Raw genomic sequence first — 144,179 nt, 5'->3', positions numbered from 1 at the left:
GATCACACCCTTTCCACCAGCTAAGGTGCATATCTTAAGATATGCTTGCTATCTTAACTTACAAAATTGCAACAATCCTATCAGGTAGGTAATTGAATTCTAATTGTAAAGATCAGAAAGTTTAAACTCATAAAGGTAAAGTCAGGTGCTCAAGGTTCTACAATTAGAACTAGTTATTAAGATCTCATAATAGTTACCCAGATATGGGATACTCCAAAGCCACATCTCATACAAATGAAAAAAGGCTGACAGATTGCCTGTACTGGATTTCAGAGAAGGAAGCGAAACTGTCTTGGTGCTCTTGAGGGTCTATCCATGGCCTACCCTGACCCCTGGGTACTTCTGTAATTTTACTTCCCAATTCTCACCTCACATTCACTCTGGTCAGACATAATGACTCCTAGGTGTGGATTGGAGGCAAAGACCATGTTTCTACCTCAGGCAATGACCCTCAGCATCCCTTCCAGAAATGCTCATTCCCAGAATATACACATGACTTACTTTCTCATTTTATTCAGGCTTCTGTTTAACTATCAGTTACCCCAGGAGACAGCCTAACTGCCCAATGTAAAATACTGATCCCTTCCATTCCCTGCCTCCTTCACTTGCTTTACTTTGTCTCCATAATATCTTCTTCTATCAGACAGTATGGAACAAAATTGCTTATGTTTTATTTTCTGACTCCCCAAATAAAATTAAACTCCATGAAGTCAAAAGTATTATCTGTTTTAAATATTGCTTACTCCCTAGAGCCTAGAACATGGCCTGGCAAATTGAATGTTTTTAATAAATGTAAATGAATAAATGAGTGAACCTAGTTTAGGTTAGAGAACTGAACTTTGAGAATTGATTAATTGTGTGGAAACCCCTAAATACACCCTTAAAAGCTTTAATAACTAATATATAAATCTATTTGATTTCCTTGGAGCTTGATGTAAAAACGAACTATGTAGAGAAGTAAAAAAGTAAGACTAGTCATTTCAAAAGGAAGGGTGGAGTGGAAGAGATCATTGAAAATAGAGAAATGGAGGAAAAATCAAGATGGCGGCATAGGGTAGACACCCGAATGCAGCCTACCACAACAACAACAACAAAAAACAATAACAACAACAACAAAAAAAAAGAACTGAAAAACAGGGGAGGCATTGCCCTGAAGCGCTGGACGGCTAGCTGAGAGGAGGCTCTGCCATCTGGGAAGGAGAGAGAAGGCACGATGAACCTCAGGAACTGTGAAGGTATGGAGAACTGTGTGCGCTAAAAGATGCTGGCTTAGTCCCGGCACAGGGAGAGGAAGGGCCGGACTGAGATTGCTGCTGGCATACTCCCTGCTTGCGGAGAGGGCAGACAGCTAACGCATGGCTGGCTTTCTTGTTCGAGAGGAAAACAGAATCAGCCTATTGCTCTGATAGATGGTCCCAGACAGGGAGAGGCCAGACTGTCAGGCAGTGGGCAGAGATCTCTCGGAGGTGTGTGAAGCCAGAGGCCATTACTGTGGAACTTGGGGAGGAGCGGAAGGGAAAACAAAGCTTATCTGCACCAACCCAAGACTCCACCCCATCTGTGGCTGAGCACAGAAGCTCTACCAGAGGCTAGCTTTCTCCAAGGAGGGACTGGCCAGAATCCAAAGCTTGTCTGCGCCTTTACCAAAGAGGTGCCTGAGACTGCAACCAATCTTCCGAAACTCTTCAATAACAGGACTTTTCTAAGGCAAGACTGACAGGGAACCAAAGATTATCTGCGCCACCCTGAGACCCCGCCCTATCCAACTGGAGTACAGAAGCCCTCCTAGCTGAGACACTGCTGATCCTCACAGCCAATTGGCTTGGAGATCCCAGTGATACCAACAATAAGCAAGGCTTAACAACAAGACTGAACACACAGCCCACAAAGGGCTACACCAAGACTGTCTACCTCAGGTAACTGGGAAGGCTGTGCTACTGGGCTCTACCAGAACACCTAGCACACGAAGCTATTCCATCAAATCAGGGAAACAACTAAAATGCAGACAAGAGGAAGGACACAAAGAAAGGAGATGGAGGAAAAGAAAAGATTGGACATTGAGTTCAAAACTACAGTTATAAGGTTCTTCAACAATATCCTAAAAAAAGGCCGATAAAATAAATGAGACCTATGAGGATATGAAAAGGGATCAACTAGAAATAATAAGGGATCAACTAGAAATGAAGAAAACATTGTCTGAAATAAAAAATATTATACAAAGTCCTAAAAACAGACTGGAAGATCGCAAGAATCAAGACAAAGATTTAGAACACAAAATGCCAGAGGACACTCCTCTGCAGAAGAGAGAAGATAAGAGAATCCAGTAAGTTGAAGATAGTGTAAAAAACCTCTGGGACAATTTCAAGCGAACCAACATCAGAATTATGGGGATTCCAGAAGAAGAGAGAGAGCAAGCTACCGAAAGAATACTGGAAGAAATAGTGACAGAAAACTTCCCCCACCTGGGGAAAGAAATAGACTTACAAATCCAGGAAGCTCGCAGAACCCCAAACAAAAGGAATCCAAGGAGGACCACACCAAGACATATCATAATTAAAATTCCAAGAGCAAAAGACAAAGGGAGAATATTAAAAGCAGCAAGAGAAAAGCAGGTAGTTACCTATAAAGGAGCACCCATACGATTGTCAGCTGATTTCTCAACAGAAACCATGCAGGCCAGATGGGAATGGCAAGAAATATTCAAGGTGATGAATAGCAAGAACCTACAGCCAAAAATAATCTACCCAGCAAAGCTATCACTCAGAATCAAAGGACAGATAAAGAGCTTCACAAATAAAAAAAAAGCTAAAAGATTTCATCACCACCAAACCAGAATTATATGAATTGCTGAAGGGGGTTATTTAGGAAGAGGAATAAGATAAAGATAAAAATTATGATCAACAAATAGGTAACTATCAACAAGTGAATCTAAAAACCAAGGGAATTAAAAAATCTGATGAACAATATTAACTGGTGAATATAATAGAATCAGAGGTATGGAAGGGGAGTGGACTGACGATTCTCAGGGAAAAGGGGAGTGGGGGTGCAGGAAGAGACTGAACAAAAACTGTGCACCTATGGATGAGGACAATGGGGAATGGGGAAAGGACAGAGGGTGGGGTGGGAACCTGGTGGAGGGGAGCAATTGAGGGGGGGAAGAGGATCACATTTGTAATGATCTGAACAATAAAGATTTATTTAAAAAAAAGAAAAGAAAAGAAAAGAGAAAAATGGCAAGCTGTGTCACATAAACCAGAGAGTATTCAGAATAAATGAGCTTGATATACTATTTGATTTGGCAAAGAAGACAATGATGACCTTTAAGAGTTCAGTTTCCACACAGAAGACAAATGCTGATTGACAAGGCATTAAAGTGTATATGGAAAGGGACTGGAGTCAGGTTAAAGATGATTAAGATCATGGTAAAGAGTAGCTAGCTATCCGGGCTCTTAAAGATAAAGAAAGGTGACTTGCCTTCTCATTGATGCAGAAGTTACTGGCAGAATTAAAATTAAATCCCCAGCTTTCTTGGCATCTGTTCTTGAGATAAAGTATAATGGTTCAGAGCACAGGCTGCAAAGAAAGAGGCAAGTCCTACCACTTACTGTGACTTAAAGCAACGATTTAAAATTTCTCCAGGTCCCCATTCCTTATCTCTAAACTTTGATCGGAAATAGGTCATGATGAGCTAATGTATGTTGAAAGATTAATGTGATAAATAGTACATAGAGAGCACTCAATACATTGTATCTATCAGTATTTTCCTTGTCCCATAAAGGTAGCCCTTTGTTTGTTATCTATGCATTATTATTTAATGCACTCCCAATCACATAGTATGTTTATATCATTATGTGAATATTGCATGATAAAGTGAATATTTAGTATAAAATATAATAATACTTAACAATAAGTGGAAGGGAATTATTACAGAAAGAGGTATAATGTTTATATGGTTAAGTAACGATTTATATTCTCTAACAAATTACCATAAAGTTGTCATTATTCTGTGGCTTCAGCCATATGGCACACACTGCATCATGTAGTGTTCTCTGGGTTCAATCATGATTTCGTGGTCACCTGCTGATTCTTGTGAGGTCTTACATGTGTAATGGTTGACTATGTGTCAACAGAACAAAGGAGATATCTGGGTCATGTGTCTTTCACCACCCACAAACTGTGACCACCCAAGAACAAGGCCAGTGATTGGGTTTATTCACACTGGACTTGTTCTTGGGTGGTAACATTTTTCTAAGAGGAGCAAGAGGGGGTGCAAACCCTAATATCAAAGCCCTTTTCAAGTCTCTGTTTGCATAGCATTTGATACTACCCCATTGAATAGACCAAGAACTATGGCCAGATTAGCAGTTATTGTGGGTAGAGACAGCCCAAATCTTGGATAACAAAGATGGTAATCATTGTGGCTAATAATGTACATATTAAAAATATGCATAAGGTAGATCTCATAATTGAGCATATTTAATGCAAAAGGCTAACTGATTATGAAAGCAAGACAAACTTCAGAAAGAAAAGAAGAATACATAGGACTAAGAATCCTCAGGAGTAAAAAAGGAATAAGTGTTACTCTAAAACTAAAAAGAAAGATGAAATCATGGGTACAAAGAGGAAATGTTACTGTAGAGAGAAATCAGGCAGTTCACAGCAGACCTGTCTTGTTTTAAGCTTTAGTCTGATGTCTTAGTCATCTTGCTCTTTCTCTTTCAGCTTTCTCTATTCTTATTGATGCTGTTTAAGACATTTATCGTAGACCCTATTCCAGCAGAGTGGCAAAATTCTCCTTCATGTTTGCATCATATTAAAAGACTCAGAACCTGGAATGCATTTTAAAATAGATTGAATTAACTTTGGGTAGTGAACACACAATACATTATACAGGTGATATATTATAGAACTAGAGGTCCGGTGCATGAAATTCATGCACTCGGGGGCAGGGTCTGTGGGGAGGGACTCAGCCCAACCTGTGCCCCCTCACAATCTGGAAGCCCCAAAATTGATTGCCCCAAAGAGGGAAGCCAAACCCACCTAGCCAGGGCTCCTTGGTGGATTGCCCCAAAGAAGTAGGCTCTGCCTGCCTGGTCAGGGCTCCACAATGGATCACCTCCACAGAGAAAGGCCCATGCTGCAGCATGGCTGGCCAGGTAGCCTGGGCCTCCCTCTTTGGGGTGATCATGGAGTCCCCCTGATTGATCAATCACCCCACCAGCCGGTGGCCTGGGTCTCCCTGGGCGATCATGGGGCAATGGCTGGGCCTCTGACCTATCACATCACACTCATCTTGGCTGGCCTGGTGCCAGTGGATGTCATAGCATGGTCGTCCAGAAGGTCATCTGGGCCAGTGGTCAGCAAACTGTGGCTTACGAGCCACCTGTGGCTCTTTGGTTCCTTGAGTGTAGCTCTTCCACAAAATACCACATGTGGGCAGGACGTACAATGTGATTGAAACTTCATGGCCCATGCACAGAAGTCAGTTTTTGGCTCTCAAAAGAAATTTCAGTCATTGTACTGTTGATATTTGGCTCTATTGACTAATGAGTTTGTCGACCACTGGTCTGGACAGTTATTCTGCTGTTTGGTCGTTCAGTCAATTTGCATATTATACTTTTATTATTATAGATTGTATACTGAAAACTATATAATTTTATTAACCAATGTCACTCCAATACATTCAATAAAAATATATCTATAAAGAGAAAATAGATTGACCATAACTGACACTGAAAGATATTTTGAGAAAGCTTTCTTGCTGATTTTTTACAAATTCCATATCATTTTAGATTAACTCTGTGGGCTACAGAACATGCTAAAAACTGAAATGTGTATATACATAATTACCTCTCAGATCATTGGGCTGAGACAACTTGGCAGAACCATTCCAATTTGACATCATGTGGAGATGGCCTTAGATCTAATCACTTTTTTCTTGGGATCCATGAAGGCTTCATTTTTTGAAGAATAGTTACTATAAATTTTTATCTTAAAATTATGTTTTAAAATTTTGTTGAATTTTTAAAGATAGTACTTGCAAATTAGGCTTAAAAGTTTGTTGAAAATTGATGTGTATTTTATAAAAATTCAAACAGTAAAATATTGTTTAAATAAAAAGAATGTCTTCTTCCCAAAAAGATAAATACTGTTTTTGATTTGAATACTGAATGAGTCTTTGATTATATAAACAAAATAGTTAATTTTATTTAGGTGTAATAAGTATACAATTGTTATTTTTAAGAGTAATTATTTTCTATAGATTATTAAATATTTATGGTCCACAAAAGAGTTTCTGGGTGTTACCTGGAGTTTAGTTTTTTATACACGAGCAGACACACACACACACACACACACATACACACACATATATATACTCATACACACACATGAATCTCTATATGCATTTTGAACACTGGCATTAACTTTGGGGTACCCTACATTCAGGGAGTATTTTTGTCTGAGGGCACTTATCAGGACCAAATCATATTTAATGGAAATCAGGTTGCTTCATTTTAATTCCGATTAGCAAATACCATTATCTAGGATTACATTCAAATAAGTCTTTTTTAGACACTCAGCTTAATCGGTGCTTCCCAATAATTTTATTTATTTTTAAATAATTGCAAAGCTATCTGAATATAGCTTACTGTGCAAATATGGCAACGAACTGAAGTTATTGAGCCAAGAATCATGTTTTCAACCACAAAAACATTTCATTTTATCAGACATTGAATTATGATCAAATAGCTAGGAAGTGTGGCATTCAACCATAATCAGTTCATTGACTGTTTTTTCTGGTTGTTTCATGTAGCTACAATTGTGAGACAAAATTCAGAGGCAAGGGTATTGGAAAGGTAATTAGTGAATTGATTTTGTGGTTGTCTTTAAGAAAAAGTAAATAGAAACTTGCAATAGGAAAGAAATTTAGGCAATTGCTTTATTCATGAGACAGGTGGAAGTCTTCATACTGTTTAAAAACAAAAGACACTGGTGATCTTTTAAAAAGAATGGCTACTTCCTGATTTAGGAAAATTCAGAACAGCAACATCTGTACTTAAAAACATTTTTTAAATAGGAAGTTGTTAGGAGAGTGATGTTAGAAGAATGGAGATGTGAGAGCACACCTTGTCCTCTACCCCTGAAATTTCAACGTTAACCAACTATAATTCAACAAAGAAATCCCTGCTCAATACAGATGCAGACTTGAGAGACCCTCACATTGAAACATCAAAAGAAGGGCAACCAGGAGTAAATGAGGACATGAGAAGGGGGGAGGGGAGAGTGCACTTCCTTTGGCCTGAAGGAACAAAGAGCTACAGAGCGAGGGGTGGGCAGAGGGTAGCCCAGCAGGTGAGACAGAGCAAACAGACCTGACAGAGAATGAGGTTGTGCCATGCATTACTCACTGATGAACATGGCAGTGGTGTTTCAGACAAAAAAAAAATAGAACCACACAGCACTGTTATCACTTGGAGTCCCAAAACTATTCCCCTACCCCCCGCCTCCATGCCCTTGGAGTCAGGTCCAGGAGCATATGATTTGTAAACCAAGAGCTGTTGAAGTAGAACCAGTTTCTCTCTGTGATTGACTCCCAGGAGGGGTGCTTGGAGTTGGACCCCACTTAGGTAAGAGCACTGAAATATTACATTACAGTGAGGACAAAACAAATCCCATCCCAAGGCAGCATGACTGCAGGGCTGTATGGTCTTACAGAAGTCACAAAGGTTCAAGACTGGGAGACCACAGAGGTAAAAAAAGAGAAAAAATCTTGCTATTCAATGCTATCTACTGGAAAATAGTAGACCTCTTCAGAGATAAATGTGTAAGCAAAGGAAGACAGCAAGTACCTTAAATAACCACAGTAACCAGGATGACCGGAGAGAAAATTAAAAAATCACACAAAAAAACAAGCTGAAACACATGGAAATATGTGGTCTAAATGAGAGAGACTTCAAGATTGCAGTTCTGAAAATACTCAATGAGATAATACTGACAGGCAATTCAGTACCCTTTGAAAACACAACAATGAACAAAACAAGTACTTTGCCAAAGAGACTGAAACTTTAAGAAAGGACCAATGATTATCATAATTGCTAACACAGTACTTATTATGTTCCAGGTACTGTGTAAGCACTTTATAGGGGATTAGATTGTCTAATCGTATTACAACCCTTCAGAGATGAAAATCAGGAGTCATAGACAGGCTAAGCGACTTTTTCAGGCCCACAGAGCTAACAAATGACAAAGTTAAGATTGGCATCCACGTATTTTTTGCCCCAGAGTCCATGCTTTAAATTACTCCACTGTAGCTACCTCAAATGCCAAAATGGTGCATAAATACATAAATGCACACATGTAGTTGTCATATTCCACAATTTCTCTGTTGTAAATCATGTTATATCTTGAGCTTAGGTCTGTTAGCTTTTCCATTCTAGAATGACATCAGGATATTCAGGGCCTAGGTCTTAGAGGGTCTGAGTTGCCTCATGGAAAACAGCAGATTCTAAGGAGAGAATTGGGAAAACCAGCTTGTTTTGCTATGGGTGTTTACACCATTAGAGAGGTGGTATTGGTTAGCACACAATGTCTATTGCTTCCTGTCAATGGACATCTGAATCCTAGCAGAGAGAGGCTTCCATTGATAAAATTTGAAGTAGCAATTTTGTCACGAAAATCTCAGACAGATATCAAGGAGCACAGGGAATACTACTTGGTGATAAAGCATAACACAAAGTTATAAGTTGGGAGGGATCCGGTGCAGCAGAGGAGTTACACCTCAATACTGCCTAGAATTCATAGTCACCAATGTTTCTCCAGGGCTAGGCTGGTCCACACAGAGCCAGGCAGCATAGAACATGGACAATAAGTCATGGCTGTAGGAGTTGGCAGCAGGAGGATAGTGGAGCCCATATAGCCAAGGGAGGGAAGGTCATTCTGGGAGGTCTCAGCAGCAGGCCTCACTGCAGCAAAAATATTCCTGTGATGCACTGGAGGAGGCTGCGATAATGTCTATGATTATCCCTGAGACACATTCAAGAAGGTCCCAAACAAATGAGTCAGGAGAAGAACTTTATAGAGAGACAAAGTTTAAGTGGTAATTTTTATAGTGTTGCAGAAGACCAAAGAAAAACCAAGTGATGCTTTTAAGGAAGAGGAGGGACACTGTTTAATATACTGGCGGACTCAGGGAATAGCTTTCCAAATCTGAGTGAAGAAACATGAATGGGGCTTTCCTTTATATCTCCCTGTGGTCTTTGTCCCGCAAATATAGATTATGCTTCTGGTTCTTTTTGGGGGGCCTTGCAAGAAGGCCCCCAGGTGTTGGGAGTCTCCAGGCTATATCTGATGGTCTGGCCTGGCGCCAGCATTAATAACTCACCTTCCGATGTTGTGCACTGTTCACAGTAACAGGTTCTGCAAGACCAGTATCTGGGAAGGAGGTAGTGACTTAATTATAGGTTATCAAGAATGTACACTGAGCTTGCTGGCATGGATTCAGATCACTAGCCCCAAATATTAGGGTTGCGTTGGAATTAGCCCTTTTTAGCCTTCTCAATAATAGTGAATTATAGTTACCCCATTTTCTCCTAATGACATTTTATCCTCAAAATATTGATTTACAACCATTATAGAGCTAAGGCCAATGCCATACCCAAAAGTAAATATATATGTGTGTGTGTGTGTGTGTGTGTGTGTGTGTGTGTGTGTGAGAGAGAGAGAGAGAGAGAAAGAGAGAGAGAGAGAGAGAGAGAGAGAGAGAGAGAGAGAGAGAGAGACAGAAACAGAGACAGAGAGACAGAGAGACAGAGAGAGACTGTATATCTGTATGTATGTAGGTCTAAACCATTTTGTTCTTACAAATTAACTAAATTAACAGTAATACGGTGGGTCCATAATAAAAAGCACAATGGTTCAAGCCATTCTCCAAATTATTAATGCCCCCAAACTGTCTGAAAGTCATTTTGATATGTTTGCTGATAATACTGTTGGTGAGAAATAAAATTTATTTTTTGCTTGAAAGCTAATTAATGTAATCTTTAAAATATATAAATCCCATGGTGAGCCCAAATAGTTATCATTGAAATTCGGATCTTGCCACAATGGAGAGGATTAAAATGCAAACAAAATCTGATAATATATCTAAATTTAAAAAACATAAACAAAAAGGAAAGAAAACCAATTAACTTCTGGAAACAGGTTTCGTATTTAGAATGGAGAGATTAAATTGTGCAGATATCAAATTAACATTTGGAATGAAGATGGTACTGCCTAGCTGCCATTCAAAGCTTTGCCTCTAGAAAGCAGCAAACTGAGCTGTTCAAAAGGCCACAGTTGTGTTCCCTAAATGGTCCACACAGGAATCATAAAACTCCCTGATGGAATCTTTAGCAGCTTGGAGGTAATTGGAAAGAAGGCATGGGACTAGTAATTAAATCACAGTTCTTTTCTAGGGATATATATATATATATGGAGTGGGGGGAGAAATAGACTAGATAAGATAGACAGTGAGATGGATAGGTATATCACACCTAGTTAGTCATTTTGGTAATTTCAGTAACTAGCTGTGGAACTCCATTTATAAAAACTGACATCAGAGGCATGGGGCTTAGAATACAATGGCAAACCTTTGAGAATATACATTTTCATATGACACCTGTGCATTCAAGCAAGCTACAAGTAAAAACAAAATGGCTAAATTCTCTCTTTCTTTCTTTCTTTCTTCCTTTCTTTCTTTCTTCCTTCCTTTCTTCCTTCCTTTCTTTCTTTCTTTCTTTCTTTCTTTCTTTCTTTCTTTCTTTCTTTCTTTCTTTCTTTCCTTCTTTCTTTCATGCCTGAACTGACCAACTCAATCCAGGTGCTAGAAATTCCACGTTACTAACATGTATTACAAGCCAGATAAATATCTTTGGTGCTTCAGGATATTGCTATGTGTTACACTTTTCAAATGGTTGTTTTAAGCATTATGCAAGTGTTGCCACAGCTCTTTCACTGCATTATTATAAGGAGTTCATTCTGGGTGTAATTTTGGTAGACACTCCATCATAAAGAGGTTATGGCATATCACTGTGGACGGATCTATTCTTACCTCATTAGCCAGATAGACAGGAGTGATTTTCAATATCAGATCTCGACCCTGGGGGAGCTCCTGTCATTTTTTAAGATAAGCTATAGAGTGTGTACCCTTCTGCACAACCTTAATACCAATGACCATATTAATAAGACATTTGAAAGAACAGTCAGAGATGAGACCATGTCCGTAGACATATAATTGGCATTGGTAGAGATGTAAAGCATTTATTTTATTCTAATTATTTGGGCTTCTTAGCCCAGAGGAAGAAGAACAAGTCAGAAAAACAAAAGGCTTGTGGGATAAGTTTGTATCATTACATCAGTTCCCCCAGAGAACAAAAGAACACAGATGGGAGAAAAAGTGGAGGTACAATAATTTCTTGCCAAGTACTATATTTGAAAAGAAAGCACTAGGATGGACATTAACAAATGCATGAACTCATTTAGCAAATATGAACTAAGTTAGATTTTGAGTACGAAGGTGAGCTAAATCAGACAAGATCACAGCCTAGTGTAGGGTGCAGACCTTCATTGAATAATTACTCTGATGTAAATAAGCATGTTCTATGGGTGTGTGTTATGAAGGAAATACACTTAGAATGGGCATCAGCAGTGTAATCTAGTGCTTGGAATATGGCTATACTAAACCCTCCTCCAAATTGGAATGAAGTTCTACCTAAATCATACTTTCAGTTACTCCTATATGCCAAAAACTTTTGTAATAACCCCATTCTCTGATATTGTGATTGCAAAATTCTTTTCACATTAACTACTGCAAAAATCTCATTCTTTGTTAAAAAAAAAAAAGTTGGATCTGTGACTAGGAAACAAAGCAGGTATAGTGCATTTATTTAAGATATACTACAACATAATTTTAGAGATGGGACTTTATAAATTAACTAGTAGCCCTGTGCACGAATCCATGCACCAGTAACTTGCCAGTAGCTCACTGCTGCCCTCCAGTAGCCCTCCACCCACTTCCCTCATTTCCCTGCCCTCCTGTAGCTCCCTCTGACACCCCGCCCCCCCCCCCCATAGTTAGCTGCCTCCTGCTGATCCATAATCCCGTCCTTACATGGTCAGTCATTATGTTTCATGGCTTAATGACCATTTGCATATTACATCTTTATTATATAGGATGATGTGTTCTTTAGCACTAGAATACACAAAAAATACCTAGAAAAAATCTTTCTTTTTAATAGGAGTAAACCAAATTTTAATACATTGCACAGCGATTTCACATAAGCATTAAAATTCCCTAGAGAGTTCTTAACTTTCAAAATTATTGTGAAAGACTTTTGCCTAAACTTTTTCTAATTTGCTGCTTTGAAGACCCTGCGGTTTTGTTGCTGTTGTTATTGTCTTTGGGGATTTTGTTGTTGTTGTTAATCCTCAAGCCCAGGATATTTTTCCATTGATTCTTAGAGTGGAAGGAGGGAGGAGGAGGGACACACAGAGAGAAATATCAATGTGAGAGAGGCACATCGATTGGTTGCCTCCCATAAGCAGGGATTGAACCTGCAACCAATGTACATGCCTTGGACTGGAATCTAACCCAAGACCTTTCAGTCCGCAGGCCAATGCTCTATCTACTGAGCCAAATCAGTTAGGATGGTCCTGTTTACTAGGTTAGAAATAAGGACTTGATTGTCTGTGCAGCTGATGATTATTTTGCAACTTTGTAGCCTGCTTGTACAAACTAATCTGTTTTGCAATGGAGCTAGTGTAGCAGGTAAAAATATGTGTCTCCATATTTAGGTGTGCTGAAAAGCATTTATTTTGTTTATTTCTACTGGGAGTAGAATTTATCTTTTTTTTATTAATTGGGTTTAGAGGGAGAGGAAAGGAGAGAAGCATAGATTTGGCTTCTTGTATGTGCTCTGACCAGGGATCAAACCCACGACCTTGGTGTATGGGGACAATACTCTAACCAACTGAGCTATCTGGTCAGGGCCTAGAAATGTATCTTTTTAAAGATAGATAAAATCAATATTTTATTGATTTTTTTACAGAGAGGAAGGGAGAGGGATAGAGAGCTAGAAACATCGATGAGAGAAACATGGATCAGCTGCCTCCTGCACACCCCCTACTGGGGATGTGCCCACAACCAATGTATGTGCCCTTGATCAGAATGGAATCCGGGACCCTTCAGGCCGCAGGCTGACGCTCTATCCACTGAGCCAAACCAGTTTCGGCTAGAAATTTATCTTAATCCATTCACTTTCTTTCCCCAATTTCTGCCTTTCTTTCATGGTTCAATCTAATAACAGGGAGATTATATGCTGCCAAAACACAGGAAAGGGACTCTGGCCTGAGTAATCTAAGCTTGGAATCTTCCAAGTTGTCCTTGTTCCCATCTGTTCATTGGTCCTTATGAGTCATAGCCAAATCCCACTCCCAACTACAAGCCACCTTTAGTTTGGCTCTTTCCATGTCACTTGTGAGTGCAAAGATTGTGTCTTCTTGATCTTTTCTACCCTCTGGCACAGTTCCTCTTCAGGGCTCTCTCAGTGCCATTTGCATAGACACCCAATACAGAGGTTTGCTGCCTCTCTTGACTATACTGGAAAAGAGAGCCCATGTTCCAGTGTTCTTGGATCTCTAATCTACAAGGATTTTCCTTTACTATCCCCCTTTACTATGAGGCTGAGCTTGATAGAAGTAATAAGGCTCAAGTCTAACCTTTCTGAGGGTTATACTGACTATTCAAGGCTCCCCATAGAGATTTCCTGCAATCCTATTAATCCGACGGTATCTAGTCTTGGAGTAGATAGCCTTGCTCTGAACCACTATGTAATATTTTGGCCGTGAATCCCCTTATCAGCGCCTGTTACAGCATCCAGATTTTGAGATACAGATGTTCCATATTCTAGCTTCATGAGTGGGGCAAGGATCACAGATAACTTACCATGACATTGAGTAAGAGCATAAAGCCTTATGTTAGCAAATTTAGTGCTTTTGAAGGTTATTAATGAGTGGATTCAAACCTCAAGCAAAGCAACAAACCAGGGTCTTGAAAAAAATCTCAGTGTTCTGGAAAGAAAGATCTCACTCAGATAACAAGTACTTTATATTTTCACAGAGGCCTGTAGAACTGTATGCTTACCCATGCCCACATTTCCTGTGGGTTTCATCTTCTTTTGATGGGGGTAGGCAGTATTATTGGTTAAAAGTTTACTGGAGTTGTTTAGGTTTTTAGAGTATTCCAAAAGTAAGCAGTAACAAGCTTGTTTAGCCATTGTTTTTATTCTTTTTTTTTTTCCAAAGTGAAATGTTCTCCTACTTTTTTCCTTTCTCAGACAGAATATAAAAATGATAACAGGCACGTGTGTGCGTGCATATGTGTGTGTGTGTGTGTGTGTGTGTGTGTGTGTGTGTAGCACTGATTCAATGATCACATTTCAGTGTTTGGAACTCTTAGGAATTAAGCTTACATGAATGGAATTATTTCTCGTCTAAGAAAGGCAGGGCAAATTGATGGTTCTTTCATAGATATTGTCTCTTAGAAACCCAACCAAGATATATGTTTTCTCTATTGTGGTGAGTGACTTGTATGAACACGTTGAAAGGTTATAAAATCTTTATTTACAATGGCACCATATTTCTTCATTAATTTTTATTGCTATGTGATATGTAGGAAATAGCTCTAGACTCAGTTTCAGAACTTCTTCATGTATGCCCCCAGTTCCATAACTAACCTACTAGCTCTGTGGTTATTCTTATATTTACAACATTCACAACTTCATTTTACTCATTCTTAAAATAGGAATAATAATATCTCTCACCCCATCTCACAAGGCTTCTGCACATTTGTAGTTACTGCTAAAACTGGACCTTAAATAATTCCTTAATTTTCCATTAGTAAAATAGAAATACTGTTCTCTCATTTATTCAGAAGTTTCCTTAGACTAGGATAATATAAAGTACAGCAAAGGCTCTCAAGTGCAATATAATCTCTCAAAAGCTCCTGTCAACCTAGACATTCACATATGAAAGGTTTTCTTCATTGAGAGTGGAAGCAAGTCAGCATTATGGCATTGAGGTTGCAGGACAGGGTCAGAGAAATGCCTGTGGCTGAATTCCTAGGCAGACAAAATTGCCAAATCCATGGAGTCCTTCTCTCATAGATTGACTTGAATGTAAAAGAGAGTTTTGTGGGGTTTTTTGTTTGTTTGTTTGTTTGTTTGTTTTGGGGTTTTTTTCTGATCAGTCTAATGGCATTCAACCTTATCTGCCAGTTTGGTGTACCAAATATCTAACAAAAATGTTCATTGCATAACAATGATCATCTCAGGGTTGAAGTGAGCAATGAGAGGGATTATATCCTCTAAGTAAAGTAGTCTGAACTCTTGGATTTGCTAGACTGTTTCATTTTTTATTTTCACTAGAGGCCAGTTGCATGAAGAGATCCGTGCAATAGGCCTTCCTTCCCTTGGCTTCCAGCACCAGTTTTCCTCTGGCACCTGGGATCCAGACCTTTGCTCTGGCCAGAGTCTGTCATCTTCAACTTCACTGCAGACTCCGGAGTCTGCAATCTTCATCTTTGCTGCAGCTGGAGTGCCACTCCTGTAGATCTCTTCACTCCCTGCCCTCCCTCTCATAGTAGGCATCCTGGCCCACCTGCAGCTGCACGGCTGCCATCTTTCTCCTTCTAATTTGCATATCCCCCCTTGATTGGCTGGTGGCATAGCAGAGTGATGGTCAATTTGCATGCTTCTCTTTTATTAGTATAGATGGTATTTACACATCTCAGAAAGATCTGTCTGAGAAATGAAGTATTAGAAAACAGATTTTATCCATTTAAGGACATTATACAAGGCCCTTGTGAAATTCGAAGACTGATGTTCATTCTATATGAATCACTGACAGTCTGTTTTGCTGTAGTGATACTATTACTTGTTGAGATAGCTGAACTGATAGGATTGGTTGGGTTTTCACATGTTTGCTTCCTCCAGAATAAGAGACTACCCTATGTATGAAGATTCATTTAGGAGTGTGCTGCAATCCATTTGCTAGGTTAATGATTGTTTTCCCTGTTAGTTTGTACTACATGATTTGTGTGATGAACTTGAAATTCATCATAAAATAACAAAATTTTGAAGGAGGGAAGGTAGAGCAAAAAGTTGAAACTTTTGCTGTTTTAGGAGCATACTGTTTCAAAATTAGGCATTTTGTTTTATTTGAATTCGTGTAAATTATGCTTCAGTGAGTCAAAGTGGAAATAGTTTATTGCTGAATTTGAAAAATAAAGGAATGTTTTGTTGATTAGATGTTTATCTGTCATGTAGTCTATTTTATTGATGCTCAATCTAATTACTCCTGGTGATGAAGGCACTATCTATTTTAAAAGAAAAATAAACATAATCATCAGCATATAGTGTGAACTCACTCTAAATTGCTACTCATAAGCAATTAAACATGGCTTCCTCTTGGATTCTTTTTTTTGCAGCAAATGCACTTAAAATAGTTTCTTTGGCACATCCTTCACAGTTTGATATCATTCAATCTTCTTACTAAGATGTTGAGAAGAATTCACACTACCTTGAAGGAAAAGCAAATGTAAGGCAGAAGGTTTGAAATACAAGATGATAGTAAAGAGGCCTTAAACTCTTCCCAACATCATATTTCTGTTTTTTCTAGGAGAGTGGTTCTCAACTGGTGACAATTTTGTCTCCCAGGGGACATTGGGCAATCTCTGGAGACTATTTTAATTGTGAGAATTTGGGGGGTGCTACTGCCATCTAGTGGGTAGAGGCCTGGATACTGCTATCCTACAATTCTTAGGATAGCTCCCACCCACTCTCCTCTTCATTGCCCAGTCACAAGAATTATCTGAGCATTGCTGTTTGCAAAACATCAGCTATTATGTATGTCAGATTGCATATTAAAGTTAAACCTTCACTAATAAATGTACTTATGCCAATCATGAACATTCTGTAAATACAGAAGTGGACATAAAATGGCCATGCCACAAAGACAAACATTTATGGCTAGTCTATATATAAAAGCTAAGTGACTTGAACGCCAAAACAATTGGAACGACTGGTTGCTTTGACACACACACCCCCCAACCCCGATCAGGGGTGAGGCCAGCAGCCAACCTCCCACAGCCCCTTCCCACAGCTGGTCCATCCCCAATTTGTGCATGAATTTGTGCACCAGGCCTCTAGTTATATATAAAATAAAATTCTCTTTGCAATAATAAAAAGAACTGCCTGAGCCAAAATGTCAAAGGTGTCAAGGTAGAGAAACCCTGACCTATGGCAATGACATTTCATGTAATCCTAGGATTTTTTAGGAATACCCTTTCTTTACATCATCAGTCCTTGAACCTTAATATATATTTCAAAAAGGAAATTAACTATGATTGAAAACACTGCTTCCCTGAGTTCAAATGCATAGACTCTACATTGAACTCAGGGAGTTATAACTTCATGCTTACTCTCAGCAAATAATATCTGTTTATACAATATAGGTCTGTGAAAGAAATCACCATTCCTAGATGGGGAAACATTGTATACTATCCAGTAAAAATCCATTAGAATTAAGAGATTATCATAGTATTAGTTTAAACAATGAGATATTGTTTCTGTAGGTCAAAATTGTCACATATCAGCAATATCATATGATTTAATGACTGTACTATGTCACCTTTTGTCAAATAATCATGATCTGAAATTCCCATTTGCGAGAGAGATGTAAGGATGCCTCTTCAATATGCCTCCCTTGATTTTCAACCTATTATAATAACTATGGATAGAATTGAATACATTTGGGTACCTTAATGACCAGTGACATGCTGTTGAAATGTATTTTTGCAAGAACTTTTACCAAAATCCTGTAGGCTAGCACACATTTTTTTTTTTGAAAACTATAGAGATAACAGAGTTGATGTTCAGAAATTTTGAGAATTCTCATTCTTATTTTGTAATAAAAGAAAGTCACTATAAGAATTAAGGAAATAGCCGAAACCGGTTTGGCTCAGTGGTAGAGCATCGGTCTGCGGACAGAAGGGTCCCAGGTTCATTTCCAATCAAGGGCATGTACATTGGTTGTGGGCATATCCCCGGTAGGGGGTGTACAATAGGCATCTGGTCGATGTTTCTCTCTCATCGACGTTTCTAGCTCTCTGTCTCTCTTCCTTCCTCTCTGTAAAAAATCAATAAAATATATATTTTTTTAAATTAAGGAAATAAGTCCTAGCCAGTTTCGTTCAGTGGATAGTGTTGGCCCAAAGACTGAAGGGTTCCATGTTCGATTCTGATGCCTGTCAAGGACACCTTGGTTGCAAGCTCGATCCCAGGCCTTGGTAGGGGTGCCTGCCAGAGCCAACCAATCGATATGTGTGTCTCTCTCTCCCTACCACCTTCTCTAAAAATCAGTAGACAGATATCCTCAGGTGAGGATTAACAACAACAAAAATAATTAAGGAAGTAAGAGATTAAATATACCAATTAGTGATTAATATAATTAGGGAAGTGCCAGTCTGGAAGGGTGCAGCTGAAGGATCAGAGACACAGCCACCTGAAACCTTGGAGTGGGTGAAGAAGATGCCAATTCTGGGGAAATTCAAGGAAGGTGTACTATCACAAAGTGACAGCTTTCAGAGTGGTCTGGACCCAGACACCTGCCTCTCTGATTGTCATGATGTATATAGCTTGTTTCATTTCTACCTTCCAACTTGCATAAGAGTTCCAGGTTAGAATTGAATAATGAAATGAACTCTTGTGCAAGTTGGAAGGTAGAAATGAAACAGAGGGAAGGGGGTATGAAGAAACAGAGTTCTCAGCTTTGGAGGGACTGAAAGTGGTGATGCCAAGTTGACCACCACCAATCCAGCACAATGAAAATATCTCCCTTGATGAATTGTTTGCATTCATCATTGAGGGTGGGTGAGGATTGGCAGTTAAAGTTTTATATGCTATCACAGTGTGATGACTCCATTTTCATAAGAACAAGTGTAGATGGGCTGCTAAAGCCTCGGTAGAATTCACGATATTAAAACTACCCGTTCATTTATTTTTGCCTTTACCTCCCTTGCCTGTGGGGCCAAATTCATAAAATGTTCACTACTACCCAGGTCCATAAGTTTGGTACCTATATTTTCTTCTATATAACTTATAGTTTTGGGTTTTATATTTAGGATTTTGGTCCATTTGGAGTTAATTTTTGTACATGGGGCAAACTGTAACACAGATTCATTTGCATGTGGCTTTCCAGTTTTCCCACACCAATAAAAAAGACATAAAATATAACTACCCTAACTTAAGGTGATGTGAGGATGCACAATTTAAAGTCTCATGAGTTTTTGGTGTTATAATTCCTTCTCATAAGAAGTCATCAACAATGAAAGTGAACAGGGGAAGATCATTTTCGTTCTTCTTGCTTCAAGTGATGAGAGGTGCCTTTTGGGAGAAGAAAGAGAAAGAAAAGATTGAATGATTTATTAATCAAGAAATACCCTCTTAGGAAACTCATCTCTGACTATCTTTGTCACTTTTACATTCTTAAAATAAAGTGGTGAGATTAGATGTGGATATTTTATTGGCTTTCTCTATCTATGACTGAACTTATTTTCTATCTTACAGTATTCTTTTGTTTTAAGGTAGAAAATATGATTTTAGAAATGGTAGATACAGATATGACTGGTGTTCTCAGTGGTTAGAGCACCAGTCCATGTACCAAAGGGTCTCATGAATATACCTGGGTTGCAGATTCAGTCCTGTGTGAGGGAGGCAACCAATCGATGTGTCTCTTTCACATCAATGTTTCTCTTTTTCTCTCCCTCCTTCTCTCCCTTCCACTCTTTCTAAAAATCAATGGAAAAATACCCTTGCATAAGGATTAATAAACAAAATAGTTAATTCATAGTTGCCACCTTCTCTCTCTCCACAGGAAACATCTTACTTGCAAGGGGCCCATGTGGTGTCATTCCGTATATTAGTCAGGATATATTTGGTATATTAGTCAGGATAGAATGGCCAATGTTTATTAAACTCTCAGTGGTTAAGAACTGTTGTTGTTTTTTTTATTGTTTTCAATCTGTCACAAACTAATACTCTTTTAAATACAGCAAAACTAAATTACCACAAGAGTGAAAAAAATGTTTAAAAGACAAGGACAACAAAATACAAACCTGGATTTCTTTTTTATTAAACAAAGGTCATTTTTTTTTTCAAATTTCCATTAAAGTTCCTTAAAAAAAACTTTGATTTTTATACTTAATTTCAATATAGATTGGTATCAATGGGTTGCAGACCGAAACTTATTAGTGTGGACCACATTTTTATTAACACTGGGTTAAGCTGTGCTTCATTAATAAATAAAGCTTGAAACATTTGTGCCTTACATGAATAAAAATTTGTATTTTTCTCATGTTAAGTCTAAGGTTATTATTCCTGGTCTGGACTCTCCTGTGCAGCTCTCTCTTAAATAGTGATAGAACAATCAATTTCTCTTTCTCCTTGTGTATTATGTAGTCTCCAATGTCTCACCAGAAGCAGATTGAAGGTAGGCACATCTAATATTTAGTCACTTGGTTCAGAGGTGATTTGCATCAGTTTGGTTCATAACATCTTGCCAGAAATAGTCACATGGCCAAACTAACTACAAGAATATCTGGGAAATGTAAAGGAGCTCATGAGTAATGGTGAACTCTAGTAGTCTCTTGTATACCTGACTTCATATCCTATATAATAAAAACCTAATATGCTAAGTGTCCGATTGCCCAGTGACTGGTAGACTGTTCAATTAATCAAAGTGTAATATGCTAATAATTTTTAAGGCCACTCAACCATTTGCTACGACATGCACTGACCACCAGGAGGCAGACACTCCAACCGGTAGGTTAGCTTTCCAGGGAGGTTGAACATCTTTTCATATATTTATTGGCTGTTCACATGTCTTCTTGGGAGAGGTGTATTTTCAGGTCCTCTGCCCACTTTTTGATTGATATGTGAAATGTACTTTTATATGGTCAGCAAAAAAGTTTCATTGTGAGCATTGTGTTGCCTAAAGAACCTATATTCAAGTTTACCAATTTCTTATTGTTCCAGCCACATCATGTTCCTGAATTGTTTTAATGATAAACTGAGCTCTTATGTGTTATTTTTCTATGCCATCAGATAATAAGGCACTTTACTGTATGCTCAAGCAGAGAATATTCCTTGCACTTTCAAATACAAAAAATAACTTACAAATGTATAATTTAATAAAAACAATAGCGAAATCTTTATATGTTTTTTGGAGAATGGTTGGAAGACAATTTGGAAGTAATTGGGTGCTCAGTGAGTATCATTCAATTGCCTTCTCTCCTTACATTATGGATACAGTTTTTTGTAAATTTTTTCACTTTATTTTAAAAAAATATTGAATTTTTTTTGGTGACATTGGTGAATAAAATTAAATAGGTTGCAGGAATACAGTTCTATAATCCATCATCTGTATATTGTATTATGTGTTCACCACTCCAAGTCAAGTTTCCTTCCAAAACCATTTATCCCCCTTTACCCTCTTCTACATCCTCCAATCCCTTCCCCTCAGCTAATCACCATACTGTTGCCTGTGTCTCTGAGTTTTATTTTCTTTATTTACTGGTAATCCCTTCACCTTTTTCACCCAGCCCCCAAAATCCCTCCCCTCTGATAGCTGTCAGTCTGTCCTCTGTATTTATGAGTTGTTGTTTTTTTCTATTTTGTTCATTAGTTTATTTTCTTCATTAGATTCCACATGTAAGTGCAATTATATGGTACATGTCTTTCTATGAGTGGCTTGTAGGTAACTGTCTTTCTCTTGTTACTTATTCTCTCTGTCTTTAACCTTTGCCATTTTAATTAAAGTGTGCCTTGGTGTGGGCCTCTTTGGGTTCATCTTGTTTGGGACTCTGCGTTTCCTGGAAGTCATTTTTTTCCCCCCTTCACCAGATTAGTAACATTTTCAGTCATTATTTCTTCAAATAGGTTCTTGAATTTTGCACTCTCTCTCCAATAGTACCCTTTTGTGTGTGTGTGTGTGTGTGTGTGTGTGTGTGTGTGTGTGTTTTAAGCTTCACATTGTCCCAAAGGTACCTTAAACTATCCTTATTTTTTAATTCCTTTTTTCCCCCCTTTTGGGTGTTTTCTGCTACCTTGTCTTCCAAATTTCTTACTTGATCCTCTGCTTCATCTAACCTACTTGTTTATTCCTTCTAGTGTAGATTTCATTTCAGATATTGTATTCTTCATTTCCCACTAGTTTTTTTTTTATGTTTTCTATGCCACTTTTTATGCTTGTTATCTCTATTAAAGTTTTGAGTTCCTTGAGCATTCTTATAACCATTTGTTTTGAGCTCTATATCTGGTATATTGCTTGCCTCCATTTCATTTAGCTCTTTTTCTCGAGATTTCTCTGGTTCTTTCATTTGGGGCATGTTTATTTGTGTATTAGATAGCTCTGTTATGACTTCCAGTCTTGGTAGAGTGGTCTTATGTAGTAGATGTCCTGAGGGACACAGTGGTAAAGCCTCCTTGATCACCTGAACCGAGTGCTCCAAGAATGTTCTTCATGTGAATTATATTGGCTCCTCTTGTTGTAAGTGAGCCTTGGTTTCTGTTGGCTTGTTCATGTGTGTGGTTGATTCCCGCACTGGCTGAATTTGAGGATTGATTTGTACTTCAATATATGAGCTGCTGTGTAAGTACTGACCACAGGAAGCAGAATTTGCCTCTGCAGGGTCTGGGGCCTGCTGAGATCTCTCTTTGGATATGCCACTTTTGAAGCTAATTGGATCATGCTCTAATGCTGTTCAAAGCTAGCCATTTACTATGTGTGTTGGTTCTGGGGACTTTGGGGAGGTACTCTGGTACAGACCAATGTCAGACACTGCCTGTGACTGGCCCTGAACAACCTGCTTAGAATTGCAATGTGGTCCAGTTTGTGGTTGCCTCTGCCGGATCTGGGTATGTGCAGGAAGGACCAAACTGTACATCAAGGCCAGGGTCTACCAGGTTCAACAAAATTCCCCAAATCCACCCCAAGATCCACCTCCACTTGCCTCCGTCTGTCAGCTGCTTATTAGGTTCAGTCACTGAAAGAGCCTTTGGCAGCACTTGAGTTGGAGTAGGTCAGTTCTTTGTGTCATCAGGTAGGGCGAGTGGTGTTCACCAGATTGATACAGGTTCAAATTCAGTGCCAGTGCTGAATCTGAGACCACTAAAAATGTTCCAGGGTATACCAACTCTAGCTACCACCTATTGGCTGCTCACACACTTTTGTGGTGGGGAAAGGTCTCAGAGAGTCCTCAGGGTGAGACTAGCAGAGTTTATGAAGCCCCAACAGACCATGATTTGGCCCTATGAAGGGAGAGCTCTGTGCAAGGGAGAAATGGACACTATCCTAGAGCCACACAATTCATTCTGTCCCAGATTCTTCCAAAAGCCTGATCTCAACAAGGTAGGGCTTCCTGGATTCATAAGGATGAGAGTATGGATCTCTCATGATGGGGAGATGTCAGTCAGGCTTATGGAGAAAATGAAGGAAGTGGCCCATAGCCCAGAGCCACACAACTCAGCCTCAGTCTCAGATTTTGCCCAGACCTAGGCAGGGTGGAGCCAACAAGAGTCAGGAGGGTGGGGCCACCAGGATCCAGAAGAGTGGGTGTTATCAGATCATCTGTGAAGGCCAGGTGCCATTCAGGTTTATGGAAAAGTGGGGGGAATGGCCCCCACCCCAAAGCTGTAGACCTTAGTCACTGACACCCCTTGAGTCTACCCACATCTCTATACCCTGTCTCTGGCAGCTGATTCCTCAGCAAGGGACATGCTCCACAAGGTGGGCATACAGGGAATCCAAGAGATGTAGCTATTCTTTCCCTCCTGGCTGATGTTGTAAGGAGGGGAGTGTCTACTCAAAAGACATGGTGTCTACAGTTGGGAGTGTAACTCAGCATAGGGATCCTGCTGGCTGTATCTTCTGCTGTCTCCCCAGATCCACAAACCACAACCTCTCCTCATGAGACTCTAGTCTGCTCTGCCCTCCCTCTGCCTGAGCCTAGGGTGATTGGTTATGAATGAGATTTTGCGTGTTGGTCCTTTAATAGGGCGCTGTGTCTCTAGCAGATTCATGTTTCTCCCTGGCAGATAGAATCTCCACTGGTTTTCACAACCAGATGTTATGTGAATGCCTCTTCCTGGCTCTGATGCTCTGTGCTGGAGACCATGCTTGGGGTTGAGAGCCCACACTTCTCAGGGGGAAACCCCTGCAACTTGAGATATTCCTCTAGAACCTCAGTCGCTGCCCATGGGAGCAAAGTCAGCCCTTTTCACATCCCCATCCCTCCTACAGTCTCACTGTGGCTTCCTATGTAAACCCTTCTCTATAAGACTTCTCTTCAGCTATTATTTAGTTTGTTATTTAGGTTTATTGTTCTATATTTTATTTGTAATTCCAGTTTGGTCCTGGGAGGAGGTGATTGTAACAGCTACCTACTCTGCCGCCATCTTGGATTACCTAATTTTGTTTTCAATTTAAAATTGAGCTCACTAATCTTATGTTTCCTGTGCTGCTTTGACTTTGTTAATAATTAAATTTCCCTTGCTTGGCATATCTTTAATTCACATCATAATATTCAAGAGCTTCCAATCTGTGGATCTGAGCAGATGCATTATTGAACATTCTTCCAACAATTCTCTTTTCAGTTTGCTCCGCTGGTGCTCTCATTGCTGTCTCCAAAAGATACCAAACTTGTTGCTTTTCTTAGAGAGTGCATTGCTTATTGCATATTCTTTTTGCAAATGCCACTCTTCTTTCCCTTTATAGGGGAATCTTAGGTTTTATTGATGACACTGTAAGCTAGGATAGGTAGATTTGTGTCTGGTGGAGAAGAATTAGCCTCTTTCTCTTAAGTTGCAGCATCTAGGGCTCCAAAAGTCATCTTTCTGAAGAAGGAGGAGAAGAAGAAGAAGAAGGAGAATCACCTAATTATAACACAGTGTGTGCACACACATGGGGTTTTGTGTGTATGTGTGTGGTGGAAGCTTTCACAAAGCTTTCACATATATGGTATGTGCTTCAAATATGCAGCAAACTCTCTGACAAGGACAATACATCCCAGGTGTAACTCCTAAGTGACTCTTGTAACCTCTCCCTTTGCTGGCCTTGGGCAGAGTAGAGAGAACTCAGGGTAGTCCCTGAGTCAGCTCTACCTGACCCCATAGAACATTCATTGATTAATAAGAAAGGGATAGTTAAATATAAGATGTGGAGGGATCTGAAGATTAGGTGATGCCTTCTACTCCTAGATGTTTAGACTTAATAGATGTGTGCTCCCACATCAATAATCCTCACTTTATGTTTCTTCAACATTCTATATCAACTAAATTATCATATTTCCTATGTAGTACAAGTCATTTTAGTAAAGATAACTTCTACCAGCCACTTCAACATTTATGGTGTGTTTAAAATAAATAAAAGATTCTTAAAATAAATAAAAGAGCCTGACCAGTGTTGCTCAGTGTTGAGCATCAACCTATGAATTACGAGGTCATGGTTCCATTCCCAATCAGGGCACATGCCTGGGTTATGGCCTTGATTCCCAGGAAAACATGTAGGAGGCAGCTGGTGTATTATTCTCTCTCATCATTGATGTTTCTATCTCTCTCTCCATTTACTTTCCTCTCTCTGAACTAAATAAAAATATATTATTTTTAAAAAGAAATGAAATAAACATCCTTTAAAAGACACTAATAACTACTCATGCAACTCAACATTTATTAAATCTCTACTCTGTGCCATGCCTTGTACTAAACATTAAGAATTTATTTTAAAAAATGGAATATAGTTTATGTTCCCAATATATCAACACATATTTATGTTACTTCATTATGTACTTCGGTTGCTGATTTTATTATTTTTGTAATGTGTTCAATCTGTTAATAACTGCACAACTTTTTTTTAAAAAATGATTAGGTGATGCGTTTTATTTATTTATTTTTTTAAATATATATTTTATTGATTTTGTACAGAGAGGAAGGAAGAGAGATAGAGAGTCAGAAACATCGATGAGAGAGAGTCATCGATCAGCTGCCTCCTGCACACCCGCCACTGGGGATATGCCCGCAACCAAGGTACATGCCCTTGACCGGAATCGAACCTGGGACCCTTCAGTCCGCAGGCCGACGCTCTATCCACTGAGCCAAACCGGCCCCGGCAATAACTGCACAACTTTTACACTGGTTATAACTTCTGTTTGGAAGTTCCTCTTCTCTCTTCTCCATCTGTGGGATCCTCTCATATTCAATCATTCTTCAATATCTAGCCCCAAATAACTCTTATGTCTCCATTGAAAACTCTATTTTCCCTTTTCTCAGCTCCACAAGCACCAACCATTTGTGTCTGTTTGTCTTCTTTTTCATTGTTCTCCTTGTTAGCAGTGTGACATTCATCTTGTTATCACTAATACCTTGTGCAGAGACTAGCATATATTACAGGTTCCATTAATATGATTCACCATTGACTTGGGTGAAACAGCACAAGGGCATCTTACCAGTCTGTGAAGAATGTTATTTTATAATAGAATGTTCAGAAAAGACTCCGCCCCCTCCCTCCTCAAGGACCCTGAAGGGCATGAGAAAACAAACCCTGTCCATATCAAAGGAGGTTACTCTTCAGTGACACATCCTTGAAAGTGGAATTGGGCCATTTTCTTTCTGCCATGGGCTGTTCCCTCTCACTGCTGAGAACCCCATTGTTGACACAATGTTTTCATCAATTCGAATGAAGAAGTTGTGTGACAGCAGAGCCTTGACTGACAATGGCATGCTAAACAGGTTGGCAGATTCTTCCCTTTTCTGATCACAGTAAAATGGTTATTAAGGAGGCTGCTGCCAGGGACTGAAGGAGAGCAAATCATGAAAGCCTCTTTGCAGTCAAAAGTGGTGATAAAAATACCAGATTATTGCTGGGTGTCATCAATTTTCCCAGCAATCCACAAGAGCTTACAGCTAATCTACTATTTAATTTTGTAAGCATGAGTTTATATAGAGGAAATATAGATGAAAACGGTGAACTGATGGACGTCAAAATTTTTACTTCCCAAGTAATGCAACTTTGACTTGGAATTCAATATTTAGTTTTGCCCCACTTTAAAAATAGGTGATGATCCAAAACTAATGTGAAAACCAACAACTGTGGACTCAACGAGGTCTTAACACACTCATCAGGAACTCATAGGTAATTAAGTAGCACCCAGGAACAAATGAGCACAGTTGAGAATTATCAAACACTAGAAAATTATGCCAGCTCACTGAGACAAGGTGTTGGTCAGGTGTTGAAAAAGATAGCATTTACTTACCCATCACTATACTGATATATCTATGCCATTGAGGCTTTGCCTATAAGGGAAGTTAAAAGGTCAGAGGGCTGTGGTGTTTACTCTACCATATAATGTAGGAATTATTTTGGTGATCTGCCATTTTTCCTCTCTAGGTATGCTCTCATCCCTTCCCTTTCTTGCTCCTTATAATAGTGCCTGTATAGACCACATCAGCGGAGCTTCTGTACATTTTGATTTCTGGTTGGGTTTAACCTATAAGGAATCCTACCGTGTTTCCCAAAAAATAAGACATCCTCCAAAAATAAGACCTACTTACAGGTTTCCTTCTGAGTGAAATATAAGGCATCCCCCCGAAAATAAGGCCCCCCTAGGCTAAACATGAGAGATTTGGTCCACTGATTCTGAAAGAAATGGAGTTACAAGAAATTCACCAGGAAATTCAGGAATTGGATTGTTATGATGATGTTCCAGAATATGATGACATGATTGTCATCGAATAAATGAGTAAATTCTTGATATTGTAGGATTCACAGTTTGTCTGGTTTGTGCTGACAACTACCGTACTACCGTACCGTATACAGGTAATACATTTCCTTTATTTTCATTTAACAATAAATGTGTACCATATTCTTCTTTATGGAAAAATAAGACATCCCCTGAAAATAAGACCTAGTGCATCTTTGGGAGCAAAAATTAATATAAGACCCTGTCTTATTTTCGGGGAAACAGGGTAGGAGACTGAAGGGAAAGAGGAGAGAAAGAACAGGATATTTTTTAGGTTTTACTGACTTCAGATAGAAAAGAAGAGAGTGAGGAAGATACAGAAAAAATCAATAATGAAAGAGAATCACTCCTTATTGTGATTGGCTGTCTCCTGCACCGCACCCCACTGTGGATTGAGCCTGCCACCCGATCATGACATTCTGGTTTATAGATTGGTGCTCCATCACTGAGCCATGCCAGCTGGGTAAGAACAAGGTATTTATTCTCCAAGATCCTCAACTTGCCTTAGGATGATCCTGTTCTTCAAACTTTCCTCTTGAGGTAGCCTACTCTACACAACTTTCTCATATTCTAAGTCCCAGCAACTTCTGCCTTGTTTCTTAGAATCTAGAGATGGCCACAACTCAATTGTTGCTAGCCTAATTTCTTGTCCTAACTCTGTTGTTCCTCCTACAATCAAACTAATCTTTTGTACTTAGTGTATATATCAAGCCCCTGAATTATTTTAATTTTAGTATGTCATATGTTTCCAAGACAAGGTAAAACTGAGAGCAGCAAAGCTTTGTTAAATAAAGTATCCTCAAAAGGGCAATAGAAGATAGAATATACAAATAGCATTATGTAATATTGGAAATGAACTTCCTTTAATGAAGATTAAAAGATGAAGCATAAAATATGGGCCAACCATAATAGAGAAAATTGATTCTTATTTAGAAGTTGAAAAAGGTGAGCAAAAGAACACGCAGGCAGCTTAAACCAATGTTATGTCACCAACTTGCAGGATATTAATTCTCAAAAAGAGAAGCTTCAGAATGGGAGAACAAACTTGCCAATGTTATCTCCGATAAGGGTTTAATCTCCAAAATTTACAAGGAACTCATACAACCTAACAAAAGGAAGATAAAGAATCCAATTAAAAAAATGGCCAAAGGACCTAAATAGACACTTTTCAAAAGTGAACATATAAAGGGCCAAGAGACATATGAAAACATGCTCAAAGTCACTAATCATCTGAGGGATGCAAATGAAAACAATGAGATACCATCTCACATCTATCAGAATGACTATCATTGACAAATCAACAAATGACAAGTGCTGGAGAGGATTCGGGGGGAAAAGGAACCCTATTGCACTGCTGGTGGGAATGCAGACTGGTGCAGACACTGTGGAAAACAGTATGGAGCTTCCTCAAAAAGTTAAAAATGGGACTCCTATTTGACTCAGTAAGCCCACTTCTCTGAATATATCCCAAGAAATCAGAAACACCAATCAGAAAGGATATATGCACCCCTATGTTCATAGCAGCACAATTTACAAATAGCTAAGATTTGGAAATAGCCTAAGTGCCCATCAGGAGATGAGTGGATTAGAAAATAGTGGTACATCTATACAATGGAATACTATGTTGCTATAAAAAAAATAAGGAACTGTTACCATTTGCAACAGCATGGATGGACCTGGAGAGCATTATGCTAAGTGAAATAAGCCAGTCAGAAAATGATAAATATCACATTATCTCACTCAGTTGTGGGATATATTAAACAACATAAACTGATAAACAAAAATAGATCCAGAGACAGAGAAACACTGAACAGACCATCAAACCTCAGAGGGAAGGCAAGGGAGGGAGGGTAAGAGATCAACCAAAGGACTTGTGTGCATGTATATTAACATAACCAATTGACATGGACAGTGGGGCAGTGGGAGCTTGTCCTGAGGTGGGGGAGTGGTAGGAGTGTCTGGGGAGGGGTTCATGGGGGAAAAAGGAGACATCTGTAAAATAAAAGCATTAGACCAGATATCCTTCTAGAGGACCTTTTGGACAAAGCTGGGGCTCTGATCAAGGCTTGGGTCCCGGATGCCTGCCAGCAGCCAGAGGGAAGACAGTGCCAGCAGCTGGAGGAAGGAAGGCCTACTCTTGCACGTATTTTGTGCTTCAGGCCTTTAGTGTGTAATACTTTAAAAAATAAAAATAAATAAGTGAATGAATGAATAAATAAGTAAATGAGAAGCTTCAAACATCACACATTCCTACATGCAACTGAAATTTTACAAAACACCCACTTAAATTAAATCATCTTAATCATTTTCAGGATAGATAGTTCTTGGTGGAAATAAGTACCCCAATATCTGAATAGAAAGGCCTGTGTACAAGTATTCATTATATTTTTTGACATTTTAAATTGACTTAGGGTTTTAAAAGTGGGTATAATTGTCCCCAATATCAGCAAATAATAAAACTGCAGGAGGATTTTACAAGCATAGTCTACCCTATGAACAGTTTTACAACACTGGTGAAACATATCTGTGTGAGAAGAGGATGCCAACCTTTACCCCGGCAGGCAGCAGTAAATCAGGTGCCTCGGGCTTTACGCAGAATAAAGAGTCTCCTTGCATTATATGTTGCTATATGTTTTAATAAAATAAAATCTTGGGAGATTAGCAGTCTTCATCTTCTTACAGTTTTTGAAAGTATAATTTTTATATTTTCCTGATGTCTTAATGACTACAAGTTTTTATAGATGAGAAAATAAAGTCCTTTGCTGCTTTAGTCTCCCATATTTTAATCTTAGATAATACATTTCTTTTTAACATTAAACATCAAAAATAGTTATAGCATATCAATGAACACTCTCAGTGATCTGGAAAAGTGTGCCTGCATATCTAAAGATTCTTATGATTAGGGTAATAGTATAGCTCTATAGTCAAAATTTTTAGATCCCTTCCTTCCTTCCTTGGAAAACTGAACCTATATTTATTAGCATATTAGAAGTTATAATTTATAAATTATTGAAGACACATCTTGTCACTAATTTGTAAAATTCAATACATATTTTTAGTAATGTTAGTAAATAAAATTATGATTTATATAATCCCCACTAAATGTCAGGTGTTGTTCAAGATAGAAAGAGACTTAAAACAGAATCCTTAACAGAAAAGTTGTATTCAAAAAAAAAGGGAAAAGCATAGATATGATTGAAGAAAATGTAAGTCAAAACATGATAGCCTTAGCTGGTTGGAATCAGTGGATAGAAGGGTCCTGGGTTCCATTCCAGTCAAGGGCACATGCCTGGGTTGTGGGCTCAATTCCCAGTAGGGGCCATACAGGAGACAGCTGATCAATGATTCTCTCTCATCATTGATGTTTCTATCTCTCTCTTCCTCTCTGAAATAAATAAATAAATATATATAACATGATAAAGGCCCTCAGAGAAATATAAGAATAGTGTTATGAGTGTTTATAGGAGAAGAATCAGTGAGAAGGTTTCAGAAGGAAATAGACCTTGAGTGATCAATAGGATTTCAAAGGAGGAAAAATGAGACCAAGGGTGAGAATTGAAGGGAAAGAGCATTATGAGAAGAAATAGTGTAACAAAGCTATGGCAATGACAAAACATAGGAAATATGTAAGGCATAGCCAAAAGTCCAAATTAACTAAACATAGGATAAGAGGATTATGTTCAGCACACAACAGATACGTGCTGTTTGTTTAGGATGAACAAAGAATTTTGCTAGTGTCTGTGATAAACGCACACAATAAGAATGACACAACTTTTTTTCTTCAAGAACCATGCATTCTTGATGGACAGGCCTGCCATGCCCCTGATGGGGTGGGGGTCCCCACTGGTGGGTGGGACTGGTCTGGGTGAGGGGCCGTGGGAAGTTTGCAGGCTGGCCATGCCCCCGGTTGGGATGAGAGAAAGTGCCAGCCTGGGTGAGGGGCCTGAGGTGATTTGCAGGCCTGCCACATCTCCAATGGGGTGAGGGGTACCCCACTGCAGGGTTGGGGGACCTGGGTGAGGGGCTGGGGGCCGGTTTGCAGGCCATCCAAGCTCCCTGGCTTTGCCAGGAAGGATGTCCAGAAGACATCTAGTCTAATTAACATATTACCCTTTTATTAGTATAGATGATGGTGAAGTTATTGTAATGTAGTGTAGAAATAAGTTGATCAATGTATTGGGGAGCATAACTTAGCATGAGAATGGTCATGGAAATGGAAAGATAATTATGGTAGTTTGGGGTATTTTAAGCACCATTGCTGTCTTTTGCAAGTGGTTGATCTCAACTTTGCCAGGGTTCAGGAGCTCAAAGATCAAACTTTCTGTTTTGTTTGGAGATTATGGCTATAACAGAACTGTTCCCTTTGTTGAGATATATATTGTACTGTTGAACTAAAAAGGCCTTACATCTATATGGGGTTACTCTCATTTCACTAAATTAATCTACAAAGACCCAAAAAGGCAGTATGGAAGGAAGCAATGTGATATATCAAGTAGGACCTAGATTAACCACTACTAAAGAGATACGGTTTTTAAGCTCTCTGAACCTGTTTATTCAAATCGTAATTGACAAATTTGCACCAAGTGATCTGCAAGGCTCCTTTCAATTTTCTTGTTCAGCTTGGTCTACAGCCTAGCTACTGAATTTGTGGCCCAAGGATTAGTGGCATTATCTGGGAGTTGTTACAAATGCAGACTCTCAGATCCACCCCAGCTCCTTTGAGTCAGAATCTGCATTTCAACTGGATCATCAGATGAATTTATGCACCTTAGAGTTTGAAAAGCACTGGTTTTCAGTGCTGGAAAAGAAAAAAAGAGTATAAAGGTGGTCCAAAATGCTGAAGAATTTCTGAATTATAAAGACAGAAGACAATGACTGATACAGGAATAAGAAGAATAAATTTTGATCCCTAAGAACTGAGGAGAGGGTTGCTTCAGAGTGAGTTGTAGCTGGTGAAAGAAGTAGAACAGAACCTGGAATACTTCTGGACCTCAAAAGCAGACAAGGAAAAATGTGAGGGAGAGAAAGAAAGAAAATGAAAGTAGGTCCCTTCAAGGAATAAAACACCCTAAATTTCTTCAGTCCCAGAAAAAAATAAAATAAAATAAAAAACAACTTCATGACATTGGGAATCATAAAGATCCTCAGCTAAGCTTCCTGCTCCTTTCAGGTAAAATGAATGATTTCTTAGAAGAATGTAAATTACCAAGACTGACTGAAGAAGACAAAGATAGACTGAATGAATAGATATATGTAAAATGTTAAGAATGTAATAAAAATACCCACCCTTCTGAAGGTAACAGGTCCAATTAGTTTCATGGATCAGTTCTACCAATCTTATCAAGAGCAGAAAACATCTTTTCCACTTAAAAATTTTAGAACATGATAAATAATGAGAACCTTGCCAATATATTCTACCAAGCTAGCATAATCCTGATATCCAAGTCTTATAAGATATTATAAGCCAATCTCACTTATTAGTAAAAACACTAGAGTGAAAGAATATTACATCTAAGGATTCATCGCGAGAATGCAAGTATAATTCACATTAAGAAATGTTGTATATTAATATAATTAATCATAGTACCAGAAGATCATATTAATTCTCAGATGCTAAATTATTTTGACAAAATTTTAAAAATTGCCTAATAAAAATGCAATTCTAGTAATGTAAATCTCATAACTTGAGAACAGGTATAGACCAGAAACCTATAGTAAACATAGTTAACAGGAAAACTTGAACAGTATTCTCATTATCCCTAAGAACAAGACAAGAATACTCATATCTCACCACGTCTTTTCAAAAGAGAAACAAAAAATGTAGCGAGGCAGTGAGGAAACACTAAAACTTAAAAAGAAATAGCTGGATAGATTCCTAGCATTCCCCTGTCAATTCCACCAATGTGATTACATTTGCTCTGAAATATTACCAGTTTTCTTACCCTTTCATTTTTTGGGGGGTGAGAAAGAAGACTTGATTCTCCTTACATATGGTATTATAACTGGAAAACTAAAGGGTCCAGGCTGCCTGACACTGCTTGAGCCAATCAGCAGAGACAGGGTTGAATCACATAGAAGTGTTTATTCCAATACTGCCGGCAGGATGAGAGAGCAATAGGTCATTCACAAAAAATCTGTTCTGTCCCTCCCTATAAGCCAGCTTCTTATATAGGGTAGAAGGACAAACATTACGTGGGGTAGTAGAAATTACACGCATGGGAAAGTAGGCAAAGAATAATCACTACAGGTTATAAGACATGGGGGGGGGGGGGTTGAGTGTCCCTGGGTGTCCTGGGACCAGATTATAGATATAGGGGCTGGGGTTGTAAAGAGCAGGACTAGATTGTTTCAGCCACGAGGGTATAAATCTTTTCATAATGATAGGCAGTTCTAGGAAAAGGAGGATGGACTGCATTCTGATGTTAGCTCCCCTGTCCCAGGGCCTACAACTCTCAGCCAAGTTAGAATGTGCTTTCTTTAATCAGAATAGAATCACCATGGTTAACAGAGAATGATTAACATTTCTTATTTTATTTCTTACTAGAGACCTGGTGCATGAATTCATGCATGTGCCAGGTCCCTTGGGTTGGCCTGCAGGGATCAGGCCGGGCATTTGATTGGGGCTGGTCCTTCCCTCCCCCCCTCCACTGCCCCAGCTCCCTCAGTGCCTGGGAGCCAGGCAGTGGCCCTGCCCTCTGCTGCCACCACTGTTCACTGTCTGCAGGGCATCAGGGCAATTGGTAGGGCGATCAGTCCCCCACTTATACCCATCTTGCCTGGGACTGCCTGCTTACCTGCTCCACCATCCCACTGCAGCCTCACTTTTGTTGGGGCCCATCAGGGCCAGTAGCACCTCCTCTGCTGCCTGCTCCCTGTGCTGTGTCACCAATGCCACCATATTTCAAGCTGCACCCTGGTGGTCAGCACATGTCATAGGGAGCAGACAAACTTCCAGCCTAACTCCTAGTCAAACAATTTGCATATTAGGCTTTTATTATATAAGATAACTAACTAGAGGCCCAGCACACAAAGCCCAGCTAGAACCATAACCAGCTCACCACAGGACCCAGCGTCCAGTCCTAACAGCACCACGGGACCCATCAATGTACCTCCTGGTGACCGGTCTTTGGTCATTACAGTGTTATGACTACTGGTATTTTATTATATAGACAGCTACCCCCCCCCCCGCCCCAATATTCTATTTCTGTCCCTAATAGTATAATAGTATCACTACAGAATGTCTTCCCTAGAGCTTTGCAGTATTGTTTGCAAATGGCAATGTTTTCATCTTAAATTCTAATCTCCTGCATTTTTCTATAAAATAATGTGTGTGTTTTCTTTTTCTTTTTTTTAGCATATTTTATTGATTTTTACAGACAGGAAGGGAGAGGGATAGAGAGCTAGAAACATCAATTAGAGTGAAATATCCATCAGCTGCCTCCTGCACACACCCCCACCGGGAATGTGCCCACAACCAAGGTGCATGCCCTTGACCGGAATCAAACCTGAGACCCTTCAGTCCACAGGCCAACGCTCTATCTACTGAGCCAAACCAGCCAGGGCTGTTTTGTGTTTTCTTGATAAGATCTCCTTAGAGACCTGATCTGGCTGCTACCTTTTATGGTTTTCTCATCTGCCTTTCATGTTTCTGTGTAGTGTTGAATTTGGTTACAACTCTGATATTTCCTGATTTTTCTATATTCTGGCAGAATCTTATTGGGGGGGGGGCGTTACTTTTGTTAATTAATGCTTTTCCCTGCTATTTCCCCTTTACTCAGTGAATCTCACCAGTAAACTCACTCTTTTCACACTCTTCTGTTTGCTTACATAGCAAACTGGATATTCTAAATATATGGAAACTATTCAGACCAATTTCTTTTTAAGCTTTTCTTCCAGCATGACTGGAATTTTCTGTCACAGATACTTTCTTTCCATATTAGCTTTCATTCCTGTTCTACTTTGGAGGATGCATCCTGCAAATGCCTCAAATCTGTAGTTGCTTCCTTGCTTGTTTTTCAGCAAAAGCTAATAGCGGCACTAAAGTGATGGAGTATTAATGTGAATGTATTTTAATTAAAACTTCATGTGTAAGCTGATAAAAATGCCTAATTTAGATTGGCTTCTAAAAACTTTTGTTTTCACTATGGACCTAGAGTGGCATGTTGTTTCAAGGTACTGCAGATGTACTCTTTGGAGGCAAATAATTGTTTTTAAACCAGAATAAATTATTTTAAAGCAGGGCTGGGCATTAGCACATTTTAACCCTTTCAAAACTATATTTTAGGCCCAGAGTTTTTTCTCATAAGTTTATACCCAACAGGAATGCAAACATGTATTTACACATAAGAAATGTACTAGAATATTCATATAGCAACATTTGTAATAATCTAAAGCTGGGACCTATCCAAGTACCCATCTATAGTAGAAAGGATAAAGGTAGTATTGTCATATAATGGGATATTACACAACAATTAAAATAAACACTGGAAAGGACATGCACTAGTATGGATAAATCTCACCACCATAATGCTGAGTAAAAAAAAAAAAAACAAATCACAAAGGAACCTGTCACATAAGAGTATGCATTTGATGGTACCATTGTTTGCAGCAGCATAGATGGAACTGGAGAGCATTATGTTAAGAGAAATAAGCCAGTCAGTGACAAATACCATATGATCTCACTCATTTGTGGATAACAAAGAACATTACAAACTGTTGCACAAAAATAGACAGAGGCTAAGAAGCATTGAACAGACTGTCAAACTACAGCGGGAAGGTAGGGAAGGTTGAGGGGGTAAGAGATCAATGGAAGGACTTATATGCGTACATATAAGCACAACCAATGGACACAAGACACTGGGGGTGGGGGGATGAGGGCAAGTGTTGGGGGGTAGGGGAGGCCGGGGGAAGGTCAGTGGCGGGGAAGTGATATGTACTACTATTTGTAATAGCTTAAACAATAAAATTTAAATAATAAATAAACAAACAAATAAATAAAGTTCTAGAATAGGCAAAATTGCCTAGTCGGCATGGCTCAATGGTTGAGCGTTAACCTATGAATTAGTAGGTCACAGTTCAATTCCCAGTCAAGGTACAGGTGAGGGCACGTATGCAGGTTGCATTGTGTGCTGAATCCCCAGTGTGGGGCATGCAGGAGACAGCCAACCTATGATTCTCTCTCATCATTGGTGTTTCTATCTTTCTCACCATTGATGTTTCTATCTCTCTCCTTGTCTCCCTTCTTCTCTTAAATCAATAAAAATATTTTTTAAATAAAATGGGCAAAACTAATCTATGGTTGGCGGTTACCCATCAGGAATGGTTCCCCTAGGAGAGTGATTAGTGACTGGAAGAGAGCACAAGGGAGACTTCTGGGAGCTGTTTGTTGATCTGGGTGCTAATTACATGGTTGTGCTCAGTCTTGAGAGTTGATCGCATAGTGTAATTATGATACCGGCATTTTACTGTGTTTCTATGGACATAAGTACAAAGAATATGGAAGAAAAAACATTCTACACTTTCTGTTGATCCTCTCCTTTCACCTATTTTCTCCCCAAATTCACTCTGTATTGTGAACAATTAATGTTTCTGTTATGTTTCTGTACATCTAAAAACAGCCATTGTCAGCTTCTGTTCTGGCCTTTTTCAGGATTGTGTATAGGCAGCAAGTTTGGACACTAGAGCTGGTATCTCCCTCTGGGAAAGAGGGAAGAGAAGTTTTCTGTTAAGAATAATAAAGATAACGAGTCCTCTGGGGCAAAAGTTGGGTTGGATTGCTAGCAACCTGCTTTAAGTTTGGCAGTTCTGAGCACAGTGTTCCTCCTGTGATGCAAACCCAGTTCAAGCATAGCATCCACCTGATGCTCCTCATTGCCCTCAGGAGAGTTGGGAGGAAGCAAGGGAACTGACATGAAAATGATGCTCACGCTGCCTACTGTGAGTAATAAAGTCCTTGCGTCTGATTTATGAGTCTTGTGTCTTCTGCCCACATCCAAGAAAATGTGGCAAGCTACCTTGTTAGTTTGCAAGTAGGGTAAAATCTCAGACCTTTTCTAGTATTTTACCCCCTTCTCATCCAGAAACTCACGTTGAATTAAGTTTGTGTCATTTTTTAATTTTACTTTTTTATTTTTTTAATATATTCTATTGATTTTTTACAGAGAGGAAGAGAGAAGGAGAATTAGAAACATCGATGAAAGAGAATCATTGATTAGCTGCCTCTTGCACACCTCCTTCTGGGGATGTGCCTGCAACCCAGGTACATGCCCTTGACCTGAATCAAACCTGGGACCTTTCAGTCCACAGGCTGACGTTCTATCCACTGAGCCAAACCGGTTTTGGCTGTGTCATTTTTTTAGCCTAACCATGTTATACAGGCTTAATTATCACATAAAAATCAATTTCTTATGATAATAACTGTACTTAGAAAAATTATGAGTTGATATTTATTGAGCATGGTATTTATTTTACCATGCTATGTCTGAGACACCATGATAAGAGATATACATATAAGCATTGGTATTTTAAATGCTCTCAATAGCACATAAACTGGGGTTTTCTCCCTTCAGTTTATAGGTGAGGAAACTTACTATCAGACAGTAAATTTATATTTTTATAGGATTGGGAACAAAAAAGAATATGTTAGTCAGTGATGGAGTTGGGATATAAACTCAGTTGCTCTCCCTTCAGAGTCCATAGTTTTAAGTCTGTAGTCTCATATATAGGCCCTAGTTCATATAACAATAGGAACAAGAACCATATCTTAATTACCTAGTGTGGTAGAACCAGATAAATCCTACAAACAGGCAAGTTCAAAAGAAGCTATTATTAAAGCCATCATCACAACTTCACTGTTAAAGAAACTACCACTCAAACTATGATAGTTGTTCATTACAGTTAGAAAAATATATGAGTTATAGATTTTTCATGCTGAAGATTCTGAGGTCATAATTCCTGGGATGAATTCAGGGCCCTGATTGAGGCCACTTTTAGAAAGGAAAAGAAGAAGCAACAAGAGAGATAATGACCTCCTAGATATTTATCAGAGATATTTCTAGTATGTACTAAAACAAACAAGAAAAAATTTTGCGCTCAGCTGGCTTGGCTCAGTGGTTGAGTGTCGGCCGATGAAGCAGGAGGTCAGGGCACATGCCTGGTTATAGGCTCGATCCTCAGTATGAGCGTGCAGAAGGCAACTGATCAATGATTCTCTCTCATCATTGATGTTTCTGTCCCTCTCTCCTCTCTTCCTCTCTGAAATCAATAAAAACATATTTTTTAAAAAACGTTTTGCTAGTTTTTATTTCCCTAATAAATTCTGAATTCCATGTGTATCCATTATCGACAATTAATAGTGAGACTACTCTCTGGCAATAAACTTTCTCTGCAAGTTATACAAGATTTATCAAGTCTACTTACAGAAATATATTAACTTAGTAAGAAGCATGAATTTGTGAAAGACCTTGAAATCATGGAAGAGATATTTCGGTGTAATTTTTGAAAGGAATTGAGAACTTCTAGTTTGTCAAATGAGTTATAAATGTAATCACTATGTACCTTTAGGGAAAGAAGGAAGGAACAAGAGACAGATGAGTATCTAGATTATATAACCGAATAGAAGGATGCATTGGTGAAGTTAGCACCAGAATAAGACCCAGCGCAGAGCTGCTGTTTCCTTGTTACCTCCCTTTCATTTCTCAGCCTTGAAAATTGCTTTTGAAGCCTAAGTCAAATGCGGTGGGGATTTAAAGGAAAGTATGTGAGAACTGCATGCCCCAACTCGAATAATTGCACACAAAAAAACTGTGGAGCACAACCCGGATGGTACATATTGACTTTTGTTGTCCATGTCTTGTATGATAGCTTATTTGATAATGCTGGCATTTTGAACTAGAGTAAATAAAAACGTTCTGAACCAAGAAGGTTATATTTTTATTCTTAGTGGTATATAACTTTAGGTAATGTTAGAGGAAAAGAGACATACTGAAGTTCAAAAATAAAATGTTTAATATAGCACTGAATGTGAAAATGCCTCAGCAGTAGTTTTTAAAAATGTATGATGAGAATACATGACCCTTCAATGCAGTGGCAATAAGATAGATAGATAGATAGATAGATAGATAGATAGATAGATAGATAGATAGATGATAGATAAAATGGAAAGTTAGTAAGACTCTAGTTCATGAATATATTTTTTCTCCTCTGAATTCTTCAATCTTTTCACTTAGCAAATTAGATACCTAAATACTAACATAGAAAAAATAAACATGTTTCATATTTCTTTGCTTTGTTAATTCTTTATTGTGATAAACACTGGATGTTGTGCATAAATGGTAGCTTTTGAGCTGAAAGTCTAGCTAATTTTTCACAATGGGGAATCTGGAGCTTTTGAAATCTGTTTACTATTTTTCTCTTAATGTGAAAGTATTAACATGCACCATATTTCTGATCTCAATATTAATGTGAGATAATGTATATAAAGTGTTTTTGAAAACTATAATTTATGACATTAGAATAGTAGTGTTGATGATGTGGTGGTAAAAGTATTAACAGGTCCATATACACTTGCAGGTTAAAAATCATATACCAATATTCCTAGATGTTAAGTAAGAAAAATGACTTTTTTTTTCTATTGAAAAAGGAAAACTGAGATTTTTCCCTGGCCATGGGTTTTTAACATAAGCTATTATCTTTGTAATAGTCTGTCAGTCCCTATTTATTGAGATCCACTGCATGTAGAATTCATTTCTTGCTGTTTTGGAGAATTGCAAATAAAGAAAATTTTAAAAAACTATAGTGAAGTCTCTGTAGAGGAGGAATTTATTTTCTAGTGGGAAAAAAACAATTGCATGTGCCTAACATGTATATAAAAGCATGTGTGTGCATATCTCATTGTAAATTTCTCACCCACACACCCACTTTTATAAGTATTAATAAGGTGATGGTAAACTATGGTTTGAGGGCCAAATTCAGTCACCAGCCTATTTTTGTATGGCCCTTGAGCTAAGAATGCTTTTTATATTTTTAAAGGATTGGGAACAAAAAAAGGCACAAAAAATAATATACAACGGACAGTATGTGTTCAACAAAGCTTAAAATATATACTATCTGGCCCTTTACAGAAAAAAAAGTTGATTTAGAGTAATCCTCACAAATACAAAGTATTGCTAAATTAGAGAAATCAAAATATTTCAGGTTTAGTATAAGAGCAAGTACAGAATGGTCTTTAAGCACACTGGACAAAGCTTGAATAAACACACCTTCCATTGTACTTCACTGGCCTTCCTTTATGAAAGAGAAAAAATATATACTGAAGTTATACTTATCACTAAAGTTTCATGTGTTGATTCCTCCACATATTAGTAGGTGTGCAAACATCTGTCATTACTGATAATACAGACTATTCGAGTGAGTAAACTAAGTCTCCGCTTTTGCTTCCCTATCACAGAATAAGTTTTCAATGTGTTTAGCTTTCTGTTTCTGAAATATGCCCATAAGGACCTTGGGGTTCTTACTCAGAGAAAACAACTGTCTACCCTTGTTTTCATGGCTAATTATGACATTACCACTGATTGAAGTTGCCATGGGATGTGGCAGAAAAGACCTGTTTTTCCCAACATTTCTTTCATTTGTGTACTAAAAAGCTGCCTTTTGAGTCAAAGCTGCAGCTGAAATTTGAAATGTGTGACTCGGATGTTTGGTTTATGTTCTTTGCAATGCCTTTGCCAGGAAGTGTCATTTCATTTTTGCTCCAAAAGCATTCTTCATGGGAGTTTCTACTGGCATTTTACATTTAAAATTTTTTTTTAAATATATTTTTATTGATTTCGGAGAGTAAGGGAGAGGGGGAGAGAGATAGAAACATCAATGATGAGAGAGAATCATTGGTTAGCTGCCTCCTGCACATCCCAAATTGAGGATCGAGCTCACAACCCAGGCATGTGCCCTTGAACAGAAGTGAACCTGGGAACCTTCAGCCCACAGGCCAACACTCTATCCACTGAGCCAAACCAGCTGGGGCTACTGGCCTTTTTTAAAAAAAAAAAATCCCTGTATTCACAAGTACTCCATCCTCCAGCAGCTCTCAGATCAGTATAAACTTGTCCTCTGGTTTAGTGTGTGTGTGTGTGTGCATGTGAGCATGTGTTTATGCATTCACATTAAGAATGTTATATCCCCCATCACTAAGCACACATTTAGAAGAAGCCAATCTTATCTGCTGGAATAGTTACCTGGAAAGTCCCATTTTGAGTGTGCACTCATGCATAACTCATGAAACATTAATTAGAATTAATGCTCTTTGATTTTTATTGTAGTCTAGTTGACCAAGAAATCAAATGCACACATAAGTTGCATGTTATACATTTCCATAAACTTTCTGTGCCTCACCTTCCTCATATGTTAAATGGTGACTAATAGAACCTAGCTCATAGTTGAGTTGGAAGAATTAAATGAAATAATTCATGTAAACATTTAGCGCCGTGCTTGGTACAGAGTAAGCACTTGGTAAATGTTAATAGCATTATTATCATCATTTCCCTTCACTCTGACAGAACATTCCTTAGAACATTTGTCAGTTACTGCTAAGATATTTGGTGCCTACCATTTCCCAGGTGCTATGGTAAACACTGGGTTAACAAAGACAGGCTTGGAATCTTCATTGACAGTGGAACAGGTTTGCACTGAGCACAGATCTGATCAGGTGTCTGATGGCAGCTTCAGTCACTGCTTCGGAGGGCATGCCCAGGTCAGTGAGCTGATTTACGTCTGAGTGGCTGCTCTTATCTCCAGGAGCAAACCCATGGGCTGGGGGCATTGGCTTTCAGTGACTTGTTGTAAACTCTGCCCATGCAGGCTGCTTATTCCATTGACCTATCTGCGCACCATCTTACTTCTATTTGTGCCTCTCTATATGGGCCATGCTCTATCCATGAACATAGGATCATCACACCAGCCTGCCACAGTTCTGGGGAGATAGGTAATCCAGACATGGGGGGTCAAGGTCACCTCACTCACTGACACCAAAAATGGCCTTAGAAGTCCCTCCATGTTCCAGAGAACCACTGCTTCTGACTTACGAGTTGGTAGGTTCTGGCTGAAAATCACGGGCTGGACAGTCACTGTGGATTTCCCTTGGCATAGATAGCCCCTTCCAGGGAACAGAACTGTGCGTGTGGCTGGTTGCTGCGGGATCCCGAGGTAAATCCTGTGGCTTCTTCTGATGGCTGTGGGCCTAGGAGTGCCTCAGCCTTTCAAACAAGCACAGGCCGGCATACAGAGGGCATTGAGAAGACACTAGACATCTGTCTTCCCACAGATGTGGTGACTCCTCAGGAGAACCTCCACAACTGCTTCCTATGACCTTCATCACAGCGGTAACAGCCAATTCAATCCCTGTCTAGTGGAGGTGCTGGCAGTCCTGCTCCTGCCACAGAGGGGAACCGGAGGAAGGGGGCAGAGACAGAGGGGCTCCAGGGAGGAGTGATCCCCTGATGCGACTCTAGGCTTTAGGGGCTGACCTGACTTGACTCCTGCAGTTGTCCCATTAAGAGGTGCCCCCATATTTGTACCCCGAATATTATTTTTACCTCACCTACTTCCACTTGTGTATCTGTGACTTGTCATTTAAAGAGTGCTGTCTAGCCCTGGCTGGTTTGGCTCAGTGGATAGAGCGTTGACCTGTGGAATGAAGGGCCCTGGGTTCGATTCTAGTGGGGACCACATGCTCTGGTTTTGAGCTTAACCCCCAGTGGGGGGTGTCCCGGAGGCACCCGGTCAATGATTCTCTCTCATCCTTGATATTTCTCTCTCTCTCTCTCTCTCTCTCTTTCTCTCTCTCTCTCTCTCTGAAAATTCCCACAATGACTGAATTCTTTATTTTACAAAACAGGTTATAAGCTGTAAATGACAATATTGACAATATTCTTTTTAAGTAAATAGAGAAAAGAAAAAAAAACCTATTCTTTCATTGGGCATTTGGCCACCTGCTCCCCTGAGCAGCGACTCTATTGTCCACAGCCATGGGGGACCTGCAGCCCAAACGCTGGCACCTCTAGACACCAGGTGGCATTTGGCTGACAAAGCTTTGTGCTTCCTTCTGGCCACAGTAATGGGAGGAGCTGCTCATGGGAGTCCTGAGCGCTGGCCAAAGAGGCTCTGAGCCTGAGTCTCCTAGGGAGCCACTAGGAGAGTGAGATGTAGTTTTAAGAAGCGAAAGGTGACAAATCCAGCAGCAGAGAGGACCAGCTCCCAGTGCAAAGATGACTGAGTGCATTGGAGACTGTCAGCCTTGGGAGGTACGGCTGGAGACAGCAGGGCCATGAGAGGGAAGGAGCCTGGTTCCCCGTGTCAGCACCAGGGGAGGCCCATCCCCCTCAGGAGCACTGGGGTGGGGCAGGGACAGAGGCTCCACAGAAAATCCCTGACATTTTGAGACATTGCCAGTTCCAACTGAACTCTCCTAAATTCATAGAAAACCAGGCCTCTTGATCACTGCCCTGGATGAGACGCCTCATTCCTGGGCTCTGCATGGACCACACATAAGGGGAAAGGGGAGAGGGGGATGACCCCTGTGGCTGGCTCAGCAGGACCAGGCTTCCCTGCTGCAAGAGGGAATTTAACTGGGAGAATGAGCCCTACCCAGGGATGGGGGCCCTAAGCCCTCTATTGCAGGTTCTCCCCATGATGCCCCGCATGCAGGTGAGCAAAGGTGTTTGGCCTGCGGCTGCTGGGACCCTAGGCTGTCTGAGGCCCATGGAGCCTAGTGAGCAGAGCTCCTTGCTGGCCTCCTCTGGCCGCACCAGCCCTTCCCAAGTGCTCTGTGCAGCTATAGCTTTCCTGTGTTTGTGGGGAACAAAGGAAAGGAGGCGCTCTGTGTCCCCGAACCCCTGCCCTCCCCCAGCCCACCAGCGCTCTGTCTTTTTTAAAATTTCTTTATTGATTACGGTGTTACATATGAGTCCTCATTCCTTCATTGTCCCCCCTGCCCCCCCACCCTATCCCAGCATTCTGTCTTGTTGCCAGGCAGCGGCTTGGGAACCACAACATTGCACAGGCGCCCTGCGGCCCACACTGGCGGTCAGAGCCCGAGCCTGCTGAGGTCCGGAGCCATGGAGGACCTGCTCAGGGGGGTCAAGGTGGCCCTGGAGGTGGTGGGGGGGCAGCTGTACCGCGCCGCGGTCCTGTTTGTGGAGCACTTGGCCGAGACCCCGCAGAGCTTGGCCCGGGACATCCCGCTGTGCGCCTTGGCCCTGGTTCTCCTGATCTGGAAGCGGTGCGTGCTGCAGAGGAAGCGGGAGGTGGCCAGGTGGTTCACCGCCCAGATGGAGGAGGACCGTGAGTCCTGGCAGAATCTCGAGCTGACCCAAGCCTGCGAATGGCCCGCAGAGGGAGCCCGTCCTCTGGGGCTGCAAACCCTGAGTCTGTGCTCAGCAGAGCCTCAAGAAGAGACGGCCTGTGGGCTGGACTCCCTGTCTGAGGACTCAGACAGCAAGGAAGAAACCAGCGAGCTCCTGGGACTTCCATTTCCCAGAGGGATGCCGGCCCGCCCTGATGTGCAGACGCGCTTACTCAAAGGATCATCAACCACCACACAAGGCCAAGTTCCTGAGACCAAGAACGCCTTCCAAGTATCTCAGCAGAATATAGCCCTGGTTGAGAAGGAGATGCTGGATCCTTTAGTCAAAATCACTATCCCTGGGGAAAACATGCAACTGTTTTCCCAAGAAGCTGCGAAATGCAGTGAAGGAGCCTGGGAAAAGAGAGAAGAGCAGCAAGCATGCGTGAAAATTCAAGTGAATGAATAAATTTGATATTGTCTTATTGAGAGAGCCAATAAAATGCTCTGCTAAGTACATCTGGTCTCATAGTCCTCATTGGACGACTTTCTCCCTTGAGTGTGGGGTGGGAGTGTCATGCTTTTCTATCTTCATGTCTAGTGTCCTGGGCATCCAATCTAATAAAAGAGTAATATGCAAATTGACCATCACTCCAACAAGCAAGATGGCTGCTCCCATGTGGTCAAAGATGGCCATCACAAGATGGCTGACAGGGGTGGGCAGTTGTGTGTGATCAGGCCAGCAAGGAATGGCAGTTAGGGGTGACCAGGCCTGCAGGGGAGAACAGTTGGGGGGGACCAGGCCTGGAGAGGAAAGCAGTTGAGAGGGGTCCAGGTCTGCAGGAAAGGACCATTGGGAGGGACCAGGCCAGCAGAGGAGGGCAGTTGGGAGGGACCAGGCCTGCAGGGGAGAGCAGTTGGGAGTGATTAAACTTGCGGGGGAGGGCAGTTGGAGCAACCAGGCTGGCAAGGGAGGGCAGTTACAGGTGACTGGACCAGCAAGGGAGGACAGTTAGGGGCATCCAGGCCAGCAAGGAAGGGCAGTTAGGAGTGACCAGGTTAGCAGGGGAGGACATTTAGGAGTGACTAGGCTGGCAAGGGAGGGCAGTTATGGGTGACTAGACTAGCAGGGGAGGGCAGTTGGGGACAACCAGGTCAGCAGAGATCATCAACCACCCCAGGGCAGTTAGGGGTGACTGGGCCAGCATGGGAGGGCAGTTGGGGTGACCAGGCTAGTAAGGGAGGGCAGGACTGCAGAGGAGGGCAGTTGGGGGCAATCATGCCTGCAGAGGATCAGTTAGGTGTTGATCAGGCTGGCAGGGGAGTGTTTAGGGGGTGATCAGGCTGGCAGGCAGGTGAGATGTTGGGAGGCAATAGTCCTGGATTGTGAAAGAGATGTCTAACTACCCATTTAGGCAGGAACCCAGTGGATGTCCTAAATGGGCAGTCAGACATCTCTCGAGGGGTCCCAGATTGGAGAGGGTGCAGGCTGGGCTGAGGGACACCCCACCACCACAGTGCACCAATTCTGTGCACCAGACCTCTAGTTATGAATAATAGCATACACATACAAGGATTCTGTTACGTCCCTTCAAATTTGTTATGTTCCTTTTATTTCAGTAGGGAGTTAACTTCATTTTATTACAAGTCCAAACTCTGTCTCCCCCATAGTGAGAGGTAGCTGAACTCTTTTTTCAGTCATTTTTCCCTTAGCTGGTTGCTTGGGCTTTGTCTTGCACATGCGTACTTTGAGGTTCAGACGAAGATTTGGGCAGAGTTTATATGCACAATTTGGAGTTCCCCTTATTGAATGTCTCCTGTTTTGGTATTTCTCCCCTACTTCCAGCTGCTGTGCTTCTTACCTCTGTTCTCTCTTCAAGCCAGTGCAATTCCGTGCTTCCATCCCAGGTTTAGCCACCTTCCCTGGGACTGGCTACAACCTGTCCAGAGCCAAAAGCCTTAAAAAGAGAAACCTCCCTCTTCCATTTTCTACTTTTGAGCTTAGACTCTCCTTTAATAATTGCATGATTTTAGCTACTCTCCACTGATTTCATGTAGTTTTTTATATTTTGTCTTGAGTCTCCAGTTGCTTTGTTTTTGTGGGAAGGTAGCTCTCATATGAGCTACTCTTCCATTACCAGAATGAGAACATCCCAGCACCCACAAGTATTTCCAATGCAGGGACAGTGGCCCATGATGTGTGAATGTATATAGTGGTCACGTGCTACAGAAACTTGTGAATTACACTCCCACCATACCACCAATAAAACATCTGTCTAAGTCCCAAAGTTGTAATAAAATCATTGGTGCTCTCCTTTATCTCCAAGTATAGCCATGTGGAGAATGAAGTGCAATTCAAAAAATAAAAAGGAGAAAGTCCTTTGAAATCACTATAGTACATTATTGTTTTAGAGATTATTGTTTTGACCTATCAACAGATGGTGATGGACAAAGAAATGCTTTTAAAAGTTCAAAGTTCATTTCCCCATAAACAGAAGACCACCAATGGAAAGTTTGCATAGGCTTTGTCTTCTTCCCACCTATAATTCTGCTCATTGTAACATGTTTGCCTCTTTAATACTTTCCCTTGAGTCCCTTGTAACTGTATGAGAACATTTTAGAAGAAAGAGAGAGGAGAAAGGGAGAGGAGAAAGGGAGAGGGAGAGGGAGAAGGAGAGGGAGAGCAAGAAAGAAAAGGAGGAGGAAGAGAAGAAGGAGGAGGAGGGGTGGTTATTGGCTGTGGTTGTATGTGTGTGTGTATGATGTTGGGAAAGAGATTAGAGACCTGGGAAAACCTTTGTTGGGTGAGTCAAGAGTTGGGGTAGAACCTGTGCATGCCTCTCTGGATGCTCACGCTGCCTGAATAATGGAACAGGATCAGATCGCACAGCTCTCTTTGTCTCCAAATCATGACTTATATGTCCCTAATTATGATAAGAGTTAAGCCAGTAATGTTTCCTCACAAACGCTATGGGAATGCAGATTTTCATTTGCTTTCTGTAATTTTGACTTCAGTATCTTCTCCCACATGATGATGTTCTGCACATGTAGCAGGAGGTAGTTCTTAATTATGGAGAAGCACTAACCACCTTCCAGCCCTCTCTCAACCTGAGGGATACTGACAAACACAGACCAATCTAGCACTGCCATCTGGAAGGATAGGAAGTTTCAAACCAGGGTAGGTTTGATCTGCTGTCTGTTGAATTCTTTCATGTAAGTCAAAGTACATTCTGAAATAACTGATCTTTTCTGCGCAAAACGTTTGTTTTGCTGTTTTGTGATAGACAAAATCCTTTGCTTATCCCAAATAAAGCAAGCTGTTTCTTCTAATTCACTAATGATTATCTGTGCGTTTCATCTCTTTTTGAGTCCAAAGAATAGATTGTTGGTCAAAGGGAGTTGTACCAAGCAGAGGGCTTTGTACATAATCCTTGTCAATAAATGTTAGTAATTATGGTGACAGAGTTGTCTACACCTTTCAGAAGCAAAGAGGCAAAAATTAGTTACCAATACAGTAGCACACCAGTGGCCTCATTTGGTAATTAAAGGTAATGGCAAATTGCTTTTTCAAAGGGTATGGTTCCCTCCCCTGCTCGGTTTCAAGACAGCAATTTTAAGTTCCTCATACTTGAACTTTTCTGCATATATGAGAAACGATCATCATCTTCATCCATTTAGATATGAAAATGAAAAACGTGAACATTATTGGGTTAAAAAGACAATTTATAAATGATCATAAGTAGGTAGTAACTTCTAGAAATCCAAGGAATTAAAATAAAATTTTTCTGCAAAAAGATGGAGAAGTTCTTGTTTTCATTTTCAGGGAATCACAGAAATCATGCAAGCATAAAATTGTTTATGGAATGTCCATGTCAGTTAAGGACAACATGTTAAAAAGAGGCAGAGCTACTGATGTTTTGCAAGTTCACCTTTTAGAGGCAGTTGGCAGAAACTGGAAAGTCAAGCCCACTTTCCCTTTTCCACTTCATTAAAGTGGTGAAAGCATATTTTTGTCTTGGGAAACAATTTAAAAGTATGAAATGATGTGTACACTGGAAATAAAAGCAGTGAATAAAAGGCGAACTTTTTCTCAGTATAACATTTAAAAACCACAATATGGTTATGGATATAGAATTACTAGCTACTAATAAAATGGTTTACATTTTGGAATAAATTCTCTACTTATTGGTGTTAATACATCTTCCTCATTATGAGGAGTTTGATTCCCCATAAAGCATAAGTAAAATATATCCTCCAAAATTAGAATATTTCTAACAGGTATATGTCTAGCTGAAAAAGTCTAAAGATAGAAATAAGACCAACTATTTTTTTAAAAAATTAAACATATGTTTATACTGGTTTTAAATATTTTAAATGTATTACTTTGCATGGTATTTCATAATTATTCTATGCAATAAAAGTAGCAGATACATTCTTTCAAATAAATAACTGAACTTTAGAAAAAAGATTCCCTCAAATGATTCACACAAGGAAGAGGTAGGATTAACATTTGGAATTCATGATCCAATTTTTGGTCCTCTTCTATTTAAGCACTTTATCTTTTGCTTTATATTCATTTATGTGCACGTCTGCCTCTTGCAGAGATCTCTTTGAACCAGGAATCTCTAGTATGAATTCCAGGTACTTAGCACACCTCCTTGCTCATAGGAAGCATTCAGTTTAAGCTCACTGAATTAGAATGGGATGAAATAAATTGAGAGAAACTGGTTTTTCATACTAGAAAACTATACACCCATCATAATACGCATTAATTCAAATTTGCATTAATGGGAAAATTCCATTATAAATATTCACATGGCCCTTGGTTGCACCAATGCACCCAACATTTCCTCACCAAGCCTTTACTCTAGCTGCATGTTGCAGGTTATTGGCAATGGGTACTTTCTAACCTCCCCCTATCTTTTAGTATCCTCACTTTGGTGGATTGCCTGTCCAAGTTGTAGCCCCATCGGAAAATCATCTTCTCGTTAGTGGAAACACCAATCTATTCTTTTTCAAACACACAGGACAACATACTGCATCATTTTTATTCCTTCTAAAATGGCCCCACCAAAGCCACTGTAACTTCTGTCACTAATATCATCTTAGCATAGTTGAAATTATGACCTTTTATGTACCCCTATATTTGCATCCCAGCCTCTCTAGTGTAGTCATCTTATGAGAGTGAAATATAAACGGGTTCATTTCTAGGGATGTGGGAGGAAGCTGAATCTTAAAGACCAATGTGGCTACTCAAATAGGTGAATCACAGCACAGCATGAGATACTGAAAAATACCAAACAATGCTGTGGAAGGGTTTTTATGCCCTCAAGGGGAAAATGATCTATTTAAGGAATCAAGTGTCTCGGCACAATCATCAAGCAATGCAGAACTGCATGGAATGATATGGTACAGAATTTAAGTGCAACAGGAAATAAGAGCAAGAATTGCTGCAGATGAGGGACATCAGGGAAGGGAAAGGTTTGGGGGACATCAGTTCTTGCTTTTGACTCTCTTTTTAGCTCTACATTGGGCATGTGCCACACTACTCAGAATGCTTGCTCTAATAATTCATCACAAAATACTTCTTCCCTCTTGACCTCCTTTTTCCTCATTTTTAATTATTTTGTTTAAAATAAATGTATTGGGGTGACATTGGTTAATAAAATTATATAGGTTTGAAGTATACATTTCTATGATACATTATCTCTATTTGAATTGTGAGCCCAACATCCAAAGCCAGTTCTTTCATCACCATGTATTTGACCCCCTTTACTCTTTACTATGCCCCCACCACCCCAACCTCCTTAAAAAAAAAAAAAATATATATATATATATATATATATATATATATATATATATATATATATATAAAATTGATTTTTTTTACAGAGAGGAAAGGAGAGGCATAGAGAGTTAGAAACATCGATGAGAGAGAATCATTGATCAGCTGCCTCTTGCACACCTCCTACTGGGGATGTGCCTGCAACCCAGGTACATGCCCTTGACCAGAATCGAACCCGGGACCTTTCAGTCCACAGGCTGACTCTCTATCCACTAAGCTAAACCGGTTTCAGCCCAACTTCCTTTTGATTGACCCAATTTCACTTGACTCTCTTTGGCTCCCTATTCCACAGCATTGCTATGGAGTCCTCCACAAGTTTACCCCTTCAATTGAACTTGTTGATTGATGGGACAAAATGACTGTGCTATGGCATGTTTGCATCTAACAAAATGCCTGGCATAGAGTAAGTACACGAAATATTTAGATGAAAATTCATCACACTGTTAACTGAATGGGCTCACTGGTCACTTTTCATTGCTTTATTATCAATTTAATTATTTAGCCAATAGATAGCTTTATGTAATCAGGAAACAGTTAATGTAGTTACTATAAGTAGCTATGATTTGGAAGTGAATTATGGTAATTGGGATATATTACCACTAATACACACACACACACACACACACACACACACACACACACACACATAGTAACATAGTATTGTCATATACAGAGTTTGAAGTCTGTTACAAGAGCTATATTTTGGTATAGCAATTCTTCATTTTTAGTTTAAATAAGGTTATATAAAGTATTTGTCCTAAGGATTAAACATTACCCAACCATTTTTCTGTGTCTCTTTTATTGATTAATTGTCGTATTGATTCATTGCTTGCTACACTTAAAACAAAAGGCAAAAAGTGGACCAGGGTTTAGAAAATGCCATGTAGGGAACAATCCACTACAACCAGCAAATGCTTAATACCTGCTTTATTTCTTTAGTGTTAAAGCCTAAAATATGTTGATTGGTGAGTTTCATAAAAACCTCATCTGTACTTCATGGTATATTCACACAATGGAAAAACTATAAAACAAGGAAAATGAACTATCTACAACTACTCTCAATATCGTGGATGAATCACAGACCTGATGTTGCATGAAAGCAGACAGAGGGTACATATTCTATGATACTTTTAATGGAAAAATACTAAAATTGGCAAAACTAATATGTGCCATTAAAAATAAGGGTATTTGTTTCCTTAAAGGGAAATGATTTGTAATAGAAAGAAAGCAGGAGGGTGACCTCCATAATGCTAATCAGATTCTGTTTCTTTCTTTCTTTCAATCTTCAGCCAAAGATTTTTTTTTCATTGATTTTTAGAGAGAGTGGGAGGGAAGGGGAGAGAAACAGTGAGAGAACCATTGATGTGACGAAGACACACAGATTGATTGCCTCCCACATGCACCCTGACCCAGAGCTGTGGTTTGAGCCTGCAACCAAGGTACATGCCCTTGACCTGAGTCACTCTAACCACTGGCCAGGGCAGGCTCAGTTTCCGATCTGGCTGATATTCTCACGGTGTATTCAGTTTGTGAAAAATCATAGAAATGTATAAGATATATTCGGCCGAAACCGGTTTGGCTCAGTGGTAGAGCGTTGGTCTGCGGACTGAAAGGTCCCAGGTTCGATTTCAGTCAAGGGCATGTACCTTGGTTGTGGGCACATCCCCGGTAGGGGGTGTGCAAGAGGCAGCTGGTCGATGTTTCTCTCTCATCGATGTTTCTAACTCTTTATCCCTCTCCTTTCCTCTGTAAAAAAAAATCAATAAAATATATTTTTAAAAAAAGATATATTCACTTACTTTTTATTTTCATAAAACATTTAAAAATTAGGTTAATATTTGCCTCCTAGGATTAACATGAGAGCTGAGTCAAATGCATTTATGAAAGTGCTTACCAAACACTGAATTCAATAAACAATTAATAAACATAACTTCCTACTATGTTTAATACCTACATCCTCAAATATCTTACAAATAAGATATTTGCATAATCTGTATCATATCTATTTTAATGCATACTATACTGAGGCAATGTACTAATATCTTTCAGGACATATGTGCTCTGTATTAATCTATCCTAAGACATTCACAAACAATAAATGGTACCCAAATAGAACTGCTTTGCCAGGTTGCTATCCATGAGTTGTTTCTTGCTGAAAATGTGTGTACACATAGCAACTGTATAATAGTACCCATCATATACTAATAATGAGTGAATAGCAGTAAAACGAAGCTCATAAGAGAACAAAAGCAAACTACAATCAGAGCAGAAAAGAAACTTATTTTTTTAATTGGTAGGCAAAATATTGCTGAAATGTGATTTGGTAGTCCATCTCAAAGAAAATAATGTGAAATGACTTCCTGCATAATCAATTAACTGATCAGGGCCCAATGGATATAAACATTGTGTTTTCTTTTCTTTTTTTAAAAAATATATTTTTATTGATTTTTTTTACAGAGAGGAAGGGAGAGAGATAGAGAGCTAGAAACATCGATGAGAGAGAAACATCGACCAGCTGCCTCTTGCACACCCCCTACCGGGGATGTGCCCACAACCAAGGTACATGCCCCTAACCGGAATCGAACCTGGGACCTTTCAGTCCGCAAACCGATGCTCTACCACTGAGCCAAACGGGTTTCGGCAGCATTGTGTTTTCTTTCCAGCTATTGGACCAAAAAGTGTGTTGAGAATTGATATAATTCCTAGCTTCTCTGTCTATGCATTTCCTATAAATTGCCTTAAATTAAAGACTGGATAATTTTTAAAGAGCAGAATCATACATGACTACTTTTATTTGCCAAGTTTTTGTCTAATTGGAGTCAGTAATTAATTCTGGTTTGCTCTCTAATGTAGCCACACTTTCCTTATCTCATTGCATTTCATTTATTGCCTAGTCTAACTATCACATTGAAGTTGAAGGATGGTCATTAATGGACTGAATTTTACAATGAAAGCATTATATACTAAAACTAAGCATTCCTAGTAATTGTTATCATGAATATGTATTGTTTGCTTGAACTTCCATGTCTTCATAAGATATTCCTATGGAAAAATACTTTATGGTTCCTGGAATTGCTTTGCATTTATTTTTTTTATCAATATAAATAACTATATTAAGGTTTGAAGATCAATGTTGAGCCTGCTTTCTAAAATCTTAAGTAACCAACTTTTCCCTAGGGAAAGCAAAAACAGAAAACCTTAGAAGCTTGTTGTAATTGATTTTTCTTAGAACTGCAAAAATGTTTGTGAAGCAGCAAGAGAAACAAAGGGAAAAAATCTAAAGCAATTAGATGTGGCATTCCAGGAGATGGACTTGTTTATCTGGAGACAAAATGCTAACTGCAAAACCCTTCTTAACTAACTTTATGACAGTACTTCCCCCGCAACAATAATACAACCCCCCACATGTGTAAAATGAAAAACAATCCTACTGAGTTCAACACCAAAATGAGAAAGAAATGCTGATTTTGATTAAATACATGGGACCCTAATGTATTGCTACTAGTTTTCATGAACTAGCCTTTCTAACCTAGAAACAAGCAACAGAAGATAACTATTGAAAGGTACAGTGTATCATCCAGTGAATGACCACTTGGGAGTCTGTGGCAGCAGCATTAACAAGGGACTGTGATAATCTTGGGCAATGTCGACTCTTACATATACAGCTGACCCTTGGACAACACAGTTTGAAATGTGCATGTCCACTTCTATACAGATTTTTTTTTCAATAGATACACTCAGCCCTTCCTGTCTGCGGATTTTGCATCTACGTATTTAACCAACCATGAAACAAAAATACTATTTCAATTCGTGGTTGGTTGAATCTGCTGGTGCAAAGGACTGACTGCAGTTAAGTTTTGGAGGAGTCGAAAGTTATTCACAGATTTTGCCTGAGGGGGGTACGTTATGGACCCCTAATCCCTGCATTGTTTAAGGGTCAGCTACTGTAAAAGCGTTTCCTGCACCAGGAGGAATAATAGGACAGCCAGCTCACTGCAGGTAAAAAGTGTGGATGCTGATTAAGTGCCTTACTTGCAGAGCACTGTATTTTATGCAGAGCCTCATTTAACCATTAGATTCTGCAGAAGAAAATGTGTGCAAATAATCTTGAATTGTTTTTCCCCTCTCCTTGGTGCTACTGGCATAATTCTAGCTTTTAAGTGAATCCTACAATTCAAATTGAATTCTTAAGTTAAGAAACACTGCTTAAAGTGTTTTTCTTTTAAATCCATGTAGAGAAGGGTCCTCTAACAGCTTATCTACCAAGAGGCTGATTATTATACTAGTTTATATGACATCAAACACCCTTTGAACAACAGACACTACTCCTCTGCTTGCTATGTGCATTATCCTCAGGACTTATCTTCATTAAGATTTTTTATCTAATGGGCTGCAGAGGATTGCAGCAACTGGACTAGCTGGAAGGGTTCACACTCTGGCTAGCTAAATACAGAATCCTCATATTTATTCTTCCTCATTGTCTCATGTTCATGTGTCATTTTAAAAGACATTCAGGCAATGATGAGGCTGTAAACCTCCTATCCAGATGGTAGATCCCTCTTTGAAGAAATATTTGCAAGGTCCCTGCCCAACTGACATCAGTTTATTCCTTCCTAACATGCCTGCTTGCTGCCATAGAGCAATGGGAGATACCTAATTTGGGCAGGATAAACTTGGCAATTCATGTATAATTGTTGGCTTATTGAACCAGGAGTATTTTCATTGTTATGACTGAAATCACTTTTATAAGCTTGATGATGAGTTTTTCTGGTACCAAAATGTAAGCTCAAACAGCTTCCATATTCATTGGTCATTATTCTCAGCTGGAAATTTCTTATGTTTTTTTTTTTCATATGCAAGATGAACAAATAACAACTGAACTGATGGAAAAGCAACTCCCACACTGCAATTTTGATTTATATTGAAAAAATATATATTTATATTTAGAAAAGCACTCAAATCACAAGTGAATTTTCATAAAGTGAGCATATCTATGGAACCACCACTCCTTCAAGGTACAGAATATTGCCCTGGTCAGTTTGGCTCAGTGGATAGAACATCAGCCTGCAGACTGAAAGGTCTCAGGTTCAATTCTGATCTGGGGCAGATGCCTGGGTTGCTGGCTTGGTCCAATGTGCAGGAGGCAGACAATCGATGATTCCCTCTCATCATTGATGTTTCTGTCACTCTCTTCCTCTTCCTTCCTCTCTGAAATCAATAAAATAGTTTTAAAAGATACAGAATATTACCTAGAAGCTTCACCTGTGCCTATTTAATCATAATCTCCCTTCCTGGTATAACCACTATTCTTACTTGTAACACAAAATATTAGTTTCTCTGAATTTGAACTTTGTATAATAGAAAGAATTTTTTTAATAGGTACTCTTTTGTGTCAGACTTCATTTACTCATCATTTTGTTAGTGATATTTATCTTAGCACTTGTGAATAGTTGTAATTCATTCATTCTCACTGCCCTATAATGCTATGCTGTATGAATATACAATGATATGTTTATCTATTTTACTGTTAAGGAGCAACTGGATAATTTAAAGTTTGTCGCTATTACAAACAGTGCTGCTATGTACATTCTTGTCCATGTTTATTGGCTTCCATATTTTTTGGTGCACATGTTTTTCTATCTATCTCCTTGCTGTAATTAGGGGGGAAATGAAGTAAAGTGGAAGTACCCATCTAAAAATGATAAACCCATGATTCCACTGTTATTTGGGATTTGCTACGTGACTAATTATATTTTTAACACAAACAACTCCCTCTACCACAATGCTTCCTCTCAAAACCCCAAACTCATTGAGTAACTTAGCAAAATGGCCCCAAGATACCCCTGTTCTCATTTAAAAATTAATCAGATTTCAGTTAGGGTTGAGAGCAAAATTTAGGATCAAAATACTCAAGCTTAAAGCCATATAGAATAGCCTGGCTAAAACACATTAAAATTGCCCATGCACAAAAGAGATGTGCATTAATTAAAATGCCTAGTCACTATAGAATGGGTTAAGAGGAAAGACTGACTTGGGACCAAATGGCTTCATTTTATGGCTTTACATCAAACTTTAAAAATATTTCCAGCTAAGAGAATGAAAGGAAGATGAAAAGAACCTCATAGAGAAAGGGATAAAATACCACAGACCTAAAGAGATCCATTATAATCCTTATGGTAGCATTTTCTATCACGTTTATGAATTTGGGCAATTTTTATCACACGTGTTGTTAAGGGACAATTGAGCAGGTGCTATTTTATGAGCTACTAATTCTTTTGCGATTCCCAAGTGCAGAAGCAACACACAAGGGTCAATTATTATGAGTATAGTAGAAATTCTGTGATTGGGAAAAATGCAAAGTAACATTAATATCTCTCCCCATTGTTCCCTTGAGCAGAGTTCAGCTGTCAATTTTAGTTCTGAGGAACTTGGAGACCAAAAACATGATCAGAAAGGTTTTGGGTTTGTTACATCAAGGGCAGAGTGAGCTGCATATTTTTAATATAACTTTATAAAGGCATTTCCCAACTTTAATATTATAGGCATATTTAAAGACAAAATGATTAAACATGATTCTTATAATTAAAATATGCACATATACGTTAGTATATTATTTTGAGATTTTAACCTTCAAATTAAAAATGTTGCCATAAAAAAGAAGGAATTCTCATCATTTGCAGCAACCTGGATGGAATTGGAGAACATCATGCTGAGTGAAATAAGCCAATCAATGAAAGAGAAACACCACATGACCTCACTCATTTGTGGATAATAAAGATCATTATAAACTGATGAACCAAAAGATAGATATAGAGACAGTAAAGCAACAAGCAGTTTGTCAAATTACAGCGGGGAGGGGAGGAGGATCTGGGGGAGATAATAGATCAACCGAAGGACTTGTATACATGCATATAAGTACAACCAATGGACATAAAACTCTGGGGAGGGAGGGGATGTCTGGGAGGGATGGCGGGGGGCAAAAAAAATCAATAAGATATGTAAATTAATTAATTAGTTAATTAATTAATTTAAAAAATTACTCCTACTTTAGAGTAACTTCTGATTCTTCGGTAGCTTTTCAGTATTTATGTGACTAAGCATGAGGTATTTTATTCAGGTGATATCACATGCATGTTCTTATTGCTCATGAAAATCAGAACAACCAAAAATCATTCTAAAATTGAAACAATAGCCTGGCTGGGTGCTCAGTTGGTTGAAGCATCATCTTGTACAACAAAGGTTGCAGGTTCCATTCTCAGTCAGGGCACATACCGAGGTTGCATGTTTGATCCCCGGTTAGGGTATGTACTAGAGACAACCAATCAATGTTTCTCGCATGGGTGATTCTCTCTCTCTTATCCTCTCTCTAAAGATATCCTCGGGTGAAAATTAAAAATAAAAATAAATAAAAATTGAGCCCTAGCCAGTCTGGCTCAGTGGATAGAGAGTCGGCCCACAGGCTGATGGGTCCCAGGTTCCATTCTGCTCAAGGGCACCTACCTCGGTTGCAGGTTCAATTCCTGGCCCTGGTCAGGAGCATGTGCAGGAGGCAACCAGTCAATGTGTGTCTCTCACATTGATGTTTCTCTCTCTCTCTGTGTTTCTCCCTCTCCCTTTCACTCTCTCTAAAAATCAATGAAAAAACATCCTCTGGCTGAGGATAAATAAATAACTAAATAAACAAAAAATAAATAAATAGATAAAATTGAAACGATGTGAAATAGCACCATGACTACACATTTGGCACTCTATAAAGTTATATTCCTTCTAGCATATGTTTGTGTGATATTGATATATAGCCATAATTTGCCACATATAGATGGAGCCATAGAAATGTAAATAAAAGGAATAAATGTGGAAGAGGACTAATATTTATTGATGGCTTCTCATATGTGAGGTAACAAACCCAGTATTTTATATGTGCTAGCTGAATTCATCCTTTCAATAATGCTGCAAGGTATGATTTATTAAGCTTTCTACAGACTAGAAAATTGATATTAAGTGAGGTTAAATAGTGTGACCAATGTCACTGACTGGTGAATGGTGGACTCAGGATCAGAGGCACACACCTCCCTGCCCATAATCCTTTTCCACTACACTACTTGGCCTTCTCATTCTAAAGACTGATTCTCAGTAGTTAAAATCCTTAATGTCCTGTGGGAAAGCTTGAAATGAAAATGATCATGGCTCACTTGGCAGTGCACCAAAAGGTTCTCCAAGTTCAAGGTCATTGTGTCTCATACCATTTTTGACACTGGCAATGTTTTTTGAGGAATCTCAAGGATATCTACCACCTTCCAGTTATGGGTCCCAGAACAATAAGGAGGACTCAGCCAGAAACTATGGCCACATCTGGTCCAAGGTCAAGCTGCCAAGAAGGGAAAAGACTTATAATTCATCATTTCCAGGCTGACACTGCCTCTCAATTTAGAACAGTCTCCATTTCCTTATTCCTTGTCCCCAGTTTGCTGTTTTCTCTGATCCCAGCTCTCCCAACTCCAAACCATCCTCTAAACTGCTGTCAGAGATCTTGAAGTTTATAAAATGCAAATCTGACATGTCACTCTCTTTTAAAATACCCCTTAATCCTCCTTGGAATTATGACAATGTTCAAACTTCTTAGGTCAGCACATCAGAGTTGGGACCCTTCTTGCTTTTCTAGCCTTGCCTCTCCCCTTCTCTCCTTTTACTCTCACATCTTCCTCTCTGATCATTCTGAAGTAATGTGACAAGCTACTTCATATCTCCAAGTCTTTGTTCATGCAGTTGTGTCTGCCTGGAATATTCTTTCTTCCCTTTTCTTCTAAGTAAATCCAACTTTGTCTTTCATAGTTCAGCTCCAACATTAACTTCCTTTGACCTAAATGTCTGATTTGTATGTCCCACTATGGAATCATATATGATAGAATTACATTACTGATTTACAATAAATTACTTGTCTGTATTTTCCATTATATGGTAAACTTCTTGAGGACAGGGACTATGGTTTCAGTCATGCTATTTTCTGTGCATATCACAAGAGTATGGGCTCTATATTTTGCTTTTTAATTAGAATCTAAGCACTTCCACTTACTGTCTGACTTCTCCCTTCTATGCCTCACTTTTCTCATCTATGAAATGGAGCATTACCCACCTTATAGTATTGTTAGAATTAAGTGGGAATAACCCATGTCAATAAAGCACAGTGTCTTCCATACATTAAGTATTTAGTAAATGATAGCTATTACTATAGTGAGAACAGTGACCATTTATTTAATGAATAATAATTCTCAATGAACAAAACTAATGATTATGAATTACATAACATTTTAATAGAATTTTGAAGGACTGCCACCTTTATCACACATATCAGAGTAATTCTTAACAAGAGCTAAAATTTCTCGTATCTAATAGAGAAAGAGAACTAAGCTATCTTCTAGTCTCCTTATTCTGTTTTACAGAAGAGTATTTGAGGCCTTGTGACATCAACTGCATCAGTTAGAATTTGATCAGAGAAGCAGACCATTTTGAGTGACAGAGAACAAAGGATTTATTATATAGTCTAGAGACCTGGTGCATGAAATTCGTGCACAGAGGGGGGTTGACCCTCAACCCAGCCTGCACCCTTTCCAATCTGGGACCCCTTGAGGGATGTCCAACCGCCCACAGTGGGATCGGGCCTAAACAGGTGGTCAGACATCCCTCTCACAATCCAGGACTGCTGGCTCCCAACTGCTTGCCTGCCTCTGCCTGATTGCCCCTAACTGCTTCTGCCTGCCAACCTGATCACCCCAACTATTCCCCTGACAGCCTGATTGTTGCCTAACTACTCCCTGGCCAGCCCGATTGCCCTAACTGCCCTCCCCAGGTGATCTGGTCACTCCTAACTGCCCTCCACTGCTGGCTTGGTCACCCTCAACTGCCCTCCCCTGCAGGCCTGCCCCCCCCAACTGCCTTCCTCTGCTGGCCTGGTCAACCTTAACTGCCCACAACTGCCCTCCCCTGATGGCCATCTTGTGGCAGCCATCTTGTGTCCACATGGGGGCAGACATCTTTGACCACATGGGGGCAGCCATGTTGTGTATTGGAGTGACAGTCAATTTGCATATTAATCTTTTATTAGATAGGATTCGAGCTTGGGCATCTGTGAAAGCTGATAGAGGAGCCTATGCAAAGCTGCTGCTTTCATCTCTGGTGGTGAGTCCAAGGTCATTGTAGGTCAGCAGCACCAGCAGTCAGAAGTCAAAGCTAGGCCTCAGTAAAGGAACATGAGGACAAAGTGAAATCTTAAAAAAAAAAAAAAAAAAAAAAAAAAAAAAAAAAAAAAACTGGAACCCCCTGGGACAAACTGGCACTCACATTTGTCTCTCTCACTGCCTCCAACCTTGATGATACAGGTAAATTGAAAAGGGAGACAATGCCCTTTGCCACTGAACTGCACATGTGCCTAGTCTAAGACTTGGAGAAACTGGAGGGTAAGAAGTGGCAGGAGCTGGAGGAGCTGAGGGGCAGGTGGCTACTGGCATGGCCAAGATGAACCAGAAGGTAGGTAGTAATGTGTGTGAGTTGCAGCAGTGTGTGGGGCTCTATACTGATCTTCAGAGAACAGAGGTTGCTGATTCAATTTCACCTTCTAAATCTCATGAAAAATTCTCTTGTGGTCAACAGTTCCAGCCCTGGCCGGTGTGGCTAAGTTGATCAGGCATCATCCTATAGAGTAAGAGGTGAGGGGTTCAATTCCCTGTCAGGGCACACGCTGGGTTTCAGGCTCCTTCATCAGTAGGGGGCGTGCATGAAACAGCCGATTGATGTTTCTCATTGATGTTACCATCTCTCCCTCTCCCTTCCTTTCTCCCTAAAATCAATAAAAACATATTTAATTAAAAAAAGAAGATTTGCAAATATGTTCTCCCACACAGTGGGCTTTCTTGTTGTTTTGTTGATGGTATCTTTTGCTGTAAAAAAGCTTTTTATTTTGATGTAGTCCCATTTGTTTATTTTCTCTTTAGCTTCGATTGCGCTAGGGGTAGTATCAGTGAAGAAGTTCTTTTGGCATACGTCTGAGATTTTGTTGCCTGTGGTTGCTTCTAGTATTTTTATGGTTTCCCGTCTGATGTTTACATATTTGCAAATGTTACCACTGATAAAGGTTTAATCTCCAACATCTACAAACAGCTTATACAACTAAATAAAAAGAAGACGAATGATCCAATTAAAAAATGGGCAATGGACCTAAATAGAATATTTTCAAAAGAAGACAGAAGGAAGGCCAAAAGGCACATGAAAACATGCTCAAAGTTACTAATTATTCGAGAGATGCAAATCAAAACAACAATGCGGTACCATCTCACACCTGTCAGAATGGCCAACATCAACAAATCAACAAACGACAAGTGTTGGCGAGGTTGTGGAGAAAAAGGAACCCTCGTGCACTGCTGGTGGGAGTGCAGACTGGTGCAACCACTGTGGAGAACAGTCTGGAGTTTCCTCAAAAGACTGAAAATGGAACTCCCATTCGACCCAGTAATTCCACTTCTAGGAATATATCCCAAGAAACTAGAAACACCAATCAGAAAGGATATATGCACCCCTATGTTCATAGCAGCACAATCTACAATAGGCAGAATTTGGAAACAACCGAAGTGTCCGTCAGCAGATGATTGGATCCAAAAACTTTGGTACATCTACACAATGGAATACTATGCTGCCATAAAAAAGAAGGATTTCTCATCATTTGCAGCAACCTGGATGGAATTGGAGAACATCATGCTGAGTGAAACAAGCCAATCAATGAAAGAGAAACACCACATGACCTCACTCATTTGTGGATAATAAAGAACATTATAAACTGATGAACCATAAGATAGATATAGTGACAGTATATCAACAAGTAGACTGTCAAATTACAGCGGGGAGGGGAGGAAGATCTGGGGGAGAAAATAGATCAACGAAGGACTTGTATACATGCATATAAGTGCAACCAATGGACACAAAACTTTGGGGAGGGAGGGGATGTGTAGGAGGGAGGGAGGGGGTAAAAAAAATCAATAAAATATATTTTTAAAAAATATAAAAAAATAAAAAAATAAAAAAAGAAGAAAATGCAGTTCCAGCTCAGATAAAGCAGCACAGTTTAAAGCCACCACATCAAGTAACAACTCCACAAATATGCAATTATTAAACAGGCCTTAGAACCCAATGTTCTTTTCACTAGCTTACTCTCCCAACTCTAATTGTATCAAATGCAAGGTTAAGAATAGATCAGACTGCCAGACTTCAGAGGGAAGGTAAGGGAGGGTGGGGATAAGGGGGAGAGATCAACCAAGCGACTTGTGTGCATGCATATGGGCCTAACAAGTGGTCATGGCCAACAGAGTGTGAGGGCATGCATGGGGAGGGGTTTGGAATGGGAATGGGGGGATGAGGACAAATATGTGATACTTTAGTCAATAAAGAAATTGAAAAAAAAAGAATGTGCAGGGTGGGGCAAAAGTCGGTTTACAGTTCTACATATGCCAGTTTATTCTTGTATTATTATTTATTAATTATTGCATTATTTTCAATATGAACAATTGTAAACCTAGTTTTGACACACCGTGTATCTTTGACTTTGGACATATTAAGTATTCCATTTTTGAAAACAGACATCAAAGCCCTGGATTTTCATCAAAAGCAATGCTAATCTTGCCGGTAATTCTCATTGTGCTATCAAGTGGTTCGTAAAATTATTAGGCCCAACCTCTTTATTCAACATGACATCCATATTGAAAAAAAATTGGCTTAATACCAATCAGGAGAATAGTCTACTTCTTGACAAACCAGGGAGAATAGTTGCTAGAGTCCTGATCCTCATTGAGCAATTCTAAATTGTTCATTTTGGATCAAAATCACATAAACCTATTCACCCATGGGGGCTTTGGTATCCCAGAGATGACCTATCCTATGACCATTAAACCACAAATAGCCACCAGCCATTTTTAATTTTATTTTTGTCTGATTTTATAAAAACCCTGCACTAAATTCTACTGCTTAGTAGTGAGGGAGGTTTTTATGTATAGACCTGAATTTTCACGAAATCTTTGGTTTGTATGGCTTCCTCCAACTAGTTACATATTGCTCAAAAAACTATGTGATAAATTGTAATTGAAGAAAACATTAAAATATATATATAAAATAAAATAAAAGCCATAAGACTTTTGAAGAACCACCTCTAGGTGGCCCCAGAGCTCTGTTTCTGCTCTGACATCCTTGGCTGCTTCTTTCAAACGTTTCCACTAACATAGAGACTGCAACACACCTTGTGAGAAGTATTAACTTTGTGACAAACTGTATTCTCTTACCCTGTTCAATTCCATTTTACATTCATGATCACTTGTAAACGTGCACTGTTTTGAAAACACATCCTTTCAATTCTTTTCACAGCTCTTGGTTTGCCTTTCTTGGAGATGATTTAGCTCAAAAACATGAATCAGTTGTCTCATAATACTCCATACTACACTGAGTGGCCAGATTATTATGATCTCTGAGTGCATAATAATCTGGCCACTCAGTGTATTTGTATCTCAAATGGGTACGAAAAGTATTCTAGACCTTTGCTGGAGATCAACCATCTATTTGTCATGAGCTTTCTATCAGCCAGTGCAAAAGGGAAAACTGATCAGGTGCATGATTTATAGTATCTTTGATATCAAATAAATGAGGTACTCAAGAGAAGTACACTGCGTGGCCAGATTATTATGCGTTCAGAGATCATAATAATCTGGCCACTCAGTGTATATGTAAAACATCTATATAATGCCCTGACTGACTGTTTTTAAAAACATATTTTTATTGATTTCAGAGAGGAAAGGAGAGGGAGATAGAAACATCAATAATTAGAAAGAATCATTGATTGGCTTCCCCCTCCACACCCCTTACTGGGGATCAAGCCCACAACCTAGGCATGTGCCCTTCATGGGAATCAAACCTGGGATCCTTCAGTCCGCAGGCTGATGCTCTATCCACTGAGCCAAATCAGCTAGGGCCTGACTGACTTTTTAATTATAAATTGCTTGTGGAGGAGAGTAAAGGCCCTTTAAGCGTGCCTGGAACCATTTTTCCCCAGGATAATGGCAGATTCCAAGAATCTGGCTTCTTCACCTCCGTGGCTGAACCTTCACTTAATGGTCTTTGATTCTGCACAGCAGGCTCTCCAGAGCACAAGCAGAACTGACCCACAGGGCATGTTTGCCTTGGTGAGACAGCTGGGTTTCCAGAGGTAGACTGAGATGTCAGAAACTACAGTGCAAGGATGGGAGCTAGCTTCAGAGTCCCGTTTCAAAGCAGTGACATTTCTAAATTCAGGAATTAGAGTTCCACAGAAATTTCAGAATGAGGACCTTCTTCATGGAGGCCAGTGTCATGAATGTCTCTATGTAAAACACAACTCTCTTTTTCCCCTGTAGCCATTTCTTTCCTATTGCCTGCCAATCTTGCCAAGTCTGTCTATGCTATTAAGTAAAACAAGAACATTATAAACTGACGAACCAAAAGTCAGATATAAAGACAGTAAAGCAACAAGCAGACTGTCAAATTACAGAGGGGAGAGTAGGGAGATCTGGGGGAGATAAGAGATCAACCGAAGGACTTGTATACATGCATATAAGTACAACCAATGGACACAAAACTCTGGGGAGGGAGGGTATGTATGGGGGGGGGAGGGCAATGTTAAAATATGTACACAGATAATAATTTAATAAAATAAATAAATAAATAAAAATAAAAAAGAATATTTACTGGTGATAGTTGAACACATCAAGTTTCCCAAAGTTTTTTTTGTTTTGTTTTGTTTTTTGTTTTTTTAATATATTGTATTTTATTGATTTTTCACAGAAAGGAAGAGAGAGGGATAGAGAGTTAGAAACATCGATGAGAGAGAATCATCGATCAGCTGCCTCTTGCACACCCCCTACTGGGGATGCGCCCGCAACCAAGGTACATGCCCTTGACCGGAATCGAACCTGGGACCTTTCAGTCCACAGGCTGACGCTCTATCCACTGAGCCAAACCGGTCCCGGCCCAAAGTTGTTTTTTTTTTATCTAATAAGATATCTATAATAATAAAAAGGTGATATGCTAATTAGACTAGACATCCTTCCGGACGACCTTCGGGACAAAGCCCGAGCTATGAGAGAAGCTCGTGTCCTGGGTGCCAGAGGGAAGCTGGTGCCAGTAGCTGGGGAAAGAAGGTCTACTCTTGCACAAATTCCGTGCATCAGGCCTCTAGTTCTTTAATATTACAATAAAGCAGGTTTAATATTACAATAAAACCTGAGGTTTTAGAGTTGGGAATATGTGGGCTGAGTTTTAGCTATGCCACTGACTAGCTGTGCAGCCATCTTAAACAGTATAATAAAAATGATACATTTGGAGTCTTCCTGTGAGGATCAAACAAAATGTCAATGGATATAGTGATTAGTATCGAAAAAGCATGCCATAAGTGCTGGCTCTTACTATTTTTAATAGTTTATGCAGAAGCTAAATTATCAATATAATGGCACCTGATAGGAGTAAATTTAATACCTGAAGTTTAAACTCACATCTTGTTTTTATCTAGGCTTTATCATTTGTGAATTGTGAGACCTTGGACAAACTGTTTAAACCTTAATCCCTTTGTCTCCTTATCTGCCGAATGGAAAGTAATGCAATAAATAATAAATAATATTGCAACAATAAATTGCTTCATGTACCCAAAACTGTAAGTCTATTTTTGACCACCCCCCGCATTACTTAGAAAGGGCTTAATGCATAATAAGTGCACAATAAAGTTTAGCTTCTTTCTAATCATTCTTCAGAATGAGCAACACACACAGCTTGTTTTTAATGCATGCATTTCAATGTTTAAAAAAAAAAGCCTATTGAGCAAATACATATTCACATTTAGAATGATAGATGACAGGCCATGAAGAATTAGTCTCCAAGCAACAAACTGAACAATTTTGAGGAGCAAGACAGAGAAAGTGGGGACCTTGCCTTCCATACACATCTTTTTCACCTCATTTTTTCCTTTCACTCTTGCCAGTAGGTTATTTTAGGAGATGTGATAATTAAGTAGGTGTCATTGCATAAAAATGTCAACAAATTTCAGGAAAAGTTGGAAGTGAGTCAGAAATCACTGAGTGTGCATCACACAATTATGGGAGCTTGTTAAAAAATACAGAACTTTGATCTTCATCAGAAGAGGAGTTGACTATGTAGATGTAGATCATGCCCGGAAACTGGCATTTTCACTATCACTCCAGGTGATCCTATTCCACATTGAGAATCAAGACAGTGAACATCTTCAAAAGGGGTAAAATTCCATTTTCAGAAAAATCTGACTTTAAAACCTAAGATTTGAATCACTATTTTACTCTGGTCTTAAAGAATGTGCCCAACTATTTATGTGCAAATCTATATATATAAAACCCTAACATGCAAATAGACCAAATGGTGGAACAAATGAACAACCAAACAACCAAACAGCTGGTTGCTATGATGTATGCTGACCACCAGAGGGCACACACGGAGCATGGTGGGCATCTGCAGCAGGCAGGAGAGCACATGGCAGGCATTTGGCTGCATCAGGGATAGTGGAGCAAGTGAGCAGGGGGTGCCAGACCAAGGTGGGGAGCCAGTTGCTGTCATGGTGGTGAGCCTCTGGTGGTTACTGAAAATTCTTTGCTCCCACATGCAAGGTTCCACCAGGCACCAGCAGCGGATGCAAGTGGGGCCAGCACTGTCAGCAGGTGCAAGCAGTAGCTGTTGCCCTGATCGCCCTTCAGGAGCAGGGGGAGGTGGAGAAACTCTCAGGGGCTATTGGGGCTGGCAACCACCGCTCACAAACGCTGACTGCACCAAGCTATTGGGTGCAAATGGGGCCGGCTTTGGCATTGGGTTCAGGTTCCCTATCTGCTCCCATGCGCTGAGGATGGGCCAAGACACGCCCTTGTGCCCACTGCAGCCTTGTGGCCCACAGTTCCTTTCAAGGTGCATAAATTCATGCACTGGGCCCCTACTGTATTGATAAGAGTGAAAGTTTAGCAACAGTGTAAATTTCAAAAAAAATAAATAAAGGATTCATTAAATAATTCATATCAATTCTACCCATATGGTGGAATATTATGTAGCCATTAAAATTGAATCTTTGTCCCTAGCCAGTTTGGTTTAGTGGATAGAGCATCAACCTGCAAAATGAAGAGTACCAGATTCAATTCCAGTCAAGGGCACATACCTTAGTTGCAGGCTGGATCCTCTGCCCTAGTTGGGCTGTGTGTACAGTAAGCAACCAATCTATGTGTCTCTGTATCTCTCTCACATTGATGTTTCTCTCTGTGTGACTCTCCCCCTCCCTTCCACTCTCTCTCTAAAAATCAATGGGAAAATATCCTCAGGTGAAGATTAACAAAACAAAAAAATTTGAAACTTTTTTTAATAAGTTCATAATTTAGTGGTAGGTGAAAAGAGAAAGTAGTGAAGATATAGGCAGTATAAATCTTTTTTTATCAAAAATATATTTATAGATGCCAAAAAGGACATATACTAAATGTTATTATGCTTAACTCTGCATAATAGTTTATAGATAAATATACATATTTCTTTTTGCTTTCCAGTGCTTTCAAGGTTTTCTGTGAGCTTCATGATTAGGGATTATATATAATCTTTAAAATATCCTTCTTTAAAATTCCTAATCAATATATATAATATATAATATATATAATAAATTATATATATAATACTTGGTAACCACATTTGCCAAGAAAACTGTAGTAGGCAGAAACAGAATAATGGCTCCCACAGATGTTCACACTGTAATCCCTAGAAACTGAATATGTTACTTTACATGGCAAAAGGAACTTTGAAGACATGATTAAGGGTTTGTTAGAGACCTTGAGATGGATTTTTCTGGATTACCCAGGGGACCTAATCTAATCTAATGCATCCTTAAAAGCATAGAATTTCATGGGTTGTGGTTAGAGAGATATATCAGTATGATGGCCTAAGGGTCAGATAGATGTGATCTAAGAACTCAACCTTGCTTTGCTCTGAAGTTGGAGGAAGGGAATCACAAGACAAAAACGCTGACAGTGTCTAAAATTGAAACAAATAAACAATCTCTCTCCTACAAGCTTCAGAAAGAAGTGCAATCACTGACTGGCCTTGATCTTAGCCCAGTGAGATCTGTGTTCAACTGCCTAACTGCAGAACAGGAACATAATAAATGTGTGTTGTTTTAAACCACTGAGTTTGTAGTCATTTGCTTCAGCAGCAATAGAAAACTAAAATAAAAACAAAGCTAAATATTTGCCAATGTTTAAGCTCTTTGCTAGTGTATAGCCCCTCTGCCATAATCAGCAATCAAATTGCTGCCCTTATCAACAGTGTTATTAAAATTAGAAATGTTAATAGTAGAAACAACTTCAGCAATCATCTAATTCAACACATATTTTATACATGAAGAAATTAAAGCCTGGAGAGGTATGCGATTTAGCTATTGAAAAATTAAAATGCTTTATGTTGCAAGCATCAGAAAAGTTGGGCTCAATCTGATTTGCACAATGAGTTATTATGTCACATAACAAGAAACAAGGTGGTCTTTACCACAGGGTATCAGAGCTCTAGTTATTGGTGAGTCCCTTGACTCTGGGTATTGGCAAGACAACTGGCCCAGTACTAGGCCTCACATCCATGTATGACAATGTCCAGAGGAAGAATAGGAGTGTCTCTTCCTGTATTTTCTTCTTAACAGTGAGGAATAGTTGCCCTTCAGCAATATATGCTGCGATTCTGAACATGAAGATTAGAAGCAGACTGACTAGTTTCAAACAACAATGCTGACTCAGCTGGATAACCTTCCTTCAGCAAGTTATTTAATCTCTTTGTGTCTCATTTTCCTCAACTGTAAAATGGCATGAGTACATTTTGCTTACCTCACTGAGTTTTTGGAGAATTAAATGTCTGTCCTGGAGTTTTACTGGGAGTTCGAATGATTGCTATGATGTGTGTTGACCACCAGGGGGCAGCGCGGGACATGGCTGGCATGAGTGACATGGCGCTGGTAGCAGGCGGCAGTGGAGGTGCTGCCCACCCCAATGGGCTTCCATGAGAGCGAGACCATGGCGAGATGGTGAAGCAGGTGATCAGGTGGCACCAGGCCAAGGCGGGTGAGAGCAGGGGCCACTTGCCTTGCCAATTGCCCTGCAGACAGCACCAGTGGTGGCCACTGGGGGCAGGGCCACTGCCTGGCTCCCAGGTGCTGAGGGAACGAGGCGGGAGGCCTGGACCCAATCGATCACCCTGCAGGCAGGATGGTGGAGCAGGTGGGGGGGTGGTGCCAGGCCAAGGCAGGGTACCAGGTAGGGATGTGGAGCTGTGGGGCTGCGAGGCTGGGGGTGCGAGCTAGGGCCCAATTCCTGAAGGCCACCCCAAGGGACCCTACCCATGCACAAATTCATGCACCAGGCCTCTAGTTGTGTATAGACTGCTTAGAACATTCTGTAGTAAATAGTGAGTAATGTACGTAGTTACTGATAATGTTCAAGCTTTCCTGTATCCACGTCCTTAGGGTATAGTCCCCTTCCACTCTCTCTGGGCGCTACCATGTGACTTATCTTGGCCAATGCAATACTATTGGTCTTGACATAAGCAGAGACTTGAACACTAAAGTAGCCTGCAGGAGAGGAAAAACACATTGTTTCTGTTGTCCCAGCAGGCAGCTAGACATATGAATGAGGCCATTCTAGATCATCTAGTCACCAATTATAGCTCCAGCTGACTACAGACACCTATGCAAAGTACAAGTTATCCAGGGAAGCCGAGAACTAAAGAACCTCACAGCTAATCCAAAGAATCATGAGCCACGTAGTAGATTAAAGTCTAGGGGTGGTTTGTTTATGCAGCAAAGGCTAACTGGTACAGTTAAGCACTCAATAAAAATTAGGTATCCTTTGCTACTTTCATTGCTCAATCACCAACAATGGTACAATTATCTAAATAATCATAACAATTATTAGTTTAAGAGCAGAGGCTTTCCACCCTGGTAGACAAAGCCTTTTGGAATATGACACCTTCCCTCCATATTTTTCTAGCTTTCTCTATTCCTCTACCTACCTGTAGCCTGAATTCTTGACAAACTATGGGTATCATTATCCCCTAATGAATCCTGTCCTCTTCTGCCTCACTGTCTGTGCTTGTGTCCTGCTCTGTACCCACCCTTAAATGTATACAAAGCCTTAGCAAGTGACAGAGGTTATTTCGGTAAGCAGCCAGTGTTGGCAGTCATCATTTGATTTGGAGTAATTATTGAGAAGAGATGGATGTCAGTCATCAAAATCAATATGCACATGATCACACAGCTGCTCAGTAGCAGAGTGATGATATTGACTAGTTCTCTTGAGCCCCTTCCTAGTGTGTTTCCTCTATCATCCATGCTGTGGGAGACAGTGATACCCTCAGGCATTCACAACAAGTTAATTATTGGACATATTGTCCAACAGCAGAGGGTAACTTGTTCACATTGTTTCTCTTTGAGCTGCACATATTCTGAGGCAAAATAGAAAACTTCAGATACCATTACTGAGACTTTCTTTTCTTTTTTTCCTGCTTGCCCAGCAGCTGGTGAGTGTTCAGCATCAGGTATGAGAAAGTTAAGCTGAATAAATGGGAGGGAAACCTTGTAGAGAAAGCAAGCTCAGCTTTTAAAAAATTGCTAAGTTTGCCAACTCAAGAGCACAGACAGCTTAATAAAATTGAACGGAGGAAAACCAATTAAACACTTTAAGCTGCTATTCTGGGGCTCACCTAAACAACACAAATCAAAAGAGGAAATATTTAATTATTAGTAGCAGCTGGATTTCTGTGAAAGGTGTGTTTTTTTTTATCTTTATTTTTAGTTAAGTCCTGATCTTGCTGCTGCTTCTCAGAAGGCCAAATGATTTTTCAAATTCCACAAAACACTTTATTGTGGATTTGCCCACAGTGATAGTCAAAGAAATCCTAATGGCTTAATGCATATTTCTGAGCATTCCACCTCTCATTTCCAAAAATTTCTGAGGCTTCCCATGGTTTATCAATATCTTTGACCAGGTAGACAAAGCCTTTTACAATATGACCCCCCACTATCCCATCCCTTTCTAGCTTTCTCTATTATGCTACCTACTTGCAGCCTGAATTCTTGACAAACCCTGGGGCTCATTGACCCCCAATAAATCCGGTCTTCTGCTGCCTCATTGTCTGTGTTTATGCCCTCCTCTATACCGACCTCTTCCTTACATCCTCACTGGTTAAATAACCCATTTTTCAAGACCAACCTCAAATGTTAGCTTTATGAAGTCTTTCTGTATTTTTGTTGAAACTCACCAGCCACAGAATACCTGAAACACAAGTTTAGTCAAGGTTTATGTAACTTGCTGTGGCATGGAACCATGAGAACTTGGGTTGTAAGGAGGGTTTAAGAAAGCAGGGGCCATTTCTGGATGGGATGCTGTTAGGAAGCAGAATCCACTTGGTGAATGGGTATGGTATAAGTTTTATAAAAGAGGCAGGAGAATCAAAATAACGCTAGAGTAGTCACATGTGAAGAACATCTTAGACAGAAGAAGGGCTCATTTAGCCACTTTAATATAGCAGAGTTCTTGCTCTGTGGCTTGTGTGATGATTTATTTATTTGTTTGTTTGTTTGTTTGTTTGTTTGTTTGTTTATTGTTTAAAATATTTCATGTCTTCTTTTTTCCCCCATTAACCCCCCCAGGGCACTCCCACTCCTTAGGGCAAGCCCCCACCGCCCCAGTGTCTCTGTCCAATGGTCATCCTAATATGCATGCATACAAGTGCTTTGGTTGATCTCTAACTCCCCCTCCCCTTCCTTCTCCCCAAGGTTGGACAGTCTGCTTAGTGCCACCTTGTCTCTGGATTCATTTTTGTTCATCAGTTTCTGTTGATCATTATATCCAACAACTGAGTGAAATCATGTGATATTTATGTTTCTCTGACTGGCTTATTTCATTTAGCATAATTTCTCCAGTTCCATCCATGCTCTTGCAAATGTTAAGGATTCCTTCTTTTTACTGCAGTGTAATATTCCATTGTGCCACAGTTTTTTATTCCACTCATCTGCTGATGGGCACTTAGGCTGTTTCCAAATCTTAGCTATGGTGAATTGTGCCGCTATGAACATAGGGGTGCATATATCTTTTCTAACTGGTGCTTCTTGGGATATATTTCTACAATAGAAGTGGGATCACTGGGTCACATGGAAATTTTTTAGTTTTTTGAGGAAATGTCATACTGTTTTCCACAGTGGCTGCACCAGTCTGCATTCCCACCAGCAGTGGAGGCATTCTTTTTTTCCAAACCCTCTCCTGCACTTGTTATTTGTTGATAGCCATTCTGACTGGTGCGAAATGATACCTCATTGTTGTTTGAATTTGCATCTATCGGATGATTAGTGACTTTGAGCATGTTTTCATATGTCTCTCAGCCTTCTGTATGTTCACCTTTTTAAAATATATATTTTATTGATTTTTTAGAGAGGAAGAGAGAGGGATAGAGAATTAGAAGAATCAATGAGAGAGAACCATTAATCAGCTGCCTCCTGCACACCCCCTACTGGGGATATGCCTGCAACCAAGATACATGCCCTTGGCCTGAATCGAACCTGGGACCCTTCAGTCTGCAGGCTGACACTCTATCCACTGAGCCAAACCAGTTAGGGCTGTATGTCCATTTTTGAAAGGTGTCTATTTAGGTCCTTTGCCTATTTTTTATTAGATTGTCTTTCTTTTTTTTTAAGTTGTATGAGTTCCCTGTAAATTTTAGAGATTAAAACCTTATCTGAAATAGCATTGTCAAACATGTTCTCCCATACAGTGGGCTTTCTTGTTTTGGGGGGGGGTTTTGGTGATTTCTTTTGCTGTGCTTTTTATTTTTATGCAGTCCCATTTGTTTATTTTCTCCTTAGTTTCCTTCTAGACTTAATAAATGAATTTGGCAATGTAGCAGGATACAAAATTAACACCCAGAAATTTCTGTTTTTTTTTTAAAAAAAAAAAACACACAAGCAATTAACTCACAGAAAGAGAAACTAAAAAAGCAATCCCATTTACCATTGCACCAAAAAAATTAAAATACCTGGGAATAAAATTAACTAAGGAGGTAAAAGACCTATACTCAGAAAACTACAGGACACTGAAAAAAGAGATAAAGAACATACTGTGTTTTGGGTTGGTATAATCAACATCATTAAATGTCCATACCACCCAAAGCAATTTATAGATTTAATGCATTCCTCATCAAAATACCAAGGCACATTTCACAGATCTAGAATAAACTCTCCAAAAATTCATCTGAAAAAAAAAAAAAGAAGTCCCTAAAGAGGCACAGAAATCCTAAGAAAGAAGACCAAAGTTAGAGGGGTCACGATACAAGATATCAAGCTATAGTAAAAGCCACTGTTCTCAAAACTGCCTGGTACTGGCACAAGAACAGACATATAGACCAATGGAACAGAACAGAGAACCCAGAAATAAACCCAAGGCCTTATGCTCAATTAATATTTAACAAAGGAGGCAAGAGAATACAATGGAGTCAAGACAGTCTCTTCAATAAATGGTGCTGGGAAATTTGGCCAGATTCATGCAAAAAAAAAAAAAAAAGAAACTAGATCACCAACTTACACCATACACAAAAACAAATTCAAAATGGTTAAAAAATTAAATGTAAGATGAGAAACTATAAAAATCTTAGAAGACCCCATAGGCAGCAAAATATCAGATATATGTCATAATAATATATTTACTGATACAGCCCCTAAGCCAATAGAAAAGGAAGAGAAAATATTTATTTTTGAATATATTTTTATTGATTTCAGAGAGGAAGAGAGAGGGAGAGATATATAGAAACATCAATAATGAGAGAGAATCATTGATTGGCTGCCCCCTGCATGTCCTCTATTAGGAATTGACCCTGCATCCCGGGCATGTGCCTTGACTTGGAATCGAACCGTGACCTCCTAGTTCATAGGTTGATGCTCAACCACTGAGCCATGCCAACCAGGCTGATGATTCATTATATAATGTGTGTATATATTCCGTTTATATATCCTGTGTGTTATTAATATTTAGTTTGGATAAATCAACTTTCAAGATTCTTTTTCATTTTTTTACTATGCAACTAGTTGTGCCTATCTTTTCAGAATCTCCATAGTGCAGATGTGAAAAAAATATCCCACAGCAACATCAACATTAGCCCTCATAGGTTGTTCCTTTTTGTTTCTCGTTGACTCCTAAATCTTTTATACTTCACATTAAAGCACAACTTCTTTTAAAAATTCAGCATGTTTTGAAAAAAAAAAAAGAAAAACTTGGCATGAGTAGGCTTGTATATCTGCATGAAAGAAACTGAATAGCAAGTATCGTTCTTAGACATGTTCTCTCCAGTTGATCACAGTCCTACTTACACAGTGTAGGCATGTCCTTGTATACTGGACTCATAACCCTCACCTACTGGTCACTAGGGATATTTGAAACTACATTATCTTTTTTCATGTTTTAGAGTTAAATAAAGAACTGTGTGGAACAGTAGGGGGAATGGACCATCAGGAATGAAGTAACAGTGGCCTGTAAACAAAATTTACAGGGATGTCATATTGCAAAAAACTTGTGGGCCAGAACTATTAAGTTCTAGCTTTATAGGAAGAAGGCAGGCAGAGACAATGCATAAATGAATGGCCTGAGCTCCAATAAAATTTTATTTATAAAAGCAGGTGGTGGACAAAATTTAGCCCACAGGACCAATGCTAACTTTGAGACCTATTCCTGACAAGAATAATTTACTAAGATGTTATAGTGTGTTGTCCTTTGTGTGTATTTCCATTCTCCATTCCAAGAACGTAGTCAGGCCTTTCCTTGAGGTCACTGGTGCTCTTTGAAGGTAATCCACCTTTCTACTGAAAATCTTTGAAGGAGATATGCTTGGGCTCTAAGGCTTAGATGAAGAGACAGGCTGAGAGGGAAATTGCCAACTCTGAGGAAATGGGAAAACTTTGAACTAGGAAGGCATCAATGATTTGGGGTCTGTGTTCTATAAGTATCAAAACTTCCCACCATGTCCCTGGCCAGTGTTGCTCATGGTTAGAGTGCCAGAACATGCACCAAAGGGTCATTGGTTAACTCCCAGTAAAGGGCACAGTCCTGGGTTGCAGGCTCAATTTCTAGGCCCAGTCAGGTACATGTGGGAGGCAATCAATCAATGTTTTCCGCTCTCTATATCTCTTTCAGTAAAAATCAATGGGAAAAAAATATCCTCAACTGAGGATTAACAAAAAGGACAAAACAAACAAACGAAAGCACTCCCCATCATGTATTCACCCACAAGATCTCCGAGAGGACTGGTAGAATTATGTAACTCAGAGAGCCTGGAACTGAGAAATTGGGGTGCTTATGCCAGCAAAATTCTTGGGGCATAGGACTTCTCAGGGGAATATGCAGAGTTGGACCATGAACAGGTCAGCAACAAGACTGGAGTTGAGAATCAAATAGATTTAAACTTTGAAGAGTAAAATAATGTGATATATCTTGTATAGCCTAATTATTGAGTAAAATGCAAAGTAGATCTAGAGACATTAAAGCATACAAGAGACTGAGGATTCTCAGAGGGAAAGGGGTGGGGCTGGAAGAGATTAACCAAAAAATTTATATGCATACTAGAGGCCCAGTGCATGAATTTGTGCATGGGTGAGGTCTCTCAGCTGGCTGTGGGAGGTTGGCTGTGTGAGTGCACTGACCACCAGGGAGCAGCTTCTGCATTGAGCACCTGCCCCCTGGTGGTCAGTGCACATCATAGCAACCGTTTGACCGGTCATTCAGTTATTCAGTCGCTTAGGCTTTTATATATACTGAGAGTTAGATTATTATGATCTCTGAATGTATAATAATCTTGCCACTCATCAGTGTGTGTGTGTGTGTGTGTGTGTGTGTGTGTGTGTATAAATATATATATTAGAGGCCCAGTGCATGAATTCATGCATGGGGGAGGGGACATGGGCAGTTGGCTGGCCTGCCTGATGGTCGAACTCCTGGACGAGGGGACAATTTGTATATTAGCCTTTTATTATATAGGATGTACACTGAGTGGCCAGATCATTACGCGTTCAGAGATCATAATAATCTGGCACTCAGTGTATATAGATATGCATAATCCATGGGCACACACAATAGTGTGATGAAGGCCTGAGGACGGGGAAGAGAAGGCAGGAGGGGGCAAAGGGGAACAGAGCAGGGGGCATTTGTAATACTTTCAATATTAGAGATAAATTTTTAAAATGCAATATACTGTATTTTCATTCTTTGAACAATATTTTCTGAACAATAAATTCAATTATTTTTGAGAAAATCAATAACAAAGGCTGAATCACTTATTGATTTCACAAATGTATAATAAGTATCTACTATATTCCCTGGCATTCTTTTAGGTGTACAATGAGGTAGATTTGGTCAATAAGGAGTATGCAATCACTTTTTTCTTTTGCTGCTGCCAACAGTGTCTCATGGCCAAGCAGCATTCATAGGAATTAACAGGGCCTTCAAAGACTGAAGGAGTTATTGTGGCCTCCTGCCACTTCCTGGAAGGCTCCAATCCACTTCAATCCAGATTGAGTACCTCAGAGGCTCCTCTTGCTTCCAGCACATGTGACTCTCTACCTGAGGGCTTTCTCTAGTTGCATGGACATGCTCAGTTCATGTGCAGGGCAGACCTGAGTGATGTGTGTACATGTGTGTGTGTGTGAAACAAGGTGTGGATGTGGTATGGAATTGATGCCTTTGATAATAGCCCTCAACCACTGGAAACAGGAGTTGAATAAACTCTCCTGCTTACTTGCCCCTTGGGTGATAAAACACTGAGATGGTTTATACCATCTCCCAGACATCCCCAGTGGGATTCAGCAACAGTTGCTATATCCTATCTAATAAAAGAGTAATGTGCAAATTGATGATCACTCCAAGACACAAGATGGCCACCCCTATGTGGCTAAAGATGGTTGCCCCCATGTGGACACAAGATGGCCACCACAAGATGGCTGGCAGGAGAAGGCAGTTGGGGGAAGTTGGGAGTGACCAGGCTGGAAGAGGGGGGCAGTTGGGTGAGACAAGGCCAGCAAGGGAATGCAGTGGGGGGGGGGGGGAACCCAGGCCTATAAGGGAAGGCAGTTGGGGGGATCAGGCCTGCAAAGGAGGGCAGTTGGGGGGACCAGGCCTGTAGTGGAGGACAGTTGGGGGGGACCCAGGCATGCAGGGGAGAGTAGTTGGGAGGGGGAAACCCAGGCCTGAATGAAAGAACAGCTGGAGGGGACCAGGCCAGCAGGGGATGGCAGTTGGGGGGGAGGGACCAGGCTTCAGGAGAGAGTATCTGTGGGTAATATGGCCAGCAGGGAGGGCAGTTAGGAGTGACCAGGCTGGCAGAGGAAGGCAGTTGGGGGAGACCAGGTCTGCAGAGGAGGGCAATTGTGGGAAATCAGGTCAGCAGGGAAGGCAGTTAAGGGTGACAGGGCCAGCAGAGGAGGGCAGTTGTGGGGGGACCCAGACCTTCAGGGGAGGGCAGGTGGGGGGCCTAGGCCTGCAGGAGGGGACAGTTAGAGGTGACCAGGCCAGCAGGGTAGGGCAGTTGGGGGGGACCAGGCCTGTAGGGGAGGACAGTTAGGGGTGACCAGACTGGCAGGGGAAGACAGTTAACGGTGACCAGGCCAGCAGGGGAGGGCAGTTAGGAACAATCAGGCCACCTGATCAGTTAGGTGTTGATCAGGCTGACAGCAGAGTGGTTAGGGGCAATCGGGCAGAAGCAGGCTAGTGGTTGGGAGCCAGCAGTCCTGGATTGTAAGAGAGATGTCTGACCTCCCTCAAGGGGTCCCAGATTGGAGAGGGTGCAGGCTGAGCCTAGGAACACTCCCAACACTCCATGAATGTTTTTCATGCACCAGGCCTCTAATATATATATAAAGCCTTAATATGCAAATAGACCCAATGGCGGAACAACTGAATATTCAGTCACTATGATCTGCTCTAACCAGCAGGGGGTGCACGCAGAACATGGATGGTGTCGGCCACAGTGGGATGGTGGAGAAGGTGAGCAGGGGTGCCAGACCAAGGTGGGATGCCAGTCATTATCAACAGGATGAGCCTCTGTTGGTTACTGAAAATTCTTTGTTCCCGTGCACCATGTTTTCACCCAGCACTCACACCTGCTGCCGGAACAGGGCTCGCTCACACACGCTGCTGGGCCTGATTGTCCCTGCTGCTGGGAGCAGTGGCAGCAGGAGTGGGGCTGCTGGCAGACAGGGTACCAGGGGCTGTGTTGGGAGGGGCCAGTCAAGGGCATGGAGGATGGGCCAAGACTTGCCCCAGTGCCCACTGCAGCCCACAGTTCCTTTAAAGGTGCACAAATTTGTGCACTGGGCCCCTAGTATGCTCATAAATGCTATGTGTCTTGGCTTCCTTCCCTTCATTGTCTCCTTTTCCAACTCTTATTCCAGTGATTCCCAAGATCACCTCACAAATAAGCTACTTGCACCTAAATCCTTATTTGCCATCTATTTCCTGGGGAATCTAAACTAAGGTTCCCATCACCTTCAGTCATGCCTCAGCCTAAAGCAGTGGTTCTCAACCTTCCTAATGCCGCAACCCTTTAATACAGTACAGTTCCTCATGTTGTGGTGACCCCCCAACCATAAAATTATTTTCGTTGCTACTTCATAACTATAATTTTGCTACTGTTATGAATCGTAATGTAAATATCTGTGTTTTCTGATGGTCTTAGGCGACCCTGCTAGCAGTTACCTATGGGTCATGACTGCTGCTGTAGAGCCTAAGACCATCAGAAAACACAGATATTTACATTACAATTCATAACAGTAGCAAAATTACAGTTATGAAGTAGCAACGAAAATAATTTTATGGTCGGGGGCCACCACAACATGAGGAACTGTATTAAAGGGTCACAGCATTAGGAAGGTTGAGAACCACTGGCCTAAAGGGAAGGGGCACCATGACCACTGTTATGTCCACCCCAGCACACGTATGCAGGAGAGCCCCATATCTGGGACCTGGTTTATAAATGTGTGCGCTTATATAGTAGAACATTTCTAAGCACAATGATTGACATATAGCTGAAAACAGCAGGCAAATAATTTACTTTGTAAATTAACAGTAAGCACAATGAGGGCAGGTTTGTGTAATTCCTTCTTCTATCAGCACCGAGCATAATGTTAGGAACCAAGTAGTTACTCAGTGATGGAACAAAATTTTTTCCCCAGTGAGTCCATGCTTAGTTGTAACTAAGCAGTTTTTAGAAGCCAATTAGGTCTCTTAATTCACATTTCTAGTTATTATTTAGAGCCTGAAAAACAATGGTGTGTATGGTCTTTGGAGTGAAATGATTGAAAGTATTTCCATGCAGTCTTCAGACATTTTTATGAAAAGTCTCTAAACTGACATGATCAAGAATAGTTTAAATGTTCCACAGTTCTTTTTATCCACTCATCTACTGACAGGCACCTGCACTGTTTACAAATTTTAGCTATTGTAAATTGCACTGTTATGAACATAGGGGTGCATAGATCCTTTCTGATTGGTGCTTTGGGATTCTTAGGATTTATTTCCAGAAGGGATATTGCTGGGCCAAATGGCAAATCCACTTTTAATGTATTGAGGAACCTCCATACGTTCACAGTGGCTGCACCAGACTGCATTCCCACCAGCAGTGCATGAGGGTTCCCTTTTCTCCACATTCTGACTAGCACTTGTTTGTTAATGTATTGATGGTAGCAATTCTGGCAGGTGATACCTCATTGTCATTTTAATTTGCATCTCTCTGATTATTAGTAATTTTGAGCATTTTTTTCATGTGTCTATTGGCCATCTGTATGTCCTCTTTAGAGAAGTGTCTATTTAGGTCCTTTGTCCATTTTTTAACTGGATTGTCTGTCTTCCTGATGACGAGGTGTATGAGTACTTTGTACATTTTGGAAATTAAATCCTTATCAGATGTACCATTGGTGAATACGTTTTCCCATACAGTAGGCTTCCCTTTAATTTTGTTGATGGGTTATTTTGCTGTGCATAAGATTTTTAGTTTGATGTACAATTACATAATGGAATACTATGCAACTGTAAAAAAAAAAAAAAAAAAAAAAAAAGGATTTCTTACCCTTTGAGACAACATGGAGAGATCTGGAGAGTAGACTGCTAAGTGAAATAAGCCAGTTAGAGAAAGACAAATATCACAGGATCTCACTTATAAGTGGAATCTAAAGAAAAGAAAATAAACTTTGAACAAAAATAGGACCAGAGGTATGGAAGCAGAATAACTTAAGCAGGGGGTCAGGAAGAATGGGAAGAGCTTAACCAAAGTATTGGGTCTGCAGCTAAGTAATTGCGGATTTTTAAAAGAAAATCAAAGACAATTTTTTCATGGAACTAAATAACTTTATTCTGTAATGTATTGCCCATTTTGATCAATGACCTTTTGCCATCTTCCAGGCAGCATCATAATCCCACGTTCAAAAAACTTCTGGTTTTTATTAGCAAAAAACTGAATCAGGTACGATTTGACATCATCATCATTATTGAAATTTTTACCATTCAAGGAGTTTTGTAAAGATCGAAACAAAAAGTAATCAGATGGTGCAAGGTCAGGACTTGGTGGATGTGGCAAAACATCCCAACCAAGCTCCATTAATTTTTGCCGAGTGACCAAAGATGTGTGTGGCCTTGCATTGTCATGATGGAATACAACACCTTTTCAATTTGTCAATTCGGGCCGCTTTTCTTCAACTGCATTGTTTAATTTCGTTAGTTGTTCAATGTAGACATCAGAATTGATCGTTCGGTTGGGTGGTAAGAGTTCAAAGTAGACAATTCCTTTGTAATCCCACCAAACTGATAACAAAACCTTCTTTTGATGAATATCAGCTTTTGATGTTGTTTGAGTTGGTTCACCTGGCCTGCTCCACGATCTTTTCCGCTTGATATTGTTGTAAACAACCCATTTTTCATCGCCAGTTATCAGTCGTTTTAAAAATGGATCATTTTCATTATGTTTCTTTAGCAAATCGCAGCTGCTAATGCGTTGCGTTAACTGTGATTCTTTAATTTCGTGAGGAACCCATGTATCGAGTTTTTAAACATAGCCAAGTTGTTTTAAGTGATTTTCAATGCATGTATGTGATACATGAAGCTTCTCTGCAATCTCACGTGTTGTACTGTGACAGTCCGAATTGATTATTGCTTTGATTAGGGCGTCATCAACTTCAACTGGACGACCAGAGCGTCTTTCATCTTTGTGTGAAAAATCACCAGAACGAAATTTGGCAAACCAATTTTGACACTGCCGTTCTTTTAAGGATTCGTCACCATAAACAGCACATAACTTTTTATGAGCTTGCGATGCGTTTTCCCTTTGAGGAAATAAAAAAGCAAAATATGACGAAAATGTTCCTTTTGATTTTCCATTTTTTAACGAACGCCAAACGAAAACTACAAAACAGATCAAAAAACTTTTTTACTGATTAACAGCTGAATAGCCAACTATCAAATAACAAAATGTGTTTTACATTTGTACTACATCTGCAAACCTAAAAATTCAACTGAAGCCATATATGTGTGAAACCCGCAATTACTTAGTTGCCGACCCAATACATATATACATATATGTTTGACCCAAGGACACAGACTGTTGGGAGCCAGCAGAGTTGAGGCAAGCAACTCAGTCTTAAGAAAATAGAATTAAGTTCCTTCTAGCAGAAGTTATGCGGTGCCCTGAGGGCTTGGCCAGAAGATAAGATTAACCTGCCGCTTAGCATCTTCCTGCCGCTTAGCATCTTCCTGCCGCTTCCCCTTCCTGATCCTCCCCCCTAGATAGCCCAGCCTTGGAATGTTGCACCTTGGAATGTTAACATCTTTGCAACTTCCCCTTCCTGATCCTCCCCCATAGACACTGCCAAAGACCCCTCTGCATAGGCAACCCTGCCCCCCTTTGTTTCTGCTGTATAAATACAGCCATTTCAGAGAATAAAGTTGAGGCTTGATCAGAACCTTGTCTTGCCTCCATTCTTTCGCGTTCCTTGTTTGCCTCATTCTCTTAGGTGGTTCCTGCATGCCCTCGTTGTTGCCCCGCGGGTCGGGACAACAGACCATAGTATGGGAAAGACCTGGGGTGGGGTGGGGGGTGGATGTGTGGAGGGGGGCAAAAATGGGAGAAAATGGGAGACATCTATAATACTATCAACAATGATTTATTTAAATAATAGTTTAAAATAGAGGTCAGCAAACATTTTCTGAAGAGGGCCAGATACTAAACATTTTTTGGCTTTGTAGCCAGAAAGTCTTCATCACAACTACCCAAGTCTGCCATTCTAGCACAAAAGCTGCCAGAGACAATATAGAAATGAATGTTCCAATAAAATTAGTTATAAAAACAGGTGGCTAGCTGTATTTAAATTGTGGAACTTAGTCTTCTGACCTCTGGTCTAAGGCAATGCTGTGAAACATAACTTTCTCCAGGGTAAAAATCCTATATAATAGAAGCCTAATATGCAAATCGACTGAACAGCAGAAGGACTGGTAGAAGGACAGGTAGCTATGATGTGCACTGACCACCAGGGGGAAGACACTCAATGCAGGAGCTGCCCCCAGCCCACAGGCTCCAGGCCAGCCAAGGTGGGTTCTAGTTGGGGCCCCCTGATTGCCCCACCAGTCACCCTGCAGATTGGCCCTGATCACTGGCCAGGCTGAGGGACCCTACCTGTGCACAAATTTCGTGCACTGGGCGTCTAGAATTCTGTAATTTGAGATATACCATTTGGTAACCAATATGTGGCTAGGGCTACTGAGAATAGGAACTTATTTTATTTAAATAGACACATGTGGCTAGTGGCTACCATATTGGACACCATATGGTACTGATTTTCCAATCCTGGAAAACCCCTGACCACTTAATCAAAAATATTTCTGTCAACATTTCTGCCCCAACTGCTTATTCATTAAGAAATATGATGCTAAAAACAATGAAAGTGAGAATAGCATATGCTCTGTCTTCCCAGTGATCCAAACAGCCTGCCTTTGGCTGTGGTGTGGTTGGCTGAGCATCATACATATGAAGGAGACAAGCCATTATTTATCCCTGGACATGCTAAAGCATAAGTAAAGCTCTTATGCATTTAGTTCATAAGTTGCAGTATCTCTGCCAATAATTCAGACATCTTCGGGTAGTCTTGGATACTAGTAGAAGTCACATCAAAGTGGGGTCTTAAGTTTTCTTTCTCAACAGGCTTTTTTCATTTACTAGCACTTTCAGCTCCAAAACTCTGACCTTTTAGCAGTTAATGACTATTTTGGCAAAGTGAGTTTCCACCTACCTTCTCTTTTATGAAGTTTGCTTTTCAAAACCAGCCAAACAGGGATCATTTCAGTGTGTGATGAAGTAGGCACTTATTGAGCAATAAACCTGTGGATTTATGCTTATGGGTTTCTAGAAACAACTTTGCCACAATCCTGTGAAATCTTGCTCACAGTTCATTGAGCTCTGACTGGATCTTGAATTATAGTTGATGCTCTAAACAGAAAGTAATATTTGTCACCTCCCATAATTGTATATTCTATGGTTTTGGAAAATTGTGGATTGCTTTGACAAATTCACTCTACTAGGGCTAAAGTAACTCTTTAGATCCCAGATCATACAGTTCTAAGGTGCCACTGTGTTTTAAGAATCCTATATAATAAAAGCCCAGCAACCAAATGCCGAACAAGAATGACCAGGCGACCAGTTGCTATGACAGATACTGACCAACAGGGGGCAGATGCTCAATGCAGGAGCTGCCCCCTGGTGGTCAATATGCTACCACATTGGGAGTGCCACTCAGCTGACCGGGATGAGTAGCTTCTCCCTCTGCAAAACCCAGGCTAATGGGCAGGAACCCAGGCTGAGATGGTCACTTCCTCACCCCAAGCTCCTCCTCCTTGATCTCTGAGACCTCCTCAAGATGCCTGCAGGCCATACAGCACCATTGCTGGACTCCAGAGCTGACCCCGGCGGCTGGGGGGTGGGTTCACGGCCGCTGCGGGACTGAGGCCTAGTCCACACCTCTCAGTGCTATTGTCCCTGGGCTCAGCCCCAACTGGGTCCCCTGGAGAGGCTAGTGCTCTATCTCCACAGAAGAAGCCAGACAAGGGATTAGCTGCTGACAGGGCGGGTCCACAGCCACGCAACTGACCAGGATGAGCAGCACTCCCTCAGTGGGCTGATTCCCTGCAGACCACACCCCCCACCAGTGCACGAATCTCATGCACTGAGCCTCTAGTAGTTTATAAGTAGAAAAATACACATATTGACACTTGATTCATCTTCACAAACTCAAAAAAAACAAAACCAAAAAAAACCAAACAGCATGTGGATCATGCCTACCAAGTTGGGAAGGAAGCACCATCCTTACTTTTAGCAGATAGGTCAGTTTTTCCTGTTTTTTTTGTTGGTTTTTACTTTACATACATTGAATCAATCATGTACTAGTATATTCCACATTTGGATTATTTTGTTTATAAGAGTCATTCAACTAATTTTGTTATAAATAATCATGGATTGTTCATTCTAATTAATATATCCCATTGCATGAATGCTCCACAGTTTATTCAGGCAACTCTAGATTAATATCTGTGTGGCCTCTAGAATTTAACATTAATTCAAAACAGTGCTCCTATGACCATTATAATTCATCTCTTTGGTGCACATGTGCAGAATTTCTGGATCATCATGTATGCATATACTCACTTTAGGAGATCCTGCCAAACATTTTTCTAAAAAATTGAACCATATTATACTCCCATCTACCTATAATTTATGGGAATTCCAGTTGTTCTAAATCCTCAACATGTTATTTATTTTAAGTCTTCTAGTTGACATATGGCAACTTATTGTGGTTTTAATTGCATTTTCCTAATGAGTCAAGTATATTTTTATATCTTTACTAGGGGCCCAGTGCACAAATTCATGCACCTTGAAAGAAACTGTGGGCCACGAGGCTGCGGTGGGCACAGGGGTGACTCTCTGCCCATCCTCTGTGCCCCCACCCAGGCCCTCTCACTGTGAACCCTGGCCCTCTGTCTGCTAGCAGCCCCACTCCCACTGGCCCCACTCAAACCCACTGACAGTGTAGAGAGATTGGGGCCAGTGCCAGCAAAGGGTGAGAGTAGGGCAGGTGCCATCAGTGGGTGTGAGCAGTGGCTGCTGCCCTGATCACCTCTCAGGAGCAGGGGGAGGTGATAAAGCCTTCAGGGGTGATTGGGGCCGGCAGCTGCTACTTGCACCTGCTGACAGTGCCAAGTTCTGAGCTCCGGCAGCTGGTGTGAGCGGTGGTTCTGGTGTAGGCAGTGGGTGCAAGCAGGGTCAGCACCTTAGAGCAAAGAATTTTCAGTAACCACCAGAGGCTCACCCCAATGACAGCGACTGCCGCCCGCCTTGTTCTGGCACACCCACTCACCTACTCCACCATCCAGCTGACACCCACCATGTTCTACACTCTGTCGCCTGCTGCCAATGCCTGCCATGTTCCACGCATGCCCCAGTGGTCAACACATGTCATAGTGACTGGTTGTTTGGTTGCTCCACCATTCGGACTATTTGCATATTAGCCTTTTTTTATAGGATCAGACATTTTGATATGCTTTGCTAAGTTTTTATTGTTGAAAGTATTATATATGTCTTCTATTTTCCCCTATTGACCTCATCTAGTGCACCCTTGCCCTTCACCCAGGCCCTCCTCACCCTATTCTCTGTGTCCATGGGTTATGCACATATGCATACAAGTTCTATAGTTGATCTTGTCCATCCACCCTGCCCCGCCTTCCTCTTAGATTTGACAGTCTGTTCCATACTTCTATGCCTCTGGATCTATTTTGTTCATTAGTTTATTTTGTTCACTAGATTTCACATATGAGTGAGATCATGTGATATTTGTCTTTCTCTGACTGGCTTATTTCCCTCTCCACGTCCCTCCATGTTGTTGCAAATGGTAAGAGTTCTTTCTCTTTTACAGTTGCATAGTATTCAATTGTCTAAATGTAACAGATTTTTTAATCCACTCATTTGCTGATGGGGACTTAGGCTGATTCCAAATCTTAGCTATGGTAAATTGTGCTGCTATGAACATAGAGGTGCATATTCTGATGGGTGTTTTCTATTTTCTTAGGATATATTCCTAGAAGTGGGATCACTGGGTCAAATGGCAGTTCCATATTTAATTGTTTGAGGAAACTCCATAGAGTTTGCCACTGAGGCTGCACCAGTTTGCATTCCCACCAGAAGTGTCCTAGGGTTCCCTTTTCTCCACATCCTCTCCAACATATGTTGTTTGTTGATTTGTTGATGGTAGCCATTCTGACAGGTGTGAGGTGATACCTCATTGTTTTAATTTGAATCTCTGGGATGATCAGTGACTTTGAGCAATTTTTCATGTCTCTTTGCCCATTTTTTAATTGGATTGTTTGCCTTCCTTTTATTAAGTCATATGAGTTCCTTATATATTTTGAAAATAACCCTTTATTAGGTGTATCATTGGCAAATATGTTCTCCCATGCAGTGGGCTCTCTTTTCATTTTGTTGATGGATTCTTTTGCTGTGAAGAAGCTTTTTATTTTGATGGGGTCACATTTGTTTGTTTTCTCCTTACTTTCCCTTGCCCTAGGGCCTAGGGGATGTATTGGTAAACATATTGCTACATGAGATTTTTCTACCTGTGGCTTCTTTTAAGATTTGTATGGTTTCACAACTTACATTTAAGTCTTTTACACATTTTGAGTTTATTTTTGTATATGGTGTAAGTTGGTGGTCTAGTTTCATTTTTTTTGCATGTATCTGTCCCATTTTCCCCACACCATTTATTGAAGAGATTGTCTTCATTGTATGCTCTTTCCTCCTTTGTCAAATATTAATTGAGCATAATGGTTTGGGCCAATCTCTGGCATTTCTGCTCTGATCTATTGATTTATATGACTGTCTTTGAAACGGTACAAGGCTGTTTTGATTACAGTGGCTTTGTAGTATAACTTGATATTTAATATTCTGACCCCTTAAACTTCGTTTTTCTTTCTCAAGATTGCTATGGCTATTTGGGGTTTTTTTGTTGTTGTTGTTGTTCCATATAAGTATTTTGAGTATTTGTTCTCAATCTGTGAAATATGCTGTTGGTATTTTAATAGGAATTGCATTGAATCTATAGATTGCTTTGTTCATATATCTAATTTTGCTCTTCCCTTTTCCTATGCAATTTTTTTCCACTACTCAATTTTTTTCTCTCTTTTCTTTTTTTCTTGATTTTTTATCTTTTTTTCTGTTTCTTTCTCAGGTATATCTGCTTTTTATCTTGTCTTTTTTACTTCTGTTCTCCTTTGTTTTAAACAGTTTTCTTTATCCTATTCCTTTAATTTTTTATCCTTATTTTCTTTATGTCAGCTCTGCATCTACACAGAAGTCCCTCCTTCTTCTTATTGTTTTTTTTTTCTGTGCTTTGTTTGTTTGTTTTGTTTTCTCCTCTAATTATTTCCTTATTTCTTTTTTTCTATCATCCGTTCTCTCTTTTGTCTCTTCTCCTGTGGTTGATTTTGTTGGTGCTGTAGTGGTCTTGTGTGCAGTTCTGTTTTGTCTCTTCTGTTTCAGGTTTTGTTGTGTTGAATTTTTGTCTGTTTGGTCAGCCCTTCAACAACAGCTCTCACTATGTGGTTGAGGGTGAGTCACATAGTCAGCCATCCTGAAAGGAGACTACCCACAAACGTGAAAATAAAATTCAAGACCCAACTACAACAGGAGAACCGAAATAACTCAAAGAAGGGACTTTCTTAGAGCACACAGCCCAGGATATCTAAGAGACTGCACCACTGGGTCCCACAAAATACTTACTATATAAGACCACCCCACAATATCTAGGAAGCATAGCAGTTTGTTTTTCAATATATAATATAGCTAAAAGTTTAAAAATGAAAATATTTTAAAAGATATAGAAAAATATATCCCTCTCACCTTTGTCCCAGGTTCAACCAGGTCCCACTCCTCCCCTCCCCATGAGAAACTAGTTTTTATGAGTTTATTGCTATAACTTTATTTTGTCCTATGCTTTAAGAACGTCTTTCTGAGTGTGCTCCTATTTAAATATGAAACAAGTTTTCCATGGAAATTAACAGGAAGTCAGGGCAATGACCCCACTTTAAAAAACCCAGGAGGTGAATTCTTTTTTTGCATTGCCAATGTTGCAGTAACAGCAATTGAGATAATAGCTGTTATGTACAACCGTAGGGCAAAAAGCACAATTTGCAAATTATTTCAGATCCGAAAGACACAATATGCACATTTTATTGAATACTGTTATTTTGTCAGGACTAAGCAATTAGATCTATTAAAAATAAAGCTTAAAAACCAACTATCTTAAGTTGTAAGTCAGTCCTTTCATCCTCTAAATTATATATTGTCTAAACAGAAAGTTTATTGGCATCGTAGGACTTACATATACAAGGATGTATGATTTGCTGCAGATTTGCTGACTTAACTGATACTGACTGGGCTTTTTACTCCCCATTTCCTCAGTTACACACTAGCAGTAAGTTGGACCCTTAGGGAAGTGCACTAACTCTTTTGAGCCACCTGGGTAACATCACCACACAAAAAAATAGTGTAAAGGAGATTATTTTCTCTATAAATGTTCCTTTCTACAAACTTGCTGACGAGCTAAGTTCCACTTTGAAGAGTCGGATATCCTATACATGAAACTGTATTCCTGTGTGTGTTCAGAGCCACAACGGCTGTATGTCAAACTTTAGGAGAAAACCCCATGCACTCTAGAAGAGTTATTTACCAAAGGTAAGAGCTTGTCAAAAGTAGCATACAGATAAACCACTTATGATCATGAATGGTCACACACATATTTCACACAACTAAAAAAGCTTACAGCTCAAAACTATATTTTTAAAAATATTTTTTATTGATTTAAGAGAGGAAGGAAGAAAGGAAGAGAAATAGAAACATCAATGATGAGAGAAAATTATTAATCAAGCCCACAACCCTGACATGTGTCCTGACAGGGAATTGAACCTTGACTTACTGGTTCACAGGGCGATGCTCAACCACTGAACTAGGCCAGCTGGGCTCAAAATTATATTGATTGCCCCTCAACCATGGCAGTCATAGGGAAAGGCCCTCACACTTCTATCTGAGAGAACCCCAGATGTAAATGTGCATACTTGGGGAATATTGGTTTGTCTTTGACAATGGGCTTCTACTTGGATATATGTTAGGTTTGTATTTTCCCAGGAAAAGCCTCCAAACACCTTTTTATCTCTATCCCAGAGAGAAAAAATTCAACTAGAGCTTCTCTGAGTCAAAGAGGCAAGGTTCAAATGCCAGCAGATTTAATGCACAAATGGGAGAATAATTAGGCATCTGACCTAGGTGTCAAAACTTTTGAAGCATTTCTGATAGCATTTTTAATAAGCACCTTCTATAATTTTAATGGAAACAAACATCTGATAATCATAGCACTACTATTTTGAACTATAATATATTATGTATTTATTATATTAACATAAATATGATAAATTATTATGTAATAAATATGTTAAATGTTTTGCAGCACCTAAAAACTCTTATAAAATTACACAATAATATTATAATTATAATAATTTTAGAACATTCCATGGTTTTCAAATTATATATAGAGGACCAAAGCAGACCCTCAAAAATACAGAAAACAAGGCTGGATCTCTTGTTATCCCATTCTAACTACTAGTATGGTACTATTGCTAGGCTGCTAGGTACAGTAGGGAATGGAAGGAAAGTAACAGTAACAAAGATACCAGCTCCTGTACACATTGCAATTTAATTGATGGGAAAAGTTTCTTATGAGAATGAAAACAGCCCTAGCCTGTTTGTCTCAGTGGATAGAGCATCAGCCTGTGGACTGAAGGGTCCTGGGTTTGACTCTCGGTCAGAACACATGCCCAGGTTTCGGGCTCGATCCCTAGTAGGGGATGTGTAGGGGGCAGCCAATCAATGATTCTCTCTTATCATTGATGTTTCTACTCTCCCTTCCTTGCTGAAAGCAATAAAAATATATATTTTTTAAAAAAGAATGAGAACAACTCTCAGATATGTTTTACCAGGAACATACACTGAGTGGCCAGATTATTATGATCTCTGAATGCATAATAATCTGGCCACTCAGTGTATATCCTATATGATAAAAGGCTAATATACAAATTGTCCCTTTGACCAGCAAGCAGGCCAGCCAACTGCCCATGTCCCCTCCCCCTGGCCAGCTCCCACCCATGCACAAATTCATGCACTGGGCCTCATACACACACACACACACACACACACACACACACACACACACACACTCTGAGTGGCCAGATCATTATGCATTCAGAGATCATAATACTCTGGCCACTCAGTATATATGGAATTGCCTAAGGCAAGCTTTTTGAATATGTGAAAATAGTTCTTCCTTTTAGGAAGTGATGGGAACCAAAGATTCCTGATGCCCATGTCCCTTTGTTACATCTCTGACAACAAAAAGCCTTGAAAGAAACACTTACCACCTACATCAGGAGTCATTCAACTTTTTCTGTAAAAAGCCAAGTAGTAAATATTTCAGGCTTTACTGATTATATCACATAATGTCTGTCACAAATATTCAACTCTGTCTTTGTAGTGAAAAAGCTGAGCTGGACAATATGTAAATAAACTAGAAATGGCAGTGTTCCAATGAAATTGATTTACAAAAACAGGCAAAGAGCTGAATTTAGCCCATAAGCCATAGTTTGCCTGATTTTTATTATGGCCAAATAAGGAACAAAGACAGGAGTGGGAGGTAGGGGGAGAGAAGAAAAACTCAGAGAGAGACAAATAAACATACTCAAAGGGAGAAATCGAAATAGATATTTTTTAGACAGGGTGGAAAAAGAGTGTCATAGAATGATATACTTAAGCAATGCTCTCTCTCTCACACACACACACACACACACACACACACACACACACACACACCAGATATACAGAGAACAGTAGTAGTGTTTTAATGGGAATCAAATTCCTCCCTTGCTTGTGGGAGTGGGCATGAGGTTCTTGGGGCGCCGCTGAAATAAGCATTTTCAGAAGCCCCCACTGGAGAATGGGATGTAAAAGAAGACTATTTACATGAAGTTACATTTCTCGGGTTCCACAGCCCCATGCCTCTTAAGCCAGTCCTGAAGGAGGGGCAGCTGGGGTTCCGGTAGAGCCAGAAGCAAGGCCAGTGTCCAGAGCTTCCTGCCATGTGGCAGCCTGGTGTGGTTCAGTATTCGGGCTAATTAAAGTCCATTAGCCACATGTGGAGGGAGCCCCACATGGCTGTGAGCCACGTAGCTGCAGGGAAGCGCATCCTCTGCCACAGGAATCACAGGAACCCTGCGCGCCAGAGAAAGGGAAAAAGGAAGCTTCTCTGTTTAGAAGTTCAAATATTCAGGTTTCCTGTGCTTACAGTGGCCAAGCCCATTTTGGCCACTGACTGGCTTCCAGGTGACTGATAGGCAGGTAAGCACCTTCCCATGTCACTCAGACCTTACTGGGCATGTGTCTAAACTGCCTTTGTCCAGTCCCTTCCCTCAGTGATGAGCACAGAACAGACTTGGAAACTGTTAAATGCAATTTTATGGCAAAGCTATATAAATGGCATGCCTATATTATATAGCCTTTCCTTTCCTCCTTCCTTGTTAAATAATAATCATGTTATTACAAAATATAATAGAAGTAAACAAAGGTTAGCACACTGATCTTACACTGTACTTCTATATTTTTCTATATATTCATATAATATGTAAAATTATGTTAATTATTAAACCAACTTATAACATTTATAAACAAAATCTTTTGAAGTCCTCCCTTGGCCTCATTTTAATATTTTTAAAAATCCAATTTTTAATTCTACAAGAAGGGAGGATGCTATATTTAATTTTCTAAAGCAGAAGCTATATTTTCAAATAGTATCTATTTCTTATCAACTATAAGTCTTTTGCCATCAAAAACTTGTAATGCCATTTTTAATGGTCATAATGAGTTTCTAACAAAGATTATCTTGGGCACATAACCTAATTAAACATAAGGCTAGATTAAACTCGAGGGCCTCAACATCCTCTCCTATGAACTAAATCTCTAGGATGGTCCTATTTCCTCTCTTGAATCAGAGAAAGAATTACTGGGAAAACACATCTTGATTGAGTAAAATCTTGTTGAAAGTGGGACCATTTGAATTTATGATGCTTTCAATAACATTGTGAACCTCATTGTTTTCTTTGTCTTGCTTGACTCTCTGTAATCAGCCACAGAGGAGGTATTGAATGGCATCTATATAGTAGAAAACTTCAGCAAATGTATCCTTGACATTTCAATGGGGAAGAAAAAGTACTTGCTAATATGAGAGGTTATTATACATTGCATTTGAACCTGAGACAGAGTTGCTTCTCTATTATGTGTGGGTAGTCCAAAGGGTTACATTTGACAATAAAAATTATATTTTAAGTTACTAGGAAAAAACGTTTCTCTGTAACTGTGGACTATACTGCCTTTCTACATTGCTTCCCTAAAGAGCTGGTAGGATTTCACAGTCCCTCTCTACCATGTGTATATACACTTGTTTCCCCTTCAGCTTCACTTCTTAAATATTTGAGAACTACATATCAGATCTTTTGCCATGTCCATGTCAAAATATCACTTTCATTTGCTACTGGTTGGATAGATGAAATGTTTGGGCCCCAAGACTAGGGAAAATGCCACTGTAGGCAAGAAAAACTTACAAAATAAATTGAAAACTATAACCCCAAACCCTGAATCTGTCTTAATATTGTCAAATGTTATAAATCCATCCTTAGATTCCTGACCATCAAAGTCTAAAGAAGCTATAAAGTAATCCAATCCAAATGCTTCCTTTAACATCGAAGAGAAGTGACTTGTAAAAGGTCCTATGACGAATTCCCAGAAGTGGACAAACTCAAATTTTACTGCACCAGGATGATTCTTTCTACTTCGCTGTAACATTCATTCCTTTAAAAAGCATGTCCTGCAATGAGATATCACCTCACATATGTTAGGATGCCCATTTAAAAAAACTAGAGGCTCATTGCACGAAATTTGTGCATGAGGGTTAGGGCGTCCCTCAGCCCAGCCTGTACCTTCTCACAACCTGGGACCCCTCAGGAGATCTCCAACTGCTTCCACAAGAGATTGGGCCTAAACTGGCAGTCAGACAGCCCTCTCATAATCTGGGAATGCAGGCTCCTAACCTCTCACTTGCCTGCATGTCTGATTGCCCCTAACTGCTTGCCTACCTGCCTGGTAACCTAGAACTGCTTGCCAGCCTGCCTGATCATTCCTAACTGATCGCCCCTCACTTGCCTGCCTGATCACCCCTAACTGCCCTCCTCTGACAGCCTGATCTTGTCCCTAACTGCCCTCCCCTTGCCAACCTGGTTGCCCCCAACTGCCCTCCCCTGCAGACCTGATCTCACCCCCAACTGTCCTCTGCTGGCCAATTTGATTCTGATTGGTCAGTTTCTATGCTAGTCCATGTCAAAAGCTCCTAGGCAGCCATTGGTTCCTCACACTTCACCCAGATTTGGTTCTGATTGGTCAGTTTCTATGCCAATCAGAGTCTCTGGGCCTATCAATGGGGCCTAATCAGAAAGGCAGAGCTGGTCAGCAGCCCCGTGAAGGCCTGGGAGAGAAAAAGAGAGGCAAGTGCTGATCAAAAGCTATCACAGTGGCAACGCATCAATCCCTGCTTCTCTCTTTAGACCTCTCTCTGGCCCTAATTCACAGTCCCCTCAGCAGTCAGTGCTGGGGCACTGCGACTTCCGGTTAGTCGAGCCTCATTCGTTACCAGACATTATGACCCTGTTTTATATATATATATATATATATATATATATATATATATATATATATATATATATATATATATATTAGGATATTTGTGTGTGTGTGTGTGTGTGTGTGTGTGTGTGTGTGTGTGTTAGCAAGGAAGTGAAACAAAGGGAAATAATAACTGGTATAGATACTATGAAAAACAGTATGGAGGTTACTCAGAAAATTAAGAATAGAGTTACCATATGACCCAGCAATTCCACATCTGTGTATATGGCCAAGATAAATAAAAAAAATAAAAACATGTCCACACAAAATGTCTGCACATGAATATTTATAGCAGCATTATTCATAATAGCCAAGGCATAGAAGCAACCTAAATGTCTATCAACAGATAAATGGGTGAAGAAAATGTGTATATACACACAATGGAATATTATTTGGTCTTACAAAAGAAGAAAACCCTATCATTTGCAACAACATGGTTGAAACTGGTGAACATTATGCTAAGTGAAATAATCAGGCACAAAGGGACAAATAATACATATAGATACCACTTATATGAGGAAACTAAAATAGTCAAATTCACAGAAAGTAAAATAATGGTTGCCAGAGGGTAATGGGGAGATAAAGTGTACAAAGTTTCAGTTATGTAAGATGAATAAGTCCTAGAGCTTTCCTGTGGAGCCTATATTTAACAATATTGTGTCTTATACTTAAAAATTTACTGAGATTATATCTTAAGAGTCTTTATCACAAATAATAATAAATTGAAAGAGTGGAAGGAAAGCTTTGCAGGTGGTGGATATGTTTGTGGCATAGATTGTGGTGATGATTCAAGGGTGTTTAGTTATCTCCAATCTCACCAAGTTGTATACATTAAATATGTACAGCTTTCTGTCTGTCAATCATATCTCAATTAAGTGGTTTAAGAAATGCATTTATGCCTATGATGAGCCAAACATAACTATACAAAAATGTGCAACAATATGGATGAACCTGGTGGACATCTTTGTTGAGTTTATTGTGTTTTTTTTGTTTTTAAAAATATATATTTTATTGATTTTTTACAGAGAGGAAGAGAGAGGAAGAGAACATACATTCCTCATTTCAGAGAGAAACAGAAAGGACTGAAACACTCAAAGGTTTTCTTTCTGCATCTGCTCAGTTATACTATATAACCATTGGCATTATATTGCCCAAATCAAGTTATTTACCCAAACCTTACATCAATGTGAGAAGAGACATACACCCTTCTCACAGGGCATTTATGAAAATCTAGTGGCAATGGGTGGGGATGTATAATCTTGTCATAAGAAGGGAGAAACAATTTGGAAATCTATCACACTTGGCCAAGTTAAATGCAAGGAAGTTGAATGTATGAAACAAGGAGAGAGAGAGAGAGAGAGAGAGAGAGAGAGAGAGAGAGAGAGAGAGAGAACAAATTCTTCTCTATTAAAAAAAATACACTGAATAAAAATATTACCATGGTGTATTTTCTATAGAATGACATAAAAATCGATGAAATAAAAAAGATTGAAGGAATTGGTAAATCTCTATCATGCAAATACTAGCAAAAATAAATCATAGCATCAAACAAAATGGAACATCATTTATCATATCAATTAAACCTCCAAAAATGATCACTTGATCACTTACTAGATGTCAAAAACAAACATGTGATAAAATTCAACATCTGTTTTTAGTAATAATTCTTGGTAAATTAGCAACAGCATCATAAAGTATGTATATCTCAAACCAGAACTAATACCACATTAAATATTGAACACAGAGGCAAACCCAGTAAAGTCAAAACCAAGATAAGGATGCCTTCTATCCCTACTGTATTGCAATTTTCTTAAGGAATATCTTTCCAATGTTGTACATTAAGGGAAAGAAATGAGGTATAAATACTAGAAAGGTGGGGGAAATCACAGTTTGAAGAAAATATCTACATGGAAATTTAAGGGAAGAAACTTATAAAACTCTTAGATTAACAATAGCTGAAACTGGTTTGCTCAGTGGATAGAGCATCAGTCTGCGGACTGAAAGGTCCTGGGTTCGATTTCGGTCAAGGGCATGTATCTTGGTTGTGGGCACATCCCCAGTAGTGGGTGTGCAGGAGGCAGCTGGTCGATGTTTCTCTCTCATCGATGTTTCTAGCTCTCTATCCCTCTCCTTTCCTCTCTGTAAAAAAAAAAAAAAAAATCAATAAAATATATATTTTTTAAAAGTTTGTTTTGATTCCAGTTCATACATAACAATACATTCTAAATCAAAAACAATATACTTAAAATAAAATTCAGTAAATATTATTTTGATATCTTTTATAATGTGTGAAAATCATATATTTTAGGAAACTTTTTGAATACTTGTTCTCATTTTAATCTAAAATTCCAAGTCTTTGTTTTCTTATGAAAGGTTTTCTCTTATTACATCTTTTGTTCCTGTTTCTGTTTCACTTCTTTTGATCTGGGCTTCAGATATATGATTATCTTCACTGCTAAATCCTTTTTTTTTCTTCTGGCGTCTACATTTAAAATGTCTCATATTTTTTCTCTTATATTTCCTCTGTACCTAATGAAAAACACAGCTCAGATTTTTCTCTTCCTTAATTAGTTTGCATGTCAATTTTCCTTTATACTGTTTCTAATATGGGCTTTTAATATGATAAATAATTTTCACTTATTAAGCTTTCTATTTAATTTCCACTTTACTTCCTTTCTCTCTTACCATATTTTATTTCTTATCTCTTATTTATTATAGTCAAATATGCCTGCCCTGTGACTAATAACTGATGTGGTCACTCCTAGAACCCTCCTAGATGCTTCTTTCACTAGGTAACTTCCAAGATTTGCCAATGAAAGTTTTTATTGCTATTGAACACAGTAACAAAAATCATTATGCCTACCCTCACTTACAAATCTTAACCTTCATCCTTAAGAAGGTGTTCATGAATTTCTACTAGATCTCATATACTTACTTTTGTCAACGCTCAACTGCCCTCCTAGGAAACTTCATTATGAGCAAACATTCCCTAGATGCCAGGCTCAGTATAGCAGGGAGAAAATGTCATTATATTTCCATTTTCTCCAATATTTCTCCCAAAATCCAGTTATATTTTTCAAAAGAATGAAGATGATGGTTTTCTACATGGTGCAAGACTGCTTTCATTTTGGGAATCAGAAACCCATTGGCCAGGAATTTTTCTAAGTTCACTAGCCTTATTTTCAATTATCATTTCAAATTTTTCCCACTTTGTTAACTTTAACACCTCACGATGCTCTCCTTCAATCTCAGGAGCTAAATTTACCTCTATTTGTGGTAAACAGAACAATTACTAAATGGGAACCCATTAACCCTCCTGATTCCAATTTATAAATTTATGGGCATCCTCACCAAAGTTTCTTCTTTCCCATTACAATGGAAACAGAGCCCATTTTTTATGCACTAACATTTGTCTCCTAAACTGTCTAGAATGCCCTAACCCTGTGGTCGGCAAACTGTGGCTCGAGAGCCCCATGCGGCTCTTTGGTCCTTTGAGTGTGGCTCTTCTACAAAATACCACGGCCTGGGTGAGTCTATTTTGAAGAAGTGGCGTTAGAAGAAGTTTAAGTTTAAAAAATTTGGCTCTCAAAAGAAATTTCAATTGTTGTACTGTTGATATTTGGCTCTGTTGACTAATGAGTTTGCCAACCACTGCCCTAACCCATCATCACACAAATAATCCTATATAATAAAAGCATACTACCCGTGTTTCCCCGAAAATAAGACATCCTCCAAAAATAAGACCTAGCGCATGGAAAGATAAGACATCCCCTAAAAATAAGACCTAGCGCAACTTTGGGAGAAAAATTAATATAAGACACTGTCTTATTTTTGGGGAAACCGGGCAGTAGTATGCAAATTGTCCCCTCCACCAGGATTTCTTCCAAGAATTTGACCAGGGGGCAGGGCCGACCAGCAGAAGGGAGAGAGGCCCAATCAGCAGCCAGCAGCTGCTAGGGACCCTACCAGTGCACGAATTTCATGCACTGATCCTCTAGTTAAAGGTTAATTCATCCATGAACCATCTTTGATATCTTCCTCTTTCTCATTCCACATATATAATCCAGCACTTTATTTTCTCAATCTGCTGATATCAGCCTACATGAAACAACCATCATCTATAGGCTGGACCACTGAAATTTCCCCTGAGTAATCTGTTTTCGTCCACTATTATAGTCTCCAGTTTTTCACTATATGATAGCCAGGTTATTCCTACAGGTCTTTCAGAAATGCCAGTGTGATCATGACCATCCACCCAAAAATGTCAGTGCTTCCCATAGAAGAAAGCCAAGTCCTTCACATGAACCTACCAACATCTCCAGCTTGCTCTATATGACCCAAGGCCATTTTGCTTTCATTTCCTGTGCACTGAATGTTCTTTTTTTCTTGTTTTCACCATCAATTTCTAGTTACTCCTTAAATTTCAGTTAAACCATTATTCTCTTGGAGAAGTCTTTCCTGACTTCTTAACTCCTATGACTGCTGTTAGAATGTAAGTTCCAGAAGGGTAGAGACAATATATTTTTAGTCATAATTTTATTCCCAGAACCTAGCATAATAAAGAGAACAGAGTATTCCTCAATAAATGTCTGTTTAATTAATGAGGACTGACAGTAGGAAAAGGAATCTACAATTGGATCTGAGAAAAAAACAGACATGGGAGTTGGAGGAAATTCAGTAGAGCCTTTAGTTTTAGAAGCCACTGGGGAGAAAAACATTTCACAAAGGAAAGAAGTAAACACATCAATTGCTGCTGGGAAGTCAAGTGGGCCCATGGAGTTAACCAATATGTGGGTAATTAATGACTTTTTAGAGATACTGTGATTTCAATAGTGATGAGAACTGAATTCAACTATATAGCAAGTTGAGGAGTAGACTAGAGAAGGGGAGATAATGTCTATAGGCAGATCTGTAAACATGCTTGTCACCTGAGTAAAATAGAAATAGCAGATTGCTTGTTAAAAGAAGAATCTTTTATTTTACTACAGAAGATGTTTATGTTTAAACTAGATGTCCTGCACATAAAATTTGTGCACGGATAGGGTCCTTAGGCCTGGCCAGCAATTAGGACTGATTGGGGCCTTCCAGTTGCTGACCAAAGCCTGCCTTTGTTGCATGCCACCCCCTGGTAGTCAGCACACATCATAGTGGGTGAACAAACTCAGGGTCTCTCTGTGGAACTCCCAAGGGGACACTTTGCATATTAGCCATATATATATTAGAGGCCTTTTGCATGAAGATTCCTGCAATAGGGCTTCTGCTGTGGTCACTGCCCCACCTGCTTTCCTCCCTTTTCCCCAGCTTGCCTGCTTTCCACTCTTCTCCCCAGCCTGCCTGCTTCCCTCCCTTCTTCCCCGCCCCACTTGCTTGTTCCTCTGCAGCTTTGCTCCTTTCTATAGCACTTGGCTTCTTTCTAGGCTGTCTTTAGTCTTAGCTCTGGCCTGGATATGCAAATTAACCGCCATCTTGGTTGGGTTAATTTGCATACTTGCCCTGATTGGCTGGTGAGCGGGGCTTGTGGGCATAGTGAAGGTGCTGTCAATTTGCATGTTTCTCTTTTATTAGGTAGGATATATAGACACTGATGGAAAAAAGCCAATTGAGAGAAAGATTGAAGATACAGGAATTAAAATATCTGTAGCCTAAAATCAATATTATTTTTGTTAAGAGATAGGAAGTGGATTCTCCTGGAATGGATTTTACTTCAAGCCACCCAAGATAGACATTTAAACATTAAGGTTAACAGAGTATGATCTGTAACCTCTCACTATCCTCCCTCCTGGAATATTACCTTAGATTTAGAAATCATTGATAATTTACGTTTTGAGACCTTTGAAAGTGAAATGAAAGCTGAGCACTAATATCTTTAATTTCAAAGTTATTTAATAGGTTTAGTTTGTAAATAATGATGTTTTTTCTGTTGGAAATTTCTGAAGTATATGACAGGCTGTTATTGTTGTTTAATTCTAGCTTACAAATTTATAACTGTTAAGTAACATGATAATTATAAAAGAGAGGAGGACTGGGGAATCAGGAGTACTCAGTGACAGTTCTAGCTCTGTTGCTAATTAGCTGTGGGACCTTTTCCATACTGTTTAATTTTTCCTGTATTATCTTACTTTCCCTTTTTATAAAATAAGGATAATAATTTTTATATTAAAAGTATTAAACATAATACTTTTTTCAGAAGGCATATGTTGTGAGGATTAAATGTGTTCATGCATATAAAAGCTGTCTTACTCATATAAAAATCCTATACAGTTTGGCTGGCGGGGCTCAGCAGTTGACCATTGACCTATGAACCAGGAGGTCTCAGTTTGACTACAGGTCAGGGCACATGCCCAAGTTGGGGCTCGATCCCCAGTAGGAGGCATGCAGGAGGCAGCTGATCAATTCTCTCTCATCACTGATGTTTCTATCTCTCTCTCCCTCTCCCTTCCTATCTGAAATCAATAAAAAATATTTTTAAATGCTATACAAAGCAACTAAACAAAAACACACGAAACAGTGCAAAATGTTATTCCATCATTTTCCAAACATATGACTTTGGGCAGGCTCCTTAATGTGTCTATTCCTCAGTCCTCTCATCCAGGAAATGGGAGTAATATTATTGAGCTCTGGAAATTTTTATTAAGACTAAATGAGTTGTGGGTGAAAGGAAAGAGCATACTTATTAAATGTGCCTTGATTTGAGATTTATTTGGCCTATGATTTTGTTTTACTTTTAATAGAAGGGTAGATGGCTCCACTTGAGTGGTTTGACATTAGACAAGATTCAGATTCTATTAAGTGAAAGCCTTTTGTAGCTTGGCTACTTGAAGGGTGATTCCTCAGGCCAACAGCAGTTGCAGCATCCAGACTTAGAGAATCCAGATATGCATTTTAGCAAGATCCCCAGATGATGTTTACACAATTAATCTTGAAGTCACTGTTTCATAAGCATTCCGTAGTAAAGCATCATATCAAAGACAGCAATGTAGCCTAGCTGGCATGGCCCAGCATTTGAGTATCCACCTATGAACCAGGAGGTCAAGGTTCGATTCCCGGTCAGGGCACATGCCTGGATTGTGGGCTCAATCCCCAGTGTGGGGCATGTAGGAGGCAACTGATCAATGATTCTCTCTCATCATTGATGTTTCTATCTCTCTCTCCCTCTCCTTTTCTCTCTGAAATCAATAAAATTATATATTTTTTTAAAAAACAGCAATGTACATGCTATAACTTATTATGCTATTTTCTTCAGTACATTTTCTTTTATCTTCAGTCCCCCAACTCCGTTTCACTATGAAAATGAAATGAACCAAAGAATACAAAAATGGAGCATGAAGTTGAACAAACTTCAAATTTGTATGTGGAGTGGTTTTATATTAGGCAAGAATTAGTCCAGAGCTACCATGTGCCTTTGTATTATCACTCATTAGATGTCTCTGTCTAAGGGGAGGGGGACTTTTTATCCTCCAAACTTATCTGTTCTTCAACTTCTCATCACCGTCAAAGGCACTATCCAAATGTGCTATGCTAAGGAGAATATCCAAGTTATTGCTCATTATCAACCAAGGTAGGTACAGTTCTACAGATTCTCCTGGTAGTTTCTCAGAGGTGAAGGTGGAATATAGAAAAATACTTAAGCAATAAGTTTATAACTTTTTAATGGGCACTTATAGGTATGTCATTTTAAAACTGTAGGCAGAGAATAAAATGGAATCTGTTTTAATAAATTTCAATAATCAAACTGCATAGTTTGAGTCTATGGGCAAAGTTTTTGTTGTTTCTTTTTTAAATATATTTTACTGATTTTTTACAGAGAGGAAGGGAGAGGGATAGAAAGCTAGAAACATTGATGAGAGAGAAACATAGATCAGCTGCCTCCTGCACACCCCCTACTGGGGATGTGCCCGCAACCAATGTACATGCCCTTGACCGGAATCAAACCTGGGACCCTTCAGTCCGCAGGCCAATGCTCTATCCACTGAGCCAAACTGGTTTCAGCTTGTCGTTTCTTTTTAATTTTTAATACATTTGTATTGATTTCAGAGAGGAAGAAAGAGGGAGATAAAGATAGAAACATCAATGATGAGACAGAATCATTTAACAGAAACATGCCTCCTGCATGCCCCCTACTGGGGATCAAGTCCATAACCTGGGCATGTGTCCTTAACCTGGAATCGAACCATGACCTCTTGGTTCATGGGTCATGCTCAACTACTGAGCCACACTGGCCAGGCTTGTTTCTTTTTAAATAATTTTTTGTCAATGATCAATTTGAAGACTTGGGAAGCTTGTTACTGAAGACACATGATATTCCAGCAATGAAGTAAGTTTGCACATTGCTAATGAAGGTAAAGACAATCTACCTTAGTTCAATCCAAGATCTATAACCTTCCACTAAATATCAGGAGAGTAATCTTGTCAGTGCTCCAACGGAAAGAAATAGCATCTTCTGGGCTGAAAAGATATGTCATGATAATAAATGTATGGGGAGGTTATCAGGGGATTTTCTAGATGAAGCCCACAGTTTTTAATATTACTCTATTTCCCTCATTAAAATTCTCCCTTTAAGTGGCAAATGGCTCTTTAAACACAGCATCTAAGATTTTGACTTATGGAAAACCAGAGGTAAGTGCAGTTTGATTTAAATGTCTTTGGGGTTAGCTATGATTTTAGAAGCAATATATATTGCATTTATGAGGAAGCCTCCCACACAGCATTTAAAGATTTGTGTGTCCCTTGGAGATACAGATGAGTGAATTGTTGCTCTTTACTTCATGCTAACAGGCTCAATTTTTCAATTTGTAATTAAGTAGTCCATAGTCATCTTGAGGGGCTGCTAGAACTGGTGCTTTTCAAGCAAGCCTTGAGGAAGGTATGGCAAATAAAGGCTAAAAAGATGATCACCTGAGAAATCAAGGTGATTCAATAGTCAAACCCACCAGGGCTCTCAGAATACAGTTAGCAGTGACTGTGAGCTTGGAAAGAAATGTGGATCCAATCACTCCTAAATAAAATCAAGGCTGCAAAAATTCGAGGAGAGGCATGAATGAATCTTTGCAAAATGTCTGAAAGGCAAGGAAAACTATAATTTCAAATAAGGGAGAAAATTTTCTGTAGATGGCAAGAATTTGAGTACTATGTGATTTACATCCCACGTTAGAGTGTGGTATTATTCTAAGTATATACTCTTCACTGATGTTCAGGTTCAAGTAAAATAGAACTATTGCTATGGTAATTTTTAAAGTTCTCAATTTGCTAACCTTTTCACTTCTAGTTGATGGGAGAACAAAACCCCAATTGAATAAGACTCTTTTGTGATTCACACCCTTTAGCAACAATAAGAAGAAATAAAATGAAACAAAAGATATTAGACACTTGTTCTTAAAGAAAAGAAAGGAAAGAAGGAAGGAAGAAACAAAGGAAGGAAGGCAGGAAAGGAGGGAGGCAGGCAACTGGCAACCGGATGTGGTTCACTAAAAATTCAGCCTATATCTTCCAGAGTATCATTTCCATTCATGATCAATTTATGACTAGACAGAATGGGCAGCTGTCTTGATAATATGACTTGACTGGACTGCAAATTGATATCCTACCTCAAAGTAGTTTTTGGTGTGTTTTTTTCTGGTCATATCTTGGGGACATTCCCTCTCAAGTTACCTTTTTAAAAGACAACACCACTATCTGGTTTGGCTTAGTGGACAGAGCAGAGGCCTGTGGACTGAATGGTGCCAGGCCTGATTCTGCGTTTCAGCTCGATCCCCAGTAGGGGGTGTGGCAGCCAATCAATGATTCTCATCATTGATGTTTCTATCTCTCTCCCTCTGCCTTCTTCTTTGAAATCAATAAAAATATATTTTTTAAAAAACATAGTATTTGTCTTATGAAAGTAATGCGCTGTTATTACAAAATGTTTTAAAATATAAACAAAGCAAAAAAATAGTTTTGACATCACCACCTAAACAGAGAAGTACCGCCTGGTTTTTGTGGGTTTTTGTGGCTTTTTAGATATTATTTGCATATTTAAACCTTTGGCACAGCAGGAAATCAATTTAGCACAATGGTTGAGATAACTGTCCAGGCAAAAAAAAAAAAAAAAAAAGATGGTGGTCTAGGTATTAGTCAACTGTGGAATCTAACTCACTTTGTCATACTGGAGGAGTGACCTTGGTAGAATTGCATAAACTTTTTTTGCCTCAGTTTCCTCATCAATAAAACAGAGATTAAAAGGGTTAATGGAGGAATAAGGACACATATGTAATACCTTAATCAATAAAGAAATAAAAAATAAAAATAATAAAAAATAATAATATCCACACCACAGCATTGCAATAAAGATCAAATGTACATGTTTATAAAATACTTAGATGAATGCCTAACACATAGTAAAAAAAAATAGGTATTCACTTTTTATTATGGCAGGATATCATTTAAAATTAACAGCTTCCCTCCACCATCTTCCAGTGGACACAATCAAGAAATGCAAATCTTGTTGAGGTGCAGGTTATAATTCTGGGTGGAGTCTGAAATTCTGCAAGTATAACAAGCTCCCAAAATATGTCAGTTCTGATTATCTAAGAACAACATTTGGAGTACCAAGACTCTGGTATTCTACTGGGACTGTTCTAAGGTGCACCATGTTGCGTATTATAATACTTTAAAATACGTAAGGGATGACTATACTGAGTATACTAGGAGGACTGACCTTTTTACATATTGTTGATTATTAAGAACTAGAGGTCAGGTGCATGGGTCCCTCGGCCTGACCTGCGCCCACTCACAATCTGGGATCCCTCAAGGGATGTCCGATAGCCTGTTTTGACCTGATCCCCACAGGCCCCATCCAGGCAGGAGAGAGCCTGATCCTGTGCATTGAGCATCTGGCCCCTGCTGGTCAGTGCGCGTCATAGCTACCTGTGGACCAGTCATCATTCTGTTGTTCGGTCATTCAGTCACTTAGGTATATATATACAATATATATATATATATATATATATATATATATATATATATATATAGAGAGAGAGAGAGAGAGAGAGAGAGAGAGAGAGAGAGAGAGAAAGAGACTAATAGATCTAGTTATATGGTTAACACCAAGTATTAATTCATAGTCAGTTTATGATCATGTAAAAACCATTTTCCTTTTATTGTATCCTTATTTCAGGATTTTTAAAATTATCTGGATTCTGGTTAGCTTCTAGTTGTATGTTTTCCCCATTTTGATGTTTATGAATATTATCCAACTTACTAATAAAAATGTATCAAACATGAAAAAAGAAATGCAAACGGAAACAAAACTAATCTAAATGGGTATAATTATTCATGTAGAATCCATTAGCATTATTGAAATCAACCAAAGAACTTGTATACATGTATGCGTAACCCTTGGATACAGATAATAAAGTAGTGAAGGCCTGGGGTGGGGGCATGGGGTGGGCTGGAAGAGGTCATTGGGGGCAAAAGGGGGATATATTGAATACTCTTCTGGCCATGCAGAAGAGTAGAAACTACCTTAAACATTTCCCACTTGTCTCAGGTGGGAAGTAAAGCAGCTGTTTTAGTTACTTGGAGTTTTCCAATAATGCACTTTGCTTTCCTAATGTAAACAGTTGGTGAACGGGATTATTGAATTCCTCTGTATTCTCTCTCCACATGATTTCTGCTCTGAGGAAAATGTCGCATAAGGGGCTCACAGCTAGTTACTATCAAAAGCTAGGCACGCAGAGAAATATTCATGCTCCTATAGGATGCTGCAATTATAGAATACAATCACAAGTTTAGGCCAAATGTTGACTCCTACAAGGATCGGTTTGAAATGCTTGCCCCAATTTTGTTTTATACCACACATATTTTGCAGTTTTGTAGCCTCCCTAATAGAAGCTCCCAAATTTTCTTGATTCATGGCACCCTTACCTTCTCGGTAATTTTTTAATGAGTCCCTCAGCCAAAAGAAATACTTCTGTTTATGAAGTAGTTCGGTCCAAACAACTTAATAAGTATCTCCATCCAAACAAACATTGAAATCAGATTGGACACTGCCACCATCATTTTCTGTTCTACCTTGATTTTTGCACAGCATCTGCTTTTTTATTACAAGTACCAGAATGACCGCCTTGTAAAGACAGGACATCATCAACCTGAATGTAATTCACACAGTTTCTCACAGGGGTCTCTGACTTTACCTTGAAATTTTAAACTATCCTGTTGTGTGCCTATAATGTGCTGTGTCATCCTGCGACACTTTGGGACACCATTTGAAAACAATAACTCTGCACCATGTCCTACGTATTTGAAGTTAATTCAAATAGGTATCCATTTTGGACAGATTGCTGTTCGGATCGAAATTTCACTTTTTGCCTTTTAGGGTGTTTTTATTGAGGAGGCTGGATGATGTTATTTGAACAGATAAAGGTAAGGAATTATATCAAAACTCATAATAAAATATTTATTGAGACTTTATTGAATGTAAAGTGTGGAAAGGGATGCATACATATTCTCAAGAAGTTTAGTGTGTTGGGCCAAAGAGTTTATACATATGTGATCTAATCATGTCACTTTTTATGAACATTATTAATATCTCCCTATATCTCTATTACACAGGCCTTCACAATTTGTGCTCCCTTTCTTTTTCCTGCTGCCCTGTCTCTTTCGGATTTTATATCTCTCCCCTTGCCCCAGCCCCAGCTCTCCACATTCAAGTATAATCATCTTACTATCACCCCAATAAGCTCTATGTTTCCCAACTCCATGTCTTTATCCATGGCATTTCCTGTCTGGTGGAATTAATTTCTCTCCATTCTTTACTTAACAAACTTCCATTTATCCTTATAGTTCACCTCAACAATTTTAGTGAAATTTTTTCCTTCCTTTAACCTGGTTATTCTCCACCTTTCGGGAAATAGTACTCATTTGCACCTGTTTCTTCTTTAAATATATATATATATATATATATATATATATATATATATATATATATATATATATATATATATATATATATTGATTTTTTACAGAGTGTAAGGGAGAGGGATAGAGAGCCAGAAACATCGATCAGCTGCCTCCTGCACAATCCCCACTGGGTATATGTCCGCAATCAATGTACATGCCCTTGACTGGAATTGAACCTGGGACCTTTCAGTCCACAGGCTGACACTCTATCCACTGAGCCAAACCGGTTAGGGCTGTTTCTTCTTATAGTACTCAGCACGTGTGCTCCTGTTGCTATCAGTGTTCTATAAGAGAAGAAACACTGGGGAGAGGGGTAGAGACAAGTTAGATATGTAGGTAGATAGATGATAGAGATAGATAGAAGATAGATAGATAGATAGATAGATAGATAGATAGATAGATAGATGATAGATAGATAGAGATAGATAGATAGATAGATAGATGATACAGATAGATGATAGATAGATAGATAGATAGATGATAGATAGATAGAACAGATAGATGATAGATAGATAGATAGATAGAACAGATAGATATGTGATTTATTTCATAAAAGGTTTTGACTTTCCATAATTGTTAAGGTAGAATATTAAACAATCTTTATGAGGCAGTTATCATGGTGATTACTTGATAAGGTATATAAATGTTGAGAAACTATGCTGTGCACCTAATATAATATTGTACATCAACTATATTTTAATTTTAAAAAGAATAAATAATGACTGTGCCTAAAATAATGCAAGCAACCTATAAAGAAACTGCTATGCCTCTCTAAAATTTACTCTAAATCCTGAAACCATGGTGTAGTAATGGTAGATTGGGAAGCCTTATGACATAAGAAAGGGAGTAAAAGCTTGGCCATTTTTAACTAGTTAAAATCCTAACTTAAAATACTGGTTTTGAAAGGTATTAGCTCTTTAGTCTTAAGAAGATACTTAATATTCTTAATATTTCTGATCCTAAGTATTTTTGGTTGTAAATGGGAATAAGAATGCCTACCTCAGAAATTATGTGCATCGCATATTTGTCACTCTAAATTTGTTTCCTCTTATAATTTGAAGGCATAACAACAAAACTTTTAGGAAAGATGTTTACCTGCAAAAGTTGTCATCCATGTCTTCTGTTTCACAGTTGAAATCTGTTTTATGAATAGAATATTCTTAATTATAAAATATTTCATAATTAAAATTTGTGTTTAGATTTCATTATTTTCATAAATAATATACCCATATTTTAAAAAAAATCTGTGTGTACTCTGCAGCATTCAGTAATATTTTCCTGCCATGCATCGTTCTATATTGTAAAATTAGAAACTCTCTCTGATAGCATCTAAGAGGAAAGTAGAAACTCTCTCTGATAGTATATAAGAAAGAAGAAAACTATTCCACAGTAAAAATATCTATCTATCTATCTATCTATCTATCTATCACCTATAAAAGCCTAAGCAACAGAACAACCAAAGGACCAGAGCACTGTTCAGCTGACAGACCTGTTCTGAGGACCCACTTAGCTGGGCAGCAGCCACTCACTCCCTCAGTAGTCCTGCAGGTCCAATCTCTGGAGAATGGGCCAGGCACCATTGACCTGCACCACTGGCATGATCCCTACAGCACACTGGCCTCCTAGAAGTTAGCCTCAGTCACTGCAGCTGCTTCCCCTCCCTAGATGATCCACAAGGAAGTAACTATATAAAAGCCACTGCCAGGTGGCTCCGGACAACCAGAATGAACTTCAGTGGGATGGATCTGGATCCTGGGGCACCAAAGGTGTCCCACTGCCCACCTGGAGGGCCAGTCGCATCCCGTCCCCCATCCCCTCATGGCTGGTGAGTGCCCCCGTGGCACCGCGAGCCTCTCCTGATTGTGACTGACTGGGCATGAACCCACGGCAGGTGCAGCAGGGCTGGGATGAACAGGAGCAGCAGGCAGGAGTGTCAGGTGGCATTGGACTATGGGTTTCCACCCAGTCCCCGAAAGCCACCCTGAGTTACCCCACCCATGCACAAATTCATGCACCAGGCCTCTAATATTATATGTTAAAATGCTAAAGAGAAAAATCTTTTATGATAGTTTTGTTTGAATCAAAAATATGTACTCAGGCCGAAACCGGTTTGGCTCAATGGATAGAGTGTTGGCTTGGGGAATGAAGGGTCTTGGGTTCAATTCCAGTCAAGGGCATGTACCTTGGTTGCGGGCATATCCCCGGTAGGGGGTGTGCAAGAGGCAGCTGATCGATGACTCTCTCATCGATGTTTCTAACTCTCTCCCTTCCTCTCTCTACAAAATCAATAAAATATATTAAAAAACACATAATAAATATTACCTTTGTCAATGAGATCTTAAAAATATAAAGAATTTATTTTTAAAAAATGTACTCAGAAACCAGGTTCCACAGATAGATGGATAAATTACATAGATAGATGACAGATAGATAGATAGATAGATAGATAGATAGATAGAAAATTTATAACATAGATTATAATAAGTTCTTTGTTGGTCAATAATTATTGAGCCCCCTACTACTGGGATAGGCCCTGGAAATAAAACATGATAAAGAAATCATAACTTCCCTTAAGTCATCATAATCTAGTAGGGAAGACAAACATAAAAATAAAGTTATAATACACTAGTGACCCGGTGCACAAAATTTGTGCACAGGGGAGGTTGTCCATCAGCTGGGCCTGCACCCTCTCCAATCTGCGACCCTTTGTCTGGTTAAGGCAGTCAGACATTCCTCTCACAATGTGGAACCACTGGCTCCTAACCACTCACCTGTCAGCCTGCTCGGCTCTAACCACTCTGATTGCCCCCAACTGCCACCCTGCTAGCCTGCTCACCCCCATCTGCACCCCCTGCCTGCCTGATCACACCCACCTGCCCTCCCACCAACCTTCTCACCTCCATTTCCCCCCCTGCACACCTGCCTACCGCAACCCCCCCCCCTTGCCGGCCTGCTTGCCCACAACTGCCCCCCTTGCCGGCCTGCTCTCCCCTAACTGCCTCTGCCTCAGCCCCACCACCATGGCTTTGTCTGGAAGGATTCAGACAGGTATGTGAACTTTGGTATGTGAAGGATGTCCGGAAGGTCTCCCGGTCTAATTAGCATATTATCCTTTTATCAGTATAGATTGCTGGAAAAAGCAAGGGCAAGAAGTAAAAGCACCAAACATTTGGTCATTCTGTTTTGTTCAATTTGTGAATGAATGATTAATCCTGAATCAGCTCAGTCTACTCAGGCTGAGTTATATTCTTTTTCCTTGTGATTGCCTAAGAATTTATCATTTAATTCTATATATTATTTTACTTGTCTATCTCCCTGACTATACTCTGAGTTTCTTGAATACAGGATTTTGTCCTATCTTTGTATCCAAAGCGTTTATTATAATTTTTGGTACATGGTTGCTCCTCAGTGAACATTTATTGAATAAATGAATAAATGAATGAATGAATAAAGGATGGAAAAGGAAGAATTTCTTTGAAGTCTTTGTAAATAAATTTGTATTTACACTGCTATGGATCACATATTGTCCAGCTAAAATTCTGACACTCAAAGTGACATAAAGAAGATAACTTAATGTCATGGGCCAGCTGTGATTTTGTTTTCTTGTCCTAAGCTGGAGACTATGCAAAGTTCACATACCTGTCTGAATCTACCATGCTAAATTTCCTTAGAAACAGAAAATAGCTGCACCTTTCAACGCAATGTATGAGATATACTTGAAAGAACTGAATATTTCCTATGTCAAGAACATGGCCTTTTAAACACTTGGATCCAATTCTGGTAATGTTTGGTTTTTTAAAAATCATCTAGAAGCTTATTATCTGCTGTCTCTGCAATGTCATTGAATGACTGCTGCCTCAGCCTTTTGCATGCAATTATGGAGAGTATGAAAATCAAGTAGCAGTGTAGGAGTAAAATTTTCCTGGTTCCCTAACACAGTTTGACTTCATGCCTTCATATTTTTAATCCATTGTTATGTGATTCTTTATGGGCTTTCTAAAAAGCATTTTATACTGTATAATAAAAGGCTAATATGCAAATCTACCGAACAGTGAAATGACTGGTTACTAGGATGCACACTGACCATCAGGAGGCAGACACTCAATGCAGGAGCTGCCCCCTGTTGATCAGTGAGCTCCCACAGGGAAAGCGCTGCTCAGCCAAAAGCCAGAATCACAGCTGGTAAGTGCAGCAGTGGTGGCAGGAGCCTCTCCCACCTCTATCTATATATATCTATCTTAGTATGGTAGCACTAAGGATATCTGACTGACATCCCCCAAGAGCTCCTGGACTGCAAGAGGATGCAGGCTGGACTGAGGGACCACTCCCAAGTGCATGAATTTTGTGCACCAGGCCTCTAGTTTAGGAACAAAAGTGTTTTACTATAGCAGAAACTGGTTTGGCTCAGTGGAAAGAGCATAGGTCTGCAGACTGAAAGGTCCCAGGTTCGATTCCGGTCAAGGGCATGTACATTGGTTGTGGGCACATCCCTGGTGTGGGGTGTGCAGGAGGCAGCTGGTCGATTTTTCTCTCTCATCTATGTTTCTAGCTCTATGTCCCTCTTTCTCTCCCTTCCTCTCTGTAAAAAATCAATAAAATATGTTTTTTTTAAAAGTGTTTTAATATTGACTTTCAGGTGTTCAAATATTTTTCCCTTTTTTGAAATGTAGTCTAAAATTTCTGGCTGCATGTGAGAATAAAGTCTAATAACTTAAGTATGACCATTTAGAAATCAGCTGTACAGAAAACCATCCTATTCTGCTACTAGTAAGTTACTAGTACATATGCGATATTTGCCCCAAATGCCTCTTTACAATGTTCTAGAAAATGTTCGTTTGGAAGACAGATGCCTACATGAAATTTTTGCTTAATGATTCTAAAGAGGGAATTTAAGTTGAGAACAACCAGATAACACTTCTTTTCTTCCAAAGTAATCAGGAATTGCAAACATCTGGAAGTTCAAACTGTCAGGTGTAGACAAACTTGCCTTGTGTTCATTCTTAAGTAGCTACTCTTGATATACTCATGTGGTACAATAACAAATACAGCAGGAACTTAGCTAGCTTATCCTCTCTTATTCTCTTTTCACTTCTAGTCCTTCATTCCCTTCTCTCTGTAATCTTGAGCACCTCCATTTGCCCAGCCACTCTTCCTGTTACTAAGCTCTTGCTTTCTGTGAACAAGACTGTTTGACTTCTTTCAATTCTTGTTTTGAAGAGCTTCAAAATGTTCAAAAGAAATAATAGTCTAACTTTTCTAAGAAGTTAAATTTGGTCATTCCCCTGGTGAAAGTGACCTGTGGTGAGGATATTCCAAGCTGCTAGGGTATTTCCTATAAAAGAGAGTTTGAAGGTAAAGGAAAAAAAAAAACAACAACAAAGAAAGATCCAAAAGTTGTACTGAGACTGAGCTATTTACGAGGAGCTGGTGTTCATATGGGAGTTTAAAACACAGTCAGCACCTGTCTTTTAAATATCAACTATCTGGTAAGCATAGATTGAAACATGTATCTCATAATCTGTGAAATGGCCTGGTACTTTTTGTGAGAAGTATAATCATACAAAGAGAGAAGAATTAACTCAGTGACAATATTTTGATTGGCTTTTTAAGTACAAACACAGCATGTAACATATTTTACCAAAAGGTACCTAAGAGATTATTTACATTCACGATCTCAGTTTGTATAAAAGGAAATTGTGCTCTGGAAAGATCATAGTATCTTTTCACGATAACGCAGCTGGATTGGGAGAAGTATTATAGAACTAGGACTCAGGAGTCCTGATCCTACTATGTTCTTCTCACTTGAAGAGCCAAGTCAATGAATTTCCAGGCTTTTTGCTGAATTAAGGTTTCTTATACTGAGATCTTTGGAAGAAAAATAAAGAGTTTAAAAAGGGAGTAAAAAAGAGATTCCATATACCTTGACCATACAGAATCAATCTACTAAGAGGTCTTAGTTTTACACATTCTGACTATATGTGTGATTTCCATTTCCTCACTCCTTATCCCACTCACCCCCTAAAACTCCTTTCTGGAGGAACTGTCAAAAAAAAAAAAAAAAAAAAGAATCCAAGTCATAGGAGTAGTATATCATAGTAAGGCAGTTTTCTTAGGCAGCTAAAGGCCTCTTGGGGGAAAAATTAGTAAAGGGATTTGTCATTTTCTATTTTTAATTTATTCATCCTAATATCTTTATTATATGTTGTTCATTTTGTAGCATAGTTGCTTTTTTTTTAATAATTGTCTTTTCTCAGCTAATATAACACTCTTCTCCCTTCAGGTGGCTCTGATTCCTCTTTCCCTCTCCCATTTGTTAACTCCAGAAACCCCAAAATCTTTATATATGTAATTGGTTCATACATATTCCCTCGGGGGTTTCATCAGTTCTGAAGATTTACATGTGTTCTCTCCACCAAGGAATCCCAAATCTGTCTCTCCAGCCTCTTTCCTAACATATTTCCAACCACTTAGAGTTAAGCCCAGTTTATTATACATCCTCCATCAAATATGGATCATCTCCATATAGCCTCAAAAGAAATAAATTTCTTGCTTACAAATTAAAACTTCCTTCTACATTCCAAGCATCGTACAAACTCCAACTTTATCACAATCTCCAAGATATTCAAACTGCTTTTTGACATTCTATTATTTTTCATTGACAGTATCCAAGAACTATACACATCCTATCTGTTTTCCCATTGTATGCCTTTTCTTTCATTAGTTTATTTAATAAACGTTTTTTGAGCATTCACTAGGTGCCAGATGATTGTTATATGCTATAGGTAGAAACAAGATGAATGAGACTCTGTTTCAGCTCTCTAATAAATTGCTAAGAAAGCATATAAAGCATATTTACAAACTAGAAGCCCCGTGTCATGTATGGGTGGGGTCCCTAGGTGCCAGCCGGCCAGGAGAGGGACTACGGGAGGTTGGCTGTGGGAACGCACTGACCACCAAGGGGCAGATCCTGCATTGAGCATCTGCCCCCTGGTGGTCAGTGAGCATCATAGTGACTGGTCGACCGATCAACTGGTTGTTCAGTCACTTAGGATAGATGATAGATGATAGAGATAGATAGATAGATAGATAGATAGATAGATAGATAGATAGATAGATAGATATGATAGATAGATAGATAGATAGATAGATAGATAGATAGATAGATGATAGATAGATAGCTATAATGCAAGGCCTTAAAAGCACTGGCAGTGACTACCTGTGGCTTCAACTATCCCCTAGTTATACCTTGATATTATTGACTTTTGCACAAATTCATACCCCCATCAATTGGGTTTATTTCAGACTTTTTCATTCTATACACCTTGCTTTATTTTATGTTTATTTTATTACTTTTCCATTCATAGTCCTTCCAACTATATGACTTATTTAATTTTTTTCTCTCATCCTGGCCCATGTGTAGAAGGATATGACTCCATAATCCTCCTGTTGATCCGTAGTTTTTTTTGAGCCCTGTCCTTTGGCAATGAGCATTATCCAGAGAAACTGGGGCATGCACTTTCTTGCTTGAAAACCTGATTTTAGTTAACTGGACCTCTCTTTCTCCAATTATTTTTGCCTTTGAAAAGCTTATATCATTATTGCCTCACCTCTGCCTGTGTTTCTATTGCTGAGGGAGGTCTGTCTTTTGAAGTTCAACTAAGGATGACCTTTTTGGCCTCCTTTGACCCAGGATGTTACAGTTCGATTCCTGGATCAGGGCATATGTCTGGATTGTGGGCTTGATCCCCAGTGTGGGGCATTCAAGAGGCAGCTAATCAATGATTCTCTCTCATCATTGATGTTTCTATCTCTCCCTCCCTCTTTTTTCCTCTCTAAAATCAATAAAAATATGAGAGAGAGCCGAAACCAGTTTGGCTCAGTGGATAGAGCGTCGGCCTGTGGACTGAAAGATCCCGGATTCAATTCTGGTCAAGGGCATGTACATTGGTTGTGGGCACATCCCCAGTGGGGGGTGTGCAAGAGGCAGCTGGTCGATGATTCTTCTCTCGTCAATGTTTCTAACTCTCTATCCCTCTCTCTTCCTCTCTGTAAAAAATCAATAAAAATATATTTTAAAAAATATGAGAGAGAGAGAGAGAGAGAGAGAGAGAGAGAGAGAGAGAGAGAATGAGAGAGAGAGAGAACCTGTGCCTTCTGGTTTGCTGCTCTTTCAGAATCCACATTCTATTTCAGGTATTGTAATTCTCAGCTCCCCTGAAATTCATATACCACTATTATGAATGATTTATATAGCATTCTATCATATGGTAGCTACTATGTCACACAATTGAGTTAAGAGAAGACAACAAATCTTTATGCCTAGTTTGTGAGCTTTTGTCAATTCCAGTTCTCAAACAAATGATTGCCAAGGCAGAAAGTATTCTTAAAACCAGTTAAATGTGTTTATATTTCTTCTGCCATTAATTAATCCATTAAAGCATCATATTCACGTTCTTTTTTTGAAACAAGAAATCCATTTCATTCAATTCCTCTAAGATCTTATGAGAAAACAGTTCTCAGAACAAGACTTTGTTTATTTTTAGGCTAAGATTTTACAAATCATCCTATATAATAAAAGCCCAGTGACCAAAAGGAGAATGACCAGTCAACCAATTGTTATGATGCACACTGACCACCAGGGGAAGATGCTCAATGCAGGAGCTGCCCCCTGGTGGTTGGTGTGCTACCACAGTGGGAGCACTGCTCCACTGACAGGGATGAGCGGCTGCTCCTGCCACTAACCCCAGGCCAATGGACAGGAACCCAGGCTTTGATCATCACCTCCTTGACCCAGGCTCCTCTTCCTCGCTCCCTGCTGCCTCCTCCAGATGCCTGCTGGCCACACAGCACCATCACCAGGTTGGCAGAGCTGATCCCAGAGGCTGGGAGGTGGGTTTGTGGCCTGACGGGACTGAGGCCTACTCTGCCGCCTCTCAGTGCTATTGTCCCTGGGCCCAGCCCCAACCGGGTCACCTGGAGAGGCGAATATTTAGGTTCTATGGAAGATGCCAGACTAGAGAGCAGACACTCAGAGGGCGGGTCCACAGCCACTCAGCTGATGGGATGAGTGGTGTTCCCACAGCGGGCCTATCCCTGCAGGCCATGTCCCCTACCAATGCACGAATCCTGTGCACTGGGCCTCTAGTTTAGAAATAAAGAAGAAAAGAGGTAGTAGCTGCATTCTTAGTTGAATCTTGTTTCTAACTTGAAAGGTTATCTATTCACTAATGAGACAAAAGTGGCAAATATAATTATCTACCCTTGAAACTATCCCTTCTGGGATGTGTGCGTGTGTTATTGCTTGATTTGCAATTTTATATGCTAGGAAATCTCACCTTTCCATCTTCTGTTTAGAAAACAGAAATTCAACATCCCTTCAAATATTCATTCCTTTACCTCTATGTGTTCTGGAAAGGATTGTTGGGGAGGCCATTGAGAAGAATTATAAGGGTATAGTGACATCTACAGGTAGTGTGTTAAATAAGACATGGTTACTCTCTGATGAGGAATGGACTGTTCTAACAAACTTCTTACCTTTGTTTAAATGTGAATTTCCCATGGTAACCAATAGGAAAGGTTAAACCAATTAAACTGGAATGGCTGATGTAAAAGATCTCGTTAACATTAAAATCCAGGCAATAAATGGGGCTTTGCTTTACCTAGTTTCTTAGAACTAGTTTATTTTCATTTTTGAAATGGGAATAGCAGTTTGATTGGTAGTTCACTTTGAAAATCCGTGTAAGGCATATATAAATACTTGATAAAAGTAGTCACTAATATTGGTGGAAAACACAGAGAAAGGATATGCCAATTAGAAATTCAAGAAGTCATTTTTGGCACTCAATAATAAAAGAGCCAAATAAAACTTTTTGGGAGGTCTGTTCAGTAATAAGAACTCAGGTTAACATTATGTCAGAAGTTATTTGTACATTTACTTAATGACAATAGTGGGGAGAACTGTAACAGTGGGTGGGGTTGAATAAGAAACCATAATCAAATTAGGCTTATTGGTGTTATTTTGCTGAGTAAAATAAAAACAAATCAAGGAAAGAAAAAGATACAATTTAAGCTCCTTGTAGGATGAGATTATGTATTATAATTTTTTATTTTTCTCATAGTAACTAGATATAAATAGTGAATAGTTGATCAATTAGGAAAAAATATAAATAAAGGATTTCCCTAAAAATATATCTTTCCCCAATAATTTCTAGCGTTTTTTTTTTTCATTTTTGTGCTCTTGTTAATATGTTTTGGTTTTGTAATATAGAATATACTTTCTTTCTCTGAACATACAAATCCTACCCACCTCAAATGTCTGTTCTTTATGAAAATTTTTCTGGGTAAATGAAAATACAGTTATTTCTTCTTCTTTGAATTGTCACCTGTCATCTTTTACCCTGCTATTAAAATAGTTATATATCTATTTTAGCTCTCCTTAGATACTTTGAGGACATGGACAATTCTGGATTTTTTTTATTTATGTGCATTGCATACTTTGGGTGTTCAGTAGTATTTGTTAGAAGAAAAAATAAAGAATTCATCCTCTGGAACTTGAATAACAATTCAAGAATTAGAAGACAATATAATATTTACAAAAATGAGTTCACAAGGCCATTAGTCCTTGTCTTCTTTATTCCTGAAGATCTCCTTTTTTGGAGTAAATCAAAATCTTAAATACTATTTAGGATTTCACCTGTGTGCTTATCTGAGAAGAAAGAATAAGATAAAAAAAAACAAGTGGATGACTGGAGCGGGGGGAGGGGGAGGGCCGCAGTAGAATAATCTGAATTTCCTTCTTTTAGCATTGGAAAAATGTGTGAGCTTCCATTGGTCACTGCCAATATTACTTGCCTAGAAGAATTTTGTTAATAACAAAATAAAGGAGGCTGACACCAGGTCAGGCACCTCAACAGCAAGAAGCTATAGGATATTCTGCTACTTGGGAGGCTCTCCTATCAGGGACTAGCACAATAGCTGCTTCTTGGAGACCTGAACGAACCTACATGTGGCCCTGGCCAGTGTAGCTCAATTTGTTGGATGTCATCCTGTGCACCTAATGGTTGCTGGTTCAATTCCTCATGAGGGCACATGCCCAGGTTTTGGGATTAATTCCCAGTGGGAAGCATGCAGGAGGCAGTTGATCAATGCTCTCTCTCTCTCTCTGTCAAATTATATATATAATTTTTTTTAAAGAACCAACATGTGTCTCCAATGAGCAGGTTAGTATTTGGGCACTGCCACAGAGAGTATCTTCAGCTTGTTGATATTAATCAGAGAAACAGGAATAGCCATAGAGAGGATAAACTTTAAAGAAAGATGATAAATAGGTGTCTAAGAGCCACACCATGCTCACACCTCTCAGTTCAAACCAAATAGTCAAGACTGCCACTCAAGGCTGACCTGAGAATAAGGAAAGAAAATGAGATTGAAAAAAACTTTGAAATTAATTAACAACTTTGATGTGAACTAAAATTGATACTGAATCCATGTTTTTCTGCCTGCTGCTCAACAGTCAATATTCAAGAGATAGGGCATGATGGAAGGAAAGCAGGTTTATTCAAGAGCTGGCAGCTTGAGAAGGTGGGGGACTCTCATCACTAAGACCATCTTTAGATAGTGCAGGCAAGATTTTTAAATATATATTTTTTTATTGATATCAGAGAGGAAGTGAGAGGGAGAGAGAGATAGAAACATCAATAATGAGAAAGAATCACAGATCAGCTGCTCTTACATACACCCTACTGGGGATGGAGCCCCACAGCCTGGGCATATGCCCTCACCAGAAATTTAACCATGACCTCCTGGTTCATTGGTTGATACTCAAGCACTGAATCCCACCTGCCAGACATAGGCAGGGGTTTTTATGACAAGGAAGAGGAAGGCAGAACAAAGGAAACCAGAGAGGGAGTAAGTCCTTGTTGAGGGTGATATATTTGATTTAGCACAGCATGCTCTGATAATCATCTCAGAGTGAATTAAGCAATGGTTTGGTTTTCCTGGAAGGTGAGCAAATATCCTAGAGCCAAAATGCCTGAGGCTGTAGTCTGCTTCCTTTGTATTGAGCTCCTAGAATCCTATATAATATAAGCGTAGTATGCAAATTGTCCCCTCAACCAGGAGTTCATCCAGGAGCTCAACCAGGGGTTGGGGCTAGCCAGGGGAAAGGAGGAAGGCCTCGGAGGGCAGCCAGCAGCCAGCAGCCAGCAGCAGGCAGCGCTAGGGACCCTACCAGTGCACAAATTGTGTGCACAGGGCCTCTAGTCTGTTAATAAACCTATTTACATTAGTAAGCAAAGAACTTAGTCTGTTTGGGCTGCCATTACAAAATACCATAGACGGGTGGCTTAAACAACAGAAACTTATTTATTTTTATTTTTATTTTTACAGTTTTTGAGGTTTGGGTAGGGTTGTTTCTAGTGAAAGCTTTCTTCCTTGCTTGCAGATGGCTGCCTTCTTGCTGAGTCTTTACATGGGAGAGAGAGAGATTGAGAGAGAGAGAGAGAGAGAGAGAGAGAGAGAGAGAGAGAACCAGAGAAATAAACACAGAGAGATCTGGTGTTTCTCCCTCTTCTATAAGAACACCTGTTTTATCAGATCAGAACTCCACCCTTCTATCCTCATTTGACTTTAATCAGCTCTTTAAAGGCACAATCTCCAATACAGACACATGGGATGTTAGGGCTTCCACAGATGAATTTGGAGGGATGCAATTCAGTCCATAGCAAGGACCTCTTGTCATGTGTGCAGTGTTTAGAGAGACACAACTGGATAGAGAAAGCTGAACTAGAAGATGATTTTCCATTTCATGATTATGTCAGGACATTGCAATTTCAAAGGGAAACAAGAATTTTCATGACTTCATTAAATTTTGATTATTTGGTCATGATTAAGACTATTAATAAAGGAACTAAAAAGCTCATTTGAAATTTAGAGGCTCCATGTTTATTTCTTAATGCCAGAGGTAGCTGATGCTGCCAATTCCTTGGGAGGGGGTAGGTGATTTTAAAAATAATTTAAGATGACATAAATCTCAATATATTCTTCAACACTGGAGATATATCTCTGCTTATAAGGGTGTCTCCCTCACTAGGGCCTGCCTTCACTATCAGTGAAGAAGGCATGGGTTAAAGTCTGTATAATATAGCCTTACCCCTGTTTACTGTGTTTTTCCTGGTCACCCCTCATAACTGAATCTCCAACCCCAATATCTTCAATATCCTATTGAAAGTAATAGCTTCTGCTATTTGGGGGAGTTATTGAGCTTTCCTGGATATCTCCCATGTATATTGGAGGTTAAACTTTAATTTGTTTTTCTCCAGCTAATCTGTTTCACATCAATTTGATTATTAGAACGGCCAGAAGAACCTTGAAGAAAATTTTCTTTGTCCCTGACAAGCATTTTATCCAGTTATCTTAAAATTACATCTCAACAACTTTTAAAAGGTAAGTAGAGATAAATATGCTCATTTTCCAAATGACAGACAAGAACACCAAGGTAATTGTTGAAAGAGCCAGCACTCCTGAAACAATGAACTTTCCATTAGCCCTTGTGGCACAGTCAGCTCTGCAAATAGAAAAGGCTTTGAAATCGTTCAACTGGCTACTGCTGTTAATGTCCTGTAGGAAGTTAAAGTACAATATGGAACAATAAAATACTGAATGTGAGAGTTGGGAACGATTGAGCATGGTCCTGGTGTTCTGGAATTTGAGCAGTAACCTATTTGTAACCCTGGAAGGTCTCTGCAAAGCAGACATTGGCTGGTCTATTGTGTTACAGGTGAAAACTCTACAACTGCAATTGTCTTGAAGAAGACAGGCTCCACCTTGGGTGTGTAACCAGGTAGAAACTCATTTCTTTAATATGACCTTCTTCTTTATTTCCTTTTGATTCAAACTGGCCTCATTCAGCACCTGACTCACCATCCAGCACCTGCCTTTTTCTCTCTTGTATGACCACTCCCTTAATCATTAAACCCAAAGGATCGTGAGGTTCTGGACAATCATCAGATAATCTTAGAAGCAAAGCCTCTGATCTGTTGATCACAGAGACAGAATTTTGGTCAAACTAGAGGCAACATCTAGGTCTCATTTGTATTTCAGATCCAGGAAAGCAGCAGAACCAGACAAAGTGACAACGTGGTTGGCATCAAGACCAGATGCCATGAACAACTATTTCCTACCCTAGCACCAACCAATCAATAGAGATCATACCCTGACCACTATCCTAACTCTCTTAGATACCATCTATAATAATAAAAATGTAATATGCTAATTAGGCTGGACAGCCAAACGACCTTCCAGATGACCTTCTGGAGGAAGCTGGGTCTGTGAGGGCCAAGGCATGCCACGGCATCTGTGAGGACCGAGCCCCTTGCATGAATTTTGTGCATCAGGCCTCTAATAATTAATAATGTTTACCCTATAAACTCATCCCTTCAAAGCCATTGGGGATCCAGGTTTTTGAGCATTTGAGCATTAGCTTACCTATGACTCCAGGCATGACCACTTTCTAAAAATAAACTCTTATATTCTTTGCTGGGGGGAGAGGGGAAGCTGAACCCAGCCAGCATAGCTCAAAGGTTGACCTATGAACCAGGATGTCACAGTTTGATTCCTGGTCAGGGTACATATCCAGGTTGCAGGCTCAATTCCCAGTGTGGGGCATGCAGGAGGCAGCCGATCAATGATTCTCTCTCATCACTGATGTTTCTATCTCCCTCTCCCTTCCTCTCTGAAATCAATAAAAAAGACATATTTTAAAAAACTGAGATATGCCACAAATTGGCAGTCTATAACTCAACAGTAGCAAGTCTAAAGTTAACCAGCAATGGATTGGAGAATCCAGGTAGTAGGAATAATATTGGAAAGTTAAGGCTGAGTAGGGAAGAAAAAAAAAAAAGTTTGCATCTCAAAGCTACTTGTTAAGTGTAATTGTCTACTCTTTAAAAAAAATAATTATGACTTATATTTTCAGCCTGACATGTAAAGAACTTGGAAATACTCATTTCTGTCCTCAGAATAAGAAAAGAGCTGTTCTGTGTGTGTGTGTGTGTGTGGGGGGGGGATGGCGGCAGAATAGACAAATGGGTCCTGAGCCTTGTCCCGAAGCAGAAAGAAAGAACAGCTGAGGGTTGCACGGGGAGTATTTGTTGGTGAGTTAAAGGATAGCTAAACTCCAGGAGAAGGTGGAGGACTGCTGGATGGGGTTCCCCTGACTGGGCAGTCCCCACTGTGGCTGGGTTCCCTCTCAGAGCGACCGGCTACTGTGCCATCTTGAAGGGGAAAGTGGATCTTATCAGAAGCTTGAAAAGTTGTAAATGCGATGACCACTGAATAGCTGTGAGCCCAGAACACTGGAAACAATTGTCACAAACACGCAGTTTCAAAGGAGGTCAGATTTCACCTGGGATGAGGTGAGGTCTCTGGTCCCTGCTGGAAAGAGAAATGCATGCACTGTGGGAGCTGAAGGACTGGGGAAGGTCTGTGCTTAGAAAAGTCCATGGCTGTTGGGGTTGGTGTGATTCGTGAATGTGAAAAGGGGTCCTCAGAGCTGCTAACAGTAGAATCTCTAAAAAGCAACCCATTTTGTTCTGACGCAAAAGAAAAGCCTAAGGATCTTAAAAGTGTGCTGGCTGCTTGGACCCAAGGGGGAAAAGGGGATACACAGATTTGCTGTTCCCACACTTGGGCTTTTTCCTCTTTAAATCTTTGATTCTGATTACTAAGCCCAATACATAGGATCACCCAGTTGGGGACACCCTGGGAGACTGCATGGGAAAGTTGTTTTTGTGGAACCTGGGGGTCAGAGCAGGAAGTGACTTTCGGAGAGCGGGCTCTGAGGCAGCACTGTATTGAGTACCACAGGAAAAGAAGGCTAGAGAGGCCATATAGACCCGGAAGTCAATCCAGAAACACTGCCACCCAGAGGCTGAATCACAAATTGACTCTTGTGTAATCAAAAATAAAGGAATAGGAGAAATTAAGACACTGTCTGCTTAAAAACCAGGACTGGCTTACAACACTGAGGAGCGGTGGAATTCAGGGATCTGCAACACTGTCCTGACTGGTAAACAGGCATGCCAAACACAACAATAGAGGAAGTGAATGACCTTCACTACTGCACATTTTATTTTTTTACTTTTTTAAAATTTTTATTGTTTTTTATTTTTATTTTCTTCATCTTTTACTTAAAAAACTATTTTTTTTTCTTTTTTACTCACTTGATTTTAAATTTTTAGTTATTACATTTTTATTTTCAATCAGTATTGTTACTACTATTATTTTATCTTTTTTTTAAGTATCATTTTATTTTCTCTTTATTTTACTTTGGGATTATTGTTCTACATTCTATTTTCATATTTTCTTTTGCATTATTTTACTTTTTCTCAAATCTACCTCTATGCCATCACTCTCTTCCTAGCCCTTTCCCTTTTGATGACCAGTTTCTCTTACCCTTTTCCTGCTTTAGATTTTCCCTATTCTTTCTGTTTACCCTCTGTTAAAATTTCTATTTAATTTCCAATCCCCTGATCCAAGTCCATACAAACCTCTCTCTTCTCTATCTTAACTATCCAAAAAATTGTTTTTCTCTCTGTCTTTATGCTGTTGTTTGCTTTAATGTTGACTACATCAATTCTTTTTGCTTTTTTGTGAAATGGTTTGTTTATTCTTTTTTGTTTGCTTTGTTTTTGTTTGTTTTGTTTTGGGTTTTTTTGCTTCTGTTTTCCCTTGCCTTGTTTGATATTATATAGTTGTTGTTTATAGTTTGTATTAATCTCCAGGTACTTGTTGCTGGCATTTCCTGGGATTAGAGGCTGTTCTCTTGGAGTTTTCTCGCCATTTATATAATTTGTTCCCCTTTTCTTCCTTAGTCTCTTTCTTTTGTCTCTTATTTTTTTTTCCTTTTCCCAATTACATTTTAGAACCCCTCCTTTTTTTTTTTTCTTTTTCCTCTTCTATTTTCTCTCCTATCCCCTAATTTGCCTTTCTCTGGTGGTCACCTTTATTGGTGGTTATCAATAGCTTGATTACATTTATGTTCAGTGCCTTGTATTTTGTACCTGGTTGTGTTATATTTTGTGCCTTTAAATCAATGCAGGAGAGAGAGAACTACATAACCAGACATCCAGAGAAGAGAGACCATTGGGAGACAAAGAAACAACCTGCATATGAAAGAAAAGCAGGCATCATGAGAAAAGGAAGTAAACAAAATGGAGGCAAGCAACCTGTCAGAGAGACAATTCAGAGAAATTGTCATAAGGTGGCTGAAAAGAATAGAAGACAAATTCGACAGTATGAATAAGAACCAAGAGGAAACGAAGAATCAAGGAGAAATGAAAAATTACATCACTACTGTAAAGAACTCAATATAAAGCATCAAGAGTAGACTGGAAAAAGCAAAGGACCACATTAGTGAAATAGAAGACAAGGTGGGAAAAAATACCCAATTAGAGCAGCTTCTAGAAAAAAAATTAAAAAGCAGGAGGAGAGCATAAGAGAACACAGGGGTACAGAATAAAAGTGGCGGCAAATAAGTACCTATCAATAATAACTTTAAATGTAAATGGATTAAGTGCCCCAATCAAAAGACATAGGGTAACTGATTGGATAAGAAAATAAGACCCATATATCCACTGTCTACAAGAAACATACCTCAGGAAAAAAGACGCACACGGACTGGGGTGAAGGGATGGAAAAAGGTTTTCCAGGCAAATGGAAATGAACAAAAAGCTGGGGTAACAATACTTATATCTGACAAATTATATCTCAAAGTGAAGGACATAACAAGAGATAAGGAAGGCCACTTCATAATACTAAAGACAGCAATCCAACAAGAAGAAAGAACTCTGGTAAACATATAAGCACCCAATACAGGAGCACCCAAATACATTTTTTAAAAAAAGAAAAAACCTCCTGGAGGATATCAATGGAGAGATTGACAACAATACACTCATAGGAGGAGACTTTAATACCCCACTATCACCATTGGACAAATCCTCTAAACAAAAATCAGCAAAGAAATATTAATCCTAAATTACTAACTAGACCAGATGGAATTAAATGACATCTTCATAACATTTAGAACATTTCATCCCAAAGCCACAGAATATACATTACTCTCAAGTGCACATGGGTCATCTTCAAAGATAGACCATATGTTGGAACATAGGCAAAGTCTCTTCAAATTCAAGAAGATAGAAATCCTATTGAGCATCTTCTCTGATCACAGTGGCATAAAACTGGAAATCAACTATAATAAAAAAAATCCAAAGAAATTAAACCATGGAGATTAAACAGCATGCTATTAAACAATGACTAGGTTACCAGAGAGATCATGGAAGAAATTAAAAACATAATGGCAACAAATGACAATGAAAACACAACAATCCAAAATCTATGGGACACAGCAAAAGCAGTCTTGAGAGGGAAGTTCATAGCTCTACAAGACTGCTGCAAAAAAACAAACAAAACAACAAAACAAAACAAACAAAAAACAAGAAACAATGGTAATAAATTACCTAACCCTATAACGCAAAGAGTTAGAAAGAGAGCAATAAGAAAGGCCCAGTTTAAGCAGAAAGAAGGAAATAATAAAGATCAGAATGGGGATAAATGACATAGAGACCAAAGAAACAAAACAAAAGATCAACAATACCAAGAGCTGGTTCTTCTTTAAAAGGATAAACAAGATTGATGAACCTCTACCCAGGTTCACCAAGAAGCAAAGAGAGAGGACCCACATAAAAAAAAAAATTAAGGCCAAAACTGGTTTGGCTCAGTGGATAGAGCGTCAGCCTGAAGACTGAAAAGTCCCAGGTTCGATTCCAGTCAAGGACATGTACCTTGGTTGCTGGCACATCCCCAATAGGGGGTGTGCAGGAGGCAGTTGATTGATGATTCTCTCTCATCGATGTTTCTAACTCTCTATCCCTCTCTCTTCCCCTCTGTAAAAAATCAATAAAATATATTTTAAAAAATCAGAAATGAAAGAGGTGAAACAGACCCCATAGAAATACAAAGGATTGGTACAAAATACTATAAACAACTTTATTCCAACAAAGTGGACAACCTGGAGGAAATGGAGATATTCCTAGAAAAATATAGCCTTCCAAAACTCAATGAGGAAGAATCTAAACAGCTCAATAGGCCAGTAACTATGAAATAAATTGAGGCAGTCATCAAAAAGCTTCCAGCAACCAAAGCCTGGGGCCACATGGCTTCACAGGGGAGTTTTACCAAACATTCAAGAAAGAACTAAAACTATCCTTTTCAGACTATTCCAAAAATTCAAGAGGAAGGAACATTTTCAAGCTCCTTCTATGAAGCCAGCATCACCCTAATACCAAAACCAGATAAAGACAACACAATGAAAGAGAATTACAGACCAATATCTCTCATGAACATAGATCCCAAAGTCCTCAACAAAATTCTAGCAAATTGGATACAGCAGTACATCAGAAAGATAATACACCATGACCAAGGAGGATTTATCCCAGGAATGCAGGGATGGTACAATATCCACAAATCAATAAACATGATTCATCACATAAACAAATTGAGAGATAAAAATCACAGTCATATCAATTGATACAGAAAAGGCATTTGACAAAACCTAACACCCTTTCTTGATAAAAACTCTCAACAAGGTGGGAATAGAAGGATCATACTACCTCAACATAATAAAAGCTATATATGATAAACCCACAGCTAACATCATACTCAATGGGCAAAAACTAAAACCATTTCCCCTAAGAATAGGAACAAGACAGGGATGCCCATTCTCACCATTCCTGTTTGACATAGTACTGGAAGTATTAGCCATTGCAATCAGACAAGAAGAAATAAAAGGCATTCAAATTGGAAAAGAAGAAGTAAAGTTGTCCTTATTTGCAGATGACATGATATTGTACATAAAAAAACAACAAAAGACTCCATAAAAAAACTAACAGACTTAATAAATGAATTTGGCAATGCAGCAGGATATAAAATTAACACCAAGGAGTCTATGGCATTTCTATACACCAATAGAGAACTTACACAAAGAGAAACTAAAAAGGCAATCCCATTTATCATCATACCAAGAAAATTAAGATACTTAGGAATAAACTTAACTAAGGAGGTAAAAGACCTATACGCAGAAAACTACAGGACACTGAAAAAGAGATAGAGAAAGACGTAAACAGATGGAAGAACATACCATGTTCATGGATTGGTAGAATCAACAAGAACAAAATGGCCATACTAACCAAAGCAATCTATAGATTCAATGCACTCCCCATTAAAGTACCTACAGCATATTTCACAGACCTAGAAAGAACTCTCCAAAAATTCATCTGAAATTAAAAAAGACTCAGAATAGCCACAGAAATCCTGAGAAAGAAGAATAAAGTAGGAGGGATCTTAAGCTGATTACAAAGTCACTGTTCTTAAAACAGCCTGGTACTGGCACAAGAATAGACATATAGACAAATGGAATAGAATAGAGAATCCAGATATTGACCCAAACAACTATGTTCAATTAATATTTGACAAAGGAGGCATGAACATACAGTGAAGTCAAGACACTCTCTTCAATAAATGGTGTTGGGGAAATTGGACAGATAATTGCAACAAAAAAAAAAATGAAACTAAACTACCAACTTGCACCATAAACAAAGATAAACTCAAAATGGATAAAGGACTTAAACATGAGACAGGAAACCATAAAAATACCAGAGGAATCCACAATCAGCAAAATCTCAGACATATGCCAAAAGAACTTCGTCATTGATACTGCTCCTAGAGCATTGGAAAATAAAGAGAAAATAAACAAATGGGACTACATCAAAATAAAATCTTTTTCACAGCAAAAGAAACCATCATCAAAACAACAAGAAAGCCCACTGTATGGGAGAACATATTTGCAAATGTTATCACTGATAAAGGTTTAATCTCCAATATCTACAGGCAACTTATGCAACTTAATAAAAGGAAGATGAGTGATGCAATAAAAAGTTGGGCAACGGACCTAAATACAATCTTTTAGAAAGAAGACAGAAGAAAGGCCAACAGACACATGAAAACCTGCTCAAAGTCACTAATCATCAGAGAGTTGCAAATAAAAAATACAATGTGGTACCATCTCACACCTGTCAGAATGGCTATCATCAACAAATCAACAATTGACAAGTGTTGGTGAGGGTGTGGAGAAAAAGGAACCCTCGTGCACTGCTGGTGGGAATGCAGACTGACGTAGCCATTGTGGAGAATAGTATGGAGTTTCCTCAATTTTTTTTAAATGGAACTAACATTTGACCCAGTAGTCCCACTCCTAGGATTATATCCCAAGAAACTAGAAACACCAATCAGAAAGGATATATGCACCCCATATCTTCATAGCAGCACAATTTACCATAGGTAACATCTGGAAACAGCCTAAATGCTCATCAGCAGATGAGTGTATTAGAAAATTATGGTACATCTGGATAGAGCATCGGCCTATGGACTGGAATACATACACAATGGAATACCATGCTGCCATAAAAAAGAAGGAATTCTTACCATTTGCAGCAACCTGGATGGAACTGGAGAACATTATGCTAAGTGAAATAAGCCAGTCAATGAAAGAAAAATACCACATGATCTCAGTCATTTATGAATAATAAAGAACATTATAAACCGATGAACAAAAAGATAGATACAGCGACAGTAAAGCATCAAACAGACTGTCAAGTTACAGCAGGAAGGGTAGGGAGAAGTGGGGCGATAAGAGATCAACCGAATGACTTGTATGCATGCATATAAGCATAACCAATGGACGCAAAACACTAGGGGGTGAGGGCATGTATGGGAGTGGGGGGGGCAATGGTAAGATATGTACACATATAATACCTTAATTAAAAAAAAAAGAGTTGTTCTCAAAATAAAAATCAACAATTCTTTTAGACTTGATGCTGTTGTAATAATCTGGTTATTATTTGACAGGAAAGGAGAAAAAGGGAAGGCTAAATAATATAGGCATGCCATTCATATAGAATCCAGATACAATAATATGAATAATATTGAAAAGTTAAGGCCAAGAAGAAGAAAAAAATTGCATTGAAAGCTACTTGTTAAAAAGCTGCATTTAACACTTTCCAAGTCTGTTCCCCTCTGACTGGACAAAGGCAGTTTAGACACATGCCCAGTAACATCCGAGTGACATGGGAAGGTGCCTACCTGCTTGACTGTCAGTCACACCAAATTAGTGGCCAGGCTCAGAATGGCCAAAGCAAGCAAAACCTGAATATATAAAATCCCAAACAAAGGAAGTTCCCTCCCTCTTCCTATCTGGCACACAAGTTTCCTGGCTCTCCTGTGGCAGAGGGATGTGACTCATGGCCATAAAGGACTCCACACAACACTAATGGAGTTTAATTAGCTTGGACGCTGAACTACACTGGCTGCATCGTGAAACAGAGCTCTGGACACTGGCCTTACTTCTGACTTTGCTGAATCCCCAGCTACCCCTGTTCCAGGACTGGCTTAAAGGGCAGGGACTTTGAAACCCAAGAAATGTAACTTCAGACAAATAAAGCCTTCTTCCACATCCCATCCTCCAGTGGGGGCTTCTGAAAATGCTTATTGCAGTAGAACTCCAAGAACCTCACTCCCACTAGTGTCTGGGAAATCTGGCCCATTAATTCTTTCTGCAACATACTCACCAGACAATTGAAATCACAGTGCAAACTCCTGCTCCCAACACTGAAGACACAGGCAAGCAGATACAAAGAATCAAAGCTCAGGACCAGAAGCCTGCAGCTGGAGGCAGAATGGTAGAAAAACTTTACATTATATTATAATTGATGAGTTGCAGGAGGTTCAGTGTAGAGTAACTGGGGAGTTAAAAACTGCAAGGGGGCCCCTCTTTAAGACCACCACTTTCCCAAGTTTTACCTTCAGGAGCCTTACCAGGTTCTTGCTATAAAGATCAGAGAAAAATCCTCTCATTCCTTAAGGAGAGAGAGGGGAAAAGTAACTTTTTAAATACTGGCAGAGCCCTAGCTGGTTTGGCTCAGTGGATAGAGCATCGGCCTATGGACTGAAGGGTCCCAGGTTCGATTGCAGTCAAGGGCACATAACCAGGTTGAGGATTCAATCCCCACTGGGCATGCAGGAGGCGGCCAATCAATGATTCTCTCTCATCATTGATGTTTCTATCTCTCTATCCCTCTCTCTTCCTCTCTGAAATCATTAAAAAATATATTTAAAAACAAACAAATAAATACCAGCAGAGTTTTCTTTTCTTCAGAAGGCCTTCTCTCAAGGGAGACTATTTTCCTAGAGTTTAACCAACTATGGTTTTACCAAAACCTAACCCACATGTGGGAAGGGACAGTCCCAACCCAGCCCTCTCTAGCCTTGCATATTGTGGAAGGGAAATAGCCAACTCAGGCTCACTAAATGATTGAGAACTAATGATAGAGCTACAGAATCCCTGCCTTCACCTTCCCCCCACATCCAATAGGGCTCGTGACATGGGGTTACAGTCAAAAGAATTGTATGACCCTGGAAAACACAAAGGCAATAGGGGAGAAAGAAACAAAGACACTAGAGGAAATTTTAGCCTATAACAGCACAATGACAACAAACTGTAAACCCAGCCTAAATTCTAGCCAGATAAACTTCAACCTCACATTAAAGGCCTATCTAACTCCATAAATCATGTTTGGCTTTCAACAAAAACATTGCAAAGCATACTAAAAGACAAAAACTACAGTCTGAATGGACAAAGAAAGCATCAGAACTTGACTCAGATATGGTAGAGATTTTTAAATTAACTGATGGGGAATTTAAAAGGCCAGAGGTAGTGGGCAGGGATGGGCTAGAAGAAGTCAAGGGGACGGGGGGACATATATAATACTTGGAACAATAAATATTTTTTTAAATAAAAAATCTATAATTATGCTGAGGGATATAATGGCAAAAAAGAGGACAGTATGCAATAAAAGATAGGTAACTGTAAGCAGGCAGATGGAAACTGTAACAATCAAAAGAAAATGCTAGAAATCAAAAACATTGTAACAGAAATGAAGGTCGTCTTTGATGGATTCATCTATAGATTATACCCAGCCAAGAAAAGAAACAGTGAGTCTGAGGATATGTCAGTAGAAACTTTCAAAACTGAAATACAAAGAGGAAAAAACAAAGAATGAAAAAGACTGAACGGAATATCCAAAAACTGGGGAACAGTTACAAGAGGTATAACATACATATATCAATACCAGAAGGAAAAGAAAGAAAAGAAAAGAAGTATTGAAGCTTTAATTGCAAAGAATTTCCCAAAATTAAAGGCAGACACCAAACCACAGGTCCAGGAATCTCGGAACACAATAAGCTTGAAAAAACAAACAAACAAGTAAACAAAAACTTGACATCTAGACATATATATGAACTGCAAAAAATAAAAGACCAGGAAACTATCTTGAAAGAAGCCAGAGAAAAATTGCCTGACCTACAGAGGAACAAGGATAAGAATTAAATCAGAAACCATGCGAGCAAGTGATACTGTGGAAGGGAAATAGCCAACTTAGCTAGCTATTAAGAATAGGAAAGGAGCAAAGGGGGAAGCCAGACATTATAAGCATGCCATGTGGGCAGCTTCACCAGGGACCTGAAATTTCACACTCCCCAGGGAACTACAGGCCCATTCCCTGCAAAACACTGGGGGAAGGGGTCCAGCAAAGGGGAGATGCATGCCCAGTGAAATCAGATTGACATAGGAAAGGTACTTTGCCTGTCAGTCAAACCTAGAGACAGAGATCATTGGCCAGAATGGGCAGGGCCACTGCAAGCTCACAACACCTGAGGAAGACATAATTCCCCCCCCCAACCGCCCCCCCAAAAAAGGAGTTTGCCCTCTTGGCTCTTTCTCTTGGCTCCCTGATTCTTTTCGTTTTGCTCCTTCTTCTTTGCATTAACCCGTGTTTTCTCCATAGCCATGTGGCCCTGAAGACCCCACATGCAATGGACTAATGCATTGAAGCTCCGAATACAAGTTTTAGCTAGCCTGATGCTAGAATGGACTGTACAGACATGGAATGGAAACTTTGCATACTGGCTTTGATTTTAGTTTTGCTGAAGCTCCAGGTACACATCTTCCTTGGGGGCACAAAGCGAAATGGGACCTTGGAAACTCAGGGGTTTAATTCCACAGAAATAAAGCATTCTATAATATATTATCCTCCCATGCACATCTCAGAAAATTCTTTTTCTCAGGATATCACAAGATGCCCACTCCCACTGGCAAGGGTAGAAATGAGGACCTCTCCCCACCGATAACACAAGAAAAGAGTAAAGTGTCATATTTAAAGTACTGAGAGAACAAAGCACTAAAGTAGAATTCTATATCTAGCAAAAATCCTGCAGATTTGAGGGAGAAATACTTTCCCAGACAAACAAAAATTGAGGAAATTTGTCACCAGGTGCCCAGCCTTGAGAGAAATAATGTAAGTTCTTCACAGAGAAGGAAAATGATATAGGTCAGAAACTTAGATCTTTTTCTTAAAGAATAAAAGAGTGTCAAAGAAGGAATACATTAAAGTAAAATAAAGTATTTTATTATTCTTATTCTTAATCGATCTAACAAGTTACAATTTCTTCAAAATAATAATAGTAACAATGTATTCTGTGGTTATAGCTTATATATAGTAAAATGAAAGATAGTTATGTAATAAGTGATGAAAGAAGAAATTGAGAGTGTTCTGTTATAAGGTACATGTACAACCTGTGAAGCAATATACTATTATTTGAAATGAACTTGTATTAGCTGTAAATCTATATTGCAAACCCTAGGGAAACCCCTATAATTTTTGATAAATTATAATTGATTCTAGAGGCTCGGTGCATGAAAATCAGGCACGTGTGTGTGTGTGTGTGTGTGTGTGTGTGTGTGTGTTCCTCAGCCCAGCCTGCATCCTCTCCAATCTAGGACCCCTCAAGGGATGCCCCTAACTTCCCTCCCCTACTGACATAGTTGCCTGCAACTGCCCTCCCCTGCAGGCCTGGTCATCCCCAACTGCCCTCCCCTGCTGGTCCGGCCACACCTAACGTACCTCCCTTGCCAGCCTGGTCACCCCTAATTGCCCTCCCCTGCTGGCCCGATTGCCCCTCTCTGCCCTCCCCTGCTGGCCTGATTGCCACTAACTGCCTGCCCCTGCTGCCCGTGTCCCTCCCAACTGCCCTCCCCTGCAGGCCTGGTCCCCTCAACTGCCCTCCCCTGCAGGCTTGGTCTCCCCCAACTGACCTCCCCTGCAGACCTGGTCACCCCCAACTGCCCTGCCATGCAGGCCTGGGTACCCCTCAATTGTCCTCCCCTGCAGACGTGGGTCCCCCTCAACTGCCCTCCCCTGCAAGCCTGATATCTCCCAACTTCCCTCCCTTTCAGGCCTGGTCCCTCTCAACTGCCCTCCCCTGATCACCCACAACTTCCTGATCGCCCACAACTGCCCTCCCCTGCTAGCCATCTTGTGGTGGCCATCTTATATCCACATGGGGGTGGCCATCTTTGACCACATGGAGGTGGCTGTCTTGTGTGTTGGAGTGATAGTCAATTTGCATATTACTGCTTTATTATATAGTATACTAAGAGAGCAGAGAAAATGAAATCATATAAAATGCTCAATTAAAATAAGAGAAGGGCCCTGGGTGGCTTGGTTCAGTGGATAGAGCGTCAGCCTGTGGACCTAAGGGTCCCAGGTCCGATTCCAGCCAAGGGCGCATGCCTGGGTTGTGGGCTCAATCCCCAGTAGGTGGCATGCAGAAGGCAGCTTATCAATGATTATCTCTCATCATTGATGTTTCTATCTTTCTCCTTCTCTTTCCCCTCTGAAATCAATAAAGAAATACATTAATAAAAAAAAGAGAAGGTAGAAAAAGAGTGGAATACACAAAAAAGATACTAATTGAAAGACAGACTGTGAGAAGGATTAATAAAATAAGACCAATTTTGTTTGTTAGTTTACTTTGTTCATTAGTTTACACATATAAGTGAAATCATATGGTATTTGTCTTTCTCTGACTGGCTTATTTCACTTAGCATAATGCTCTCCAGGTCCATTAAAACTGTTGAAAAGGGCAAGATTTCCTTCTTTTTCACAGCCAGGTAGTATTCCATTGTGCAAATGTAGCACCGCATTTTTATCCACTCATCTATTGAGGGACACTTGGGTTGCTTTCAAATCTTGGTTATTGTAAATAACACTGTAATGAACATATGGGTGCATATATTTTTTGAATTAGTGCTTTGGATTTTCTTGGATATATTCCCAGGAGTGGCATATAGTTATTGTTATAAAGCAATTCCATTTTTTTTATTTTTTGAAATAACTCCATACTGCTTTCCACAGTGGTTGCACCAGTCTGCATTCCCACCAGCAGTGAGCAAGGGTTCCCTTTTTCTCCACTTCCTCTCCAACACTAGCTGATTTATTAGTTTGTTGATTTATTGATGATAGCCATTCTGAAAGGTGTAAGGTGGTATCTCATTGTGGCTTTAATTTATATTTCTCTGATGATTAGTGATGGTGGGAAACAGACTCATAAATACAGAAAATAAACTGATCCCTGTCAGAGGGGAGGGATAAAAGGGCTAGGTGAAAAAGATGAAAGAATTAAGAAAAACACACACAACACAACCTCATAGACAAGCAACAGTATGGTAATTACCAGAGATAAAGTGGGGTGGGGAGGTAGGAAAAGGGTAAAGGGAGGATAAATGGTGATGGAAGGAGACTTGTCTTGGGGTGGTGAACACACAACATACAGATGATGTATTATAGAATTGCACACTTGAAACTTACATAACTTTATTAACCAATGTCACCCTAATAAATTTAAGAAAAAGTATAAGACCAAGCTAGATGTTGTCTACAAGAAACCCCCATCTGTATATATAAAAAGCCAGTGACCCTAATGGTGGAAAGACCAGAAGGACCAGTCCCTATGACACCCACTGCAGCCAGCAAACCAGCCAACTTTCTACAGCCCCTCCCCTGCAACTCCTGATCAGCCTCTCCCACCCCATCAAGGCAGGGCAGCCAGTCAAACCCCTGAAGTTGCTCCCTCCAGCTAGCCCTGCCCCCAATGGCCCCCACCACTCCCATCAGCCCACAGCCCCTAACCCTGGCCACCCCTGCCCCTGATCACCCCCCTACCCCAATCAGGGGCAGGGCCAGGTGACCAACCACATGTGGCTCCTCACCCTAGCTGCTGGCACCCAATTGGTCCCCTACCCCATTCAGGGTTGGGACTAGCAGCCAATAACTTACGGCCCCTCCCCCAAGCCATCCTGGCCCTGATCAGCCCTGGTCAGGGCGGGCCAGCTAAAGAACCTCCCACCATCTCCTCCTCCCAACAGGCCTGGCCCACCCATGCATGAATTCATGCACTGGGCCTCTAGTTAAATATAAAGATAAATGAATTTAATGTAAAGGGACAGAGAAACATATAATGGGTAGACACTCATCAAACAAAACCTGGAGAACTATATTGATTTTAGACAAAGCTGCCTTCATAGCAAGGAAAATCATCACTGATAAAGAGGTTCATTACATAATGATAAAAGGGTTGATTTTCCAATGAAACATAATTCTTAATGTGTATTGTACTTAACAACAGAGCATCAAAATACATGAGGCAAAAACTGGTAGAATTCAAGGAAAAATAGATAAATCCACTATGGTAATTGAATATCTCAATATCCTTCTATTAGTAACTGACATATCTAGCAGGCAGAAAATCAGTAAGGACACAGTTGAACTGAAAATCACTATTCATCAATTGAATATGATTCACTTGATCTAACAACATGTAGAATATATATTCTCAAGCTCACATGGAACATTCACCAAGACAGACCACATTCTAGACCATAAAATATATTTTAACAATTTTAAAAGTATAGACATAATAAAAAAATGCTCTTAGACCATAATAGAATTAAAATAGAAATTAATAATAGAAAGATAGCTACAAAATCTCAGTATATTTGGAGACTAAACAATTCAAAATAACACATAGGTCAAAGAATAACTCTCAAGAGAAAATGCAAATGCAAATAAAACCCATCAAAATAGAGGGCTAAGGAAAAATCAGTGCTTAGAGGAATTTTATAGCATTGAATGCATATATTTAAAAGTTACTTAAAATCAGTAATGTAGACTTTCTAGGAAACTAGGAAAAGAAGAGCAAATTAAATCCAAAGTAAGCAGAAGAAAAGAAATAAACAAAAATCAGAGCAGAAACCATTGAAACTTAAAACAAGAAATCAATACAGAAAATCAATTTTTTAAAAAAGTTTATCTATTCAGGCTAACCAAGTAATAAAAAATATTAATAATATCTGAAAGACAGGCCATCACTATAGGTCTCATGGACATTATTACAATAATAAAAGAATATTTTTTGAACAATTTTATGCACATAAATTTAATAACTTAGATGAAATGGACCAATTATTTAAATGAAATTAAACTCACACAAGAAAAATAAATAATCTGAAAAGGTTTACAACTAGTAAAGAAATTGAAATAAGTAATTAATAATATTCCAAAACAGAAACCACCAGGCCCAAATGGTTTCACTAGTGAGTTTCATCAAACATCTAAGAAAAATAAGATACTAATTTTCTGCAATCAGTTTAAAAAAACAGAAGCAGAGTAAACACTTAATAACTTATTCTGCGATGCCAAAATTACTTAATGCCAAAACAAAGCAAAGACATTATAATAAAGAAAAGCTACCAATCATAGATGCAAGAATCCTCAGCCAAATATTATCAAATTAGAGATCCAATGCACGAAGATTCGTGTAAGAACAGGCCTTCCCTTGGCAGCCGGCACCACCTTCGATCTGGGCCAGAGCCACCTTTCTGCCTTCCCACGCTGCCCAGCGGCCCAAAGCAGCTGGGGCAGTGCAGAATGCCTGCATCCTGCCCCCAGCTGCTAGGCGCCTGAATATATGCAAATTAACCCGTCATATTTGTTGGGTTAATTTGCATACTCACTCCTGATTGGCTTGTGGGCATCACAAAGGTACAGCCAATTTGCCTCTTTCTCTTTTATCAGTGTAGATAAAATTCAACAATATATAAAATGCATTATGCATCACAACAAAATGTGAGTTATTCCAGGTATGCAAGTGTAATGCCATCAATAGGTCAAAAAAGAAAAATCATATGATCATATTGATAGATGCAAAAAAAAGTATTTGACAAGATGCAACATTCATTCATGAAAATATACTGGTATGCCTCAGTAAATAATAAGGAATAGAGGGAATTTTCTTCAACTTGATAATGAACATCTACAAGGAAAACTGTAATTAAAAGTATTCTTTTCAAAATTTCTTTTTCAATTATAGTTGACATACAATATTATACTACTTTCAGGTGTACAACATAGTGACAAATAACATCATTCTTAATGGTGAGAAACTGGATTCTTTCCCCCTAAGAATTAGAACAAGGCAAGGATGTTCCCTGTCATCACTCATTATCAAAGTTTACCAGAACACCTACCTAATGCAATAGAACAAAACAAAAACAAATAAAAGAATAGGAATTATACACAGATTGGGAAAGAAGAGAATAAAACTGTCTTTGTTTGCAGGTGACATAGTTGTCTATTTAGAGCACATGTGTCAAACACAAGGCCCGCAGGCCAAATCCAGCCCGCCAGGCCTTGCAATGTGGCCCGCACCGCGCTGTCATCACTGCACTCTGCTGTCAGTTTATGACATTGTCAGTTTATGACTGTTCAGTAAACCATTCGGCCCGCGATTTAGGCTGGAATTTAGATTTTGGCCCCTTCTCTGATTGAGTTCGACACCCCTAATTTAGAGGAAAGGAGGGAAGAAAGAAGGGATGAGACAGGATTTGTATAGATCAGCATTGTCCAACAGAATTTTCTACTTAGATGGAAATTTTCTATTGCTGTGCTTTCCAATATAGGAGCCACATATGACCATTGAACATGTTAAAAGTGAATAGTGCAACTAAGGTACTGAATTTTTATTTAATTTTGATTAATTTAAATTTAATTAGCCACATGTGGCTAATGATTATTGTATTGAACAGTACAGGTATATATATTTTTTCACATGAAAAAATTCAATGATTTATAAAATCTATTAAGTCATTATTGAGAGTCTACTACATTTAAAATACTAAATTTGAATATTCTGGGTAATAAAAGAAACAAAATTTGCACTCTTCTCCTTGGAAATTCATTTGAAGGAAAAGAAAAAGGGATACTGAAAAATAGGAATAGAAGGAAAATATCTCAGCATAATAAAGGCCATATATGATAAACCCTCAACTAATATACTGACTGGCAAAGAACTTAAAACTTTTCCTCTAAGATCAGGAACAACACAAGGATTTATACTTTCACTCTCATTCTTATTCATCATAGTTCTGTAAGTCCTAGCCAGAGCAATAAGGCAAAAGAAAGAAATTAAAGGCATTCAAAAAGTGATAGTAAAGCTGTCACATTTGCAGACAACATGATTCTATGTGTAAAAAAAAAACCTAAAGATTCCACACACAATAAAACCCCCACCACTATTAAAAACATAAACAAGCCCCAACCAGTTTGGCTCAGAGCATCAGCCTGCAGACTGAAATGTCCCAGGTTCGATTCTGGTCAAGGGCATGTACCTTGGTTGCGGGCACATCCCCAGTAGGAGGTGTGCAGGAGGCAGCTGGTCGATGTTTCTCTCTCATCGATGTTTCTAACTCTATCTCTCTCCCTTCCTCTCTGTAAAAAAAAAAAAAAATCAATAAAATATATTTTTTAAAAATTATAAATATTAATAGTGCTTTACCAAGGTTTCAACTAACATTATGAGCCATTTTTGTTTTATTTATCCTGACACAAGTTGGACAGTTTGAGGCCTATATTTTAATAAGTGTCCACAGCCAGCTAAAAATGTTCATTACTAGGAGAAAAAAAAAAAAAAACCTCAGCAGTTGAAAATCATCACCAAAAACATTCATATATGTCCCAGAAGATCTATGGACTTCCAATTAATATGTTTGAATTTAAATGGAAAAGTTTCTTATCTTCTGGGGGAAACCTTAATTTCACATTGTTTAACACTTCTTAATAGAGTGTTAATGAGAACTGTGGTAATAGTGTGACTTCAATTTTGACTTCTCAGATTCACTTAAGACTTTTTTTTTTTTTTTTATCTAGACTACAAGACTCTCTTGATTTAGGGGTTGCAGTGGGCCTGGAAATCAGTAGTCTCAGTAAACTCCCCAAGTGATTTTGATTACCAAGCGGGAATGGAACCCACTGCTCTTTAAAAATTTATTTTTCAATTATAATTTACATTAAATATTTGTATTAGTTTTAGGTGCACAGCATAGTGGATAGGCAACATATACTTTACAAAGTATCCCCCATTATTTCCAGTACCTGCCTTGTACCACACATAATTATTACAATACTAGAGGCTAAGTGCACAAAATTCATGTACAGGTGTGGTCCCTAGACCTGGAAGGTGATTAAAGCACAAGCGTCTGGCATGGAAAGGCAGGTCCCAGCTGACCTCTGGGCCCTGGGGGTTTGGAGGACTGGATGAAATAGTTAAAAAATAGTGATGGTGCTATAAAATACAGCATATGGAATAGTCAATAACCCTATATAATAAAAGTTTAATATGCAAATTGCCCCCTCCACAAGGAGTTCAACCACTGGTTATAATGTGCGCTGACCACCAGGGGGTGGCGCAGACCGGATACACCCCACTCCGCCTGAGTCATGGCACCCGAGTCCCCACGCAGAGATGTGGTGAGTGCAGCTGGATACCTCTGGGCCACCCTGCAGTGCTGCACAGAAGCTGGGGGGGAGGGGGGGGGGAGGAGGGAGAGTAGTTCACTCTCTCCAGGCTGGCCTCCCAGAGAGGCTCCTGCGCAAACCCACAGGGAGCCCAACCGGTCCATGTGGTTCTGGCAGCTGCTGCCCGGCTCACCCCAGGAAGACATTGAGCACGTGTGGGGTGGACTCCTTGCGGGGGCCCTCCCAGCACCTGAGCATGGGGGGAGGCTTGCCTGGCATCTGGGGGAAGGTAGCAGGATTAGTGAGAATGGGACATCCCGCATTCTCACAGCACCTCTATCCTCATCACCCTCGCCCCCAGCTAGCTGGCAAGAGATTGCAGTGTGTTGCTGGCGCCTGCCATGTTCTGCATCGCCCCCTGGTGGTCAGCACACATCGTAGCGAGTAGTTGAACTCGGTAAAGGGGACAATTTGCATTAGACTTTTATTATACTGTATAAGATTATTGACTATTCCATATGCTGTATTTTATAGCACCATCACTACTTTTTAACTACCAATCTGTACTCAATCTCTTTATCTTTTTCATCCAGTCTTCCAACACCCCTCCCCTCTGGCAACCATCATTCTGTTCTTCGTGTCTATGGGTCTGTTTCTGTTTCTTTCGAAAGACACTGCTTTTCAAGAACATACAAGTTCTGTTGTCCATTGCTTTTCCCCAGATAATGCTGAGAGACTAGAGAGAAGCTACCACTTCCCCAGTGCCCTGTCATTTCGCCCATTTCCAACGTTCCCATTTCCCATCCCACTCACTCCAGCACACACAAAGCCACTTTTCCATCATTTGTGGGACTCTCTGCAGTATCATTGTGTACTCTAGGCATGTGAATAGACTCTGAATTTAACAACGATATCATTTAATTTAAACAGAGCTTTAATTAAAACAGAGCTCATTTGCTTTCAATGAATACCTATTTATTAATTTATATTGTAGTATCTCTTGTACCTTTTATTCATTGTTTTATATTGTTCTGGACTTTGAATACTTGTTTGTTTTGTCATTAAAGAAAGATTATTTTCCTCCCTCTTAGTGTTTTCTTCATTTTGTTCTCCAAATAGCTTACCTATGGCTTCTTTGGTCAGGAACTGAAAGCCAGAGCCATCTTGGTTCTACAAATTTGGATTTGTATAAACATTTCACATAATCCACAATTTAGGACCCCACCTCTCTAGATCACAGACATTTGATCTAGACCTCTAGCTTGTTTTCACAAATGTCATATCAAATCTAATTAACGAAATAAATAACATGTATAGGCTATTTGGTCATTATGCATTTAGTCAATATTAAAGTCTGGAAAAATTATATACCACATTAGTTGTTCTCTCTGAGTCACTGACAAAGCCTGACATTCAAATCCTGATTATGGATTTTTCTTGTCTTTTATTCTTACTCCCTGAATATTCCATGAAATCTTAAAGCTATTTTCTCCCTATGGTTCTGTTTTAAGAGAAAAAATTATTGTCAACAGCCTAAGCAAAGCCCTACAATAATCAAAGCAGAATAATCATTAGATGAAGAAAAGGAGGGAGAGATAACCTAAAAACCAGCACTTTTCTTGGAACCGAGTTTCTTTACCCACCTGCAAACTGAAAATGACTAACAAATTGGTAAGATTATGTCATTGTTCACTATGTGGTTCTTGTATGTCAAGCTGAGATTTTTTTCAGAGAGTTCCAAAATTGCCTAATAACAAATTTTAAAAAATGATTAATAGCAACATATGCTTTGAGTAGTGAAGATTATATTGTTACTAGGGGCCCAGTGCACAAATTTGTGCACCTTGAAAGGAACTGTGGGCCCTAAGGCTGTGGTGGACACAGGAGCGGGTCTCGGCCCATCCTCTGCACCCCCTCCGGGTCCCTCCAACAATGGCCCCTAGTCCCGTCTTCCAGGAGCTCCACTCCCACACCCACCACTCCCACACGCTGACAGCACAGGCCCTGCTCACACCCACTGACAGCACTGAGCTGTTGGGGCTGGTGTCAGCAGCAGGTGCAAGCAGGGCCAGTGACAGCAGCAGGTGTGAATGTCAGGTGGGACTGTGGCATGCAGGAGCAAAGAATTTTTCAGTAACCACCAGAGGCTCACCCCTATGACAGCAACCGGAGCCCTGCCTTGGTCTGGAGCCCCCTTCTCACCTGCTCCATCATCAGGCCGCGACAGAGGCCCACCACATTCCTTGCTCTGTGGCCTGCTGCCAACAAGCACCATGTTCCACACATGCCCCCAGGTGGTCAGCGCAGGTCATAGTGACCAGTTGTTCTGCCATTCAGTCTATTTGCATATTAGGGTATATATATATATATATATATATATATATATATATATATATATATATATATATGTTGTTGTTGTTGTTGTTGATTTTCTTTGTAATTTTCTTATTTTCCTACCTCTTTACAATGATCATTTTAAACATTAAACATTGAGATTTTTGAATAGATTTTTATGACATAGAACAAACAGAAGAAACATGAGAAGGATTCTCTAAAACGAAACTGACACTTTAAAAAAGCTGTTTACTGCTTCAACATTGACTGAGATGTTTTTATTTTGTCCTGGGTTTCTTTCTCTATAATGAAAGAATAGTATGTGGTAACACATCATTATAAAACTTGAAGTTATCTTTCAATATCAACGGCTACTCTAAGGATATGTTTTCAACTGAAAAGATTTTTAGTAAAGTCACAGTCCTGTTCAAATTACCTGATGAATAATTGCACAATATTTTAAAATCATATGCGTATCCAATCATTATAGAAATAAAAATATTAAGACCCTAAAATCCAATTGAAGAGGCATTGCTAAAGTAAGTGGCAAAGTCATAGTTTCTAGAAATGATTATATTTAATATATTTACTAATTATCTAGCTATCACATGACTGAAACAATATATTATTGACATTCATGAGTTTTTTGGAATATGAAGCTCTAAATATATTACTCATATACTGGATTTTTTCCCCAAGGTTAGCTATCTTGAGACACCACCCATTTCTTTTTCATGTGAAGATGCTTTGAAATATAGCATTTAAGAAAGTAACTTGATTAGATCAACACACTTCTAATTGCCTGCCTACCTTAAATACAAATCACAAGATAAAGGCTGGTTTTGTGTTACAGCTCTCCCTAGGAAATTGCTTTAGTTTCTAAATTTATTTTAACTGTGCCCCCTCTGGACTTCTACAGGCATCTGTCAGTCCATGCTCTGAGCCCCTGTCTCCATTCCCTGCCTTTACCTTTCCAGATAGATTTACTATGTGCACCCTCTGCAGGTATATGGTCTGCTTTAGTTCCTGAATGAATCACTGTAAGAACAGCAGAAAGAATATCAGCCTCAGTCC

Source organism: Pipistrellus hanaki (genome assembly GCF_964339955.1).
Source record: "Pipistrellus hanaki genome assembly, chromosome: X".
Lineage (NCBI taxonomy): Eukaryota > Metazoa > Chordata > Mammalia > Chiroptera > Vespertilionidae > Pipistrellus > Pipistrellus hanaki.
This window is presented reverse-complemented; position numbering follows the sequence as displayed.